This window comes from Musca domestica, unplaced genomic scaffold (genome assembly GCF_030504385.1).
Source record: "Musca domestica strain aabys unplaced genomic scaffold, Musca_domestica.polishedcontigs.V.1.1 6, whole genome shotgun sequence".
Taxonomy (NCBI): domain Eukaryota; kingdom Metazoa; phylum Arthropoda; class Insecta; order Diptera; family Muscidae; genus Musca; species Musca domestica.
In genome coordinates, this window is record NW_026712363.1 from 19,276,281 (window position 1) to 19,420,459 (window position 144,179).

Genomic DNA, 144,179 nt, shown 5'->3' on the forward strand with positions numbered 1-144,179 from the left:
TGGTGGAGGGTATAAAAATCTATCAAGAAATTTTCATTTTTAAAGAACTTTAGAAAAATATGTTCGTCCCACTGTCACTTTTTTATTACCCACTTGTCCATAACACTCAAATGGATAATTCTTTTGGTGATGATGCAAACTCCATGAACATTTTAGCGACAACCACTAATTGCTGCGTTATATTTGCTAAATTATAATGAAAGGTTGTTCTTGTTGGTGTTGTTATTTTGGCATAAATCCTTTCAAGTGACATAGAAACAGCAGCTGCAATAGAAACAACAACAACAACAGCAGCAGCGGGGGATATCTAGATATACAGAAATCTGAAAATTTATTTCATTGCTATTAGATGAATGATGCTAATGGTGAAATATGAATTAGGCACAACAACGCCAACAACAATGTTCGTTTGCCAAATACAACAAATAAAGCTTAAAACTTCAAACGGCCAGAATTGCACGCCTTTATGCAGATATGTAGAAAAATGCACAATGATGGCATATCTATGCGGCTGATATATTGCGATCGATGCCATTTATAAACACTGGCCCAGATATTTCGCAGGCGGCGACATAATTTGTTTCCCTTTCTATGCTATGCATTCGAAATCGCTTTCAAAATCACACTTTTATCCTATCCAATTAAATGCATTTGCATAATAAATTGCAAATTTGCTGAAATTCTCTAATGTTATCGGCATTTTTATTTGGCTGCTATGCCTACCTTAACAGCTTCAGAACAAAGCCGCCATAAATGTGTCAGTGTTGGTGTTCGCTCGCTCACCCGCTTGGAGGACTGGTTAGTTGGTGTTGTTATCGTAGCTTTGAAATCAAAATACAATTGAATTTAAAACAGCCATCCGCCCGAATGACAACGAATTGAATTAAAACATATTTATGTTTCGAATAGCTTTGTTTATTCTAAATCTCCCCCCGAAAAATGCTGAATATTTCTAACACATGAATTTGCGTTTATTTCGGCCATCCTCCACAAATAAGCAAACAATTTGCCATAATTTATACAATTGACACAAAATAGCAACAACAACCAAAACTGAAAGTATTCATTTATTGAATATTTTGCAACAATTTTTTTGTTTATTATTGCTTTTGTGGTATTTCGTTAAATTTAATGCAAATTTCACGATGGGATTATTTTTTAAACGTCCATTATATAATTTATGTAAACAGCCATGGGGACAAATTTTTAATAGGATTTTGTAAATTTTATACTTTTCCTCTTCGAAATGATACTAATAGTTGAATGAACAAGTACAAACACACATATAGCATGAAGCAAGTAAAAAACAAGTTAAAAAGCAGTAAGTTCGAACTTTGAATACCCTCCACCGTTTGGAACGAAATTTAAAAATTTCAGAAAATAAAATCCTTAAAAAATTCTGTTAACATTTTTAAAATACCGAATATAGCCATTATATTGGGGTCTATACGACGTGGACCTACATAGGCATTGTTTGTCATAAGCCATTACCATATTCAAATTTGAAACTTGAAATAAACGGTGAATAATGTAGCTAAAATCATCAAAATATCGTACACAGGGAGGTACCATTATATCGAAGCCGTGCGAAGACCTCAACCAGCATAGACAATTTTCTGTCACAGGCTGTAGCATCCATTACGAACTTCAAATACGACATCTCAAACAATTTCGGTGGGTTTTGTATCAAAACTCGTCAAAATACCGAATATAGGGAGGACCTGATATATGGGGACTATACGAAGACCTGGACCTGCATAGGCAATTTTCTGTCACAAACTGTAGTTCACATTACGAACTTCAATTCAATTTTCTGTCTTAGGCTGTAGTATCCATTTCGAACTTCAAATACCAAATTTGAAACGATTCCGGATAACGGGGGTACCGTTATATGGGGGCTATACGATATCGTTAACCTATATAGAGAACTCTATGTCAGGGGGTAAAGTGCTTACAAAGAACCCTTTGTGTGGAATTTCAGACAATTCCGTTGAAAAATGTCGCTAAAATCATCAAAATAACGAATATCGCGGGGTACCGTTATATTGGGGCTATCCGTTATCGTTAACCCTTGTGTACAAAGAACCCCTTGTGACCATTCCGTCGAAAAATGCGACTAAAATCTTCGAAATACCGAATATCGGGGGCACCGTTATATGGGGGATATACGATATCGTAGACCTATATAGACAATTCTCTTTCAGGGGGTAAAGTGCCCACAAAGAACCCCTCGTGTGGATTTTCAGACTATTCTATTAGAAAATGTGGCTAAAATCATTAAAATACAGAATATCGCGGGGTAGCGTTATATGGGAGCTATACGATATCGTGGACCTATATAGATAATTCTCAGCCTAGGGATAAAGTACCCACAAAGAACTCCTCGTGTGGATTTTTGTACAATTTCATTAGAAAATGTGGCTAAAATCATCAGATATCGGGGATACCATTATATACGATATCGTGGACCGATGTTGCCCATCTTCGAACTTGAACTGCCTGCAGACAAAAGAGAGATCTTGGCAAAATTTTAGCTTCCCATCTTAATTCGTTTAGCCTGGAGCGTGATTACAACAGACGGACTGACAGGGTTAAATCGTCTTAGAATTTTACGCTGATCATGAAATGGGTCTAAAATGATTATTTCGATGAGTTACAAACGGAATGACGAACTTAATATACACTCCATACTATGTATGGTGGAGGGTATAAAAATAAAGAAAACAATCCGTTAACAATTCGGTTAAACTCTTAGGATTGCAGAATATTGGGAATTGCCATTATATTGGGGTCCATGGATGTGCGAAGGCAATTTTTGTCTTATGCCATTATATTATTCAAATACGAAACTAGAAACAACTCAGGTAAATAATATCGCTGAAATGAGCAAAATACCGACTACAGGGACGTACCGTTATGTGGAGGCTATACGAAGACCTGGACCAGCATAGGTAATTTTCTGTCTCAGGCTGTAGTATCCATTACGAACTTCAAATACCAAATTGGAAACAATTGCGGTGAAAAATAATGTCACTAAAATCATCCTAATACCTAATAAAAAGAGGTACAGTTATACGGGGCTATACCTAAACGTGGACCTATATAGCCCATTTTCAATACCATTATAAATCTACTTCAATTCGTTCGGAAGCTAGAGTGATTTACACAGACGGACAGACAGACGAACTGATATCGTTAAATCGGTATAGAATTTTATGCTGATCAATAATGTGTATATATACTTTGTATGGTCTAAAATGTATCTTTCGAGGTGTTACAAACGGAATGACAAACCTAATATACCCTCCATACTATGGTGAAGGATATGAAAATGGTGTTGAATCTGAACAATGGGAAAGCTATATACATATATTTTGGAGTCAGAGTCACTCTTGGTCCAAAGGAGTCAGAAAAGGTTGTGATTTTTGAAATTCGTACTAGAACGGTACAAAGAAAGTTATTAAAGTATATTAACAGGTACCCTTTGTATTTGAGGAAATAGTTGAGCTAGAACTCTTACATTTGAAATCAGAGTCACTGATGGTGTGTATGATAGATAAACCAAAGGATTTTTGGAAATTCTCACTTAAGTGTACGAAAAGTACTAAAATATGCTACGTTTGGAACCATTTCGTATCATTTGAACGGTTAGAGCTAAAGACTTGTAATTTGGAATGGGAACCAAGGTTAAGTAGTAGAGTCGATGAAAGGAGGTAGTTTTGGAAGTATGTACTCATGTATACAAAAAGTAATAAGCTCTGAAATTTGGAATTAAGATTATTGATGGAGTGTAGGATTGGGTTATGTAGGAAGCTTTGTTAATTCCTACTCACATGTACTATATGGTACTAAATTTAATACAAATTGGAATTGTGAAGAGTCACTGATGAAGTACAAAGTAGATGGTTTTTGGATTTTCGAACTTAAAGGTTACAGAAAGCTCTAAAATGGTACTAAACTTAGGTTCGCTGTACAGGTAGCCTGGACATATAGATGTGATTGCGGAAATGTGTAATTTGCTTGTACGAAAAGTATTAAGTATTGGGTGAGGGAATAAAATTCAGAAATATTATATTTAGATTACTTATGGTATTTGTGTTTGAGGTTTTGCGGTGACTTGGAAATTCGTCCTAAAATTTGTACAAAATATACTTCGGTGAAGGGATAAGGCTTGAATCTCGAAATTTCATATTGAGGTCTTGCTGGTATCTGGAATTAAAATATGGAAATTGTTTGATTGATTGAGATGTAAAATAAGAACTATAATTGTGCGAAAAGCACTGAATGGTGCCATATTTGGTATTGAGTGAATCTATAGTGCTGGAATATCGAAATTTGAATTTAAGGTATCTCCATTGGTATCTGGTATTGAGCTATGGAAGTGGATTTGGAGATATTTTGCTATAGTTGTACTAAATGGGGCTAAATATGGCAACGTGGGAAATTACGGAGCTGAAAACCTGAAATTTGATGTTAAGATTACTCTTGGTATATGAGGTTGAGATATGGAGATTATTTTGAAAATGCGCACTATAACTTTCCGAAAAGTACTAAATTTGGTATTGGGTGAAGGGATAGGGCTGGAATCCCCAAACATGATATGAATGTCTCTTTTGGTAACTAGGATTGAAAAATGGAATTGTTTTTGAAAAAGTGTACCATAATTATACGAAAAGTACTAAATGCTACAGAATTGGGTATTTATTGAATGAAATGAGCTGGAATCCCGAAATTAAATATTGAGGTCTCTGTTGGTATCTCAGATTGAAATATAAAGGTGGTTGTGGAAATATGTACTATAATTGTACGAAAACTACTAAATATTACTCAATCTAAAATTGTGTGAAGGAAGGAATATATCGATATCACTATTGGGGTCTGTGGTTCAGATGTGGGTTTGGACTGGGTACTATAGTTGTTTGAAAATTAGTAAAGTTGGTATTGGGGGAAGTTAAAGAGCTGAAATTCTGAAGTTTGAAATGGGTGTCCTTGTTGGTGTCTGTGGTTGAGAGGGAATGAGATACAGAGGTGGCTTTGGAAATGTGTACTAAAATTTTACGAAAAGTACTAAATGTTACTCAATTTGGTTTTGAGTAAATTTATAGAGCTGGCATCTCGAAATTTGATATTGAGTTCACACTTGGGTAGTTTCGGATCTGAGTACTATAATTTTTCGAAAAGTACTAAATGGTACTAATTTTGGATTACTGTTGGTGTATAGAATGGAGGGTTGTCGATTGTTTGGGATATGTGTACTAATTGTTACTAAGTTTGTTATAGGTGAAGGGATAGACTGAAAATTTGATGTTGAAGTCACTCTTGGTTTTTGAGAGTTTACATATGGAGATGTTGAAATAGTTTTGCGCAGAAATGTTGGAGGTGTATCCATTACGCAATATTCTTCTCAGTAAACTTCAAAATGAAAGTTTTTTTGGTGTAAAATGTCTGAACATTTAGGACGACACACAGTGGGGTGTGATGCCAAAAAAACGGAGATTAATTCAGGGTAGCATTTTATCGCTAATTTTGCTCAGACATTCATATTACCTCTAATATGTTTGGCATTAAAAATGGGACATATCGGCCCACGTTTCAGTAAGGCCCCCCATAGAGTTACTTCCTGATTTTTGGTATTTTGAAGGTTTCGGCCACAATTTCAAACGCAATTATGAGTATCTTGACATTTTGAGTTGTGAGCAGAAAAAATCTCTCCCTGCTAAATTTTGTGAAGATAAATCCACTATTAAGTATTGACCGTATATAACGACACCTCCAAATTTTATGTACTTTGGAAATTTCTCCCTGCCAAATATATAATGGTACTCCCTAATATTAGGTATTTTGAGGGTTTCAGATAAAGCTTTTTACAAACTTATAATTTAGTATTTTGTTTCCCAATGGATGGAAATATTACAAAAATTGCCTATATAAATCCAAAATTTGAGTTAAGCCAAAATAATTATTTATCCTTTGTAAAACCTTCTAAATCTTAAGACAAAAATACTACATATTTTTATGAGGAAAGGAATAATTATAAAAAAATATATACAAAATTTGCTGGAAATTCAGCCTTCCTATCTGAAATAGACTAAAACCCTATAATATATTTAGGAAAAAAATATGTGACTGACATTTAAAAAATCATCCTTAACATCCTCCCTTACATCTCTCTTATTGTCTTAAATTGGATCATCAGTCAATTTTTTAAAGCGACTGGAATACTTTTATATTTAGTTTTATATATAGTTTAGAATTCCGTTAATAACAGGATAAACCCCCAAGAGAAACTTCTTTAGAAAGATCAACAAAAAAAAAAAAAAAAAAAAAAAAAAAATAAATAAATAAATAAAACAAATAAAACAGAGAACAAGATCAAAGTACATTTACCGCAAAATCAGTTGACTATTTTCACCATTTTTTAAATTAAACAAAAACGGCAAAAAAGGGCAGAGTTTTTTGTTGATTGTGAAAAATGGCATTCCATACTAAAATACAAAATTAAAATTTTAAGACTTTCTCCATTTTATTTTTTTAAAACTCCCCAAACTTTTCGGATATGGCAAAAATATGGTATTATTTTGAATTAATTTATAAAATATATTTACATCATTATTTTTAAAACTTTTTTTATTCTAAAACACTGATAACTACCTGTATTCGATGTTTCAATTTTAAAATAATAACTTTTGATGAAAAAAACTTTTGATGCGAAAAAGTGAAATATTTCTTAAATTTGCCACTGTGTAATTAGAGAACTAAACAACGTATGACTTTGAAATTTTCTGTACTGAAGAAGAATTTAGTGTTCTATAATAGTTTAAAAACATTTAATTATCTCCGTGTTTTGTGATTTCACCCCTCTGTGCGACGATTGAAATTCGGATTAAAAAATGTTATCAAATTGAACAAATTGTGCATTTTGAGTACTAAAAAGACCTAACACTGTTGGAAAGAATCTAAAACTTTAAAGTGGACTTTTCACTGACGAAGTAGTGGACACTTGCATATTTTGGCATTCTTTTATAATATAAAATTTCTGGAAATTTTTGCAAACTTATCAAAACTTTTATCGTATTATAAAATTAAAATTGTATGTGTTCGCATATTATGACATACTAGTAAAAAGAACATTAAAAGTTATGGATATTCCTACGAAAATTTTACCAATTTAACCCTCTTTATTTATTGAAAATTTTAAAATAGTTCATTTTATGTGTTCCATTCTCAAATGGCACTCTTTTGAGAATGTCATAGAATTTGTACTCGAATAAATTATTAAAAATGCAAAATGGTCAGTTCCAGTTGATGTGTCCCTCTAAACAAATCTGTACTTTGCATTACTGTATCTTTCAGATTCTGGTGATTGTTGTTGAAGTTGATGTCATCTTTGATGCTGTTTTTATTGGCACTATCACTTTACTACTGTTTGTTAAATTTATAACATTTAAATTGCTCAAGTTAAAGAAACGAATGAGTACGAGAAATGGGAAGTCAGAGAGAGAGAGAGAGAGAGAGAGAGAGAGAAGAGGGGAAGAGAAGAACATTTGCAAAATGTTCACTTTTACTGCATTAATATTTTATGGGTTTTAAACAACTTTCAAAATAAGGTCAATCGTAATGATGCCAAAATGGTACCTCACAGTAGTCCAACATGGACGCCAACTCACATACATACATATACACACATCGACATATTTATGGTGTCCTTTTGAGCCAAGAAGGACAATATCAAAATGACACATTCACATTTACACTCGAACACCAACACTCACCCAACTGGGGAACATTTTCGTTAACATTTTATGCACCATTTATTTTAACACTTTATTAGCTCAGCAGATGTGACCCGAACCAAACGAATATTATGTGCCATTGTTGGAGAACAAAGAAAAATCGGGACTGTCTCTCTTATGTGTATGTATAAATGTACGTATGGATGTGTGGTTATGTCTCTGCTCTTATCTAGATGAATGTGAATTTTTCCTGAATTGTGGTATTTTGAAGCAACCCATGTATCCCAAAAAAAAAGAACTCATGCTGATATTTGGGGTAGATTCTGGAAAACTTGGTCAAAGTAAAGAAACGATAATAGCCGCTTTGATTACTGCCCAAAGATGTGTGAAAGCGTTTTTTGGGTAATATTCTATATTTTGCACAATTTGAAAAGTTTTAAAACGTTCCCCACCACTTTTAAAGACATATTACCATTGGAAAATCACAAAAAAACAAATGTTACACTATAAATGAGTTAAATAAAATGAAGAAATTTTGAAAATATATGTAGAAGATTTCTAAGAATAAATTTAATATCGATAGATGGGAATGATAGAAAGAACAAACTGTAATAAAATATTTTCTGATGGTGTTGGACACGAAAGGTGTATAGGAATGACTCATAACACACGAAGCGTTTAAAATTAGAAGGCATTTGTAAATTTCTCAAAATATTAGAAAAGTTAAACAACAAATAAGATATAAATAACGTGAATTTATTCGAAGTGATTTATTCCAAACAAAATTGGCGTTCGAAACCATTTCCGGGGGCCAAGAATCACAAATGAACTATTTCAAAATTACGGTTTTAGACACCACGTTTAAAAATAAAAGTTCGGCCGGGCAAAAATTTTATAGCCTCCACCATTCAGAAAGAACTTAAAAATTAAAAAAAAAGACAAGTAAGCAAAGGCTACAGTCGAGCGGGGCCGACCGTTGAATACCCTACAACACTATAATAAACCATACAGTTTATATAGGCGAGATACTCGAAAGAATTCCACAAGATATTGTGACAAATTATAAAAGAAAACCATCAGGTTTCGTTCCCTAATTTTCGAATAATAGCAACTTAAACTAATTTGCTCATTTCCAATTTATTGGTAGATGTTGCACTTAAATGGTCTTCCTAGATCTGGAACCAATATTTACCAAAGACCTATAATTTCTTAGAAGTGGCAAAAGATTAACATTTATTATTAGTTTTTGACTGAAACGCATCTATATGAGATACAGACATTTGACTATATTCGTTAACGAAATAGTCAGAACTGCGTCTTTCCTGTATTTGTGAATCCTCGAAAAAGTCTCTGGAATGGACATTTTCGTATTTTGTCTACAAAAGTTGGCAAACTATTTCACACATTGATTATTTTTGGATGGCCATCCAAAACTGCTTGGCTTTTGCAATGTCCGGTAACCCCCTTTCAAATGTGCGTGAGGATCGGGCGATAATTACGACCTGCCGACAATTTTGCAGTTTTTTGGTCCATTTCAACCCCTAAATATATGGCGATCATCTCCAAAAAGAGTAGGCTTCTATTCTGACCCTCATCTTATCCCCATGCAAAATTTCGTAAGGATCGGGCCATAAATGCGATCTGTATATGATATCCTGATATCCTAACTACTTAGTTTTGTTAGCTGTAGAAATATTACCAAATGTTTAATTCAAAATGAAAATATGCCAAAAATATGAAAAAATTGAAAAAATATGAGAAAATTTTACAAAATCAATATTTTCATCTTTAGAGAGATATTTTTATGCGATTTTTTTAGACGTTTTTTCTTTCCTGCCAAGAGGCCATTCTGAATTAATGAGAACTGTCGAAATCAGTTCAGCCGTTCTCGACATATAAGAGATCTTTCAAGCATATCTTCTTTGATAGACATGTATATCGCACATATTTTGCTATATATCCGATTTGTTGGATGTTAACATCAATGTAAAGGTCAGAAGTAACCTTGTCATGGCTTTGCGATTTCGCCGGGATTTAAAATATTCGCGGTTTAATGAAAAACTTTGAATTTTTTCAACACAAAATATATGGTCTATTTTACCCGCTAAATATTATCCGATGACCACCCAAATTGGTAGGCTTCTTCCCCGTCCTAAACTCTAGCTACATGCGAAATTCCGCGTCGATTGGTCATTAATTGCGACCTGTATAGCTACTGCAAAATCCGACATTTTTTCAGTATTTGGTCCATTTCAACCCCTAAACATTTGGCGATCATCTCGAAAAGAAATAGGGTTCTATTCTGGCCCAACCCCGACCTCCATTCCAAATTTCGTGAAGATCGGGCCATAATTGCGACCTGTAGAGTGATTACAAATTAACATGGACAGACGGACAGACGGACAGACGGACGGACGGACATACATAGCTAGATCGACTCAGTTCGGCGAGCTAGGATGATCCATATATACTTTCCTATGTGGGAAACCAATATTTCGTGGTGTTACATAATTTTTGGCCCAATCAAACTTATAATACCCCCAACACATAGTGTTGTAGGGTATAAAAACTTATAATACCCCCAACACATAGTGTTGTAGGGTATAAAAACAGTAAAGAAAGTCCTAAAGTCGGGCCGGGCCGACTTTATGATACCCTACACCACTTTGCTTATTTAGTAGAGCTCCGCATAACAATTAAACGTTTTTATGGGAACCAATCTCAATCATAGACGCTATGATTATAATTTAAAGTTCAAAGGACTAAATATGCCGAAGCATTTGCTATATCCGAATCCGAACCGATCTCGACAGAATTTGGCAAAGATATTTCTGAGCTGTATTTGATATATTTTCCTGAATACCCTTGTTATGGAGTGCATATTACGGATGTGGGTAACAAATACAACAAATCGGATGAACAATATATATATGGGAGCTATAGCTATATCTGAACCGATCTTCACCAAATTTGGCATAGTAGCTTCTAGACTCAATTCGGTCGTATTCCATCCCATTTTGGCAAATATTAGACATTTGGTGCATACAATAAATAAATAAATCGAACGAAGTTATATATGGGAGCTATATCCAAATCTGAACCGATCTCGATAAAATTTAGCAAATGTATTTCTGAGCTATATTTGATATATTTCCCCAAATATTGTTCTTAAAGAGTGCATATTACAGCTGCGGAGGACAAAAATAACAAATCGGATGAACAATATATATGGAAGCTATAGCTATGTCTGAACCGATTTCGATCAAATTTCGCATACTTATTTTCAGGTCTAATTTTGTTGTATATGAAAAATTCCCTACTATTCGGGCTGATATTACACGTTTTGTGCACAATAAAGGGCAAATCGGACGAAGATATATATGGGAGCTATATCTAAATTTTTACCGATTATCTCCAATTTCAATAGAGTTCGTCCTTGGGCCATACAAATGGTTTTTGCAAAATTTTATCGGGATAGGACAATAAATGCGAACTGTACTTTGTCTACAAAAATACATGGACAGACATACAGACGGAAGGACATGCACAAGTCGACTCAGAATGTGATTCTATGCAGATCGTCAAAGGAACTATGGGTCTATCTCGTTTCCTTTAGCCTGTTACAAGCAAATGCACGAAGACATAATACCCTGACCACCTTGTGGTGTAGGGTATAAAAATCCGTCGAAAAATACCGCTCAAATAAAAAAATCAGTCATAGACTGTAATAACGTTTCCATACTTCGAATACGAATTTCGAAACAATTCCGGCAAATGATGTCGCTAAAAAATACCGAATAAAGGGAGGTACTGTTGTATGGGGGCTATATTAAGACGTGGACCTGCATAGATAATTTTCCGTCATAGGTTGTAGTACCCGTTACGAAATTCAAATACGAAATTTGACGCAATTCCGGTGAATAATGTCACGAAAATCCTGGAAATACCGAATATCTCGGGGTAGTATTATGTGGGTGCTATACTAAAACATAGACCTATATAGACAATTTTCGTTTTATGGATTTTTAGACAATTCTATTGGAAAATGGGGCTAAAATATCGAATATCGAGGGGCACCATTGTATTGGGGCTAAGGATAATTTTCTATACCGTGGACCTATATATAAAAATTCTCTTTCGGGAAGTAAAGTACTCACAGAACCATGACTTTAAAAAATGTAACTGAAATCATAAGTTATATGGGGGATATACGACCTACGACAATTTTCTTGCAGTGGTTAAAATACTCAGTAGGAACTCTTTGTGTGGATTTTAATCCAATTCCATTGAAAACGTGGCTAAAATCATCGAAATACCCAATGTCGGGGAACATTGTATGGGGGTTATACGATATCGTGGATCTATATAGATAATTTCTCTTTCAGGAGGTAAAGTACTCACAGAGAACTCCTTGTGTAGAACTTCAGATAGTTCATATAAAAATGTCGCTAAAATCATCGAAATACCGAATATCGGGACGTAAAATTATATGAGGGATATACGATATTGTGGACCTATATAGACAATTCTTTTTCAGGGGGTAAAGTAGTTACGAGAAACTCCTAGTGTAGAATTTTAGACAATTCTATTGAAAAATGTTTTTATACCCTCCACCATAGTATGGAGGGTATATTAAGTTTGTCACTCCGTTTGTAACACCTCGAAATACACATTTTAGACCCAACAAAGTATATATATCCTTGATCAGCATAAAATTCTATGACGATTTATCGAGCAAGCTTCCGAACGAATTGAAGTAGATTGATAAAACTTTGCTCAAATGAATGTTATGTCTGCAGAACTTTTGGTATTGAAAATGGGCCATGTAGGTCCATGTTTTGGTAGGCCCTCATATAACGGTACCTTCTGATACTCGGTATTTTAATAGTTTTAGCAACATAATTCACCGGCATTGTTTCAAATATATTATTTGTAGTTCGTAATGGATACTACAGCCTAAGACAGAAAATTGTCTGTGCAGGTCCACGTCTTCGTATAGTCCCCATATAACGGTACCTCCCGATATTCGGTATTTTGATGATTTTAGCGAATTTATTCACCGGAATTGTTTCAAATTTGGTATTTGAGGTTCGTAATGGATACTACAGCCAAATACAGAAAATTGTCTGTGCAGGTCCACGTCTTTGTATAGCCCCCATAATACGGTACCTCCCGATATTCGGTATATTGTTTTCGGTATATATAACCAATTTTGTTTGAGTTTTGCATTTGAATATTGTAATGGCTTATGTCAAATGTTACCTGCGCAAGTTCATGTCGTCGTATAGACCCTAATATAACTGTTACATTGGGTATTTTTAAGATTTTAACAGAATTTTTAACGGATTTTATTGTTTTTGAGAATTGCCAAATTCCTTCCAAATTGTGGAGGGAATTCAATGTTCGGCCCGGCTGAACTTACGGCTTTTTTACATGTTAAAATCATCAAAATATTTAATATCTGGGTTAATATTATATGGGGGCTATACGATATCTTGAACCTATATAGACAATTCTCTTTCATCAAAATACCGAATGTCGGAGGGTACCGTTATATGGAGGCCATTCGATATCGTGGACCGATATAGCCCATCTTCCAACTTGACCTGCCTTCACACAAAAGACGGATCTGTGAAAAAAATTAGCTTCCTATCTTAATTTGATTTGACAGACGGGGCTAAATCGTCTTAGAATTTTACGCTGATTATATATAGTTTGTTGGGTCTAAAATTATTATTTCGATGAGTTACAAGCGGAATGACGAAATTAATATACTTTCTATACCATGTATGGTGAAGGGTATAAAAATCAACTTGATGCACTTGTTATTGGTAAATTTGAATTTACAAGAATCTAGCTTCAAGGTTAAGTTTTCAAATTTATTCATTCTTCCCTAACTTGCAACTATTATGCCATCTAATATACCTTTAGCGTCTAACGTGAATGGAGTTACAAATGAAATGAAAAAGTTAATATACCCTCCATAGTATTGTGGACGATATAAAAAAGGTATGTTATGTTAACGATATAGATTGTGACTTTATACTAATTCGAAATCATTTAGTTTCCCTAATACAGTAAGCCATGAATTTATTCGAGTATTGTAGAAATTTAAATTCGCAGTAGGCTGAAAAAAAAAAAAAAAATATTTTTTTACACATATATACAAATAAAATTTTCATTTGATAGACATTGAAAATAAGAGAACAAAAATCAAAAAAAGAGGAATTCTATGGATTCAGAGGAATACGATCTTGAAGAAAATGTATATTCTTAAACAAGAAAGAGAAGCTAACATAATATAATTAAAAATTCACAACATTCTAATGGGATTCAAATGATTCAAGACCTATGTCCGAATGTAAGCTATCAGGTTAGTCGCATTGCATTTACATATATGCGGAGGGAAATGTTTACATTTTAGTCAACTTTTTTTCAATCTTCGATGGTGTAAAGAAGAAATAAAGAAACAAGACCCTCAATATTCCCGATGCAATATATCTTCGTATGATGTTCACCGCTTCATCCTTTGAAATTAAGACTACAACTAATTCTAACATATTTTCGGAAATCGCAATGCTCATATGAGTCGATTTTATACCTCAAATAGAATAGTGGCTTCAAATTCCCCTCGTCAACCGGCCTTGGAATATTTTGGTAAGTCCAATTCAAAATAACGTTAATTTTATAAATATTATTGCAACTCCAAACACATTTCCGTCAAATACGACAATTCATTTATTTCTTCTTTCATATTGGTCAGATTTCAATTTTATTTTAATTGTTAAATTTAATTACGATATTTTTACTTTTGTAATTTGATAGACCCTTTTGGATTACATCCAGAGTCTATGGTTAAGAAAATGGGTCATATCGGTCCACTTTTTCGAATTTCCCTCATGTACGGATAACTCAGATTTCAAATATATTTTAGTTTTGCAGAAATTAAACAGAAAATTTCGAAAGTAATTGAAATCGGAGTTATCCTTACATGCGTACTATTCCAAAAAGTCGATCAATGTGACCCATTCTCTGTACCAATGATTCTGCATGTAGTCCAAAAGAATCTATCAAATTACAAAGTTGTGAAATATATCTCAAACTATCGGATATTGTGTATTATCAGAATTATGGAAAGGCCTTAACAACGGTTGGACTAAGAAACCAAAACTACTTTGGAGTTTCTGACATTCACACAAATACTATTGTATCATATCTACCTGGAATTTTTCACAACACAGACTGGCTACTGTACAATGGAATTAAAGCAAATTTGCAACGAATTGAGAAAAGTGATAAACAGGTTAGCAAAATTGAAAAAACTCTCTGTAGCATAAAATTGTGTATATATAGGTTCCTGTTTTGATATGACCCCCTCCCACTTTATTGTTTTTTAACTTTGCCGCATTCTGCAACATAATATAATTTTGTTGGAGATTTTGACTTGCATCCCTTTTAAATTTTTTTTAAAAAATGACCAAAAAGAGCAGAATTATTCCTCGAATTTACATCTGCAATATGCAGATGCATATTACGGCTGTGGGTAACAAATACAACAAATCGGATGAACAATATATATGGGAGCTATAGCTATATCTGAACTGATCTTCACCATATTTGGCATACTAGTTTCTAGACTCAATTCGGTCGCATGTGCCAAATTCCATCCCATTTGGGCAAATATTAAACGCTTGATGAACATTTAAAAGTAAATCGGACGAAGTTATATATGGGAGTTATATCCAACTCTGAACCGATCTCGATAAAATTTAGCAAATGAATTTCTGAGCTGTATTTAATATATTTCCCCAAATATTGTTGTTACAGAGTGCATATTACGGCGGCGGAGGACAAAAATGACAAATCAAATATATATGGGAGCTATAGCTATACCTGCACCGATTTCACCAAATTTGGCATACCTATTTCCAGGCCTAATTTGGTTATATGTGCAAAATTCCATACTATTCGGGCTGATATTATACGTTTGGTGCACAATAAAAGGCAAATCGGACGAAGATATATATGGGAGAGATATCTAAATTTTTACCGATTATCTCTAATTTCAATAGGGTTCGCCCTGGGGCCAAACAAAAGTTGTTTGGAAAATTTCATCTTAATCGGGTAATAAGTGCGACCTTCATTTTGTTCACAGAATACATACGGACGGACAGACATGCATAAATCAGCTCAGAAAGTTATTCTATGCATATCATCAAAAGGAACTATGGGTCTATCTCGTTTCCTTTTGCCTGTTACAAACAAATGCACAAAGACATAATACCCTGACCACATTGTGGTGTAGGGTATTAAAACAGCGTGGTCCAGTGTGCGCCGGACATGGCTCTATCGACATAGATGTGCCGATTATTACTTTATATGGACGTAACAAACAGAATGACCTGCTTAAAGGGGAGATCTTGAAATTTTTCTAAATAAATCCTTCGAAAAATACCACTTAAATGAAACCCGTTATAGGGAGGCTATACGAAGACTTGGACCTGCATAAGTAATATTTTGTCATATGCTGTAAAACCGATTCCGAACTTCAAATACGAAATTTGAAACCATTATATGTGGGCTATACGATATAGTGAATCTATATGGACAATTATCTTCCAGGGTACTCAGAAGGAAGTCCTGCTGTGGATTTTGAGACGATTCCATTAAAAAAATTGGCTAAAATCACCAAAATACCACATTTCGGGCGGGATATGAGGAATATACGATATCGTACACCTATGTAGACAATTCTCTTCCAGGGGATAAAGTACTCAGAATGAACGCCTTGTGTGGATTTTTGGACAATTCCATTGAAAAATGTGACAAAAGTCATGAAAATATCGAATAATAGCAGGTTCGGTTATATGGGGGATATATCATATTGCGTGTCAGAATTTTACGCTGATCAAGAATATACTTTGTTAGGTCTAAAATTATGATTTCGATGAGTTACAAACGGAATGACGATTTTAATATACCCTCCATGCTATGTATAGTGAAGGGTATAAAAGTTAGTTTGTATACATTACGTATCTGCAATTTGATCTCACTTTTGACCACTTTACATAGCGAAAACTAAGTTATACAGGGCGAGATAAAAAAGATTGCAACAAAGTCAAATGCCACAATTTTTACATTTTTTTAGTTTAGATTAGAGTTTAGATTTGTTGAAATTGGTCACCTTGGCACGAATTATGGCCTTCAAACAGCCAATGAAACCGTCACACGCTGCCCGAATGCTGCTGTGCGGTATTTTGGCTCATTCCCGGCGAAGTGCTTGCTTGAGGTGAGCGACACTTTTGTATTTTTTAGTGCCAACCTTGCTTTTTAAAATACTCCAGACACAATAGTCCAACGGATTGGTATCCGGAGATTTTGGTGACCATTGTGTTCTGGAAATGAAGCGAGGAACCTCATTTTGAAACCATTCTTGGGTGGCACGTGCAGAGTGCGCTGATGCTGAGTCCTGTTGGAATGTCCAAGGTCTGCGGCCAAAATGTTTACGTGTCCCTCCAGAATATTTTAGTGCTAATATTCGGCATTTATTCTGATGCCACGGTCGATTAATACGAGCGGAGAGCGACCATCGGCTGTTATGGCGGCCCACACCATCGCCATGGCCGGCGCTTGAGTTCTGGTGGCCAACCGAAGGTCCACATTTTCAGCTTACCTCTTTGGCAAGTAAACACGATCATTTTGTTTGTTTACAAACTGCTGGACAACGCACGTTTTCTCATCGGAGAAAACCAAATTCGTCAGTTCACCACTTTCAAGTAAGCGAAGCGAAGTAACTCTTTAGCTCTTTTGAGTCTGTTTTCTTTCCGTTGCGGTGTAGTTCTTGCACTTTTTGGAATATCAATGGCTTTACCCCGAGCTCATTTTTCAATATTTGCTGAATGGAATATTGCGATATATTCAGCTCACCAGCCATTTTTCGGCCACTGCGACGCGGGTTTCGATCAAGTTGCTTCTTTACTTTTCGAACAATATCTGCTGATGTTGCTGTTTTCTTCCGTCCACTTCCTTGACGTCGGGCTACGCTACCAGTATCACGGTAACGAGCGATGGTACGAGATACAAAAGATTTATTGACATTTAAATGCTGGAGTGCTCCAACGATAACCACTTGTGGTTTTCAAGCCAAATATAAAGAAATCATACTATCACGCATGAATTCAATCATTTTTTCTGGAAATATCTCACCAAAATGCTTTTCTACGCTTGTAAACAGTATAATAAGCTGTCACTGTCGGACGAGTGGCTTAGAAATTACAGCAGTCTGAAGTTGGTTGCAGTTTTTTTCATCTCACCCTGTACATTCTTTGTTTTAATCTCCATTAAAATTCTTTAAACTTTTTTAAAAATAATTGAAGTAAAATCATACAATTGATGACGAAGTTCAGTAAAACTGCTGATATTCCACTTTGAGAAACAATATCGAAAATATTTTACGAATCTTTGCCCTTTTACAGTTCCATCAAACACAACAATAATTTTCAAAAATATCCCTCCAACTCGAACACAATTTTCTGCAAAACTTTGTTTTGTTTGCTTTTCCAAACGAAGAAAAAACGAAAATCTATTCTGCTTGCTTTTCATGTTTCTGTTGGCGTTGTTGTTGTCCTGTGTGTCAAACAAACAAATCTCCGTCGTCATTAATCCTTTTAGCGGATGCAATTTAAACTTTGATGCGACAAAAAAAAAGTATTGAAGACGCTAAGAAAAAGCACAAGGAAAACTTTCAAGTGCAGCTGTTCAAATGACAGTAACTGAGAAGGGGGAGAAAGTACGCAGTAGCAGCTTCAGCTCTCTAATTAAAAGTTCTTTTGCCGTTGGATTTGTTTTCATTTTTTTTTTTGGTGGGGTATGTCGTCAAATCTTCTTCTAAATTACTTTGGGAAAGAACCATAAAGAAAATCCTTGTGAAAAATTATTATGCGTGTTTTTTGTGTCTCGGTGTGTGTGTGTGTGTGTGAATTAAGGTGAGCATTGCTTTGGCGTCACAAAGGGGGAAAAAGGTGTGTAATTAGCTAAATATACGAAATGTTGATTGTTCAAAGCAGATTTAAATAATTCGCTGTATTAAATTAGACAATTATTCAAAGCATCCCCCATTTGATTTTTCAATGGGGGATAAGCAAAATAGAATTTAGCAAAGGGAGAACAAAAACACATCATCGCCTTATTAGATAAATATTGACAATCATTAAAAGTTCTGTGCAGAATTGTTTCGAAGTTTTTTGGTAGGGGGAGAAAAATATAATTTGCTTGCCGGGACTAATCTATAGTAACGACACTGTCGTACAAAATGCGGGCTGTTTATTGTATGAATGTTTTTGGAATTATTTTTATGCAAGCTATGCAATGAAATTGAAAGAGTACAGAGTTCCAAAATCCTTTAAAAAGAGACTGAACGCTAAGCTAAAGAGAAAAAAGCAGCAAGTTCGAGGCGAACGTGTGCTCTATATTGGTGATTTCAGGAAAGCATAAAAATTATTCTCCAATCTAATAAGAATAAATAAATTAAATACAAAACCAGTAAAGAAAAGCCAAAAGTCGGGCGGGACCGACTTTATGATACCTTACGGCACATTGCATATTTAGCATAGCTGTCATAGGCTGTAGTATGCACTACTCTTTTCAAATGCCAAACTTGAATCAATTAAGGTTCATAATGTCGTTAAAATCATCAAAAATAAAGGGAGGTACCGTTATATGGGGGCTATACGAATACGTGAACATGCACTGACAATTTTCTGTCTTAGGCGGTAGTATCCATTTCGAACTTCAAATACCAAATAATGTCGCTAAAATCATCAAAATACGGAATATCGGGACCTGCATAGACAATTTTCTGTCTTAGGTGGTAGTATCCATTTTGAACTTCAAATACGAAATTTGAAATAATTCCGGTAAAAATGTCGATAATATCATACAAATACCGAATATCGGGAGGTACCGTTATATGGGGGCTATATGAAAACTTGAACCTACATGGCCCATTAACGAACTTAACCTGCCTACTGGAAAATTAAAGATATGTTAAAAATTTTAGCCTTCTATCTCAATTCGTTCGAAAGATAGCGTGATTACAGCAGACAGACGGACATGGCTAAATCGACTTAGAATTTTACGCTGATCAAGAATATATATACTTTGTTGGGTCTGACATGAGTATTTCGAGGAGTTATAAACGGAATGACAAACTTAATATACCCACCATAGTATGGTGGAGGTATAACAAGTAAAAAAGCAGTAAGTTCGGCCGGGCCGAACTTTGAATACCTTCCACCTTTCGGAACGAATTAGAAAATTTTCAAAAAAATTAAATCCATTAAAAATTCTGTTAAAATCCTTAAAATACCTAACATCGGAAGGTGCCTACATATAGGGGGATATACGATATTGTGGACCTATGTAGACAATTCTATGTTTGGGGGTAAAGCACTCACAAAGAACTCCTTGTTTAAAATGTCAGATTCAATTCCGTTGAAAAATGTGGCTAAACTCATCATTAAAACCGATTATCGTGGGGAACTGTTATATGGGGGCTATACGATATCGTGAACCTATATAGATAATTATCTTCAATGGGATAAAGTACTCCCAAGGAACTCCTTCTGTGGATTTTCAGACCATTCCATTGGAAAATGTGGCTAAAATCATCAAAATACCGAATATCCGGGGGTACCGTTATAGGGGGGATATTCGATATCGTGGACCTATATAGACAATTCCCTTTCAGGATATAAAGTGCCCACAAAGATCTCTTTGTGTCAATTAAGTTGAAAAATGTGGTTAAAATCATCAAAATACCGAAATTAGGGGGGGGGGGGGGGGGGTACCGTTATATGGGGGCTATAGGATATCGTGGATCTATATAGACAACTCTCGTTTAGGGGGTAAAGTGCTCATAAAGAACTCCTTGTGTAGAATTCCAGATAATTCCGTTGAAAAATATGGCTAAAATCATCAAAATGTCGAATATCGGGGGGTACCGTTATATGATGGCTATACGATATCGTTGACCGATATAGCCCATCTTCGAACTTGACATACCTGCAGACAAAAGAGAGATCTGTGCAAAATTTTAGCTCCCTATCTTAATTCGTTTAGACTGCAGCATGATTACAACAGACGGATAGATGGACGGACAGGTCTTTGTTGGGTCTAAAATGATTATTTCGATGAGTTACAAACGGAATGACGAGTTTAATATACCCTCCATACTATGTATGGTTTAAGGTATAATAATGTCGGAAATATCATCAACTTTTAGAATAAGTTTAGATTTGTTCGAATTGGTCATCTTGGGCACGAATTATGGCCTTCAAACGGCCAATGAAACCGTCACACGCGGCCCGAATGTTACTCTGCGATATTTTGCCCCATTCCTGGTGATGTGCTTGCTTGAAGTAATTGACAATTTGGTATTTATTAGTGCCAACCTTGCTCCGAAATACTCGAGATACAATAGTCCAACGGATTGGTATCCGGAGATTTTGGTGGTTATTGTGCACTGGAAATGAAGCGAGGAACTTAATTTTGTAACCATTCTTGGGTGGCGCGTGATGAGTGCAATGGTGCTGAGTCCTGTTAGAATGGCCATGGTTTTCGGCCAAAATATTTGCGTTACCGAGGCTTTAATACACCCTCCAGAATATTTTTGCGATGATATTCGGTATTTATTCTGATGCCACAGTCGATGGATATGAGCGGAGAGTGACCATCGTCTGTTATGGCGGCCCACACCATCACCATGGCAGGCGCTTGAGTTCTTGTGGCCAATCGAAGGTGCACATTTTCAGCTGACCTCTTTGGTAAATGAACACGATCATTTTGACTGTTTACAATCTACTGCACAACGAATGTTTTCTCATCGGAGAAAACCAAATTCGGCAGTTCACCACTTTCGATCAAGCGAATCAACTCTTTAGCTCATTTGAGTCTATTTTCTTTCTTTTGCGGTGTAAGTTCTTTCACTTTTTGGAATTTCGATAGTTTACCCCGAGCTCATTTTTAAATATTTGCCGAATATTTACAGTAATATGAGGGCTGTACTATATCGTGAACCTACATAGAAAATTAGTGATAAAATTCAAATAACGAACCTGACTGTCAATTTATTTATTCATTTTTATCAATTTATTTTTTATTCTTTCTTTTCAATATTCAAGAAGAAATATTGCTAATAATTGATTTCCAGGACCTCATCGATTGTTAATGATCTCCATATCGATGTCATTTTCGGTGGGTTTTGGGCATATTCCCAACAATATATTAATTTTTCGTAAACTATTATTGGAGGTATCCACGCTCAAAATTAAATATACCAACGATTGCGAAAGTTTCACTGTATCGAATACAAATTATTAACACAATACATTTATTAAAAGAAGGGGGTGTGTAAGTAGTACCACGCCCTTTCGAATTTTTTTAAACTTAATAGTCTATTTTCATTATTTTTATCATCTCAGGAAAATCGGTTCAGCCTTTTATAGTCTATAAGGAACATTGAAACATATTAACACATAGAGAAATTGAGTTTTATGGATACTGATTCCGGGATTTTTAGTGAAATTTTGTATAGAATGTTTCTTGTTTTGCTTTCATGCATTAAATCGGGGCTCTAGTGTATAGTTCTCCATGAGATTTTGTAAGAGTGACAACCACGTGGATTTTGTTGTGAAGTTGCAGCCATTCATAAGATCTGATTAAAATTATCACGTATTATTTGTAACTCCTGATTAAGAAGTGAAACTAAAACATTTACAAAGAGCTCAATAACTTCAATATATTTTTAAAATATCGTTAAAATCTACCATCTTCTACAATTATGATAAAATAGCACATTAAAGTCCCCCTTCATTTACCCTCAAGGACTATTTAAATCTTAAGGGTTCTCAATACTTATAGCAATTATACAAAGAAAATTGAAACAGTTGAAATGGTAGACACAATTTTACGACAGCAACACCAAAACAACAACGACTACAACAAAATGTCTACAATTTGCAAAGATTCACCGCCCATAAACTTTCACAAATGTTCCAACGAGTTCTCAAACAAGAAAACTTACATTCGCAAGCAAAGGAAAGGAAACTCAACAACTGTCTGACCTTCTGTAAGAGGATTAATTCTTCATTAGCAGTAACAACAGAAACTAATTTACGAACAAACCCATTTTAAATAATGCTACGATTCTTAACTAATTGTGCGTGCAGGCACATGAATAGCTGCGGGGCTGGAACTGGTGCTGGCTGCTGCTGCCAGTGTTGCGGTAAAAACTATTTAGCAAAGTTTTCCATTTTAATTTTCATTTAACCCTAGGCATGTTAAGTGACAAATTTTAATTTACATATGGGATAATTTTGGGTGAGAAGGGGTGTATCTAGTGGGTACAGTAAGATTTCTGGTCTGTTGCCAATGGGGGAGAGAAATTACGCATGTGTGTGAAAATCCTTAAGAATAAAAAGTGAAAAGAAAGTAATTTGATTAAAAAAATGATGATGCCGTAGTGTTAAATTTGGTACTTCACCGTAGCAATTTCAAACACTTTTATAGCACCACACTTAAAGCTTAATTTTTATGCATATAACACTTGGATTACCAAACGTATTAAAAGAATATATAACTTAGCTTTAACCAGTAAGAAAAGGACATAATCGGCATGGGGATTTAAATCACTTTGACTAGCATGAATAAATGAATCAATTCAGGTATTGAGAGATACGATTATATTTCAAATTTCAAAGTTAGCCCATTAACAATAATATTTTTCTATAGATACACATGTATCAATTATTTTGGTTGTAAGTATCCATCCATTTTATTTTAGATTCACACTTGGCATTTAGTAATTATAACGTTCTTCGGGTTGAACATTCCTCAGTTTTTGGCAAAGTTAATTTTTATACCCTCAGCCATATGGCTACAGAGGGTATATATCATTTGATACGGCCAAAACGTGACTAGTCGAAATAACGGTTTTAGACCCTAGGCCTCTTTGTACCAAATCCGTTTCAGGACATTTGGAGTCGATCTAGCGATGTCCGTCCGTCCGTCTGTCTGGCTGGCTGGTGTGCACGATAGCTCTCGAAGGCAGTATACGATTTGATCCAAAGTTGGTACATCATAATGTTATTGTCAAACTTAGATCGAGTTCGGAGTTCATACACAAAATGTCAAATTTTTTAAAGAAAATAATTTATTGCACAGAAAGAGAAAGGATAATCCGATTGTGCTCCAACTTTGCAAATCCAAATATTTGTGTCAGTGCTACGTCAGGTGCGAAAATGGTCAATATCGGTCCACTCCATCAAGTATCTCCCCACAAAGGGTCAACATTTTGAATAATTATAACTCTTATAAAATGTGGTATAACAGTCCGATTGTCTTAAAATTTCACACATCCCTATATTTTTATCAACACAACGTCTGGAGTTAAGATGAAATATATCGGTCCATTCCTTCTGGTACCTCCCCCACAGAAGGTCAAAAATTTGGAAAAAAATATTTTTTGCAATGGAAGAGAAATGATAATCCGATTTTTCTTCAACTTTGCAAGCCGTAATATTTCTATCAGTGCTAGGTCAGGTGCGAAAGTGGACAATATCGGTCTGCTCCATCAAGTACCTCCCCACACAAAGGTTAAAAATGTTGAATAATTGTAACTCTTATAAAATGTGATGTAAGGATCCGATAGTCTCAAAATTTCACACATCCCAATATATTTATAAACATAAGATCTGTTGTTAAGATGGAATATATCGATCTACTCCTTCTGGTATTTTGAGTATCCATTAAGCTCATAATGAACATCCGATTCCATTTAGACTTGTCACATCTGTATAATTCTGTTAACACAGGATATGTTATAAAAATCGGACCATTCTTTCTGGTGCTCCCCCCACAAAGAGTCTAATAACCAAAACGATTATAAAATCTGAAATAAGCATCAGGTTCTCTTTATATTTCACACATCCGATTATTTTCACTAACAATAGATCTGTTGTGAAGATTGGATGTATAGGTCTAATACAGTCTAATAACCAAAACGATTATAAAATCTGAAATAAGCATCAGGTTCTCTTTATATTTCACACATCCGATTATTTTCACTAACAATAGATCTGTTGTGAAGATTGGATGTATAGGTCTACTCCTTCTGGTACCTCCCCCTCAAAGGCTCAAAGAAAGCGAAATAAGCATCCAATTCTCCTCAAATTTCACACATACAAACATTTTTGCTAATACAATATCTGTTGTGCAGATGATGTATATATGCGAATCCTTTCTGATACCTCATTTAGAAAGGGTCACAATTTTCAATACTTTTATCTGCCATAACTGGCGAAACAAGTCAGCGATTCTTTACAACTTGCTATGTCTAAAAATATCTCTCTTTGCCTGAGATGAATATGGAATTTATGATTTTCCATAAATTGGATATAAATGTTCGATTTTCCAATATTTTTATATGTATTAGATAAACATGAAAATTGAATACTTCAATCGACTATACGACTGATAGCTCACACACATGTTGACATTTTTCATGTAAAGTGAAGGAAGTTACCAATATGGTCCAAACCTGGTACATCGCAATATTTATATCATATTTATTTAGGTCCGATTCGAAATGGTCAATATTGGGCCATTCCTTCGTACATTGGCTGAGGGTATACATCTGTCGACAAAACCGACAGATACTCTTTAACTTGTTATGTATTATCAACAAAGAAGTCCAAATAACAAATTACATTCTAGTGTGATGATAGAGTAGATCCTTCTGGTACATCCCTCACAAAGGATCATAATTTGGAATACCTATAAACTCACAAAATGCAAAATGAACATCCAACATCTGACAAACTGGGCACATTCCAATATTTCTATCACCAAATAATCTAGTGGTGATCAGGCTATTCCTGTCGGTACCTCCCCCACAAATGGTAAAAATTGGGAATACCCATAAACTTCATTAAATGCAAAATAAGTGTCGACTTTTTTCAAATTTGGCATATCTCAATATTTTTTATCAATACAAAATGTGATATGAAAGTTGGGCAGTTCTGACAACTCTTTCTGGTAACTCGGCCACAACTGGTAAAAACTTTTAATCCCCATAGTCGATATAGTCCGAACCTTTTACATGGCAACATTTACATCACACATAGGTCGCATGTGAAATGGACAATATTGGCCCACACCTTCAGTACTTCTCCTATAAATGGTCAACATTTTGATTAAATACAACCCAAGTCGTTATATATTTAAATAAACTGGGGCTATACATCTGTCGGCAAAACCGACTGATATGTTTCAACTTGTTATACCCTCCACCTTGAAAAGGAGGGTATATTAACTTTGTCATTCCGTTTGTAATATCCCTAAATATTCGTCGTAGACCCCATAAGGTATATATATTCAAAATCAGCATAAAATTCTAAGTCGATGTCCGTTTGTCTGTCTGTTGAAATCTCGATACAGCCCACATTATTTTACGTAGCGCGTCAAAATTCATCAGAACAATTTGCATTGTGTCTAGAATGGTTGGTATTGAAAATGAGATATATCGGTCCACGTTTTGGTATAGTCCCCATATAACGGATTTGTCTAAAAATTGGTATTTGGAGGTCCTAGTTCGTGTGTCTAAACATTGTATGTATAGGTCCACGTTTTGGTATAGCCCCCATATAATGGTACCTCTCGATATTCGGTATTTTAATGATTTCTTACACATTTTTCCACGAATTTGTCTAAAAATTGATATTTGTAGTTCATAATGGATTCTAGCCCGGTGGCAGAACATTGAATATTTAGTTTCATGTTTTTTTTATAGCGCAATATTTCAATACCCATGTAGGTTGATTACAGTATAGGTCCGTAGAATTTCGGTATTGAAATGGGTCATATCAGTCTGGCATAGTCCCAATATAACTGGACCACCAGGTTTAAGATTTTTAAACCCTCCGTAATACATTTTATTGAGTGTATATTCTGTTTGTAACTCATCGAAAGATTTATTTAAGATCCAAGGTACATATTTTCTTGATCAGCGTATTTAGAGTCCCTAATGGGTTATACTTTCTGTGGAAAAATATTTTCCATATAGGTCCACGTTTTCTGATGGTACCTTCCAATATTCGATATTGTGAGGATTACAATCACATTTTTAAATAAAATTTTTTAAAATTTGGCGTTTAATGCTTGTAACATGTGGTACGTTCGGCGGTATAACATTGTCCAGGTCCAGGTTTTCCTATAGCCCCTATATAACGTCACCCCCGCCGGTGTGGGATTTTTTGCTTGAAATTCGATATTTATCTGGTTTTTGTTGGATTTGTTTAAAAGTGGGTATTTGAAACTCTCCATACATAATAACCTCCGTAGCAAAAAATTGTCTATATTGGTTCAGTTGTTAGTATAGCCCCTATAAGACAGTACCGCTCACTTTGTGACATTTTGAAGACTTCACATAGTTTTACAGTTTAAAATTGAACTGGTTTGAATATTTGATTCCATAACTTATAATTTGAAAGGTTTTCCTTAACTCTTATCAAAAGTTCGGTCTGCCTGAACGCTTTTTTATACCCTACACCTAATTGTTGTCAGGGTATGACTTTGTTTATTTGTTTGTAACATGGAGAAGCAAACGAGACAGACCAATAGTTGCTTTTGAGGATCCTCATAGAATCACTGTTTGGATTTCCGAGCGTCCGTCCATCCATGTATTTTTTGTGATCACAGCCTAGGTCGCATTTGTTGTCCGGTCGAAACAACATTTTGCACAAGTCATTTGTTTGACCCAAAGACGAACCCTGTTGAATTTGGAGATAATCGGTCAATATTTAGATATAGCTCCATGTATATCTTCATCCAATTTGTCTTTATTAGCCCACATAGGATAGAAATTGGCACATGCGACCAGCTTACAAGCAATTATGTCAAATTTGGTGGAAATCGGTTCAGATATAGCTCGCATATATACTGTTTATCCGATTTGTTATTTTGTACACCAAGCCACGCCTTCGTATAGCCCGCATAGAATGATAACTAATTTTAGCGGTATTGTTAAAACAAATGATTTCTAGGTTAGTATGTGGTGTTAACATTAAGTACTCTCTTCGCCTTTTCCCCAGTCCATTTTCGCAACTTATTTAGTCTGATAAAAAAAGTATTACCGACTTTCAGGTTTGGACTATACCTACTATTTCCTCCAATTTATATGAGATATATGTATATTTTTTGGAAATGTTGAGCTTGAGTATTTTAAGAAAGGGTGACCCAATAAATGCCGTTTTAATATACCATCTAATACTAATAAAAATACTTGGATGTGCAAATATAAAAATTTTAATCAAATTTCATTAGATTAACCTTTAATCAAAATATTGACCTTCTTTGAAAGAGGAACAAGAAAAACTGGACAGACATATCCTAGATTGACATTAGATATTAAGGTGGTATAAAATTGGACTACACGGTGTTTGACGAAAATCGATCATTTGTTTCGAATATTAAGTTACTATGGGTAAGGTCCCATATTTACACTAGATTCAAAGTATTACGTTGTGGGAAGTTGAAAAAAAAAATCGATTAAATAATTAATGTTAAAACTATTAAAAATCTTGATCCCTTATAAGGTAGAAAGGTAGCTCCTTAAGGTAAACCTTTAAGGAGTTAATCGATATCATCTGATCTAAGGTTGATTAAATCTGATCTAAGATTAAAACTGATTCTCTCTTTAATTTTTAAAGGGTAAATTATTTTCTTCGAAAATTTTCAGGAAGTACAAAAGAAGTAGGTGAATGTGAAAGTGAAGTAAAAAATTTGCCAAACTTTGCAGTTGCTCTGTAGGCCACAATTATGAACCAATCGATGCGGAAATTTACATAGAGTTATAGTTAAGGACTGGGCAGAAGCCTAAAAATGTGAGCGGTCATCGGACAATATGTAGTGGGTAAAATAGACCCTAACTTTTATGTAAGAAAATAAGAAAAGTTCCACTAAATCGCGAATATTTTTAATCCCAGCTAAATCACAAATACAATAAAAGGTCACTTCTGAACATTAAAGTGATGCTGATAGCCAAAAAATCGGAATATAGCAAAATAGGTACAATATATGTTAACGAATAGATCTTATTTATTCTGTTTATAAGTCAAGAACCGCTCGGCCGACTTTCACAATTTCCACTAATTCGGAATAGTCTCTTGCCAAAAAGGATAAAATCTAAGAAAATCACTGAAAAAATAGCAGTAAAAAAGTGAATATCTTTTGTTCCTTTTTTCAATTTTTGCCGTATTTTTTATCGCATGCGATTTTTTCAATTTGAATTGTAAATGTTTTAAGTTTTTTAAATTTTTACACCCTGCAACATTACGTAATTTTGGATGGGGGTAGGGACAGGGTCAGTATTAAAGCCTATTGTTCTTAAGATTTACAAATGGACTAACAATTTAAATATTTCTAATTTTTTGGTCAGTCAATAGACAATAATTGAAAATTAATCGACACGGAATTTCGCATCAGAAGAGAGTAAGGTACAGGTACATTATTTCTGACATTATTTTTAAAAACGAAATCTTACAAAATGGATTTGGACATAAGGGATCTTCGAACAAATTGTAGTGTTGTAGCGTATCATATGGTCGGCCATGCACGACTATAGATTTGGTTACTTGTTTTTTATATCTTTGACCTCAACAAAAATTATCGACTCCCCTTAAAGGGGAGGAAGGAGAAGCTGCTGGTGGATTCAACAAGAATCGCAATCTTGCTACGACCCATATGAGATTTAATGTGTATATTGTACATTAGGGGGTTATATGAACATAGGGAGATATATGAAGAAGTAGAGCAATATGGTCCATCTTCAAGCCCCATCTTGACAAAAGCCCCTTTTATGACGTGCAAGGTCATAATATAAAATTGAGGTTAGAAAGGTATAGAAATGGTAAAATATCAAGTTTTAAAAAAATTGTTCACAAACTAAATTTATAATCTTCAAATATTTTCCAATCGATAAAATAAATGATATCCGCATAGGGCACCGATAACCGTTTGAGAATTTTCATAATGTAATGCTATCAAGTTAAGAATACTCCAAAGTTTCATGCAGACATCCTTCCTCGAACATGTCATGGTTGCATTGGAAATATAACCTTAAATTTGGAATTAGCTACTTAAATCAATAGACACACACACCCCAACACATTTACAATTTCAGAATACAACCGACACAATAATGTATACTAAGTAAGTCTGCTTAAGAGCGTAGAAAAGAAACAATAACATAAATTACAATGTGTGTTACAGAAGACAAGAGAAATAGACTTAAGGATGTAAGAAAGGATTAGGACTTTGGCAAGACAATTTTCGCAAACCCATACAGACACACATATACCAATGTGACTGAGTGCATGGGAAAATGCGACACAGACAAAACGAAACTTACATACATATGTAAATATGTGTGTGAACGTGTGTATGTATGTGTGAGAAAAGTGGCAAATTCAAAAACAACTTCCAGCAAATGGTAAAATATGTGTCTGTCGCCAAATGCATGAATGGATTTTAAGCAGCTACTCTGGTACATGCGACACTCTCTGTGCCTCACATGGGTATGGCCTCAGGTTTTCTTCTTCTGTTTCTTACGTCCTTAGCTTTTACACTTATTATAGCTACTGTAGTTATGCATAAATGTATGTATGTGTGTGTACCCATGTCATATTTGAATAAAGTCTCGTGCTCCTGTGTTGTTGTTGTTGTTCTTATTCTTCATATTCTGTTTCTTCTCCTTGTTGTGTGAATAATGCCTGTGTCTTCACATAAGGATCAACTTAAGAGCACAGAGCGTGCACAACAATCTATAACTTTAACGAGACAAGTAGATATTTTAATAATAATCATATACACATATATTCAGACCTGCAATTACACACGCACACAGTGGCACTCCTTTTAGTGCATGACCATGTGTATGGAAGTGTGTGTGTGTGTGTTTTTCTATATATACCCGTGCGAATTTTATATTATGAATAGCATAAGTAAATGAATGTCACACTGAATGTAGGAATATAATAAAGCGTTTGTGTTGAAATATTAGGTGGTAACTAAGGGAAGGTAATATGGGGAAAATATAGTCGTGGAAAACGGTGAAATTGTTTCTTTTTCAATATATTAATGAGGTTTTCAAAAGAAAAGTATTATCGCCGTAGAATGTTGCAGAGTGCATGCCTGAAATATGAAGCTATACTTAAATAACTATTCCCCATTTCGATATGGTTTTGGAATCCACTCTAATATCTGTTTTTATTTGATCTCTAATGTATGAAGTAAAATATATAATGATGCAAGGCCAAAACGTGAGATATCTAAGATTACGCAAATGATAAACTTATTTTATAAACATATGTATATACGCAAATAACCTTCGTAGAAGAAAATTTTTACAGCCACTGACAATAAATAGGGATCGATGAGATTTTTAACAAGTTAGGGAGTATATAAACTTAGCATGTATCGTAAATTTTGTTGCTTTATAGCAAAAACTCAAACTTAGTAAGATACGACTAACCCATTATAAGGTAATGTAAACAAAAACCTTCTGTGTTATCAGTAGACAGAAATCAATGGGCAAAAGGACACATTTTTATACCCTACGTGGTGTAGGGTATAGTCGTAAGGATATTATGTCGTTGTGCATTTGTTTGTAACATGGAGAAAAAAGCGAGATAGACCCATAGTTACTTTTGAGGATCTTCATAGAATCACTTTCTGAGTCGATTTATGCATGTCAGTCCGTCCGCCTGACCATAAGGTTTTGTGAACAAATTTCAGGTCACATTCATTGAGATAGAGATAAACATTTCTAAACATTTGATTGAAATTGGTAAGGATCGGTTCAAATTTAGATATGGGTTTCATATACAGGGTGAGATAAAAAAACTGCAACAAAGTCAAACGTCATAATTTTTAATTTTTTAATTTTATTCAAACGACCAATAAAACCATCACACGCTGACCGAATGTTGCGCTGCGGTATTTTGGCCCATTCCCTGCGAAGCGCTTGCTTGAGGTGATCGAGACTTTTGTATTTTTTAGTGCCGACCTTGCTTTCCAAAATACTCCAGACACCATTGTCCAACGGATTGGCATCCGAAGATTTTGGTGGCCATTGCGCGCTGGAAATGAAGCCAGAAACCTCATTTTGTAACCATTCTTGTGTGGCGCGTGGTGAGTGCGATTGTGGAGAGTCCTGTTGGAATGTCCAAGGTCTGCGGCCAAAATGTTTGTGTGCCCAAGGCTTTAATACAACCTCCAGAATATTTTCGCGACAATATTCGGCATTTATTCTGATGCCACGGTCGATTAATACGATTGGAGAGCGACCATCGGCTGTTATGGCGGCCCACACCATCACCATGGCCGGCGTTTGAGTTCTGGTGGCCAACCAAAGGTGCACATTTTCAGCTGACCTCTTTGGCTAGTAAACACGATCATTTTGTTTGTTTACAAACTGCTGGACAACGAATGTCTTCTTACCGAAGAAACCCAAATTCAGCAGTTCACCCTTTCGGCCAAGCGAAGCAACTCTTTACCTCTTTTGAGTGTATTTTTTATCTGTTGTTATGTAAGTTCTTGCACTTTTTGGAATTTCAATGACTTTACCCCGAGCTCATTTTCAATATTTGCCGAAAAGAATATTGCGATATGTTCAGCTCACGAGTCATTTTTCGGCCACTGCGACGATTGTACTCTTGTAAACAATATAATGGGATGTCACTGGAATAATTTTAACAGCTGACTTATAAATGACAGCAGTCTGAAATTGTTTGCAGTTTTTTTTTTATCTCATCCTTACATCGTACTACATGTTCAGACTTTTAAGGGTTTATATATCATTCAATTTTCTCCTAATTCGTGAAAAATAATACGAAAATGTTTTCCTTATAAACCGAAAAGTTTTAAAAATAAATAAAATAAAATATCCCTTAACGCAAATCCAAATTTAGTGCGGTTTTTAGTAGTACCACCATATTTTAGCACCAAATGCCAACAAGGACCTGAATATTAAATTTCGGGTTTCAGGTGTATATATTCACTCAATAGCAAATTTATTACCTTTTTTTGCATTTCTTACAAACTTAGTAAACATTTCCAAAGCCACCTCCATATCATAATTCCATATAACAACAGACACTTTAATATGACATTTCGTGATTCTAGTTCTCTCCCTTCACCCAATAACCAATTTAGTACGACTTAGTACATTTCGTACACGACACATTTAAAAACCAACTCCGTATCTCAATCCGATATACCAACAGAGAAGGCAATATCAAAATTTCGGAATTTCACCACTATCTCTTCACCAAAATATCCAATTTGGTACCAGTTGGTACTTTTCCACAAACATAGTACACATCTACAAAGCCACCTCCATATCTCAATTCGAGATACCAACGGAAATCGCTATCTCAAATTGCGAGCTTCCAGCTCTATCCCTTCCCCCAATTTAGTACTTTTGGAACAAGTATGGTATGCATTTTCAAAACAATCTCCATATCTCAACCTCAGATACCAACTGTGACCTGGATTTCAAATTTGAGGATTTCATTTCATTTATTTTTCTCCATAACAAAATGTAGTTACATTTAGTAAAATTATAGTACGCATTTCCAAAACCTCCTCTTTCTCTTAACTACAGACACCAATAGTGATCTTAATATAAAATTTCTGTATTCCAGATCTTTTCCTTTACCCAATACCAAATGTGGTACTATTCAGTACTTTTCGTACAGTTGTAGTACCTCCACCTCCATATCTTAATTCCAGATACCAACGGAAGCCTCCATATCAAATCTTAGGATACCAGCCCTATCCCTCAACCCAGTACCTAATTTAGTACTTTTCGAACACACTTCCAAACCATCGCCAAATCTCAAACACATTTACCTTCAGTAAATTAAGTACTATTTAGTACCTTTTGTATAATTATCGTACACATTTCCGAAATCACTTTATCACAAAACTACCACTAAATATAGAACCTAATACAAAATTTCAAAATACCAGCTTCATCTACTCACCCCGAAAACAAACTGTTCCAAATTAAGTACCATTTAGTACAATGCCCACACTTACAACACATTTCTAAATTCACAACATGTATCGAACGTACATTCCTACTTTGATTCTTATACCATATTTCAAGATTTTAGCTCTATCTGTCCATTTTAGAATCTTAGTATCATTTTAGAACTTTTCGTAACCTAAAAGTTCGAGTTTTCCTTTACAAGGTGGAGGGTATAAAAATATCTCAATTCATATTTATATCAAAGTGTTTAGACACAGTTATCATGAAACATTTCATTTCTTAAACAAACACTTCTTGGTCACAATTCGTTTCATTTCATTTATGTCCATCAATTCATTAAACAATTTAAAAATATCTTATGAGATAACAATAGTTCTTATATCTACTTAGAATAATTTCTTATTTTTCTAAGTTTATCTAACTACTACAACTTTCTGGTCTCAGCCATGCTGTTACCTATCTATAAACATATAATTATGATTATAATTATTATATTCTTCTAAAAAAAATGTTTAAAAAAATGGAGTCCCTAACATTTTAATTTTTAATTCTTCGCCTTAAGCCTAAACAGGAACTTAAAATTCGCCTTTCCCAAACGCGGAGTCTTTCCATTTGGCTGGAAGATATTCCAAACCAAATAGGAAAGGCATATGCGATGAGAGACCTTATTATCTGTTTGTAGATAAGCAATCTCACCTTAACAGTCAGCCCTCCAGTTGTACTTATGGCGCGCTAGTAGGCCCAGTATACAATCTTGACTTTTCTAAGAGTGTAGTCAATGTGCCTAACAAACTCGAAGTTGCTATGCAATATAAAGCCCAGATATTTGATCTGGTCCGAATTGCGAATTTGTTGCCCTCCAATCGCAAGATTTGGCTCATACTGCCTGGCGCTGCGGTATAAGTATTTTTTCTTGCCCTTGAAGGTGATCGCTTCACATTTGTCTACATTTAAGCGCATTTTCCAAGTATGGAAATATTCAGAGAGCTGCTCCAAATATGCGTTTAAACGTGAGTTAGTGTTCGCCGCATGTGCTCCGGCCGCAGCGATGAATATATCATCTGCATATGCCAGGAGCAAATGCCCTTCGGGCGCATGTGGTACATCACTAGTAAAAATGTTGAAAAGGACAGGACCAAAGAGAGACCCTTGTGGCACCCCGGCATTTACAACCCTTTCTGAAGAAAAATCCTCATCAACTTTAACCCTAAAATTACGATTTGCTAGGAAACTAGTCACTAGTCTGCATATATTAAAATCGAAGCCTAGCCTTCTCATTTTATATATGATAGCATTTTGTCAAGCATTATTAAATGCTTTGGCAAAATCTAAACTAACCGCGATTGTGATCTGTCGGTTATTTAGTGCCTTAGTCACAAAGGCCCCTAAGACCATGAGGGCTTGTGATGTTGAATGGCCTCGCCTGAAGCCAAATTGACTGTCAGGTATAATTTCTTTATCTTCCAGGATTTCTTTAATCTCCGAAAGTATAAAATATTCAAAAAGCTTCCCAAAAGCTGGGAGTAAGCTAATTGGTCTATAGTTATTGCAATGTGTTGGGTCCTTACCAGGTTTCAGGATGGGTATTATTATCGCCCTTTTCATGAAACCGGAAAATAGCCCAAGTTTATGCAATGGTTAAAGATAATCGAAATATGTTTCCAAGCAGCGCTATCGGTACTCCTTAACACGATGTCAGGGATTCCATCCGGCCCCGCGGATTTGCGATTTGATCTTCTTCTTAACCCTGTCCCATTATTTGGTGCTTTGAGGAATTTATATTGGTCACAATTCAATGGCCAGCTGTTATATATGTAGGTCATAGCAACCCATTAACTAATCTCAGTAATGTGTGACATTATATGATCACACAAACCGCATAATTAGTTGCCACAAAATGCACAAACAAGCACATAAATAAATATATATTCTCCTCGTTTCATGTGTATATTATGTTCGCTCAAAGGAATATATACACACCTACACACGCACATCCTTGCAATTTATTGTCACTATTATTTATGTTGCAACAATATGTGTAAAGAAAAATTGTGTTTGGTTGCCGTTGATTCATTTTCGGGGCACTACGGTCTATTATGACAACCGGGCGGTGCAAATCATGGGCGAACTTTATTAAAGAGATTATTATCGTTAAGTAATAATCATAATAATAATGATTTAGAATTAACACAATTTTCATAATGTCATTTACATGGCATTTCCAATAATGTTTGCGTTGGCATCGAGTGAAGATAAGAAGTGATTAGTTTTACCTAATTGCCTTAAGGTCACAAAAAGTAATTCTGGCGATTTTGACCTACATATGTGCATGTGTACATAAAATTTGATTTATTTCATTGGTTATATTAAAGTCTTAAATATGTTATATTGTTTTTGTAGGTATAAAAATTAAATGTCAACATAAGGCAAAGCTTTCTTGAAAAAAAAAAAAAAAAAAAAAAATAGTTTACCTGTATATCACCGATTTTCCACGATATGCATTTCGAAACTTCTTTGAGAGTCCATACTAGCCAGAAATATTTTTTCCATAAAAAATTTATAAAAAATTAAGCAAAATTAGCTATTTCTGGGAATGGCCGAAACATTTTAAGACCAGTATCCTATATCGACCCTCAAGGGTAACATGCGTAAACAATAATTTTTATACCCTCCACCAAAAAAAGTATGGAGGGTATATTAAGTTCGTTATTCCGTTTGTAACTCATCGAAATAATCATTTTAGACCCAACAAAGTATATATATTCTTGATAAGCGTAAAATTCTTAGACGATGCCCTGTCCGTCCGTCCGTCTGTTGTAATCACGCTACAGTCTAAACGAATTAAGACAGAAAGCTAAAATTTTGCACAGATCTCTCTTTTGTCTGCAGGCAGGTCAAGTTCGAAGATGGGCTATATCGGTCCACGATATCGTATAGATCCCATATAACGGTACCCCCGATATTCGGTATTTTGATGATTTTAGCCACATTTTTCAATGGAATTGTCTGAAAATCCACACAAGTAGTTCCTTGTGGGTACTTTATACCTCGGCAGAGAATTATCTATATAGGTCCACAATATCGTGTAGCCCCCATATAACGGTACCCCCACGGTATTCGGTATCTTGATGATTTTAGCCACAGTTTTCAATGGAATTGTCTGAAATTCCACAAAAGGAGTCCCATGTGGACATTTTACTCCCTCAAAAAGAATTGTCTATATAAAACCACGATATCGTATATCTCCCATATAACTGTACCCCTCGATATTCGGTATTTTGATGATGTTAGCCACATTTTTCAATGGAATTGTCTTAAAATCCACACAAGTAGTTCCTTGTGAGTACTTTACCCCCTGAGAGAGAATTGTCTATACAGGTCCACGATATCGTATATCCCCCATATAACTGTACCCCCCGATATTCGGTATTTTGATGATTTTACCCACATTTTTCATCGGAATTGTCTGAAAATCCACACAAGGAGTTCCTTTTGGGTTCTTTACACCTCGGCAGAGAATTATCTATATAGGTCCACCATATCGTATAGCGCCCATATAACGGTACCCCCGATATTTGGTATTTTGATGATTTTATCCACATTTTTCAATGGAATTGTCTGAAATTCCACAAAAGGAGTCCCTTTTGTCCCAGAAAGTTCTATCCCATGATTGGCGCAATTGTAAAATTGGAGATTTTTATACCCTGCTCCACATAGTGGCACGGGTATTATGTCTTTGTGCATTTGTTTATAACATGGATAAGGAAGCGAGGTAGACCTATAGTAACTTTTGAGGATGGTCATAGGATCACTAAGTCGATTTATACATGTCATAATTTATGTCTGTTCGTCCTTCTGTCCATGTATGCAGGTCGCATTTATTATCCGATTGAGATTAAATTCTCCAAACAATATTTATTGGGCCCAAGGACAAACCCTATTGAAATTGTTGATAATCAGATCAAATTTAGATATATCTCCCATATATATCTTCAACCGATTTCGGGTAAATTGTGCATAAAATGGCCAATATTAGTTCAAATGACCTGAATTTTGGCACATCCGATCGAATTCAGTTTAGAAGCAAGCACACGAAATTTGGTAAAATTCGGTTCAAAGATAGCTATAGTTCGATATGGTTTTAAGTCCTTCACAAGTGTAATATTCCCTCCGCTAGAATGATAATTGGTACCAGAAACTTAAAGAGCTCAAAAAACCTCCGACTGAATTATTACTAGAACCAAGTAATTCCTATATATATGTTTCATCCGATTTGGAGTTTTAAGCCCCTCACTCCACAACAATGATATTTGTTACAGCTATCACATATCAGATACAGCTTAGAAATAAATACCTAAAATGTTTTCAAGATCGGTTTAGGTTTAGATATAGCTCGCATATATCTCTTTTTCCGATTTTAGGTTTATTATTCAACAAATGTCTAATATTAGCCTAAATGGACTGAATTTGCACACTTCCGACGGAATTCGGTCTAACAGCTAGTGCCTAAAATTTTAGTGAAAATCGGTTCAGATATAGCTATAGCTCTCATATATATGTTTCATGCGATTTCGGGTTTTAAGTTCCTCACATGTGTAATATGTATTGATACCGGGCATCAGATACTGCTTCTGCTAAATTTTATCGAAATCGGGTGAGATTTGTATATAGCATCGATATACATCTTCACCTGAATTTACGGTAATTGCTCACCATATATCACAAGCTGAATAGATTTGTTCATATTCAACCGAATTTTTTTTTCATTTGGATAAACTCGGTAAACTATGATCAAAATCATATCATACACAAAACAGCAATGTTGTAGGCTCATAGTTGGTATGATCTACTTCACATAAATTCGCAATATAAACTTTTTTGTTACTGGAGCTCAAAAAAAATACGCATAGTGTTGTTGGGTATCATATAGTCGGCCCGCCCGACTTTTGACTTCTTCCTTATTTGTTCATGTTTACAATAGTCTGATGAAGTCTATATTTAGAAAACAATTAAAAATGCATAAACAAAAATCCATTTACTTACAAATCACATCTCAACAATGCCTTGGTGTTAATATTCCCCCCATTGTTAACTACCTCGCAAAAGCTATGCATACAAATAACAGCATTGTTCAAAACAAACTTGTCCTTAAAATTCACTTTACTCCAAATTCTTGGCAAGATCTTAACATTAATGTTGGATGAGCATATGCATCATTTTTAAGCATATCCGTTACCTCATTAAAAAATCATAAAAATGTTTTCGAGCCAAAAAAAAGGAAGAAACAGAAAAAACTCAACTGCAACCATGAACTACAGGAACGAACAATACTGGCGCTCATATTATGAAACAACCTCATTTTCTTCCTTCCTTTTTTGTAAATTGTTGTGCCGTTTTTTCGTCGCTCTCTCTCTCTCTGTTGCTCCGGTTTGTTGATGCCACTTCAAAAGTAATAAAATGTCAATTAGCAGCACATGTTGTTATGATGTCGTTGCTGGAACTACTTTTGTTGATGTTGCAACTGCATGATGCTTGCACACAAAGTGCAACAGAATGGTGTCCCATTTCACCTCTCCCCCCAAAACCCTGCAAGTTTTGGGGATTTTATGTTCATATTTACTGCATTTATACTTGAACACCAGCAGCCATGCAGTCGGAGTATTATTATCAAAATCGTATATCATATCAGGCAGAGAAAAAAGCTGGGTCATATGTTAAAACTCTCTCGCTTTATGATGAGAAAAATACAACAAAAACACAAACAATAACGAAGCATACCCGCATTAAGATCTTAATGTTGCAATTTGTTCGGAGAGCAACAGTCAACTTATGAAAAGTATATTGAACAAAAATTACCGAGGACACATTTTGACTCGGACAAAAAAATATATATTTACAGTAGGGTGATGTGAAACACTGCAGATTTTCTGAAAATAATAGATTCAATGCAATGCTAGGTCTGACAATTTATTGACGTCTATCATAAATGCAACGAAATAAAATTGATAAATTTTACACCCTCATACATTATATGGAGGAAGGGGCATATGCAGCACATCCAGGGCCACATCCCAAATTCTGTCATATTTTATTGAACTGAAATGTTGCCCACTTTTGACTTTTGTCTACAAGTTGATCATTTGGAAGATTAGCTATATCCCCAACATTTCCCTCATATACAGATCTCCTTGACATTTGATATTTTTATGTTTGTAGTCATATTTTCTGAGGTAAATGTGTTATATTTGGTATTTGGAGTTAATAATAAGTAGAAATTTGTCAATATAAGTCCATTTTTTCGTATCGCCTCACCACAAAGACTCTATCCGATATAAGGTGTTTTCATACTTTTAGCTGTACATTATTTAGAAGATGTTTGGTATTTGAATTTCCTAATTGTATCCAAAACCTCTCGAAGAAAATTATCTATTTAGGTAACCGATATTATTTGCAACTTGGTATTTGAAGTTTCCCATAGAAACCGACTACCTCTAGGAGGAAGGAAAGAAGGAAGAAAGGGAATGTTCTGAAGACATTTCACATGTGTCTTCATTTAGTTCCTTTTGATTATTTGCATAGAATCACATTCTGAGTCGATTTAAACATATCCATCCATATCTATGTATTTAAAAAAAAAAAAACAAATTACAGGTCGCATTTATTGTCCGAACGAGATTAACTTGGTTTGGCCCAAGGCGAACTCTATTGAAATTGGAGATAATCGGTCAAAATTTAGATATAGCAGCCATGAGTAATATTAGTCCAAATAGGTTTAAATTTAGCATATTTGTCCAAGAGTAGTAAAATAACTGACTAATTCATCGAGAATCAACGCCCAGACGAAACGGTTAAAGCTAGAATCTTGAAAATTTGCTCAAAGGCCAGTCTTTGTATGCTTACGTGTGAAGGCTGAGTTTTTAAAAATTCGTACTAAATGACCTAGAATTCTGAAACGTAGAATGGGATTAACTGATTAACCTTTTTTGGAAATTCGATCTGTAAGCGTACGAAAAGTTCTAAATTGGCACTAAACTTCTACAATAGTAACATTTGGTGTTATGAAAACGGATAGAGCTAAACACTTCAAATTTGTTATGAGAATCAATGTTGTAAAATAATTTTGATGTATGGGGGTTATTTTGAAAATGTGTACTAAGCGTAGCTGTATTAATATGGTACTAAATTTGGAACAGTAAGGTTAAGGGTAAGCGAACGAAGCTGAAATTTTGAAATCTTGTGCTGAGGCCCTGTTTATGATAACTAGATAGAATTGTGTACTACAAATGCACGAAAAGTACTATATGGTACAGTATTCGGTACAATTTGGCATTGGATGAAAAAAAAAAAAAACCGCAACAAAGTCGAACGCCATAATTTTTACATTTTTTAAAATTTTATTAAATGAAAGCAAACAATGTCGGAAATAGCATCAAACTTTAGAATAAGTTTAGATTTGTTCGAATTGGTCACCTTTGGCAGGAATTATGGCCTTCAAACGGCCAAAGAAACCGTCACACGCTGCCCGAATGTTTCTCTGCGGTAATTTGGCCCATTCCCGGCAAAGCTTTTGCTTGAGGTGATCAACACTTTGGTATTTTTTAGTGTCAAACTTGCTTTCCAAAATGCTCCAGACACAATAGTCTAACGGATTGGTATCCGGAGATTGTGGTGGCCATTGTACGCTGGAAACGAAGCGAGGAACCTCATTTTGTAACCATTCTTGGGTGGTGCGTGCTGAGTGCGATGGTGCTGAGTCCTGTTAGAATGTTCAAGGTCTACGGCCACAATGTTTGCGTGCCGAAGGCTTTAATACACTTCCAGAATATTTTCGCGAAAATTTTCGGCATTTATTCTTATGCCACGGTCGATTAATATCATATATCAATACCCACATCATCACCATGGGCCGGCTTGAGTACTGGTGGCCAACCGAAGGTGCATATTTTCAGCTGACCTCTTTGGCAAGAAAACATGATCATTGTGTTTGTTTACAAACTGCTGGACAACGAATGATTTCTCATCGGAGAAAACCAAATTCGGCAGTTCACCACTTTCGGCCAAGCGAAGCAACTCTTTAGCTCTTTTGAGTAAGTTCTTGCACATTTGGAATTTCAGTGGCTTTACCCCATGCTCATTCTTCAATATTTGCGAATGGAATATTGTGATATGTTCAGCTCACGAGCCATTTTTTGGCCACTGCGACGCGGGTTTCGATCAAGTCGCTTCTTTACTTTTCGAACCATATCTGCGGATGTTGCTGTTTTCTTCCGTCCAGATCTCTAATGTCGGGCTACGTCCAGATCCTTGATGTCACGGTTACGAGCGATAGTACGAGACACAAAAGATTTATTCACATTTAAATGCTCTAACGATAGCCACATGTAGTTTTCCAGCCAAATATAAAGAAATCATACTATCACGCTTGAGTTCCATCACGTATAACTTTTGTTCTGAGGAATTCTCATTAAAAATTCTTTTGTACGCTTGTAAACATTATAATGAACTGTCACTGGAATATTTTTAACAGCTGTCGGACGAGTGGCTTGGAAATGACAGCATTCTGTATTTGGTTGCAGTTTTTTCATCTCACCCTCCATATCAATCTTTTTTTTATCAATCGTACATAATGTAAATATGGAATATGTGTGTGTCTTCTTTCTTGTACGTCGTCGACAAAAGGTTCACTTTTTCCCAAAAATATATACACATTTCGCATATAATGTGGAGGACGAAGTCGTAATTGTCCTAACCTGGCACGTCGCAATATTTATATCGGTCCTAGGTCAGATGTGGAGGGAATAATATTGGCCCCTCCATCTTTATCTCCCTTATAAAGGGTCCATATTTTGAATAATATAAACGCAAGTCAAAATTGATTTTAATACACGAACATAGGATGTGGGTATACGTTTTACGGCAAAAGCGACTCCATTTTAACTTCTTATGCAGATAGTTTTACTGGTATATTTATTGATATAACCCCAATATTGTCCCTCCCGATTTTTTGGCATTTTGAAGGTTCAGCCACAAATTTCAACTGACTTAGCTGAAATTTGACATTTTTTCGATAATTTCAAAAAAATTAGCTGAAATATGCTATCTGCTTACTTTCTGATTTTCCGTATTTTAAAGGTTTCTCCTTTAATTTTCAACATAAATAAATGTAATTTTATATTTTGAGTTTTCATAAGGTAGAAGGATAAGCTTTTGTATAATTCAAATAAATATGTATATTTCTAAATGCATTTTTAACGATCAACATTTTGACATTTCAGTCATAATGGCCATAAGTTGAGAAATTGAAATTTTTAAGGGTAAAAACATTAATTTATATATGTTAATAAAGATTTTGGAACAACATCTATAAAATCGTGGCCTCCTTCTTATGGGTACTTTAGGTGTCCTAACCAAATTTTTCAAAATAATGGCCTGCGATTCAGTATATATATATATATATATATATATATATATATATATATATATATATATATATATATATATATATATATATATATATATATATATATATATATATATATATATATATATACTGAATCGCAGGCTATTATTTTGAAAAATTTGGTTAGGACACCTAAAGTACATTCCTAAAATTTAGAGGCAACTGTCAAAACCTATATATATATATATATATATATATATATATGTTTTGACAGTTGCCTCTAAATTTTAGGAATGTAACGAAAATCACAATAATTAAAGCTATCACAAGGAAAAGGTTTGATCGTAATGCGTTCTTTTTTCCACATATGCTTCTCGACCAACCAGTTAGCTTTCATTTTCAATTCCTTGACTGTGGGATCAATAGAGTTGCATAGTCAAGGCCCAAATGGGTGGTACATTTGCCTTTTCTAATCTGTTTAGCACATAGCGAGAGACTGTAGCATTAATGATGTCTCGAAAGAACTTTGTGCTGCTAAGTGCGCAACCGTTTCTCAACCCCAGCTAATATATTTACGTCACAGCATTCACAATATGTGCACCATGACATTAATGTAAAAGGAAAAGTTTTTTTTTTTTTTATAATGCTAATTTCAGTATCTCGGCAAACTTTAGCCAGTTCTAATATTATATTTACTGTTCAAATTCATTTCGTACAAGAAATATGTAATGGAGATCTGTTCCAATAAACGAGGGTTGCTAAGGGAATGTTCGGATAAAACAATTTTATCATAAAATTCCTAAAATTCTTTATAAATGTTTTTGTTTTTCCTTAATATTAAAATTTTAAATATAACACATTTGCTCTTTTGGAATTCCTTAGATTCTGGAATTTTTTATTAACACAGTATCATTTATCTTGAGCAGGTACAAAGCAAATAAAAGCTATATAGCAAATTAATTCGTTGCTCTGTGATAAAGTATCCTTATTATCAATGCAATCTAAGATCACTTCCTTCAACCCTTCTTAAAATATTTCACTCAACCCACGTAATTAGGTTATTACTAAAACTATGACATCTACTGATACATAGCAGTGTTTGCATTTTTCGACACTCGCTCTCCCCCTCCTGTACTTTCCCTTCTATATTTCACTATGTGTTGATGACAATATAATGATTTGAACTACTTTGAGGCATGCATCAAAAAATGTGGCACATTATATTCAGATGTGCTGCACATCAACAGCTCATTAGTATGAAATTGAAATTAAGAGATATATGTCTGGCATATGCATGTGTATGAAAACGAATGTGTTTGTGTGTCCGACAGCCGTAATGGATGAAATCGAAAGTTGAAATTTACTACTAGCATAAATTCTAAATATAAAGTTGCAATTCTCGTTAAAGTTTCTCCGGCATGCATTTTAAGTTGACAAATGGCGATGACAGTTTTTTCAACAAAACAAATTAACATGAAATAATGTAAAAAACTATTGAAAGACTGAAGAGTGCAAATGGGATCTGGACATAAACGAGGAGCTATATTGACAGCGAAAATTGCTTACAACAAAGCGGAATTTTGTTATAGAGCTAGAGTTTTTAATTACAAACAAAATGTCAAACAAACAAAATTATATGATCTGTTCTCTTGTAACGAGGTATATTACTATCTTTGAAAATTTTCATCTTTTGTATGGGAGGTACCAGAAGTAGTTGACCGATATTGCCCATCTTCAAACTCGATTATTATAATTATATTACAATGTACCAACCTCGGATAATCTGCGCGAGAATTATCGTGCGCACTAAACAGACGGAAGGGAACCGATCGCCTACAATTATCCAGAAACAGATTAAGTCCAAAGAGACCTGGCCTCAAACTGTAAATTCGATATATAGTCTGTAGTCATACGGCTGAGGGTATAAAAACCGATGGTAGGAGACACAAAAGATTTATTCACATTTAAACGCTGGAGTGCTCTAACGATTGTCACTTGTGGTTTTCCAGCCAAATATAAAGAAATCACACTATCACGCTTCAATTCCATCACGAATAACTCTTTTTTCTGGAAAATTCTCACCAAAATGCTTTTGTACGCTTGTAAACAATATAATGAGCCATCACTGGAATAATTTTAACAGCTGTCGGACGAGTGGCTTAGAAATGACAGGAATCTGAAGTTGGTTGCAGTTTTTTCATCTCACCCTGTACATTCAGTGAGATGCCAAACCCGATCGAATCCCAATACGTCTACGAAGACCTTGGCAGCTGCTCCCGAGTATATCACCACAGTGAGCTGCTAACGTCTTTACCACAAGTCCTCAATCCGCCTCTGAAAACCTGCACATCAACATCCCAACCAGCTACATTTCTCACCGCTCGTCAGTCCGATTAAGTTCCCGATTAACTACAAATTGACAGCATCCCGAACTCCGACGTGACCGAGCACAATCATCGTAATTCCTGATCCTCCGCACCAATCAATGAGTACACAATCACTTCCGAATCGTCGGCTTATCACACTCCACACCAACCACCCGAGTACCCATTGTGAACAACTCGAAATCATCCTTCCCGATTGTTCACGATTCACATTCTTGCCTACGAAACGGGGAAACGCCGAATTCTCTGTCATCAATTAAACTACACTACTTTGAATTCCCGAACATCTTCGAAGTCAATTCACTATCCTATATTCCATATTTATTTTATCGTATTTCAACTCGAGTAGATTGTAATTTAGTAATTAAAATCAAAGAAACATCCAATTTTTACCCCCAGGAAAGGGAGAAATCTATCTCTTCTTATTGCATATGGTGAGCTTGCCTTAGCCGACGAGAATACCTCGTTACAGTATAACCCCCATATATCTGTACTTACCTATATTCGGTATTTAGACGATTACCAGAATTATTTCAAAATCGGAATTTGGAATTGGTACTGTTACTGGGCACTGCTATGACAAAACAAGTAAAAAAGCAGTAAGTTCGGCCGGGCCGAACTTTGAATACCCTCCACCATTTGGAACGAATTAGAAAATTTTCAAAAAAATAAAATCCAATAAAAATTCTTTTAAAATCTTTAAAATATCTAATATAGGAAGGTGCCGATATATGGGGAGATATACGATATTGTGGACCTATAAAGACAAATCTATGTCTGCGTGTAAAGTACTCACAAGGAACTCCGTGTGTGGATTTTCAGACAATACGATTGGAAAATGTGGCTAAAATCATCAAAATACCGAATATCGCGGGGTACCGTTATATGGGAGCTATACGTTATCGTTAACCTATATAGAGAATTCTCTGTCGGTGGGTAAAGTGCTCACAAAGAACCCCTTGTGTACAAAGAACCCCTTGTGACCATTCCGTTGAAAAATATGGCTAAAAACATCAAAATACCGAATATCGGGGGTACCGTTATATGAGGGCTATACAATATCGTGGATCTATATAGATAATTCTCTGCCGAGGTATAAAGTACCCACAAGGAACTCCTTGTGTGGATTTTCAGACAATTCCGATGAAAAATGTGGGTCAAATCATAAAATACCGAATATCGGGAGGTACCGTTATATGGGGGATATACGATATCGTGGACCTGTATAGACAATTCTCTCTCAGGGGGTGAAGTACTCACAAGGAACTACTTGTGTTGATTTTAAGACAATTCTATTGAAAAGCGCGGCTAACATCATCAAAATACCGAATATCGGAGGTTACAGTTATATGGGGGATATACGATATCGTGGACCTATATAGACACTTCATTTTGAGGAGGTAAAATGCCCACAAGGGACTCCTTTTGTGGATTTTCAGACAATTCCGTTGAAAAATGTGGGTAAAATCATCAAAATACCAAATATCGGGGGTACCGTTATATGGGGGCTATACGATATCGTGGACCTATATGGACAATTCTCTGCCGAGGTATAAAGTACCCACAAGGGACTCCTTTTGTGGATTTTCAGACAATTCCGTTGAAAAATGTGGGTAAAATCATCAAAATACCAAATATCGGGGGTACCGTTATATGGGGGCTATACGATATTGGGGACCTATATAGACAATTCTCTGCCGAGGTATAAAGTACCCACAAGGAACTCCTTGTGTGGATTTTCAGACAATTCCGTTAAAAAATGTGGGTAAAATCATCAAAATACCGAATATCGGGGGGTACCGTTACATGGGGGCTATACGATATCGTGGACCTATATGGACAATTCTCTGCCGAGGTATAAAGTACCCACAAGGAACTCCTTGTGTGGATTTTCAGACAATTCCGTTAAAAAATGTGGGTAAAATCATCAAAATACCGAATATCGGGGGGTACCGTTATATGGGGGCTATACGATATTGTGGACCTATATAAATAAAGTACCCACAAGGAACTCCTTGTGTGGATTTTCAGACAATTCCGTTGAAAAATGTGGGTAAAATCATCAAAATACCGAATATCGGGGGGTACCGTTATATGGGGGCTATACGATATCGTGGACCTATATGGACAATTCTCTGCCGAGGTATAAAGTACCCACAAGGGACTCCTTTTGTGGATTTTCAGACAATTCCGTTGAAAAATGTGGGTAGAAACATCAAAATACCAAATATCGGGGGTACCGTTATATGGGGGCTATACGATATTGGGGACCTATATAGACAATTCTCTGCCGAGGTATAAAGTACCCACAAGGAACTCCTTGTGTGGATTTTCAGACAATTCCGTTCAAAAATGTGGGTAAAATCATCAAAATACCGAATATCGGGGGGTACCGTTATATGGGGGCTATACGATATTGTGGACCTATATGGACAATTCTCTGCCGAGGTATAAAGTACCCACAAGGAACTCCTTGTGTGGATTTTCAGACAATTTCGTTAAAAAATGTGGGTAAAAATCATCAAAATACCGAATATCGGGGGGTACCGTTATATGGGGGCTATACGATATTGTGGACCTATATAAATAATTCTCTGCCGAGGTATAAAGTACCCACAAGGAACTCCTTGTGTGGATTTTCAGACAATTCCGTTTAAAAATGTGGGTAAAATCATCAAAATACCGAATATCGGGGGGTACCGTTACATGGTGGCTATACGATATCGTGGACCTATATGGACAATTCTCTACCGAGGTATAAGAGAGATCTGTGCAAATTTTTAGCTTCCTATCTTAATTCGTTTAGACTGTAGCGTGATTACAACAGACGGACAGACGGACGGACAGGGCTAAATCGTCTTAGAATTTTACGCTGAGCAAGAATATATATACTTTGTTGGGTCTAAAATGATTATTTCGATGAGTTCAAACGGAATGACAAACTTAATATACCCTCCATACCTTTTTTGGTGGAGGGTATAAAAATCTCCAAATAAAACCATGTCTCCATATAGCCTTTTCTGGCAGATAAGTGTGTGTAAAGGTGTACGTTTTCGTATAACACCAGATATTCGTAATTTTTTATACCCTCCACCATACATAATATGGAGGGTATATTAAGTTCGTTATTCCGTTTGCAACTAATCGAAATAATCATTTTAGACCCAGCAAAGTATGTATATTCTTGATCAACGTAAAATTCTAAGACGATTTAGCCCTGTCCGTCCGTCTGTCCGTCTGTTGTAATCACGCTACAGTCTATACGAATTAAGATAGAAAGCTACAATTTTGCACAGATCTCTCTTTTGTCTGCAGGCAGGTCAAGTTCGAAGATGGGCTTTATCGGTCCACGATATCGTATAGCCCCCATATAACGGTAGCCCCCGATATTCGGTATTTTGATGATTTTACCCACATTTTTCAACGGAATTGTCTGAAATTCCACACAAGGAGTTCCTTGTGGGTACTTTATACCTCGGCAGATCCACAATATCGTATAGCCCCCATATAACGGTACCCCCCGATATTCGGTATTTTGATGTTTTTCCCACATTTTTCAACGGAATTGTCTGAAAATCCACACAAGGAGTTCCTTGTGGGTACTTTATACCTCGGCAGAGAATTGTCCATATAGGTCCACGATATCGTATAGCCCCCATGTAACGGTACCCCCGATATTCCGTATTTTGATGATTTTACCCACATTTTTCAATGGAATTGTCTCAAAATCCACACAAGGAGTTCCTTGTGGGTACTTTATACCTCGGCAGAGAATTATTTATATAGGTCCACAATATCGTATAGCCCCCATATAACGGTACCCCCCGATATTCCGTATTTTGATGATTTTACCCACATTTTTCAACGGAATTGTCTGAAATTCCACACAAGGAGTTCCTTGTGGGTACTTTATACCTCGGCAGATCCACAATATCGTATAGCCCCCATATAACGGTACCCCCGATATTCGGTATTTTGATGTTTTTCCCACATTTTTCAACGGAATTGTCTGAAAATCCACACAAGGAGTTCTTGTGGGTACTTTATACCTCGGCAGAGAATTGTCCATATAGGTCCACGATATCGTATAGCCCCCATGTAACGGTACCCCCCGATATTCGGTATTTTGATGATTTTACCCACATTTTTGAACGGAATTGTCTGAAAATCCACACAAGGAGTTCCTTGTGGGTACTTTATACCTCGGCAGAGAATTGTCCATATAGGTCCACAATATCGTATAGCCCCCATATAACGGTACCCCCCGATATTCGGTATTTTGATTATTTTAGCGACATTATTCACCGGAATTGTTTCAAATTTGGTATTTGAAGTTCGAAATGGATACTACAGCCTAAGACAGAAAATTATCTGTTCAAGTCCACGTCTTCCTATAGCCCCCATATAACGATGGCTCCTTATATTCGGCACTTTTATGATTTTAGCGACATTATTCGCCGGAATTGTTTCAAATTTCGTATTTGAAGTTCGTAATGGGAACTATGGTCTGTGACAGAAAATTGTCTATTCAGGTCCAGGTCTTCGTATAGCCTCCATATAACGATAGCTCCTTATATTCGGTACTTTGATGATTTTAGCGATATTATTCACCGGAATTGTTTCAAATTTCGTATTTGAAGTTCGTAATGGGAACTACGGTCTGTGACAGAAAATTGTCTATTCAGGTCCAGGTCTTCGTATAGCCTCCATATAACGATAGCTCCTTATATTCGGTACTTTGATGATTTTAGCGACATTATTCACCGGAATTGTTTCAAATTTCGTATTTGAAGTTCGTAATGAATGCTACAGCCTAAGACAGAAAATTGTCTATGCTGGTCCAGGTCTTCGCACAGCTTCGATATAACGGTACCTCCCTATATACGATATTTTGATGATTTTAGCTACATCATTCACCGTTTATTTCAAGTTTCGAATTTGAATATGGTAATGGCTTATGACAAACAATGCCCATGTAGACCCCAATATAACGGCTATTTTCGGTATTTTTAAAACTTTAACAGAATTTTTTAAAAATTTTATTATTTGAAAATTTTCAAATTCGTTCCAACTAGTGGAGGGTATTCAAGGTTCGGCCCGGCCGAACTTACTGCTTTTTAACTTTTTAAAAATTATAGCGGCAGTTTTCAAAGGGATTTTTTTTAAATTTTGTAAGTTTTTTTCAAATGGTGCACGGTATTAAGAATGCGGCCTGGCCGAACTTAGTTGCTTTTTTACTACTTCTAATTTCAATAGCAATACATTTCGTTCACTTTATAAGCTTCCGCACACTTTTTATGGAATTTCTCAATTTTCATTACAATTCCTAATGTGTCCGACGTATTTAATGTCCACAAACTACGAAATATTTAACTAAGTATGCACTGATATGAAGATATAGACCCGTTTCTGATAAACATCATATATAATACGTCCATATTAATTAGCTACTTAATCAATACTGAAATTCAATTATGATTTAGAACCCTTAAAAACTGACATTATTCATTTAGACATTTTTAATTATATTTCAATTACTTTACCGGCTGCTAACTGTCTTTACCGACTTATCCAAAAACGAAATGCATTTGTAACAGCCTTATTGTGTTTTTCATTTAATTTCAAACAACATCGAATTGAAAAGACAATGTACCCCTCCTACCGAAATTCCCTAAAAAAATGCTGAAAATTTTAATGCGATTTAACTGTATTCAGTTCAATTATTTCTCAAAATATCTGCTATGTTTATTTATATTTCACTGGATTGTCGGTCTTAGACATGTACTTAGCAAATAATTTATCAAATCAATGACTGTTTGCCATTTATTTGGAAATCTTATTTTAGCCTTGCATTGAATGTGACTTTTTTGTGCCAGTAATAACCTTAGGAGCTTAGCCAGATTTTCTACGAATTTTGTAGTCTGTCACGTAGACTAATTTATGCATTATAATAAATGTTATCTGAAAATTCGAACTGTATTTTCTGGAGTACAATAACCTTGATGCTGTTACTCATAATCTCATCAGTAGACAGTCCTTCAACCAGCCAATCATCTAAAAAAATCAATAAAGTATTACATTTTCTCGAAAACAATGAGAAAAAAGGTTTCTTTGTTGAAAGGACACATTAGCCATACAACACCACCATCAGCCTCACATACACACACACACACATACCCACTCTGCCCTTGAAGGACCACACTTGTATTGATGTCATTCATTGTTTTCGATCGTTCCCAACGCCACACTTTCCCGCCCCTGCCGACCGAGGGGGCCACCTCCCCATAACGAAGGGAGCGCGTACACCCTATAGTCCGAAATATAGGGGGTTAGTAGGCTAGGGGAAACCGGCTACAGTAATTATCAGCCGGCTAAACAATAAAGTACATTAATATACACAATACAGACATATAGACTACAACAAAACTAAAATCCAATTAATTATTTCTGGCAACTGTTTCTACATTTTAAGAACACAAGATAGATTTTTTTATAACATGCAAGGGTTCAGATAAAGACATTATATTGTATAGTTTGTTATATTCATCACATAAAGACCGCAGAGGATTACATAGTTCGTAATTAGATTTTGCTATTGTCAATTTAAGAGGCAAGTAGTTTCGCGTGCTACGCGAAGGGACATTAAAGTTTATTTCGCTTAAGAGAAATTCAGATTGAATTTGCCCGCGCAAGAGTTTTATTATGAAAATGCATCTTAGCATTTGACGCCTTTTGTGAAGTGACGGAAGATCTATAAGTTTTAAGCGATTTTCGTAAGGTGGAAGAGCTTCATTCGAATTCCATCCTAAGCCTCTAAGAGCAAACAGAAGAAATTGAATCTGTACAGATTCTATCTTGTCAGAATATAATTTATAGAAGGGACTCCAAAGTACACAACCATACTCCAAAGTTGGTCGAACAAGACTAATGAATAAACGTTTAGTAACATAAGGATCATCAAATTCTTTAGACCAACGTTTTATAAATCCAAGCAACGACTTGGCTTTATTAACACAAGAATCTATATGTAAATTGAAGCTAAGTTTTCTATCCAGAATTACACCCAGATCTACAAAGGAGTCTACATTATCCAATTTATATGAGCCAATAAAATAGTCACTTTTAACAGGCTGGGATCTATAGAAAGATAGCTTTTTACACTTTTTTAAATTTAATGACATCCCATTTTCACTACACCAATTCACAAGACAATTTAAATCGCATTGAAGATTATTTAATTGGTTATAAGACTCGAGATTAGAATATAATTTAACATCATCAGCAAACATCAAAATTTTAGAGCGACGAATAACAGATGGAAGGTCATTTAAGTAAAGTACGAAAAGTAGTGGACCTAAATGACTACCTTGAGGAACTCCTGAGTTTACATTTATATTATTAGAAAGAATATCTTTAAATGATACTTTTTGGGTACGTTTCTGTAAATATGTCAATATCCATGATAAGAGTATTGTAGGAAACCCCATGGAATCAAGTTTATAAATTAATAATTCATGTGCAACGGTATCAAATGCTTTACTGAAATCTGTATAAATAACATCAGTTTGACACTTGTTTGAAAAACCATTGTGCACTTGACAAGTAAGTTCTAATAAATTCGTCAAAGTAGATCTAGCTCTAACAAAACCATGTTGTTGAGGTGATATTACAGGTGAGACAAAATGAGTTATTCTACGTGTGACCAAAAGCTCAAAAAGTTTGGGAATAGCACTTAGTTTTGCTATGCCTCTATAATTTTCAATAACACATCTACTATTGGATTTATGTAAAGGAATAATATAACTAGAACGCCAAAAAAGAGGAAAGTAACCTAATGTCAATGAGTCATTAAAAATTGTCGTTAGTGGTCTATAAAGTTCATGAGCACATGAGATTAAAATAGATGTTGGTACACCATCAGGACCTGGTGAGTTAGAATATTTCAATGATAATAAACCGTTTAATACGTCAGTCTCCGTGAATGTGATACGAGGGAACTGATTTAGCTTATTAACATTATAAGGGTAAGTAGTAAAATTTGAGGTAAATTTAGAGTAGGTATTCTGAAAGAATTCTGAGAATTCAGAACTGTAACATATCAGAGGATAATTCTGAGGATGAAATGGGTACATAATCAACATTGTTATCACCTGGGACCCAAGTTAAACTGGGCAAATTAAAATCACCAAAGCAAATCAATTCTGAATTTAAAGGCCGACACGTTGAAACTTCTTTTATTAGGTCTGAATGTTTAAGATAAATATCTACATTTGAATTTGGAGCAATATAAGAGCACGTAAGAATAAACGTATTATTTAAATAATTTAGCTTAACACAAACAAATTCTATATTAGGACATTCTGTAAGCAAAATGCGCTCCGAGGCAATAGAATTGTGGACGGCAATGAATACTCCTCCACCAACTTTATTCAATCTGTCTTTCCGGTAAATTTGGTACTGATCAGACAAAATCTCAGTGTCACGTATGCCTGGTTTAAGCCAAGTTTCCGTGAAAACGAGAATTTTGAAATCACAGCAAAAGGATTTTAAATAAATATTTTTCAGTTTAGAATTAAGGCCCCTTACATTTTGGTAAAGAATAGATAGAGAATTGATTAGTTTTTTGAGACCGGCACACTTGAAGGGATCTTGACAGGTTTATTAGCATTAGTTTTCTCTCTAAACACAAATTCCTTTACAAGAACACCATCTGGCCAAAAAGATCTATTTAACAATGTATCAAACATATCATGAGGCACGATTATTTTGAACGATGATATATCTCGTGGTAATGACGAATTAAATTTAATAATTCTACAGTCATTATCACCCAGGTTTTGCACTTTAGATTTTAAGTAATTAGATATGTTATTTATAGTTGTATTGGAATGTAATCTAGATATAAAAATACTTTTCCTGGGAGCAACTACAACTAGTTCATTACTACTCCCAGATTGACAAGGACCAATTACAGTTTTTGCGGATGAATTAGGAGCTGAAGCATCAACATTTGAAATAGGATTAACAACTATTGATGGTACAGTCGGACTTAGAGGACCTAAGGGCATTATGGGTACGGATTCAGAAGATGGAGTTTCAATCGTTGAGAATTCCTTAAGACTTGAAACTTGACTTGAAACGATTGGCAAGGGTGAACACAGCGCCGGTGGCGCCAAATGGCTTTCCGACGGTAAAGACTCAGCAGCATTGCGTGGCGGAGCCACAACTGGTGTGTTTAGGGATATTAAATTAACACCGGAAGCAATAGCTGAGAATTTTTTACGTTTCGGTGAACCATCTGCGTATTCAAATTTTATAAACATTTTTTCAAAATTTTCGAGTTTGGAAGTAACGACACTAAACTCCTTCTTCATGGCAGCTAATTCAATTTTAGATTCCTTGAATAGACGATAAAAATCTACTTCAAGGGACCTACAATTGTCACATGACCAGCGAAGCCCATATTTGCGATCAGTTATGATATCAAAATGCTTACCATTAAAACCTAAGCATTTCAAATGTTCATGCTTCTCGCACAACCAACAAGTCAACAAGCGTTCTTTTAGACTTGTAATTTTGCAGTCTTTATTTAAACATTCCATTATCAAAGAATAATTTTTTAATATATATATATTTTTTTTTTTGAAGGGTTATATAAGGGTTAAAATTTTTTGTGGGTGCAATAACAATTTGTCACATCGACCAAGAGGAAAACATAAAATCATCTGTTCCACTTACCGAGACTAATCTAATTTATGGCAATTACCTTTTTTTTGAACAATTTCAACAAATATTTTATTTTTTTATCAACCATTTAGTTTTTTCTTATTTTCTGTCGTTGTTTTTGTTTTCCTATCAAAAAAATAAATAAAAAGATTTTTCTAAAAAATTCAATAATAAATTATCCAATTTTAAGCATTACTTAACAACAGCTGGTGCTGGCTCTCAAGCTTGTTCCTTTTTTCCCATCTTTTTGGTACTATGCAAACAAAACAGACAACACAATTGCAGTTGGACGAAATAAGAGGAGAAGGACACATAAAATATATATCATCAATTTTGCACATCATTCCCAATATCAATACTCACTCAACCGTCTGGCATTCAATACAGAAATTGACATTATAGATTTTGGGTATTAGATAAACACCAAATACAGAAGGGAACAGCAAACGCAATGAATGATGAAGCTCGGGGAAATATAGAAACCAGTAAGGAAAGCTCAAAAGTCGGGCGCTGCCGACTATATGATACCCTACACCACTATGCGTATTTAGTTGAGCTCTCATAAAAAGGTTTATACAGGGCATTTCAGAGGTCTGTGAGATATTTGGTACAAAATCAAAATCTATCTAATTCTATCGTGCATTTTACGAACTATAGCTATCTCTGAACCGATTTTTACTAAAATTCTTGTACTTGCTTATAGGCTGGTTTCGGTTGAATTTGCCAAAATTCATGCCATTTGTGCTGATATTGGCCATTTGATGCACAATTAACACGAAATAGGATGAAGATATATATGGGAGGCATATCCAAATCGGAACAGATTTTAATAAAATTGAAATCAACTATTTTTGGACTTTATCTGATATCTGGTACCAAATATCATTCCTGTGGAGTGCATATTACGAATGTGAGGGACTTAAAGACCAAATCGGATGAAAGATATATATGGGAGCTATAGCTATATCTGAACCGATTTTTACTAAAATTGGTGTACTTGCTTCTAAGCTGGTTTCGGTCGGATTTGCCAAAATTGTTGCTATTACGGCCATTTGGTGGTCAATCACCCGAAATCGGATGAAGATACATATGGGAGCTATATCCAAATCTGAACCGATTTCGATAAAATTTAAAACAGCTATTCCTGTGCTCCATCTAATACCTGGTACCAAATATCACGGTTGTGGAGTGAATATTACGAATGTAAGGGACTAAAACACTAAATCGGATGAAACATATATATGGTTGCTATATCTATATCTGAACCGATTTTCACTAAATTTGATATACCTGCTTCTAGGCTGAATTTGGTCCGATGTACTAAAATTCAGTGCATTTGGACTTATATCGGCCATTTGGTGCACAATTAACCAGAAATCGGATGAAGATATATATGGGAGCTATATCCAAATCTGAACCGATTTCGATAAACTTACAAACAGCTATTTCTGGGCTGTATCTTATATCTGGTACCAAATATCATTCTTGTGGAGTGCATATAACGAATGTGAGAGGCTTAAACACCAAATCGGATAAAACATATATATGGGAGCTATAGCTGTTTCTAAACCGATTTTCTCCAAATTTGTTGTATTTGCTTTAAGGCTAATCTCGGTCACATGTGCCAAAATTCGGGCCATTTGGGTTGATATTGGCCATTTGGTGGTCAATTAACCCGAAATCGGATGAAGATATATATGGGAGCTATATCCAAATCTGAACCGATTTCGATAAAATTTAAAACAGCTATTTCTGTGCTCCATCTAATACCTGGTACCAAATACAACGGTTGTGGAGTGCATAGTAGGAATGTGAGGGACTTAAAGATCAAATCGGATGAAAGATATATATGGGAGCTATAGCTATATCTGAACCGATTTTCTCCAAATTTTATATACTTGCTTCTAGGCCGAACTCGGCTGGGTGTGCCAAAATTCAGGTAATTTGGACTGATAGTGGACATTTGGTGCATATTTAACCCGAAATCGGATGAAGATATATATGGGAGCTATAGCTATATCTGAACCGATTTCGATAAAATTTGGCATACTTGTTTTCAGGCCTAATTTGGGTGTATATGCAAAATTCCATACAATTCGGGCTTATATTATACGTTTGGTGCACAATAAAAGGTAAATCGGACGAAGATATATATGGGAGCTATATCTAAATTTGATCCGATTCTCACCAATTTCAATAGGGTTCGTCCTTGGGCCAAAAAAATATTGTTTGGAAAATTTCATCTGAATCGGATAATAAATGCGACCTGCATTTTGTTCACAAGAATACATGGACAGACGGACGGACGGACGGACGGACAGACGGACTGACATGCATAAATCGACTCAGAAAGTGATTCTATGAAGGTTCTCAAAAGTAACTATGGGTCTATCTCGTTTCCTTCTCCATGTTACAAACAAATGCACAAAGACATAATACCCTTACCACTATGTGGTGTAGGGTATAAAAAGGGAAAAGGCCAAATGTGGTGGGTAAGGCTGAATTGACTTACACTCTACACTTCAAATAATGTAAAAGATAAGGGGGGTTGCAGGTTTGAACTGGAAATATATAGAAATATTAAATGGATTTGCCTTATTCGTGAATATCAGCTTAAAATTCGGTATATTCCTTCGAATGGAAATAAGCTGTGACTTTTTACTTAGCATTTATTGTCCGATTGAAATGAAAATTTCCAAACAATATTTATTTCGCCCAACGACGAACCATATTCAGGATAAATATATCGGTTCAAACTTAAATATTGCTCCCATATATCTGAATTTCTTAAAATCTTCGGGTTAAGAACGCACAAAATGGCCAATATCAGTCCAAATGCCTTGAATTTTGGCAGATACGACCGTCTAGTTGGTGAAAAGTTGGTGAAAATCGGTTCAGATATAGCTAGAGCCCCAAAATGGATGTTTCATCTGATTTGGATGGTATGGTATTTGATTTTAGATATCAAGAATGGTATTTGATATTAGATATCAGATATAGCCCAAAAATACCTTTGCAAAATTTTATCAAGATCGGTTCAGTTTTAGATATAGCTTCCATACATATCTTCAACCCATTTCGGATTAATTGTGCACGAAATGGCCACAATCAGTCCTAATGACCTGAATTTTTGGCACATCCGACCGAATTCAGTCTAAAAGCAATATAACTCCCATATACAGGGTGAAATGAAAAAACTGCAAACAACTTTAGACTGCTGTCATTTTAAAGCCACTTGTCCGACAGCTGTTAAAATTATTCCAGTGACAGCTCATTATATTATTTACAAGCGCACAAAAGCATTTTGGTGAGAATTTTCCAGAAGAAAAGTTATTCGTGATGGAATTCAAGCGTGATAGTGTGAATTCTTTGTATTTGACTAGAAAATCACAAGTGGCTATCGTTAGAGCACTCCAGCATTTAAATGTGAATAAATCTTTTGTGTCTCGTACCATCGCTCGTTACCATGATACTGATAGCGCAGCCCGACATCAAGGAAGTGGAGTGAAGAAAACAGTAACATCAGCAGAAATGGTTTAAAAAGTAAAGATGCGACTTGATCGAAACCCGCGTGGCAGTAGCCGAAAAATGGGTCGTGAGCTGAACATATCGCAATATTCCATTCGGCAAATATTGAAAAATGAGCTCGGGGTAAGGGCCAAAAAGTGCAAGAACTTACACAGCAACAGAAAAAAATATACTCACAAGAGAGAGAGAGAGAATTTGGTTTTCTCCGATGAGAAAACATTCGTTGTCCAGCAGTTTGTGAACAAACAAACAAAATGATCGTGCACCTTCGGTTGGCCACCAGAGCTCAAGCACCGGCCATGGTGATGGTATGGGCCGCCATAACAGCCGATGGTCGCTTTCCGCTCGTATTGATCAACCTTGGCATCAAAATAAATGCCGAATATTATCGCGAAAATATTCTGGAGGGTGTATTATAGCCTTGTGCACGCAAACATTTTGGTCGCAGAACTTGGATTTTCCAACAGGACTCAGCTCCATCGCAATCAGCAGGCGCCACCTTCATTTCAGACCACAATGGCCACCAAAATCTCCGGATACCAATCCGTTGGACTATTGTGTCTGGAGTATTTTGGAAAGCAAGGTTGGCACTAAAAAATACCAAAGTGTCGATCACCTCAAGCAAGCGCTTCGTCGGGAATGGGCCAAAATATCACAGAGCAACATTTGGGCAGCGTGTGACGGTTTCAGGGCCATAGTTCGGGCCAAAGGTGACCAATTCGAACAGATCTAAACGTATTCTAAAATGTGATGCTATTTCCAACATTTCAATTTCGTTCAATAAAATTAAAAAAAAAAAATAGAAAAATTATGGCGTATGTCTTTTTTGCAGTTTTTTTATCTCAACCTGTACATACATATTAGCCATTTATTTACGTAATCGGACTGAAACTTTCTAACATGGTGTTTAGAAACTTTTAAATGTGGAATGGACCGAGAAGTCAGATTTCCATCACAGCATTACAGTTGGTGCAAATCGGGAAATCACATCGCATTTTATGAGGGCTATGCTAATTTAAAAGGGTGACCCTGAGTGTAGTTGTTGACAATGTGCATCTTAGAACACAACCTACTTAAGATAGTAATAGTTCTATATGGACTAAATACTTCTTTGAGAGTTATGGAGCTCATCAGTCCGACAGATATGGAGAGGAATGGATAAAGGAAAACTTATCATTGAGATATCTTCGAACTCTTAGGGAAATAAATCAACAAGGCCATTTCTAAAGAGAATTTGCCTAGGTTTTTTTTCATTTTATTCTTGAGCCAAATATCATTATTATGGAGTGAATTTTAGGGGATTTAAATGTCTGAACATTTATGTGCCAATGTGCCAAAATGTATCCTATCTGAGCTGATATTACACAAAAATATATATATATAGAAGCTTTATCTTGATTTAGACCAATTATCACCAACTTTAATATGTTTTTTCCGTGGCACATTAAATAGTAACTATGTGTCTATCTCGCCTCCTTCTCTATTTTACAAACAATTGCACGAAGGCATAATGCTCTGTACCCCAGTGTTTCGTAGGGTATAACAACAAACAAAAAATGATGAAAATAGAAAAGCAAATCATCAAATAAAATATTGTAAATTTACAAATGGTCATAGACAGTTTTTCGTCATAAAGAATGAATGAGGGGCGCAGTGGCAAATACCAAAAGGGATGTAAACGATGCGATGACAGAAATCTTTTTTTTCAATTGTTATTGGGTTGGGATTTAACTGCAAACGAACTTTTGGGGATTCCAGCCTTCAGTGGGAAGTTCAACTGCTGACTGACACTGACAACAATTGTTCTTGTTGTTCGTTTTTTTTTTTTTTGCTTTTGTGCTTGGGAACATTTCAACATTTGGGATTTGCCTGGTAAATGATGAAACATATTTTATGATTGATTTATGTATCTTTAATGCATATCAAAATTGTGTGTGTGTATGTGAAGATTGTAATTGCTTTCATTGTTTGGTATGAACGAAATGTGAGTACACTGCACAATGATGCGAGAAGGGGGATCCATTAGAAACATAAATTCCTGAGACCTGGTCAGCTGGAAATGATTTGAAAAGAATATGCTAAAAATTTTGGTGTCTGTTCTCTTTCCAAAAATGTATGTGCAGATCTAATATCTTCACAAAAATGTTGATGTTACGCTTTGAGGTTAATACAAGTAAAAAAGCAGTAAGTTCGGCCGGGCCAAACTTTGAATGCCCTCCACCATTTGAATCGAATTAGAAAATTAAAAAAAAAATCCATTAAAATTCTGTTAAAATCTTTAAAATGCCTAATATCGGAAGGTGCCGATATATGGGGAGATATACGATATTATGGACCTATATAGGCAAATCTATGTCTGGGGGTAAAGTATTCATAAGGAACTCCTTGTGTGAACTTTCAGATTCCATTGGAAAATGTGGCTAAAATCATCAAAATCCTGAATATCGGGGGTACCGTTATATGGGGGATATACAATATTATAGACCTATATAGACAAATCCTTTTCAGGTGCTCACGAAGAACTCCTTGTGTGCATTTTCAGACAATACCATCGCAAAATGTGGCTAAATCATCAAAACACCGAATATCGGGGGTACCGTTATATGGGGGCTATACGATATCGTTAACCTATATAGAGAATTCTCTGTCAGGGGGTAAAGTACTCACAAGGAACTACTTGGGTGGAATTTCAGACAATTCCATTGACAAATGTGGCTGAAATCATCAAAATACCGAATATCAGGGGGGGGGGGTACCGTTATATGGGGGATATACGATATCGTTACCCTATATAGAGAATTCTCTGTCAGGAGGTAAAGTGCTCTCAAAGAACCCCTGGTGTGGATTTTCAGACAATTCCGTTGAAAATGTTGATAAAATCATCAAAATACCGAATATCGGGGGTTCCGTTATATGAGGGCTACACAATATAGTGGACCGATATAGACCATCCTCGAACTTGATCTACCTGCAGACAAAAGAGATATCTGTGCAAAATTTTAGCTTCCTATCTTAATTCGTTTAAACTGTAGCGTGATTATAGGGCTTAGAATTTTACGCTGATCAAGAATATATATACTTTGTTGGGTCTAAAATGATTATTTTAATGACGAACTTAATATACCCTCCATACTATGTATGGTGGAGGGTATTAAAAGTAGGAACCATAATTTTGAAAGAAGTAATTGTAATTTAATATTTTGAAATCTTTATGAGTAGATAACAATCTGGCAGAACTTGAACAATAGGGCCTCATTTAAAAGTAGCGCTCCAGTGATGGGTATTTTGAGGGCCATAACCAAATTTTTTAAATGGTAATTGTTTCAAATTTGGCATTTGAAGTTCGTAATGAATACTACAGCCTGAGACAGAAAATTATCTGTGCAGGTCCACGTCTTCGTGTAGCCCCTATATAACGGTACCACCCGATATTCGGTATTTTGATGATTTTAGCGACATTATAAACAGATTTTTCTTCAAGTTTCTCATTTAAATATTCTAATAACTTATGACAAAAGTTGCCTATGCAGGCCCACGTCGTCGTATAAGCATTCGGCATTCTTAAGATTTTAACAGAATTTTTAACGGATTTTATTTTTTGGAAATTGCCAAATGTGTACCAAATGGTGGAGGGTATTAAAAGTTCGGCCCGGCCGAACTTACACCTTTTACCTTACTTGTTATCTCATCAGTTCCACTTTCGCAGTTATATGTCCCAAAGATTTAAACCCCTAATATCATGGGGGTCCATTGTGTCAGGCTTATATTAATCAAACCGTTAATATCGTTTTTTTTGAATAGATGAAAAGCGATCAAAATTCAAATAAAAATAAATTTTGAGAGAATTTCTCATATATTCACCAAAACCTAAAAAATATGAAAATCGATTTTTTAATGTTTTTGTCATAGGTTGAAGTTTTCTATTACGAACTTCAAATACGAAATTTTGAAACAATTTCGGTGAATAACGTCCCTAAAATACCTTATATGGCGGCAATACGAAACGTGGACCTGCATACGAAAATTTTTGTCATAGGCTTTAGTACCTTTCGTCTTCTTCCAATACGAAATTCCGGCCTATAATGTCGCTAAAATCATTAAAATTCCGAATAATGAGAGTTACTGTTATATGGGGGCTTTACGAATAATTAGTCCGACATGATCCATTTTGGAACTTAACCTGCCTACTGGCAAAATGCACATCTCAATTCGTAGACAGACGGGCATGGCTTAATCGACTTAGATTTTTACGCTGATCAAGAATGCATATACTTTGCTGGGTCTGAAATTAGTATTTCGAGCGGTTACAAACGGAATGACAAAGTTAATATACCCTTCGTAGTATGATGAATGATGCTAAATATTCCCCAAGTGTTATTATAATTAAGTTCTTTTCCAATACTTGTATATTCAAGATAACCTCTTTATTTTAACCCTACTCACAAGCAGTGACCCTATACCAACATTTTATATTGCCATCTCCATATTTAGTAGCATTTCCAAACTTATCTCCATGTATCAACCCTACTTCCCTAACATATTTCTTATACCAATGTCAACATTTCAACTCTATCCGTACATATAATACACTTAAAATCGAATTTCCAAAAAATTCGGCCGGGACGAACTTTGAATACCCCCCACTGTTAAAATTTTTTGTAATTTTCAAACAAAAAAAAAATAATAATAAAATAAAATCCATTAAAAATTCTGCAGGGTCTATAAGAATACGTGGACCTGCATAGGCAACTTTTGCCATAAGCTACTACAATTCTGTTTAAAATGTTAAAATCATCAAAATACCGAATATCGGGAGGTACCATGGGGGTTATAAAACGTGACGTAGGCTGCAGTATCCATTACGAACTTTAAATACCAAATTTGAAACGATTCCGGTAAATAATGTCGCTAAAATCATCAAAATACGGAATATCGGGGGGTACCGATATATGGGGGCTATACGAAGACGTGGACCTGCACAGACAATTTTGTGTCATAGGATGTAGTATTCATTACGAACTTCAAATACCAAATTTGAAACATTTCGGGTGAATAATGTCTCTAAAATCATTAAAATACGGAATATCTTGAGGTACCGTTATATGGAGGCTATACCAAAACGTGGACCCATTCAATGTCAAAAGTCCTGCAGACATAATATACATTTAAGTAAAATTCTATCGATCTACTTCACTTCGTTCGGAAGCTAGTGTTTCCACAGACGGATAGACGGACGAACATCGCTTAATCGACATAGAATTTTATGCTGATTAAAAATACTTTGTGGGGTCTGAAATTTATTGTTCGAGGTGTTTCCAACGGATTGACAAACTTAACATACTATGGTTGAGGGTATACAACTTAATATACCCTCCATTCTATGGTGGAGGCTAAAAACCTTACATCAGTCCTACACATTTACATTATCCCACATGCATAATTTCCTGATTTTAGCTTCAGCTGCTTCCTCTGGACTTTGAATCAGTCAGTTATTCAATGAAGTATATTCAAAATACATGTTTCCAAATAAATGTAGTATTAGTATTGAAAGGTACCTTCTCTCTATATAGGCCCACGATTGCGTATATCCCATTCACCATATTTCATATTTTGATGGGTTTCCCCACATTTTTTACGAAGAATATTTTTGCATAAGCGCGAAGCTTTTTTGCTTCTTAGAAAAAAAAAATATATATAAATATTTAAGTTTCGAATATCAAGCCTCAATTTCATTTCCCATTGGCATATGGTATCAAAAGTTCGACCCCGCTGAACTTATTTGGCTTTTATTATCTTTATAATAGATTATTATAAGTATGTAAATTTAAATAATAGCGTAATTTCAAGCCGAAAACCTATCACCCAGAGATGGAAATATTCATTTCAGTAATATATTCTTTCTAAATTAGGGTAGAAGCCCATATCAGAATATCATCATATTTATGTTCAGTCCATAGAGTTATTATAAAAATCAATGCCAGTGCAACTTTTCCATTTTTCGATTGTTTATATTTTGTATTGTAGTTGCTTTCCAAATGTCCATCCTTCTTTTGTTCGATTTAGTGCATATTGTGATTATGTTCAACTCTCTCCCTCGCAATGATGGACGAATGTCGGCCGTGTAGATGGACATATTTCAGATATACTGAGATGTTGTTGCCATTTTGGCTACATACTGTTTAACGGAAGTGAAACAACAACTGAAAAATTCATTCGAACTATGTTTTCTATTACTGGTGGCCTTGTTCAACTGTTTTGGTTACAACTGTGACCCCACTGGCCATGCTAACAGCTTAACGGGTGGCAAAGTACACAAACACACAGATTTGATTTGCCCAGCCAAACAGCCAGCGAACTAGCTGCTACCCAAAGTTGTGTGGAATTTCAGTTTTGGACATTTTGGGATGAGACTCTGGTAGCATCTTTTTCCCCTCCTTTCACATTTTTGCGTACATATATCGCTTGGCTGGGTCCTTCGTCCATTCACTCATTCATTCGCTACTATCATCGGTGGTGGCCGTGGTAATGGCATGAAGAGTGGAAAACAAGACTGACATTCGGTTATGGCAACTGACAGCGTATGACAACAATCGTATGTTTAAAAATAATAATGTACGCTCGCTGTTGTTACTGTGGCTGTTTGCTAAAAATGATAAATGATCCTTAAAGTGGTAATGGTAGTTATGTGGCTGGGTCTGGATGCGAAGGGTGGTGGTGGTGGCGGTGGCTTGGGTGTTGGAGCATATGATGACGCCCATAATGCTGGCGGTGGAGTCTAGTTGGTTGGTGTAAACTTTTTGTTTCATTTTTCAAATGGTAAGGGAGGATGTAATATGCGTTCATGTTGCAAAACAAAAAAGATTTTTGTTTAAGGTTGGTGGTGGGCGGAGGGGTAGTATTGGAGTGAGAGGCGAAGATAACATAAAGATTTTTCTTGCCACTTAACTAAATCCTTGATGAATGATGTCTCACAAGTGATAAAGCATAAAAACTAATATTAAATGTTATTAATGTTTACCGATTCTCTCATACTCTCTCACACACACAAGCGCTCCCTGTACCCATCCGTGGGGGTGTGTGTGTGTCTGTATGAGCACAAAATCACATAAATATTTTTGTGTAAATACCGAGTGAAACATAAGGACATAAAATCATGTATGAAGTCTTAACTATGTGCAGACTTATGATTCTGGTATACTTAATACATTGTGTAAAAAAGAATAGGACAAGGGACATATTGCAATTTTATCGCTCACCTTAATTTTTTGCGACGTGGATAGCGTAGTTTATATTAATTATTAAAGGTTAAAAGTATGAAATCAATAGAACGTAATTTATTCAATTTTAGCATTATCGACCTGATATTTTGAAAGCTAGCCAGTTGTTTTTTTTCGGACGCATAGAGCCTTAGCTTATGATCATTTATATAAGTACTAGCTGAACCTGGTGCATTTCGCTACCCATTTTGATTTTATTCCCATTCAAATTTAGGGAAATTTGTGATTTTTAATAATAAGAACAATTGTTTGAGCTTGAGGTTAAGCTTTTTATTTTTTAATTATTATTAATTTTTATTTTCCAATACTTCGAAGCTCTTTGAGTTTCATCTTCAGGGATTTAAATAATAAGTAAAACAAATTCAGGAATATTAAAATTTTAGTTACTGTATTGCTTTAGGAAATACAATGTTGTTTTTATACCCTCCACCATAGTATGGAGGGTATTGTTATTATAGTTTGTCATTCCATTGACAGCACCTCGAAATATACATTTTAGACACCACAAAGTATATATATTCTTGATCAGCATAAAATTCTGTGTCGATTTCCGTCCGTCTGTACGTCTGTGGAACTCACTCTAGCTTCCGAACGGATTGAAGTAGATTGATAAAATTTTACTCAAATATATATAATGTCTGCAGGACTTTTGGTATTGTAAGTTTGTATTTTGTAATAAGTACTACAGCCTATGACAAAAAATTGGCTGTGCAGCTCCATGTCTTTGTATAGCCCCCATATAACGATACCACCCGATATTCGGTATTTTGATGATTTTAGCGACATTATTTTTCGGAATTGTTTCAAGTCGCGCATTTGAAGTTTGTAATGGATACTACAGCTTGTGACAGAAAATTGTCTATGCGGGTCCACGTCTTCATATAGCTCCCATATAACGGTACCTCCCACTATTTACTACTATAATAATTTAGCGACATTATTTACCGGAATTGTTTAAAATTTCGTGTTTGAAGTTCGTAATAGATCCTACAGAAAATGTGACAGAAAATTGTCTGTGCAGGCTTATGACAAAAGTTGCATATGCAGGTCCACGTCGTCGTATAGAGCCAAATATACGACTACATTCGGGTTTTTTTTTAAGATTTTAACAGAATTTTTAATGGATTTTAATTTTTTGAAAATTGCCATTTTTTTCCAAAGTTCGGCCTGGCCGAACTTACAGCTTTTTCAATTGTTGTAACAAATTTCATTACTAATTCCAAATCCCTCTAACTAGGTGAATAAAATTTTACTCGAATATATCTTAGGTCTGCAGGATTGCTAGAATTGAAAATGGGCCATATAGGTGTAGCATTCATACAACTCTACTTACAGACTTGAAGTACAGGGTGAGATAAAAAAACTGCAACAAAGTCAAACGCCATAATTTTTATACTCTCCACCATACATAGTATGGAGGGTATATAAAGTTTGTCATTCCGTTTGTAACTCATCGAAATTATTTATCAAAGTAAAATTCTAAGACGATTTAGCCCTGTCCGTCCGTCCGTCTGTTTTAATCACGCTACAGTCAAAACGAGTGGAGATAGGAAGCTAAAATTTTGGACAGATCTGTCTTTTGTCTGCAGGCAGGTCAAGTTCGAAGATGGGCTATATCGGTCCACGATATCGTATAGCTCCCATATAACAGTACCCCCGATATTTGGTATTTTGATGAATTTAGCCACATTTTTCAGTGGAATTGTCTGAAATTCTGCACAAGAAGTTCTTGGTGATTAAGCGCTTGGCGAAGCGCTTGCTTGAGGTGATAGACACTTTGGTATTTTTTAGTGCCAACCTTGCTTTCCAAAATACTCCAGGCACAATAGTCCAGCTGATTGGTATCCAGATATTTTGGTGGCCATTGTGCGCTGGAAACGAAGCGAGGAACCTCATTTTGTAACCATTCTTGGGTGGCGCGTGCTGAGTCCTGATGGAATAAGGACTGCGGCCAAAATATTTGCATGCCCAAGGCTTAAATACACCCTCCAGAATATTTTCGCGATAATTCTTCTGATGCCACTGTCGATTAATACGAGCGGAGAGCGACCATCGGCTGTTATGGCGGCCCACACCATCAACATGGCCGACGCTTGAGTTCTGGTTGCCAACCGAAGTTGCATATTTTCAGCTGACCTCTTTGGCAAGTAAACACGATCAATTTTTTTGTTTACAAACTGCTGGACAACGAATGTGTTCTCATCGGAGAAAACCAAATTCGACAGTTCACAACTTTCGGCCAAGCGAAGCAACTCTTTTGCTCTTTTGAGTCTATTTCCTTTCTGTTGCGGTGTAAGTTCTTGCATTTTTTGGAATTTCAATGGCTTTATACGGAGCTCATTTTTCAATATTTGCCGAATGGAATATTGTGATATGTTCAGCTCACGAGCCATTTTTCGCCAAAGCGACGCGAGTTTCGATCAAGTCGCTTCTGTTCTGATCGAACCATTTCTGCTGATGTTGTTGTTTTCTTCCGTCCACATCCCTGACGTCTGGCTACGCTACCAGTATTACGGTAACGAGCGATAGTACGAGACACAGAAGATTTATTCACATTTAAATAATGGAGTGCTCTAACGATAGCCACTTGTGGTTTTCCAGCCAAATGTGAAGAAATCACACTATCACGCTTGAATTCCATCACGTGACTCTTTTTTTCTGGAAAATTCTTACCAAAATGATTTTGTACGCTTGTAAACAATGATATATAATATAATATCACTGGAATAATTTTAACAGCTGTCGCACGAGTGGCTTAGAAATGACAGCAATCTGAAGTTGTTTGCAGTTTTTTAATCTCACCCTGTATTGCTATGTTCTAACAAAGCTTAATGATTTCCCGTATTTCTACAAGGGCTTTCTTGCTGTAAAAGGTGGCTCTCGATTTAGTGGCAATGCGTCAATCGACATATATAGTCACTGGTCTTGTTATGCTATGGCCGAGTTCACTTACCTTATTTTCCGCCTTTTTTATTGCAATGATCTCCACCTGACAAACGCTGTTATTCTCATTTAGCTTATAAGCCGGTGCCGGTGCCTTCTTCCTTCCCATCTTGGAGCTGTCAATATAAAGTGCCAGAACGTTTAGAGGGGATTTACCACCAGCCCAGACATCCCAATCAGGTAGAGTAATGTCAAAGTAATAAAAGTCGAAAAAGGTGGACATGTAATCACTTTTTCTATTACCTCCACCTAGGATATTCCGTCTTATTGCTGTGTTCAGGATTCCTACATGACCAAAAGGAGGATGACGAGCTTTCCGCCATCTCGGTGCACTCCATAACGCTTGGAATTTAGCTGAAATATGCAGAAGCTTGAAGTTTAGCAGCACATCCAATGCAGATTGGGAGAGTGCTCTTTATAGATCCGGTTGTCAGTAAGGAGCGGTTAGTATAAAATTGAGTCCCCTGGATTTAGTCGTATGCCACCAAACGGGGCACCCATATGTCGGAACTGATAGAAATCAGCTCTTCCTGGCGTTACTGCATGAGTAAAGTGCAATGAGACCTCTTTTACGAAAACTGTAGATAGCTATACCTTAAGCAACCCTAGAAAAAACAGGTGTTAGAATCTTCCGATCGAAATAAAATTCTTGATTTTTATACCCTCCACCGTAGTATGCAGGGTATATTAAGTTTGTCATTCTGTTTGTAACACCTCGAATTATACATTTTAGACCCCACAAAGTGTATATATTCTTGATCAGCATAAAATTCTATGTCGATTTAGCGATATCCGTCCGTCTATCCATCTGTGGAAATCACTCTAGCTTCCGAACGAATTGAATTAGATTGATATAATTTTACTCAAATGTGCATTATGACTGCTGGACTTTTGGTATTGAAGGCGGGCCATGTAGGTGCACGCTTTGCAATAGCCCCCATATAACGGTACATCCGGATATTCGATTCTTTGTTGATTCTAGCGACATGACTCATTTCAATTTTTTCTGGTATTTTAAGTTTGAAATGAATACTACAGCCTATTATAGAAAATTGTCTGTGCAGGTCAACGTCTCACATAACGATACCTCTCGATATTCAGTATTTTGATGATTTTAGCGGCATTATTTACCGGAATTGTTTCAAATTTGGTGTTCGAAGTTCGTAATGGATACTACAGCATATGACAGAAAATTGTCTGTGCAGGTCCACGTCTTCATATAGCCCCCATATAATGGTACTTCCTGATATTCGGTATTTTGATGACTTTAGCTGCATTATTCACCAAGTTTCGCATTTGATTATTGTAATGCTTATGGCAAAAGTTACCTATGCAGGTCTATGTCGTCGTATAGACCTTAATGTAAGAGCTACATTCGGTATTTATACCCTACACCACAAGGTGGTCAGGGTATTATGTCTTTGTGCATTTGTTTGTAACAGGCAAAAGGAAACGAGACAGACCCATAGTTCCTTTTGATGATTTGTATAGAATCACATTCTGAGTCGATGTTCGTCCGTCCGTCTGTCCAGGTATTTTTATAAACAAAGTACAGTTCGCATTTATTGACCTATCCAGATGAAATTTTGCACAAATCATTTGTTTGGCCCAAGGACTAACCCCATTGAAATTGGAGATAATCGGTCAAAATTTAGATATAGCTTCCATATATAACTTCGTCCGATTTACCTTTTATTGTGCACCAAACGTGTAACTTCAGTGCGAATAGTATGGAATTTTGCACGTTCGATCAGGTTGAACCTGGAAATAAGTATGCTAAATTTGATCGAAATCGGTTCAGATATAGCTATAGCTCCCATATATATTGTTCATCCAGTCTCTGTGACACCAATATTTGGGGAAATATATCAAATACAGCTCAGAAATACATTTGCTAAATTTTATCGAGATCGGTTCAGATTTGGATATAGCTCCCATATATTACTTCGTCCGATTTATTTTTGATTATGCACGAAACGTCTAATATTTGACCAAAGTGGATGAAATTTGGCACTTACGGCCGAATTGAGTTTAGAAGCTAGTATGTCAAATTTGGTGAAGATCGGTTCAGATTTGGCTATAGCTCCCATATATATTGTTCATCCGATTTGTCATATTTGTTACCCACAGCCGTAATATGCACTCCGTAACAACGATATTCAGGGAAATATATGAAATACAGCTCAGAAATATTTTTGCCAAATTTTATCGAGATCGGTTCCGAATTAATTGTGCACCAAATGGGCAATACAATTCCGAATTTAAAAGATGCAAATACTTTATTTAGTCCTTTGAACTTTAAATTATAATTATAATCATAGGGTGTATGATTGAATTCTTCCATGAAAACTTTTAATTGTTATATGGAGCTCTACAAAATTAGCAAAGTGGTGTAGGGTATCATAAAGTCGGCCCCGCCCGACTTTAAGACTTTCTTTAGTGGTCTTAAGATTTTAACAGAATTTTTAACGGATTTTTTTTTGTTTTTTTTTTTTTTTTTGTGAATTGCCAAAGTCGTTCCAAATGGTGGAGGGTATTCAAAGTTCGCCCGGTCGAGCTTACAGCTTTTTTTTACATGTTTTGAACTCTTTCTTGCAAATTTCGCTTTTAGTTTGATAAAATTGTGCCGGTAACTTAAATACAGTTTAATGGTTTAACTTCACGTTGTATTTAATACATGTTCTTCTGCAGTAAATGCTAATGAATGAAATCATATAATCCCGTAGTGGCTAATTAGATTCCTTTGTAAAAGTTCATTGTATCCATGCAATATAATTTTAGCATGCCAATTACAGTTATGTTAATTCCAATTTTATTTATTATTTTCTGTCCCGACTCTTGTTTCCTAAGAATTATGGCGAATTTTACTGAAACCGAATGCCCTTTAAATTGTTCATTGTTCTATTCGAAGTTGAACACCCACTGAGGTTTCACCGACCATTCATTCTGCAATGCCAATGCCACAACAGACCATTAGCCAAATTAACTTCGGGCAAACACCTGTATGTACACAATGATCGCTTTAGGCAAATGACCTGGGCTGTCATGTCAACCACTTAACTTTGCCGATATAACATCAAAATACCATGGCTTAAACAATTCCCCAACAACATAGACGTATCATTTCATTTTAACTATAGGTTTAGCTAGAGAACGCCACACAACACAACAAAAAAAATGCAACTTGAGCTGCTTTGGAGAATGTTAAGCAATTATCCCTTTAACACGCTTTGAATAGCTAAAACCCTGTCAACATGCAGACAGTTTACGAAAAACAATGAACAAACGTTGTAACAACATCCAATCGCATTTCATATTGTTATCAACCCTCTCTCTCTCTTTCTCTGTCGCTCGGCATGTTCAATTAATGGTCGACAATTTTACAAAACGGAAAATATTGCTGAAAAAAAGAACGAAGAGTTCGCTACATTTGAGACGAGTTCATCATCGAATTTTCATTCTCAATCTGCAATATACAATATGCAAATCCAGATATCATTGACCTTCGCAAGCTGAACTGACAAAATGCCAGTGAATCACTTTATAAAATATCCTTCTAGACACACACCCCCGCTCTGGGGACAGACGAAATTTAATCATATTATCATTTAAATGCTTTGAAACGCCATCAACAACAGCACCAACCATCCAATATCTAAAACATTGCAGTGTCTGTTGTCATCGTCACCAATGCTATTAGCAGGCAGCACCAATGCCAGCCAGCCAGCCAGCCATCCTGCTTCAGGAAAAGGATGAGCAACATAGACTCATCCATATCTCATGCACCGTCAGTTACAGTAACAACAGATTTGTTCATTCATACTCTAATAGCATTCCTAGGAAACAACCAAAAATACTAGGAGGTGCCTGGAATACAGTGGTTTGATGGGCAAACTCAACGTTTTTGTGTTTTAAAGACCAATTGAAATTTGGCAAAGAATTAGCACACATAACGTTTACCGAGAGATATTTATGTCTGTGAAACATACACATTCACAGCCTTTGTGTTGGTAGAGGTTGGTTTGCCCCGATTTATAATAATAACATCAACGGCAACAGCAAGGCCATAAGAAAATGCGACGACAATAGCGTCAACCAACCACACTCTAGTATTCGTTGGCCACGTAATGAACAATTAGGCTTTCGACAATATGCCGGTCACCGCATAAGGCAAATAATTCTCATTCACTTAATAATACCGGTCACATATAGTTCTGGTTGGTTACGATGAGACAGGCTTGTGTTGGGGACTTCTTTTTATACCCTCCACCATACTATGGAGGGTATATTAACTTTGTCATTCCGTTTGTAACTCCTCGAAATACTCATGTCAGACCCAACAAAGTACATATATTCTTGATCAGCGTAAAATTCTAAGTCGATTTAGCCATGCCCGTCTGTCTGTCTGTTGTAATCACGCTATCTTTCGAACGGATTGAGATAGAAGGCTAAAATTTTGCACACGTGTTAATTTTTCCAGTAGGCAAGTTAAGTTCGTAAATGGGCCATGTAGGTCCCAGTTATCATATAGCCCCCATATAACGGTACCTCCCGATATTCGGTATTTTGATGATTTTAGCGACATTATTCACCGGAATTGTTCAACTTTGGTATTTGAAGTTCGAAATGGATACTACAGCCTATGACAGAAAATATTCTGGGCAGGTCCACGCCTTCGTATAGCCCAAATATAACGGTACCTCCCGTTATTCGGTATTTTGATGATTTTAGCGACATTATTCACCGGAATTGTTTCAACTTTGGTATTTGAAGTTCGAAATGGATACTACAGCATAAGGCAAAAATTTGTCGGTGCAGGTCCACGTCTTCGTATAGCCCCCATATTACGGTACCTCCCTATATTCGGTATTTTGATGATTTGAGCGACATTATTTACCGGAATTGTTTCAAATTTAGTATTTAAGATTCGTAATGAATACTACAGCCTATGACAGAAAATTGTCTGTGCAGGTCCACGTCTTCGTATAGCCCCCATATAACAGTACCTCCCAAAATTCGGTATTTCGATGATTGTAGCGTCTTATTCACCGGAATTGTTTCAATTTACGTATTTAGAGTTCGTAATGGGAACTACAGTCTGTGACAGAAATTTGCCTATGCAGGTCCAGGTCTTCATATAGGTCGCATATATCAGTACCTCCCTATATTCGGTATTTTGACGAGTTTAGGTACAATACCAACCGAAATTGTTTGAGATATCGTATTGGACGTTAGTAATGGATGCTATAGCCTGTGACAGAAAATTGTCTATGCTGGGCCAGGTCTTCGCACAGCTCCCATATAACGGTACCTCCCTAAATACGATATTTTGATGATTTTAGCTACATTATTCACCGTTTATTTCAAGTTTCGAATTTGAATATGGTAATGGCTAATGGCAAAGAATGCCACGTCGTATTGACCACAATATAACGGCTATATTCGGCATTTTTAAAATTTTAACAGAATGTTTTAAGGATATTATTTTTTGAAAATTTCCAAATGGTGGAGGGTATTCAAAGTTCGGCCCGGCCGAACTTACTGCTTTTTAACTTGTCCATCTTTTATTAGGAGAACATATTAATTATAATCATAATTATATGTTTATAGATATATAAGAATACTTATGGGTACCAGCACAGCTAAATGAAACATATTTTGATGAGACTGGCTTTCTACTGCAAGGAGAGAAGGGTAGTTAGTGATTTTCTTAATAATTTTCTGTTCATTATTCCGCAAGAGCTTAGGTTCGCTGTTCAGCACGAGATTCAAATCATTATTTCGCAACAGCTTTAGCTCGCTGTTCTTCAGGAGCTTTGGTTCGCTGTTCCGCAGGAATCATGGGTAATTAGAGGTATACACAAACCTCGTAATATAAACATTAAAATTCCTGATCTTCCAATCAACTTCAAGTTCCCGATTACCTTAAAATTGTCACAACCCCGAACGCCAGCGTTAGCTCAAACAAAAACACTGTAATTCCTGTTCTTACTCACTTGTCAACATCCCCACGATTACCCGATCACTTTCACATCGTCAGCTAATCACATTTCTCATCAAAGCAAAAAAGCTCACCTGAAAACACATGGACTCATTAAGCTTTGTTGGGTTCCAGGACACAACAATATAGAGGGGAATGGAATGGCTGATAAATTATCTCGAGGCGAATGAAGAACGAACATCTACTTTGCACATGTCTCATGTTATCCAACTAGAGACATAGGCTATTTGACAGTTAACTCTTTTTCTCTGACATTCAGGGTGAGATGAAAAAACTGCAATCAACTTCAGACTGCTGTCATTTCTAAGCCACTCGTCCGACAAGCTCATTATATTGTTTACAAGCGTGCAATAGCATTTTGGTGAGAATTTTCCAGAAACAAAGTCATTCGTGATTGAATTCAAGCGTGATAGTGTGATTTCTTTATATTTAGCTGGAAAACCAAAAGTGGCTATCGTTAGAGCACTCCATCATTTAAATGTGAATAAATCTTTTGTGTCTTGTACCATCGCTCGTTACCGTGATACTGGTAGCGTAGCCCAACGTCAAGGAAGTGGACGGAAGAACACAGCTACATCAGCAGAAATGGTTCGAAAAGTAAAGAAGCGACTTGATCGAAACCCGCATCGCATTGGCCGAAAAATGGCTCGTGATCTGAACATATCGCAAAATTCCAGTCGGCAAATATTGAAAAATGAGCTCGGGGTAAAGCCATTGAAATTCCAAACAGTGCAAGAACTTACACCGCAACAGAAAGCAAATAGACTCAAAAGAGCTGAAGAGTTGCTTTGCTTGGCCGAAAGTGGTGAACTGCCTAATTTGTTTTCCTCCGTTGAGAAACTCAACCAACTTAACCAACTCAACTCAAACCACCAGAAATCAAGCTGGGTCGCCATAACAGCCGATGGTCGCTCTCCGCTCAAATTAATCAACCGTGGCAAAAATACAACAGGACTAAGCAACGTCGCACTCAGAACGCGCCACCTAAGAATGGTTACAAAATGAGGTTCCTCGCTTCATTTCCAGCGCACAATGGCCACCAAAATCTCCGGATACGAATCCGTTGGACTATTTTTTCTGGAGCACCTTAAGCAAGCGCTTCGCCGGGAATGGACCTAAATACAGCAGAACAACATTCGGGCAGCGTGTGACGGTTTCATTGGCCGTTTGAAGGCCATAAAGGTCAAAGGTGACCAATTCGAACAAATCTTAACTTATTCTAAAATTTGATGCTATTTCCGATATCTGTTGCTTTCATTCAATTAAATTTGAAAAAATTTAAAAATTTTGGCGTTTGACTTTGTTGCAGTTTTTTTATCTCACCCTGTATATTGGTACCTCCCCATATGCTGTATTTTTATGATTTAAGCGACATTATCCACCGGAATTGTTTCATGTTAACCTAGGTCTCTTGGGACCAAATCCGTTTCAGAACATTAGGAGTCGATCTAGCAATACGTCCGTCCGTCTGTCTGTCTGGCTGGTTGGTGCGCACGATAACTTTCGAAGGGAGTATCCGATTTGGTCCAAACTTGGTACATCGTAATATTTTTGTCAAATTTAGATCGAGTTCGGAGATGGGCAATATCGGTCCACTCCTTCTGGTACCTCCCCCACAAAATTCGAAATTTTCAAAAAATATATTTTTTTTTGCACAAAAAGAGAAACTATAATCCGATTTTGTTCCAATTTTGTAAATCCTAATAGGTCAGGTGTAAAAATGGGCAATATCGGTCCACTCCATCAAGTACCTCCCCCACAAATGGTTAAAATTTTGATTAATTTCAACTCTCATAAAATGTGATATAAGAGTCCTTTTGTCTTAAAATTTCACACATCCCAATATTTATATTAACCCAAGGTCTGGCGTGAAGGTGGTATATATCGGTCCATTACCTCTGGTACCTCCCCCACACAAGGTCAAAATTTTCAAAAAACAAAAAAATAATTTTTTCCGCACAGAAACAGAAGCGATAATCCGGTTTTGCTCCAACTTTGTAAATCCTAATATTTGCGTCAGTTCTATGTCAAGTACCTCCCCCACAAAGAGTAAAAATTTTGAATAATTATAAGTCTTATAAAATGTGATGTAAGAATCTGATTGTCTTTAAATTTTACACATCTAAATATTCTGATTAACCCAAGATCTAGTGTTAAGATGGAATATAGCGGTCTACTCCTTCTGGTACCTCCCATTAAGCTCATAAACGCGAAAAGTAAAGATCGACCATTCCTCCTGCTACTTCCCCCACAAAGGGTCAAAGTTTTGAATAACCAAAACGTATAAAATCCGAAAAAAGCATCAGGATCTCTTTTTATTTCATACATCCCATTATTTCCACTAACAAAAGATCCGTTGTGAAGATGGGATACATCGGTCCACTCCTTCTGGTACCTCCCCCACAAAAGCTCAAATTTTTAAATATCCATGAAGCTCATAAAAAGCGAAATTAAAATTCTATTCTATTCAAACTTGGTACATCCCAAAATTTCCATTGACACAACACAGTCCAAACTTAGCACGTCGCAATATTTATATCAGATTTATTTAAGTCCGATACGAAATGGCCAATATTGGCCAATTCCTTTGAAACCAACTGCATAAGGGGTTAAACATTTGAATAATCATAAGAGAACTCAAAATATTTTTAAATAATTGAACATTGGCTGAGGGTATACATTTGTCGGCAAAACCGACCGACACTTTTTTACTTGTTTACTTATTTAAGTGTGCTTGTATTGAGAGTTCGGCGCGGCCGATTTAATGTTTTGTTACGTGTTTCTACTTTGCAGTCTCACGTAATTTAAGAGTATTACGGTATTGGTTAATTTTTTTTTTTTAAATTTCTTCAACCATTCAAATTTTCCAACCTCAAACTACAGTGCCATTTTATCCATGCAAATAAAATTTACACCAGACATCGCGCCATAAAACAATAGCCTTAACAGCGATATTGACGGAGTGTTAGTAAAGCTAGGAATGCGAATACTAGCTTACACAAACTTTCGTGTACATTTACACCTTCGACATACACATACAAACACAATGAAACTCATACTTTCAAACCTAATGGTCGGGAGGGGGTTGGTACTGCGAATTTTTATGTAGTTTACTTTGTCGCTCTGTCATGTAAAAACTACGCAAAGGTGACAAAGACCAGAGTATCATCGCACTGCCATCACCCTCAACTTCAGTGCCAGGAATCAGCAGACAAACAGCATCACAAAATTCCTTTTAATGGTTATGGGCCAGGTACAAGGATATAGCAATGCCATCAGGCAAAAGCTTAGTTGGCGATGATGATGATAACTACGATTAAGTTAAAATCCTTTCAGAAAGCTATCATTGTTGTATAAATGTATTGGTTGGCATTTCCGTTGTTGTCCCGTGCTGTGTTGCTGCATGAAATGTTGGCTTTTGTTTCTGTCTGGCCGAGAAATATATGTGTGTATGTGACTGTTTCATGTGGCTGTGTATTTGTGCAGCAACTGAAAAGGTAATAAAATGCCATTTTATCCAGCTGTCTATCTTTCTATTCACCATTGTTTAAAAATACTTTTTCGATCTCCCCAACTAATATTTTCTTATGTCTCACTTTCTGAATGGTTAAATTGCTGTTCTGCTATAGCTTTTGTTGATCCTTATGTTTCAAAGCGGAAGTGCAGAAGATATTTCCTATTATAGAAATTACTGTTTTATTGATAGTGGAAACAAGTAATATATCTAAACTATGAGACCAAGCGAAAGATTTGAGTGAGAAGAACGGCTGAAATTGGGAATGCAATAAAAATTATGTGAATACATGTTAATTTTGAACATATGAAAACGATGATCGGATTTATTGCGATAAAATAAAGAAAGGTCAAGTTGAGGCAAAAATTTGGAATGGGTTCAATCAAAAAATGTTACATCATAATTATGGCCTTTCTCTTCATGTTCCTTTTCCAAAATAAATAATAATAACAACAATTGAATAATAATAAATCTCGTTAAATGTACAATCCGCAAAATAGCGAAAAGGCGTTTTGAAAGTTTTAGCCAACATTTTAAACAGAAATTGCTGTAAATGTTTGTGTTTCCAGTATGTAAGAAACATCCTTGCATCCATCCTTCCAGTATGTAAGAAACATCCTTCCTACTGTACCTCTCCATATTTTGTGTTTGAAAGATTTCTGTTACACTTTATTCCGGAATTGTTTCAAATTTGGCACTTGGGGATCGTAGTGGGTACTACCTTCTATCACAAAAAAAATCCCCAAACGGCTTTGTATATCCGCGATGAATGCACTTCCCGATATTGGGTATATCCTAAATTAAATCACATTTTCTCCTGAATGGCTTAGAATTTGGTATAAGAAGTTCGCGATTGGTACTGCTTTCTATGAAAATTGCCTAAACAGGTTCACGTATTCGTATAGCCCCCACATGATATTCTGTATTTTCACAATTTTCGCCACATTTTTCTCCGGAATTATATCGATTAGACCGAAAATTGCCTATACAGGTTCATGACTTCATATTGCTCCCATATAATTTTACCGACATTGTTCAACGGAATTTTTGCAAACTTCGTATTTAGTGCTGACAATGGGTACTATCTTCTCTGATAGAATATTATCAAAATGGCTCAAATTTTCGTGTACAACTGCACCTAAAGATATTAGGAATCACACCACGTCTTCGTATACCCTCCATTTAATGATAACTTTTATGGAATGGAATTATTTCAAAATTTGTATTTTAAGTCACAAAAGACCTCTGGCAGATAATTGGCAATGCAGGGCCACGATGTCGTATAGCCCTCATATAACTGTAGCACCCGATTTTTGGTATTTTGATGATTTAAGAAGTTTTTTTTTAACCGTATCTGTTTCTTTCAAAGGGTGGAGAGTGTTAAAAGTTCGTGCCGGACGAACTTATCTGTTTTGTCTATATATTAAATCGTTTTGTGACTATCGGTCCAGTCTTTTTGGTACCACCACTCGAAAGTTAACAAGTAAAAAAGCAGTAAGTTCGGCCGGGCCGAACTTTGAATACCCTCCACCATTTGCAACGAATTAGAAAATTTTCAAAAAAAAAAAAAAATAAAATAAAATCCATTAAAAATTCTTTTAAAATCTTTAAAATATCTTATGTGGGAAGGTGCCGATATATGGGGGATATACGATATTGTGGACCTATTAAGACAAATCTATATCTGGGTGAAAAGTACTCACAAGGAACTCCTTGTGTGGATTTTCAGATAATTCCATTGGAAAAAGTGGCTAAAATCATCAAAATGCTGAATTCTCTGTCGGTAAAGTGCTCACAAAGAACCCCTTGTGACCATTCCGTTGAAAAATGTGGCTAAAAACATCAAAATACCGAATATCGGGGGTACCGTTATATGGGGGCTATACGATATCGTGGACCTATATAGATAATTCTCTGCCGAGGTATAAAGAACCCACAAGGGACTCCTTGTGTGGATTTTCAGACAATTCTATTGAAAAATGTAGGTAAGATCATCAAAATACCGAATATCGGGGGAACCGTTATATGGACCTATATAGACAATTCTTTTTGAGGGGGTAAAATGCGCACAAGGGACTTCTTTTAAGGAATTTCAGATAATTCCATTGAAAAATGTGGCTAAAATCATCAAAATACCGATTACTGAGGGGTACTGTTATATGAGGGCTATACGATATTGTGAACCTATATAAATAATTCTCTGCCGAGGTATAAAGTACCCACAAGGAACTCCTTGTGTGGATTTTCAGACAATTCCATTGAAAAATGTGGGTAAAATCATCAAAATACCGAATATCGGAGGGTACCGTTATATGGGGGCTATACGATATCGTGGACCGATATAGCGCATCTTCGAACTTGACCTGCCTGCAGACAAAAGAAAGATCTTTGCAAAATTTTAGCTTCCTATCTTAATTCGTTTAGACTGTAGCGTGATTACAACAGACGGACGGACGGACAGACGGACGGACGGACAGAGGGACAGACGGACGTACAGGGCTAAATCGTCTTAGAATTTTACGCTGATCAAGAATATATATACTTTGTTGGGTCTAAAATGATTATTTCGATGAGTTACAAACGGAATGACGAACTTAATATACCCTCCATACTTTTTTTTGGGGAGGGTATAAAAATACAGCGATATATTAAATTTGAATATATTCGGTCTCTTATATCACATCTTACATCATATTTTATAAGAGATATAATTATTCAAAATTTTGACCCTTTGCGATGAAGTGAACTGATGTTGTGCATTTTCGCACCTGACGTAGATCAGATGCAAGTATTAGGATTTGCAAAGTTGGAGCAATTCGGATCATCCTTTCTCTTTCCGTGTTTTTTTTTTTTTTGAAAATTTCGACCTGTTTTGGGGTATGTGAAAGAAAGAGTGGACCGATATTGTTCACCTCTGAACATGATCTAAGTTTGATAATAACATTACGTTTCACCAAGTTTTGACCAAATTGTGGACGGTCATAGCCAGATTGTGGACAACATATAGTTAAGAGTAAATATTCGGTCAAATAGGTTTATTACTTCAAAAGTTAGAGTAATTACTATAGAAAGGCAGGTGGGTGGAAAAACGGATATAGCAGGTGGGTGGAAAAACGCATATATTAGAACTCGATATCGGTAACATCTTTCAGGTAATGATTATGTTTTCTCTCTCTAATTTTTGGGTTCGTTAGTTCTAATATTTTTATAATCCAATTAATCCAATTATAATCCAATTAATTTTTGAATTTTGTGATACCAAGAAATAGTTTTTAGATTTAAACAAGTGAAAAAGTTCGGTTGGGTCAAAAAAAGCCACTGAAAAATACGAAGACCTGGATCTGCATATATAACCTTCTGTGATAGAATGTAGAAATGTAATGTAAATGTGCAACAAATTCGACATTAGAAACAATTCAGGTGGACAATGTCGCTAAAATTAACAAAATACCGATGTATGGAGGCTATACAAAGACCTAGACCTGCATAGACAATTTTCTGTCCATAGATTGTAGTACCTATTAGGAACTTGAACGACGCAATTTGATACGATTCTGGTGAATAATGTCGCTAGAATCATTAAAGTACCGAATATACCCTTACGAAGTGCAAATAAAAAATTTGCAAAAATTCCGGTTAATAATATTGCAAAAATCATCAAAATACCGAGATACCCTTACAAGAGGTTTCGTTACCTGTTACGAACTGCAAATACGAAATTTGAAACAATTCCTGTTAATAAAGTCGCTGAAATCACTAAAATATCGAATATAAGGATGTACAGTTATGTGGGGGCTATATGAAGATGTGGACCTATATATATTTCAGTTTCAATACCTAAAGTCCTGGAGACCAAACATACATCTGAATAAAATTCTATCAACCTACTTCAATGCATTCGCAATCTAGAGTGATTTCCACAGATGGACGGACATCGTTAAATCGACATAGAATTTTATTCTCATCAAGAATATGTATACTTTGTGGAGGGTATAAAAAATCTGAATCATTGTGCTCATACGCAGATAAGGAAAATCTGGCGTCTAAATCAGGGTGGTATCGTCCAGCTCACAACTTTTTCCAATATTAATATAATCATAAATGGGGCTATAATTTCATATCTAGTCCTGAGGAAATGGTTGGTTTTCTTTTGGCAGCTGTAGCTTAGGGTTTCAATTAATTTTTCGATTTAAAGAAAAATGTGTTTTCATACGCTATGGACATCCGTCATTCGGAAACTCGCCCGTTAGGAAACAAAAATTTCTTCGACATGGGTAAATATGCTATACTCATTGAGAACCCAAAACTTTACTTGCGGACCAGAATAGGCTCAAATTATTTTCGAAATTGTATTTTTCTGTTTTTCTGTCTATTAAACAAATATTTTATTCGATGGATAATATAGCTAACAACTACAAATCGTATTTAAAAAAAAAAAAACTCTATGAAAAAAAAACTAAATGATACTAAAACATAGGAAATTAACAAATATTTCCATCCTCCAAACCAAATGTATTGCTGGGTTATAATATCTTTAGAAAAATATTAAGGTTTTCACTTAAATTCTCTGATATTTAGCTTTGTTCTAGTTCTGATGTTATTGACTCTCGGCTGTTTGTTGGCTTGTTGGCTTTTATGTTGGCAGTTGCTGGCTTAGTTGTTGTCGTTGTTGTTTTCGTTGTCGTTGTGGTAGTTATGGTTGTTTTTGGTCCTGTTGTGTCGTCTGACATTACCGGAAACCAAAGCAAATGGATTGCTGCTTTTGTTGTTCTTTGCATTTTGAATAGAAAAGAAGAAATTCCTTTTTTCAGTTTCGATGTCTGGGGGTTTTTTGTTCCAGTTTTTAGGTATTGTTTGGACATGATGAAATATTCCCTTTTGTTGGTCAGCATTATATCAGAGTGTGTGTGTGTGTGTGTGTGTGTGTGCTTTAGTGTAAGTGCGAGTGTTTGTTTTAATTCCTCATTGCAAATAAGAATACACAGTTATTTGGAATGTTTCAACAGTGGCTTTTTTGTGAAAATCCTTTTATTTACGTCGCCCTCTCCCCTTAAAGAGGTGGTGGAGAAGAAAAGTTGTGTGCTTTTTTGTTCACTTTTGAATTCAATGGAAATATTTATGGTTTATAACTAAAAGTAATGGTTAGTGGTTGAGGTTTGTTCTAAATTTTACTGTAAATATACATTTTTTTATTTTAGGCGCTTCAATTGAGCAGAATTGAATAAGTTGGATTGCCATTAAATTCGGCTTTTTTTAAAAACCATACCATGATATAGGTTTTAATTTTAAGGGAATTGACTTTAAAGCTTTGAACAACAGTTACTATCTAAAGAAAAACAGATCCTATTCTGATAGTTATAAGGTGAAAAAGTGTTCCAACTGGAAGTGTTATATTGATATTCAAAAAAAAAAAAAAAATAAATAAATAAATAAATAAATAAATAAAAAATCGTTCCATTAAAAAATATAAATACATTTGGAAAATGTTGTTTAAACATTGGAATGCCTACTATCGGGAGGTACCAATATATGGGGTCTACAAGAAAACGTGGACCTATTCAGACAGTTGTTTGCAAAAGTAGTTGATATCTATTGCGAACATCAACATTGAAATTTGAATTACATCTGTTTTGAAAATATGACTACATCATAAATATACTGAGTACCTTGAGGTACCCTTATATGGGTAATACAGGAAATCGGGGACATATATAGACACTTTAAAAAAAACAGTAAGGAAAGGTCAAAATTCGGTCGGACCCGACTATATGATATCCTAAACCACTATGTAACAGAACAGAATAGTTTATATATGGAATTTATGTGAAGTAGATCATACCTACTATGAACCAAATAATGATATGACTTCGATAAGGATTATATTGAAAAAAATTTATAAGAGCAATAGATATACCGGACTCAGTTCCACCAAATGGAAAAATTCGGTTGAATGTGAAAGAATCTATTCAATTTTGGCTGATATTACATATATGGCGAGCAATAGACGTAACATCGGATGATGATGTATATCGAAGCTTTATAAAAACTGAACCGATCTCGATAAAATTTGGTAGAGTTATTTTCGAGCAGTATCTGATGCCCCATATCAAATATCATTGTTGTAGAGGGCATGTTACGCATGTGAGGGACTTAAAACCTCAAATCGGATTAAACATATATATGGGAAGTTTTGAAGCATTTGCTTTTAGGCTGAATTCTTTCGGAAGTGCCAAAATTCAGTCTATTTGGGCTGATATTAGCCATGTGGTGTACAAAAAACATTACATCGAATGAAGATAAATATGGGAGCTAAATCCAAATCTGAACCGATTTTGACAAAATTTTAAACACTTATTTCTGAGCTGTATTTGATATCTGGTACCATATCTTGTTGTGGAATGCATATTACGAATACGAGGAACTTAAAACCTCAAATCGGATGAAACATTTTCATATGGGAGATATAGCTATATCTGAACCTATTTCCCCAAATTCAACGAACTAGTTTGAAATCGGATAAAGATCGGATAAAGATATATATGGGAGCTATATCCAAATCTGACCCAATTTTGACAAAATTTTAAAAATGTATTTCTAAGCTGTATCTCATACCATAGATTATTGTTGTGGAATGCATATTACGTATGTGAAGGACTTAAAACCTCAAACCGGATGAAGCATATACAGAGTGAGGTAAAAAACTGCAACAAAGTCAAACGTCAGATTTTAGAATAAGTTGAGATTTGTTCGAATTGGTCACCTTTTGCACGAATTATGGTCTTCAAACGGCCAATGAATCCGTCACACGCTGCCCGAATGTTGAACTGCGGTATTTTGGCCCATTCCCGATGAAGCGCTTGCTTGAGGTGATCGACACTTTGGTACTTTTAGTACCAACCTTGCTTTCCAAAATACTCCAGACACAATAGTCCAAAGGATTGGTATCCGGAGATTTTGGGGGCCATTGTGCGTTGGATATGAAGCGAGAAACCTCATTTTGTAACCATTCTTGGATGGCGCGTGCTGAGTGCGATGGTGCTGAGTCCTGTTGGAATGTCCAAGGTCTGCGGCCAAAATGTTTGCGTGCCCAAGGCTTTAATACACCCTCCAAAATATTTTCGCGATAATATTCCACATTTATTCTGATGCCACGGTCGATTAATACGGGCTGCTGTGACGGCCCACACCATCACCATGGCCGCTTAAGACGCTTGAGTTCTGGTGGCCAACCGAAGGTGTACATTTTCAGCTGACCTCTTTGGCAAGTAAACACGATCATTTGTTTGTTTACAAGCTGCTGGACAAAGAATGTTTTAAGATCGGAGAAAACCAAAATAGGCAAAACCACTTTCGGCCATAGCTCTTTTGAGTCTATTTTCTATTACTATTTTCTCTTGCGGTGTAAGTTCTTGCACTTTTTGGAATTTCAATGGATTTACCCCAAACTCATTTTTCAATGTTTGCCGAATGGCATATTGTGATATGATCAGTTCATGAGCCATTTTTCGGCCACTGCGACGCGGGTTTCGATCAAGTCGCTTTTTTACTTTTTTTTACTTATTTTTTACCATTTCAGCTGATGTTGCTCCGTCCGTGTAAAAGGTAAACATTTTCCGATTCTTTGCGAACAAAGGAAAAACTTGAATAGTATATGATACCCTGAAAGTCTGAAAAATTAGTACTATGTATGAAGTTTTGATTACAAAATTTAGTCAAACTGAACAAATTGTGTATAGGGTGCTAGAAAAGCCTAACACGAACTGTTGGAAACATTAGGGTGGAAATCTAAACCTTAAATTAAGGTGGAATTATCGCTGACGGGCACTAGCAGTCATCTATACCAACAACTCATCGTAATTTATTTTTTGGCTTAGCTGGGTCTTGAACTCACGCACACTCTGTCCCGCAGTTGTTCATTGCTTCAAAATAATGCGGAAAATAAGTCGTTTGTTTTGTAATTTTTAAAGATTTTTTTTTATAATTTTTGATGAATTACTCGTAACATATAGCTTCCACTTTTTTGGTAGGTTAAGAACTTTAACTCATTAAAATCATCAATTTGGGCCTCCGTTCGAATTGCCTTCGGATTTTTATACCTTACAACACTATGTGTTGGGGGAATTATAAAAAATATGTAACACATCGAAATATTGGTTTCCCACATAGGAAAGTATATATGGATCTTCCTATCTCGCCGAGCTGGGTCGATCTAGCTATGCTATGCCCGTCTGTCCGTCTGAGATGATCGCATAATATTTAGGGGTTGAAATGGACCAAAAACTGACAAATTTGCTGATTTTGGAGTTGTTCTACAGGTCGCAATAATATACCAATCAACGCGGAAGTTAGCATCGGGCTAGAGCTTAAGGCTGGGCAGAAGTCTTCCAATTTTCATGATCATCTGGTAATACTAAGTAAGTGACATAGACCATAACATTTGTATTAAAAAAAGTCAAATTTTCCATTAAACCTCAAATATTTTTAATCCCGGCGAAATTACAAAAAGACAAAAAGGTAAATTCTGGCCGTTACGTAGATACCGATAGTATCGGATACATATAGCGAAATATGTATGTGTGTATATACAAAGGAAATAAATGTTAGCTAAAATGCTTTTATCTCTTGAATGGCTGGACCGATTTTGACAAATGTCAATTCAGAATGCCCTCTTGGTATAAAAGCATAAAATCTAAATAAATCGCATAAAAAGATTTCAATAATTGTGGTAATATAGATTTTGTAGTATTTTGTGACATTTTTTATTTCTTCATATTTTTTATCGCATCCGATTTTTTCAATTTGACTTATAATAGTTAAGTATAAATTTTGTAATATTTTTTCACCTTACAACACACGTTGGGGTTATCATATAGAGATTGCAATTATCGTCCGATCCTCACGAAAATTTTCACAAGGGTAGGGTTAGGCTCAGAAGGGCTTGGCCTAATGTTTTCAAAGGGTAATATCTGGGCAGTGTTCCGTGACATAATATATTGTAGTGTTGTAGGGTATTACATGGTAGGTTCCGCACGATTATAGCATTTGCTTACTTGTTGGTAATAAGATTTGTTGCCTAAAATATAACTTCTACCTTGGAAGTAAGGGCGACAAGAAAATTGAAATATTTTAGTTGATTTAATATGGGAATAACATGGAAATTTCTAGTCGATATCACATATAATCTCTATTGTAATTTAAATGGACTCCGTATGGATTCCCTAAGTGGCTGTTTAAGTGGGGTAAAATGGATCACAAATAAAGATTAATTTTTTGATTGGGAGTTTTTGAGTTTTTTTCTTTTTGGAATTTCACAATTTTTGATTACACCTTTTATTAAAAGCACAGGAAACTCTAAATATTGTTAAAATAATTTAGCTTAGCCTTACAATTTCCCCACTGTGCCAACTATACATATGCAACTTTTTCCAACTGTAGTATAACTATGCTAGCTTCTATTGCAATGTACAACTTTTTTATGATTAATTTGCTCTTTCCTCTGCACAGAGACAAAAACAATAACAACGCACACACACTCACAAAACTAAATGAAATATTGAGGAAATTAAAGAAATTCTCACAAAAACGGCCTCCTCCTGGCCATACGAGTAGTTTATGACATTTTTTTTTTGTCTTTCAAAAATCAAAAAAAAAATAAAAAAACTTGTAGGAAACTTTCAAATGAAATAATTCATAAAAATGTCTATAAAAACATTTTATCATCACTCTTCACATTTTATTCAAGAGTCAAGAAATTGACAAAACTTTAAATTTACTTTTGCCCTTATTCATGGCACGCCGAAAAGACATTGCAAAACTTAAAAAATGTTCAATACGTTTTACAGTGACTGACTGACGGACTGGTTGGTTGGTTCCTGTCCCCTTCAGTCTGCACAATCACCGACATTCATAAATTTGAATATTTGTATTTTTGCGCATTGATGGTGGAAAACTTACTTACAGTTCAACGAACAAATTGTTATAACGATTTGTTAAAGGTATATTTAAATTTTGGTTGAAAGGTTGAAGGATTGGTTCTTTTCCTATGGTGGATGGCATAGCACAGTGGTTCAAATGGGAAGTGAGTAGAAATCAAGTTCACTTCAAAATTTTAGATTCATTCCAACCACAGACTGTGTTAAGCCTTTTCAGTGCCCAAAGTTACAATTTGTTCAGATAGACAAAATTTTATTAATTAAAACCTCATATATTGTACTAAGTTATCAGACTTTCAAATATTTATAAATTATTAAAGTTTTAGGAAAATGTTGACCTTTTACACCAAAAAACCTTTAAAATCTTTCATTTTGAAGTTAAGCGAGTAGGATATTAGTAACACCATTGTACAAGGGATCAATATCCAATTTTTCTGTTCAAAACTACTTCAACGTTCCCATATGTAAACTCTAGAAACCAACAGAGATCTCAATGTCAAATTTCAGTATTTCAGCTCTATCCAAATCCATAACCAATACCAAATTTATTAAGATTTTGTACGGATATCCAAACAATATACATTTCGCATCCTAGACACATCCTAGACACCAAAAGTGACCGAAAATTAGTAACATTTAGTACTTTATAGTATGCATTTGCAAAACCATCACCAGATACCAACAGAGACCTTAATATCAAATTTGGGGATTCCAACCCTATCCCTTCACTTAATACTTAATTTAATACCATTTAGTACTTTTTGTACAAATATTGAAGGTATTTCTAAAACTACCTTCATATCGTACCCACAGACACCAACAGTGACATTTTTATCAAATTTCGGGATTTTAGCTCTATTCCTTCAACCAATATCAAATTTAGTACTATTTAGTACTTTTCGTGCAATTATACTATACATTTCTAAAACACTCTCCATATTTCAATTCTAGATTCCAATATTAACCTCAATGTTCAATTTAAGGATTCCACCTCTATTTCTTCACCCAATACCAAATTAAGTACCATTTAGAACTTTTCGAATCACTATAGTTCACAATTCCAAAACCATCTCCATATCTGAATCCCAGATACCAACAGAGGCCCAAATATCCAATTTGAGGATTCCAGACCTATCCCTTCACCCAATACTAAAATCAGTACCATTTAGTACTTTTCGTACAAATAAAGGGCGCATTGTCAAACTACCACCAATCAAGTACCTTCAGCATTCTAAACATCAAAATTGAGAAAATTTTCTCTGTCCCTTCACCCAGTATCAAATATAGTACCATTCAGTACTTTTCATACAACTATAGTCCACTTTTCCGAAACAACGTCCATATGTCAAGGCTATACATGAACCCTAATACCAATACTCAAATTTCAACCACTATTTGCTCACCCAATACCAAATATAGTACTATTTAGTACTTTTCGTGCTATTGTAGTACACATTTTCAAACCCACATCTTTATCACAAACCTACCACCAACAGGGATCCCAATATCGAAATTTCAAATGACCAGTTTCTTCCGTTTAACTAAAAAGGAATTTTTTCACCAATACCAAATTTAGTACCTTAGTACCTCATACAAATATAGGACGCATTTCTTAACCAACGCCAAATCATTAACACATATACCATCAGTAATACAAATATAAAATTTCAGAAAATTTATTCTAACACTTTACCCAGTACCAAATATAGTACCATTCAGTACATTTCATATAATTATAGTACACATTTTTCGAAATCATCTCCACAAGTCCAGTGTATACATGAACCTAATACCAAATTTCAGATTTCAAACACTATATGTTCACCCAATATGAAATTTTACCAGAAGGCGTTCATTATGCCAAATTTAGGCTTCTAACTTGATTTTCTATCCAAATACCAAATTTATAACCATTTAGTTCCTTTTTTTCCAATACCCCACGCTGATCAACCAAACCACCCAAAGGTTGATCCTTATGCCAAATTTTAGACTTTAAACTTGATTCTATTCCCAAATACAAAATTTATTACTTTTTAGTACGTATTTTCGAAAACCACACCCAAATCTCCAGCTTACACACTAACAGTGATCCTATTATCAAAAATGTCAGTACACATATTAAAAAAAACCTATTTATATCATATATCAAATTTAATTTTTATTTATTTTTTATAGTAGTATTTTGTTGTTGCAAAATAGTCAGGCTTTATCCCTTATTGTTTGTTTTTATAATTTAATTTAACTGTGAAAAATTTAGCTGTTTTTTCCCAAAATACTAAAAACATTGACCTACAGTCAAAAATTCAAAATTCAGTGGTTCCTCCTGGGAGTTGATGGATGGAGGGTATATTGGGTTTGTCATTCCGTTTGTAACACCTCGAAATATACATTTTAGACTCCACCAAGTAGATATATTTTCTTTATCAGCATAAAATTCTATATCGAGTTAACGATGACGTCCGTATGTCTGTTTGTCTGTCTGTCTGTCCATCTGTGGAAATCACTCTACATTCCGAACGAATTGAAGTACGTTGATAAATATTTACTCAAATGTGTGTTTTGTCTGTAAAACTTTTGGTATTCAAAGTGAGCTACATAGGTACAGGCTTAGATATAGCCCCAATATATGAGTACTACCCTGTATTTGGTATTTTGATGATTTTAGCGACATTATTCACAGGAATTGTTTCAAGGTTCATATTTGAAGTTCCTAATGGGTACTATAAAAAAAATGTCTGTACAGGTCCAGGTCTTCGTATAGCACCCATACATGGGTACATTAGGTGTTTTGACGGTTTTAGTGTACTGCAGCCTGTGACAGAAAATTGTTTATGCAGGTCCACATCTACGTATGGACGCCAGAACAACGGTAACTCACTATATTCGGCATTATTAATAATTTATGCCATACACCACATAGCGGTAGGGGTATTATGTCTTTATGCATTCGTTTGAAACATGGAGAAGGAAGCGAGATAGGCCCATAGTTACTTTTGAGAATCTCCATAGAATCACTTTCTGAGACGATTTAATCGTGTCAGTCCGTCTGTCTGTCCATGTATTTTTGTGAACAAAATGCTAGTCGCATTTATTTTCCGATTGAGGTGAAATTTTCCAAAAAAATAATTTTTTTTGAAATTGATGAGAATAGGTTCAATTTTAGATATAGCTCCTATATATATGTTCAACCAATTTGGGGTTAATTGTGCACCAAATGATCTGAATTTTGCCACATCTGGCCGATTTCAGCCTAGAAGCAGGTATATCAAATTCAGTGAAAATCGGTTCAGATACAGCTATAGCTCCCATGTATGCGTTTTATCCGATTTGGTGTTTAAGTCCCTCACATTCGTAATATTCTATAAGAATGATACTTGGTACCAGATATCAGATACAACCCAGCAATACCTCAGTCAAATTTTATCGAGATCGGATCACATTTTGATATAGCTCCCTTATATCCATAAATCTAATATCGGACGTTTATTGTGCATCAAATGGCTAACATCAGTCCCTATGAACTGAATTTTGGCAATTCTGACTGAATTCATCCTAGAAACAAGTAATTTAAATTTGGTGAAAATCGGTTCAGATATAGCTATAGCTTCAATATATATGTTTCATCCGATTTGGGGTTTAAAGTACCTTATATGCATAATATGCACTCCACAACAATGATTTTTGGTACCAAACATTAGATGCACATCAGAAATATGTGTTTTAAATTTTATCAAGATCGGTTCAGATTTGTATATAGTACCGTATATATTTTTATCCGATTTCATGTTTATTGTGCACCAAATGGCTAATATAAGCCAAATGGACTGAAATTTGCTTTACCGGTTTTTAACTTGTTTATATATACATGGAATTGTGGGATATTTTGTTTCAGAGTACGTTCCAGCCTTCGACCAGTAAAATTTTTCCAAACCACTGTGCCGAGGTGCACTCTAAAAGTGATTAATGTTGCTGCCTTTTTCTTCTGACTCTCTTAATGGTGACTTCAATCATTTCGCTTGAAATGGAACCAATTTCAACGAAAAATTGCCACAGAAATAATAATGAAAAAAACCAAACTGAACTGCAAAACTTTACAAAATGTTTGCCTTCATTGATTTGAAACTCCAACGTTTCCTCGAAAGTTTTATGGCATTTGCTCTAGCTGGCGGCTGTTAGAGGAGATGAATATGCGAAATGACGGCAAAATCAATGTCTATTGCCCAAAGTGTTTCCTGGTTTTTATTTCTTATATTCATACACTCTCTCGGTGGCTCACTCACTCATTCACTCACTCACTCACCAAACATTGCAAATGAAAAATCCAAACTTTCAAGTAGTTGATATGTAGGTCACAGGATTGAAAGGTATACTTCACAAAATACCTTTCATTGCTTCGGCTGTGATGAGCATCGTTTGTCTGCCAGCCTTCGCATTACCTATCGGATGTGCCGGCTCATATGTCACTTTATGTAGATGCGGTTCCTGTGGCATATTCATCGTTTTTGCTTTTTTGTCAACGTAAAAGTTGACAAATGACGAAGAGTTGGCTTGGTAGGACGCCATCTAATTGTGCAAAACTCATTAACAATTTTTTTTCTGAGGTTTTGTTCGTTGGCATCTTCCAAGCGTGTGATAAGCACTTCAACGCTTTGATTGTTGGTGGACATTCAACTGAACGTGTGTACAGCAGCGTTGATTGATTAGAATGTGAGCAGATTTGATTTACTGAAAAAGACGGAGACCAAACGTAAGTCTGCTCTAACGTTTTTAAACAAGATTTTGTGTCGGAAGACCGAAATCGGATTCTACTTTTTTCCAGCCTTTAAGGCTAATTATTAAGAACTATATAAAGGATACGAAACAGTTTACTTATTTGAATAGCTGCAATTTTGAAAGAAGAAAATCGTGAGATACCGTACATATATGGGGGATATATGCAAAGTAGATCGTACCCACCTTAAATTAATATATTTGAGGTGTATTAGACTATCGATTTCCACAAAACTTGACGGAGACATTTTAATTCCCGTCCCAAAAAACGTTACTAAGAAGCCATTATATGACGGATTATATCAAAACCTAGTAGGAGAAGGTCAAAAGTCGGGGGGGGCGACTATATGATACCCTACACAACTATGACTTTTTAGTAGAGCTCCATTAACAAAAAAGTTTATGTTGAGAATTTATGTGAAGTAGATCATACCAACTATGAACAATATTTGAATGCGAATCATGACTTTAGAGTAGTCACAACTTTGGAACTATTTCCAACCCTGAATAGATTTTTAACAAATTTGACAGAGGCCTTTGTACCTCTAGTGCCAAATGGAAAAATTTTGTTGAATATAAAAAACTCTATTCAATTTGGGCTGATATTAGATATATGTGAGCAATAACCGTTAAATCGGATTAAGATGTATAACGAAGCTTGGCAGAGGTATTTTGGCAGAGGTATTTTGGCAGAGGTATTTTCGAGCTGTATCTGATGTCTGGTATCAAATATCCTTATTGTTGAGTGGATATTACGTATGTGAATTGGATTCCGCCTGAAGTGCCAAAATTCAGTTCATTTGGGCTGATATTAGCCATTTGGTGCACAATAGCTATATCCAAATCTAAACCGGTCTTAACAAAATGTTAGGCACTCATTTCTCAGCGGTTTCTTATTTATGGTACCAAAGATCATATTTTTGGAGTGCATATTACGCATGTGAGAACCTAAACACCAAGTCGGATGAGACATATATATATATATATATATATATATATATATTGGAGCTAAAGCTATATCTGAACCGATTTTCACCAAACTTGAAGCACTTATTTCTAGGAAGAATTCAGTCGGATGTGCCAGAATTCATTCCATTTGGGCTGATATTACCTATTTAACCTGAAATCGGATAAAGATATATATGGGAGCTATATCCAAATCTGAACCTATCTTGACAAAAATTTAGACACTTATTTTTGTGTATCTGATGTATCGTACCAAATATCGTTCTTGTGCAGTGCATATTACGAATGTGAGGGATTTAAAACCGCAAATCGTTTGAATCATGTATATGGGAGCTATAGCTATATCTCAACCGATTTCACCAAATTTTTAGCACTTGCTATAGGCTGAATTCGTCGAAAGTGCCAGAATTCACTCCATTTGGGATGATATTAACCCACACAATATCAGCACAATAAACCTGACAAAAAAATGAAGATATATGTAGGTGTTATATTCCAATCTGAACAGATTTTTACCATATTGTAGTTACTAGAACCTTTGATAATTTTGTTTCTTAACTGAATTCGGTCGGATGTCCCGAAATAGATCTTATTTGGAAGAATATAACACATTTGGCGCATAATAAAATTGAAATCGGACGAAGATGTAAATGGGATCTATAAAAATTAGGCCGATTATAAGCAATTTCTATGGGGTTCGTCATATTTCCTTCGATTTGGTTCCAGAAATGAAAATGAAAAAGAAAAATGCATAAAAACAAGGTTAAAGGTATCAGTCATCAGTTTTGCCGGCAGATATATACCTTCAGGCAATGTTCCATTATTTAAATATATTTTGACATCCGTTATGATTATTCAAATTGTTGACCGTCTATGGAGTAGGTTGCCAAAGAATGGGCCAATATTGTCCATTTCGTATCAGACTTAATGAATCTGATATAAATATTGCGACACACTTTGTATGAGATGTGTAATAATTTTTAGGAAATATGAAAATGTTGGTGAGGTAGCAGGTATAGTCGACCGAAATATTCCATTTTTATGCTTTATATAATACAAATAAAACCAGTAAAGAAAGTCCTAAAGTCGGGCGGGGCCGATTTTATGATACCCTACACCACTTTGCTAATTTAGTTGAGCTCCACTTAATAATTAAAAGTTTTTATGGGAGAATTCAATCATACACGCTATGATTATAATTATAATTTAAAATTTAAAGGACTAAATATGCCGAAGAATTTGTATCTTTTAAATTCAGACTTGTATTGCCCATTTGGTGCAAAATTAATTTGAAATCAGATAAAGATACATATGGGAGCTATAACCCAATCTGAACCGATCTCGTTAAATTTGGCGAAGATATTTCTGAGCTGTATTTGATATATTTCCCTTAATATCGTTGTTATGGGGTGCATATTACGGCTGTGGGTAACAAATATAACAAATCGGATGAACAATATATATTGGAGCTATAGCTATATCTGAACCGATCTTCACCAAATTTGACATACTAGCTTCTACACTCAATTCGGTCGTAAGTGCCAAATTCCATCCCATTTGGGCAAATTTTAGACGTTTGGTGCACAATTAAAAGTAAATCGGACGAAGTAATAAATGGGAGCTATATCCAAACCTGAACCGATCTCGATAAAATTTAGCAAAGGTAGTTCTGAGCTGCATTTGTATTGTTGTTACGGAGTGCATATTACGGCTGCGGAGGACAAAAATAACAAATCGGATGAAAAATATATATGGGAGCTATAGCTATATCTGAACCGATTTCGATCAAATTTGGCATACTTATTTTCAGGCCTAATTTGTATGTGCAAAATTCCATACTATTCGGGCTGATATTACACGTTTGGTGCACAATAAAAGGCAAATCGGACGAAAATATATATGGGAGCTATATCTAAATTTTGACCGATTATCTACAATTTCAATAGGGTTCGTCCTTGGGTCGAACAAATGTTGTTTGGAAAATTTCATCTTAATCGGATAATAAATGCGACCTGCATTTTGTTCACAAGAATACATGGACAGACGGACGGATGGATAGGCGGACTAACATGCATAAATCAACTCAGAAAGTGATTCTATGCAGATCCTCAAAAGTAACTATGGGTCTATCTCGCTTCCTTCTCCATGTTACAAACAAATGCACAAAGACATAATACCCTTACCACTATGTGGTGTAGGGTATAAATATTGGTACAAACAAAATTTCAAGAAAATCGAACATATATAAATTTCATTCATTCTGGTTGAGAAAAATATTTAGGTATAGCAAGTTGTAAGGAATCCTTTCTTGTCTCGCAAGTTATTACAGGAGAAGGTATTGAAAATTGGGACTTTGTGGTTGAGGTATCAGAAGGGGTTCGCGTATACATATCATCTTCACAACAAAGTTTTGACCCTTTTGTGGTGGAGGCAACAGAAGAAGTGCACCGATATACCATTTTCGCAGCAGATCTTGTGTAAGTAGAAATAATGGGGTGTGTGAAATATTACTAGACCTGGATGCTTAATTCGGATATTATAATCATCTTGGTTATTCAGAACTTGGACCCTTTGTAGGGGAGGTACCAGGAGGAATGGTGCGATCTCTACCATCTTTATAACACATCATCTGTTGATAGAAATATTGCGATGTGTCAAGTCTGAATTGAATCGGACGTTAATTTTTGGTTTTATGAGTTTCATGGATATTTAAAATGTTGACCCTTTTGGTATCAGAAGGAGTGAAGCGATATATTCCATCCTCACACCAGACCTTGGGTTAATAAGGATATTGTGATGTGTGTAATTTAAAGACAATCGGACTATTACATCACATTTTATAAGAGTTGTAACTATTCAAAATGTTGACCATTTGTGGAGGTGGTACTTGATAGAGTAGATCGATATTGTCCATTTTCTCATCTGAGCTAGCACTAATACAAATATTCGCAAAGTTGGAGAAAAATAGGTTTATCTTTTCCCTTTCTGTGCAGCAAAATATTTTCTTGAAAACATCGACCTTTTGTGGGGGAGGTACCAGAAGGAGTGGACCAATATCGATCTAAGTTTGATAATAACATTACAATACGATACTAAGTTTGCACCAAAGTTATCGTGTGTACCAGCCAGCAAGACGGACGGACATAGCTAGATCGACTCCAAATGTTCTGAAACGGATTTGGTCCCAAAAGACCTAGGGTCTTAAAACCTTATTTCGACAAGGCACGTTTTAGCGGTATCAAATGATACATACCCTCGGTAGCCATATGGCTGAGGGTATAATAAAACAGTTAAAAGGTTTAAATAATGTATATAATTCGAATGGACTGAAAAATCTCTTCTCAAACATAAGCTACACAATCTGCAAACAGATAAATGAGCAGAGTCTCAACATAACACCACTTCTCGGAGGTTCAACCTATGGCGAATCTGTCATTCGGGGTTCTTAATATACCCGCCAAGACCTTTCAGTCCCAGAAAAAGTTTACCATTCTCCAAGTATAGTGTAATTAATTGGGAACCGATTCAATTAAATTTCTTCTGAATTTATTATTTAAATGAAATGAAAATTCTTGTAAATAAAATATTACTTTTGATTAATAAAATAACCAGCCTTAATTCTGTCAAAATAGAATTACCTTTTCTTTCTACTTAATTTGCCCTTTCATTTTCTTCCATTTCATCTAATTTCACGATTTTTTCCAATTTTCTAATAAATTTAAAAGCGATTATTGTAAACTAGAAACTCTCCGCTACCCTGAAACCAATAGCAAGACATGATTGGCCTTTCGCCAATAAAATGTTTGCGTGTAATTGACTTTTGTAACCAAATCTAAAACCCATAAAAATTTATTAAAATATTAAACTGAAAACAAATCATTTCGTGTTATAATTCCATTTTCATTTCCCAGTTATGGCCCATGGCTAGTTTTGCAGAAGACCAAGACCCCGTTGCCAACTGGGAAGAGAGATCACAACGGAACTAATTGCAACAAACGCCAAAATATTTCAAACGATCTCCCGTTCGGGGGGAGGTAAAAATGAAAATAAACTAAAGCAGAAAATCATTTCTTTACAAGCCAGAGTTAAATTTAGGGGAAAAAGGGTTGTCGATACGAGGAAACAAGAACGTAGACAAGATTAGATCTTGTATAGAAAGTATCTTAAGAAAATGCGAGTTATGTTTATGTATATTTATTGGGGTCAACATAATTTTTCGATCTTATTTGTTGTTAAATTATTTTGTAATGTAATTAATAATTTCGGATTCGCTCTACACTGCCATCTCTACTGGCAATTTTCTCATCATCCCAGACGAAATGTTAAAGACACACATTTTTTAAGGTCTACTTCTTTACTACCTTTCTTCCTTTTATCTTCCAGCGAAGAAAAAAATCACATCATCGTCGTCATCATCATCATCAGCCACAGTTGTCGTTCATTGTCTTCCTCTTCGATGTTGTTACCCCATCAACATTGTCATCGCATGATCTTTACATTCCCGCGATCATTTTTGTAGAGTTCATGTCGTGACTTTTGTTGTTGTAAACTTCTACAGAGGAGACACAATATTTCGAGAGGGAGAAAAAAATGAAAACAGATGGGCTTTTTTGTTACTATTACATGGTTGGTGGTTCGATTTTAATAATGTTGACTTGTTCCTGTTTGCTATAGTTACAGATTCGTTTTCCCTATATTAACCTTTTGAGGGACCAGGGAGATGCTAAAGATCCCCTTAAGAAAAAAAAAAAATAAATAAAAATATTTTTTTAAAGTACACCTTAAGGTGTATTGTAAAGAAGTCGACTCGTTATGAAATTGGCGAGAGGGGTTTCTGTTATATCCCACAAAAATATTAGGAGCTTTAATTACCCTCCACCATTTGGGACGAATTTGAAGATTTTCAAAAAAAAAAAAAATAATAATAATAATAATAAATAAATAAAATTCGTTAAAAAATATTTTAAAATCTCAAAAACACCGAATATAGCCGTTGTATTAGGGTCTATACCAAGACGTGGTAACTGTTGTCATAAACCATTACATTGTTGAAATACTAAACTTGAAATAAAAAATCCGTTGAATAATATCGAATATAGGAAGGTACCGTTATATCGGGGGTATACGAAGAACTGGACCTACATAAACAGTTTTCTATCACAGGCTTTAGTATCCTACTAGGAACTTCAAATACAAAATTTCAAACAATTTCGGTGAATATTGTACCTAAAATCGTTAAAATACCGAAAATATAGAGGTACTGATATGTCATAGGCTTCTAAATACGAAATTTTAAACAACTATGGTAAATAATTTGCCTAAAATCGTCAAAATATCGAATATCGGGAGGTACCGTTATATGAAGACTATGCGATACCGTGGACCTATATAGACATATATATCTAAAGTAAAATTCTGGTATGGATTTTGATACAATTCCATTTTTCGATTATCCTTACGAATTAAATACCAGTGGTAAACAAAGTAAAGGCTGATGTTGGTGGTCCAATGATGCCACCAACTTCTTCAAAGATGCTGTGAATTTTGGTTAGTCCATTTCGTCCTCTAACACCCCTACAAATTAAAGGCGGACTCCATGCAAAATTAGTGAAGATCGGACCATAATTACTACCTGTAGAGTGATTGCAAATTGAGATAGACAGGCGGATGGACATACCATTGACCTCCGTAGTTATGGACCTTAGGCTCGGGCCCCTTTCAAATATTTTTTTTCCAATATTTTTCTTAGTGGATCCATGACAAAAATTTGGAGGTTTACAAATTCATGGCCGAAAATGGTGTGCTCGACTGTAACGTGATGCTTTTATTGCTTATATTAGTCAGAACATACAACAACCACTGTAGCAATAGTAGCGCCAAAAAATGGCGAAACCGAGAACATTCGACGGTAGCAATTAAATTTGCATTAACCAACTCAGAGTTCGCTGGACAATATGCCGTTTGCCACATAGGACAAATAATTCTCGTTAACGTGGTGATTCCATGTAGTGTTCAGTTTGGTTTTCGAAGAGGGAGGCTTGCTACTGCAGGGGTCTTGTCCAAGGCTGGTTAGTGATTTTCGGAATCAATATCGGTTCTCCGACTAACAGAATCCTTAGCTGGGAATACCCTTTTGACCCGTTGTATCGTACCGTAGCCCAAGCAATGGTAGTGAATTAGAGGTATTACCCGTAGTGGTAGTTAGATCAATCGTCTCCCGAATATGTCTATAGTTAGTTGACAAGCCCAAACGATTATACCACGAGAGCCCGAGATATATAAATCGTCAAGCCGCACACCAACATCCTAAAATTTAATCATCTACCCCTCGTCAGCTCCGTAGACCATTCATCGCCTCTTTCCGCTTATCTTCGAATTGTCAACATTCCGAACGCCGATTTGAATTCGAACACTAGCATCGTAATTTTTTAATATCCTCCTTCCCCAATAGCAGACGATACGAACGCCACGTCAATTTGAACATTAACGTCGTATTTCCTAATTTCGTTTACTTGTCCACATCATCTGACGATCATCCACGAGTTCGCGGTAACATTGAAATGGTCGCTGGTTGCACACACTTTATCAACCACCCGAGTATCCAACCTGAGCAAACCGACATCACTACATCATGGATCCCTATAATCCACAATGCCCCCTCTAAATATCAACCCTAGAATCTCTTATTTTCTACGAGGCACCGTAAACTGGACAATTCTATTTTTTAATTGCCGAGCATGTCCGCAAATTGTGTCCTAAACCTTCAAAATACAGAAAATCAGGAGGTACCAATATATGGGGTTTATACCAATAAGTTAACATACATCAAAAAACCTCAGCGACCTCGAAATATTCAGTTATAGCTGAGTGGTCGGAAATTGGATTCAAATTTTTAAAATAAATTGGGAGGTACCATTATCATAACAAAAATATAACCTTCATTGAATATTTTTTTGCAAGGAGACTAACTACCCGTATTATTAAATCGTAATATTAAATTTCATCTGATTTGGTTGGGAATTGGGGCCGAAACCGCTAAAATGTAGAACATCAGGAGGTGCCGTTATATGGGTACTATAGAAAAAGGTGAACCTATGTTGAACATTTTTTAAAGGTGTTGAACCACTTACTGAGGAATCCGAAGACCAAAAGATACCTTGCAGGGGCTCTACCAGTAATGATACATAATCATACATTATTTTTTTTGAGAGAATTTAATCTTCCCACCAAAAACGTGAAACTTGCGGTTCCAAAAAAACAGTAAGAAAAGGTCATAAGTCAGGCGGGCCGACTATATGATACACTACACCACTATGCATATTAGTAGAGCTCCCGAAGCAAAAGAATTTATTTGTAGTAGATCATCCCACCTATCAACATGTGGCTTTAGAGCTGTTATGATTTGGTTTCAGGTGGAGGTATTATATGGGATGCATATCCAATTCTGAATCGATGTTCACTAAATTCGACGGAGATCTTTTTATCTTTTATATAGGATTTAGGATTATATAAAAAAATGTATATCGCAGCCGAATTCCACCAAATGGAATTGCACGTCTCATTTGGGCCATTATTTGCACATATATCCAAATATTAGCCGATCACGATAAATTATTGTTTTCGAATGCATATTACTAATGTGGCGGACTTAATCACCAAATCGGTTGAAACAGATATATGGGAGCTATAGCTAAATCTGAACCAAAATCGATATCCTTGCTTCTAGACTAAATTCGGTCGAATGTGCCAAAATTCAGGTAATTTGGACTGATTTTGGACTGATTCAGGTAATTTGGATTGATTTGGTACACAATTAACCAGAAATCGATTGGATATATATTTGGGAGCTATATCCAAATCTGTACCGATCTTGATAAAATTTGACAGAGGTATTTCTGGGCTGTATCTGATATCTGGCACCAAATATCATTATTGTGGAGTGCATATTACGCATATGAGGGACTTAATCAGCAAATCGGTTGAAACATTTATATGGGAGCTATAACTATATCTGAACCGATTATATCCAAATTTGTTGTACTTGCTTCATTGCAACATTTGGTGCACAATTAAGCGGAAATCGGTTGAAGATATATATGGGAGCTTTATTCAAATCTGAACCGATCTTGATACAATTTGATAGAAGTATTTCAGGGCAGTATCTGATATCTGATACCAAATATCATTTGATTTACATGCTTCTAGACTGAATTCGGTGGTATGTACCAAAATACAGGTCATTTGGACTTATATTAGCCATTTGGGGGCACAATTAACCCGAAATCGGTTGAATATATATGGGAGCTATATTTAAATCTGATCCGATTATCACCTATTTCAATAGGTTTCGTCTTTGGGCAAAAAAAATTTTGGTTGGAAAATATTATTTGGATCGCATTATAAATGCCACCTGTGTTTATTCACAAGAATACATGGACGGACGGACAGACGGACTGACATTAATAAATCCACTCACAAAGTGATTCTATTAAAATCCTCAAAAGTAACTATGGGTCTATCTCAATTCCTTCTCCATGTCACAAGCAAATGCACAAAGACATAAAAAATAAATAAATAAATACTGGAGGTACTATTAAATATTAAATATATGGGACCATATAGAAAATATACCACGAGAGTTGACGGTACCCATTACGAACTTTAAATTCCAAACTTTAAACAATTCTATCGAAAAATTTGTCTAAAATTCTCAAAATCACATCGGGAGGTTCTGGTCCAATTATACGCCATACAAAATTCCTTTGAAAATTTTTGTGAACAGTTAATTATTCTTAGTACACTCATTATTTGATGAAGAAAATTTTTTGGGATGGGAGGGATTTACATGAAAATTATGTAATCTTGAATAGATTTTGACACACATTTAGTAGAGGTATTTATACCCTACAACACTATGTGTTGGGGGTATTATAAGTTTGATTGGGCCAGAATTTATGTAACACCTCGAAATATTGGTTTCCCATATAGGAAAGTATATATGGATCTTCCTAGCTCGCCGAGCTGAGTCGATCTAGCTATGTATGTCCGTCCGTCCGTCTGTCCGTCTGTCCGTCTGTCCATGTTAATTTGTAATCACTCTACAGGTCGCAATTATGGCCCGATCTTCACGAAATTTAGAATGTAGGTGGGGTTAAGGTCAGAATAGAACCCTATTTCTTTTGGAGATGATCGCATAATATTTAGGACCAAAAACTGAAAAAATTCCTGATTTTGCAGTTGCTCTACAGGTCGCAATTATAGACCAATCGACGCGGAATTGCGCATGTAGCTAGAGTTTAGGGCGGGGAAGAAGCCTACCAATTTGGGTGGTCATCGGATAATATTTAGCGGGTAAAATAGACCATATCTTTTGTGTTGAAAAAATTCAAAATTTTTCATTAAACCGCGAATATTTTGAATCCCGGCGAAATCACAAAGCCATGACAAGGTTACTTCTGACCTTTACATTGATGTTAACATCCAACAAATCGGATACATAGCAAAATATGTGCGATATATATGTCTATCAAAGAAGATATGCTTGAAAGATCTCTTATATATCGAGAACGGCTGAACTGATTTCGACAGTTCTCATTAATTCAAAATGGCCTCTTGGCAGGAAAGAAAAAACGTCTAAAAAATTGCATTAAAATATCTCTCTAAAGATGAAAATATTGATTTTGTAATATTTTCTCATATTTTTTCAATTTTGTTATATTTTTGGCATATTTTCATTTTGAATTAAACATTTGGTAATATTTCTACAGCTAACAAAACTAAGTAGTTAGGATATCAGAATATCATATACAGATCGCATTTATGGCCCGATCCTTGCGAAATTTTGCATGGGTATAAGATGAGGGTCAGAATAGAAGCCTACTCTTTTTGGAGATGATCGCAATATATTTAGGGGTTGAAATGTACCAAAAAACTGCAAAATTGTCAGCAAGTCGTAATTATCGCCCGATCCTCACGCGCATTCGAATGAAGGTTACCGGATATTGCAAAAGCCAAATAGTTTTGGATGGCCATCCAAAAATATTCAATGTGTGAAATAGTTTGCCAACTTTTGTAGACAAAATACGAAAATGTCCATTCCAGTGACTTTTTGGAGAAATCACAAATACAGGAAAGACGCACTTCTGACTATTTCGTTAACGCTGATTTAGTTGAAGAATATAGTCAAATGGCTGTATCTCATATAGATGCGTTTCAGTCAAAAACCAATAATAAATGTTAATCTTTTGCCACTTCTGAGAGACTGTGGGTCTTTGGGAAATATTGGTTCCAGATCTAGGAAGACCATTTACGTGCAACATCTACCTATAAATTGGAAATGAGCAAATTAGTTCAAGTTTCTATTATTCGAAAATTAGAGAACGAAACCTCATGGTTTGCTTTTATTATTTGTCACAATATCTTGTGGAATTCTTTCGAGTATCTGGCCTATATAAACTGTATAATTTATTATAGTGTTGTAGGGTATTCAACGGTCGGCCCCGCTCGACTGTAGCCTTTGCTTACTTGTTTTTGACTATAAATACCGAATTAGGAAGGATAAATTAAAAAACAAATCGGCGAAATCAACATTTACATAATTTATTCTAGCATGCTAAAATTATTTTGGGTAATCAGAATATGATCTGATTATCACCAATTTCAATGGGCCCAGCCAATGAAATATGTAAAATTTTATCTCAATTGGACAAAAAAAGCAACCCATTTCGTGATTTCCAGAAGTCCCGAGGACGGACATGAACAAGGTTTATCTACTCTCTTTCTTAAAGATACAAGAAAGGATATTAACCTGCAGGGTGAGGGTTTTAAATAAAAATTAATGTACAATATTTATTTGTTCTTTTTTACCCAACATTAAAAATATGTTCTTGCCAAACTCCATCCTAACCTCAAATTGAATATACGCCGTCAAAGCTTGCATTTATAGATAATGACAATTCAATATGCATTGAATTGACTCAGGTGGATACATATCTGTATGACCATTTCATGAACAACCCATTTTGTCGCTCCCTTCAAAGGGTTAAACATTGCGCACCTAAACAATTCGCAATTTGGGAATTTTATATTGTTGCACAATATAACAAACTTTTTTTTTTTTTTGAATATTGGACATATCGTCATGCCGACACGATTCACTCGCAACACATTTTGGCCCAAGGGGAAGAGTTTCGTTTGTGCTTCTGGCAACTGACGATAATTTTGTCGACAACAAAACTAATGAGAAAATATATACAAATACTTTGATTTTTATTATAACAAAATTTATGGCATTTATTTGCTAATAACAACAAAAATAATAACTAACCAAAAACAATCTGACTAAGGAAATAAAAGTTGAGGCAACGAAAAAGAGGCCCTTCCACCAGAAGGCAATAACAATATTGAACGATATTAGAGATGATGATGACTACAATGCTGCTGCTGCTGCTGCTGATGAAAACAGCAGATATTATCTCTGGGAATAAAGATGCCGCTGATGATAACTGCCTTAGCGTTGATTACGATTATTTTTTTGGTAAAATTTTTTATTGATATTTATTGTGAATGTGTAGTAAAAAATGTTATCTATGGCGATTTTTTGGTCCAACCGAAAGAAAACGTCATCATTTGGAATTTGTAGCAATGAATATAATATTGCTTTGTTTTTGTATTTCCCGTTAATATAATTTTAAGTATTATTGTTTTATGAGTCCCTTGGGGCAAAAGTCAATTTGGCAGTTTTTGTCTCGGCTGTTTTTGGTAATTCATTTCGATGATGTTATGCAACATAAAACGTGGTCAGGTCAGTTTTGGGAAAGTTTATAGCTTGTTTGACATCGTGGAAATTTGGAAACGAACAATTGGTTGAATGAGAGAATATCATCTGCATAGGAACTTATGTTTTAAAAACTGTAGTTTTTGTAATTTTGGTTTTTGAGACTTTTTTCTAGCATTTCTTGTCCTACCATAAAATTTTTCTGGAATTATTGGCTCTAAAAGTGTTTATACCCTACAACACTATGACTTGGGGGTATAATAAGTTTGATTGGGCCAACAATTATGTAACACCTCGAAATGTTGGTTTCCCATAGGGAAGTATATATGGAACTTCCTATCTCGCTGAGCTGAGTCGATCTAGCTATGTATGTCCGTCCGTCCGTCTGTCCATGTTAATTTGTAATCAAGCTACAGGTCGCAACCATGGTCCGATCCTCACGAAATTCAAAATGGAGGTGGGGTTAGTGTCAAAATAGAACACTATTGTTTTTGGAGATGATCGCAAAATATTGAAATGGACCAAAAACAGAAAATTTTCCTGATTTTGCAGTTGCTCTGTAGGCCAAAATTATGAACCAAACGACGCGGAAATTTACATTGAGTTAGAGTTTAGGACTGGCAGAATTTGGGCGGCCATCGGACAATATTTAGCGGGTAAAATCAACCCTAACTTTTATGTAAGAAAATAGCAAATTTTCATTAAACCGCGAATATTTCTAACCCCAGCCAAATCACAAATACATCAAAAAGTCACTCCTGACCACTAAAGCGATGCTGATAGCCAAGAAATCGGATATATAGCAAAATAGGAACAATATATATGTAACATAAAAAGAGATCTTTTCACAATTACCCTCGATTCGGAATGTTCTCTGGCCAGAAAAGGATAAAATCTAAGAAAAGCGCGAAAAAATATACCAATGAGCAAATATTTTTTGTTCCATTTTTTCAATTTATGTCACATTTTTTATCGCATGCGATTTTTTCAATTTGACTTGCAATTTTGAATTGAAAATTTTCTAATTTTTTACACCCCTCAACACTACGCTTTGAGGGTATTATATGCATGTCGCAATTATCGTCCGATCCTCACGAAATTACATGGGGTTGCGTAAGGTTCAGAATTAAGATATTCAAATGGACTAAAAAATTTAAATTCTTCTAATTTATAGTCGCTCTATAGGAGAGAAGAGAGTAAAACAGGGAAGAAGTCTAGCATTGTGGATGACTATTGGATTATATTTAACTATAAAATGGACCACAACTTTCTCGTGAAATTTTGTTGAATACAACACGACGGAGTACGTGAACATTGGCCAATTTCTCCGAGTCAAAAACCTAAGGGTAACATTTGGGCAGGGCCCTTTGACATTATTTAACAAGTAAGCAAAGGCCATAGTCGTGCGGGCCGACCAAGTGATACCCTACAACACTACAATATTTTAGAAGCTTCCTTATGTCCAACTCCATTTTGGAAGATTTCGCTTTTGAAATTATGTCACGGAACACTGCCCAGATATTACCCTTAGTATTTTGACTAGGGACATTTGCCCAATATTTACGCACTCCGTCATGCTGTTGGTTGTTGTGGTCCATTTTACAGCTAAATATAATCCAATGGTCATCCAAAATGCTAGAACTTTTCCCTGTTTTAACCCTCTTCTCAGGCGTGTCGATTGGCTTCAATTGTGTGATCAGGATTTGTTTCTGTTTTTGGGTCATATAAACCCCTATATCTAAAAAAGCAAGAGACCCTTCTGTGTCTCCAAATTTATACTCATCTATATGATTTGCTCGTCTACGATATTAGGGTATATTTGTCAACGAAATCAGCATAACAAAGCCAGAAGTTCGCTTTTGTGTATTTTGGATATTACCTATAAGTTATTTGCAGCGTGTCGGTAGAATGGAAATGTTGGTATTTTTATCACACAAAAGTAGTGGTCCATTCTACCCGCTATCCTAAACTCTAACTTCATGCGAGATTTCGTGTCCTTTTGTGACCTTTATAAATCAGGAACATTTTTGGTTGTTGGCCCATTTCAACCCCTAAATATATTGCGGATTCTTTGAAAACAACACGCCTAGTTCTTTGTGTATAATAACCCCAACCTGTGTTGTAAGGTGAAAAAATGTACACTTCTTCCTTCTTTCCAGTCCTGAGCTCTAGCCCCATGTTAACTTCCATGTCCTGCAAAATCAGGAAATTTTTCAGTTTTTGGTCCACTTCAACCCCTAAATATTATGCAATCATCTCCAAAAGAAATAGGGTTCTATTCTGACCCTAGCCCCATCTCCATTCTAAATTTCGTGAAGATCGGACCATAACTGCGACCTGTAGAGTGATTACAAATTAACATGGACAGACGGACAGACGGACAAACATAACTAGATCGACTCAGCTCGGCGAGATAGGAAGATCCATATATATTTTCCTATGTGGCAAACCAATACTTCGAGGTGTTACATAATTTTTGACCCAATCAAACTTATAATATCCCCAACACATAGTGTATAAAAACGAAACCTTCAAAAATGGATTTGGATATAAGGAGACTTCGATCCTATTTTAGTGTTGTAGGGTATCACATGGTCGGCCCGCACGACTATAGCCTTTGCTTACTTGTTTTGATATTAATTTAAAATTATTGCACACTAACTATTCTGTATAGTACCAAATCCGGCTCTCCACAGGTGATTTAAAAGATCATGTGTGAAATATTAATACCAAACAGAGACCGTTTATACGTGTGCTTCTTAACTTAGCAGAAATCGGAACGATTTGTCCTTTTCAAACTATTGGAAACCAACATATCTCATCGTTGGCCAGATATGGTATTTCAGCCGCGGATTCGGGGAATCCAAAAGCCCCTAAGCCAAATTGAAATACTGATGAATTCTTTAAATAGCGAAACTTAGCTTATTATGAGTTTAAAAAGCTGGACAAAAAATGTCCACACATTTCTTTGGAAACGTGACCATATTAAAAAAAAAAACAAAAAAAAAAAACACAAAAATTCTATGAGGAGCCCCAAATGAAGATTATATAAATTATCAATTATTGCTAATAAAGTCTCATTGAATTTGATTGAAAGATTTTTTTTTCAAAAATATGAAACAATTTTAAGGGATAATATATAACGCAATTTTATGATATACCTCATGGTTACAAGCTAAATAAGCTAAACGCTATATATTGAAAGTTCGGCTCATTGCGAATCTGCTCTCTTTTGAAATTGGTGAGAGTCGCTTCTGCGGATCTGCGAACTCTCTTGAAATTGGTGAGAGTCGGTTCTAATTTAGAAATAAATCCCACATACAGGGTGAGATGAAAACACTGCAAAAAATTCAGACTGCTGTCATTTCTAAGCTAATCGTCCGACGGCTCTTAAAATTATTCCAGTGAAAGCATTTTGGTGAGAATTTTCCATAAAAAACGTTATTCAGAATAAATGCCGATTATTATCGCGAAAATATTCTGAAGGATGTATTAAAGCCTTGGGTACGCTAACACTTTGGCAGAATACCTTGGACATTCCAACAGGACTCAGCACGCGTCACCTAAAAATTGATACAAAATGAGGTTCCTCGCTTCATTTTCAGCGCACAATGGCCATCAATATCTCCGGATACCAATTCGTTGGACTATTGTGTCTGGAGTATTTTGGAAAGTAAGGTTGGCACTAAAAAATACCAAGTTGTCGATCACCTCAACCAAGCGCTTCGCCGGGAATGGGTCAAAATACCGCGGAGCAACATTTGGCCAATGTGTGACGATTTCATTGACTGTTTGAAGGCCATAATTCGTGCCAAGGTGGCCAATTCGAACAAACCTAAACTTATTCTAAAATTTGATGCTATTTTTGTTTTCAATAAAATTAAAAAAACAAAAAAAAAAAAAAAAAAAACAAGTAAGCAAAGGCCATAGTCGTGCGGGCCGACCAAGTGATACCCTACAACACTACAATATTTTAGAAGCTTCCTTATGTCCAACTCCATTTTGGAAGATTTCGCTTTTGAAATTATGTCACGGAACACTGCCCAGATATTACCCTTAGTATTTTGACTAGGGACATTTGCCCAATATTTACGCACTCCGTCATGCTGTTGGTTGTTGTGGTCCATTTTACAGCTAAATATAATCCAATGGTCATCCAAAATGCTAGAACTTTTCCCTGTTTTAACCCTCTTCTCAGGCGTGTCGATTGGCTTCAATTGTGTGATCAGGATTTGTTTCTGTTTTTGGGTCATATAAACCCCTATATCTAAAAAAGCAAGAGACCCTTCTGTGTCTCCAAATTTATACTCATCTATATGATTTGCTCGTCTACGATATTAGGCTATATTTGTCAACGAAATCAGCATAACAAAGCCAGAAGTTCGCTTTTGTGTATTTTGGATATTACCTATAAGTTATTTGCAGCGTGTCGGTAGAATGGAAATGTTGGTATTTTTATCACACAAAAGTAGTGGTCCATTCTACCCGCTATCCTAAACTCTAACTTCATGCGAGATTTCGTGTCCTTTTGTGACCTTTATAAATCAGGAACATTTTTAGTTGTTGGCCCATTTCAACCCCTAAATATATTGCGGATTCTTTGAAAACAATACGCCTAGTTCTTTTTGTGTAATAACCCCAACCTGTGTTGTAAGGTGAAAAAATGTACACTTCTTCCTTCTTCCCAGTCCTGAGCTCTAGCCTCATGTTAACTTCCATGTCCTGCAAAATCAGGAAATTTTTCAGTTTTTGGTCCACTTCAACCCATAAATATTATGCAATCATCTCCAAAAGAAATAGGGTTCTATTCTGACCCTAGCCCCATCTCCATTCTAAATTTCGTGAAGATCGGACCATAACTGCGACCTGTAGAGTGATTACAAATTAACATGGACAGACGGACAGACGGACAGACGGACAAATATAACTAGATCGACTCAGCTCGGCGAGATAGGAAGATCAATATATATTTTCCTATGTGGCAAACCAATACTTCGAGGTGTTACATAATTTTTGACCCAATCAAACTTATAATATCCCCAACACATAGTGTTGTAGGGTATAAAAACGAAACCTTCAAAAATGGATTTGGATATAAGAAGACTTCGAACCAATTTTAGTGTTGTAGGGTATCACATGGTCGGCCCCGCACGACTATAGCCTTTGCTTACTTGTTTTGATATTATTTTAAAATGGTTGCACACTAAATATTCTGTACAATAACAAATCCGGCTCTCCACAGGTGATTTAAAAGATCATGTGTGAAATATTAATACCAAACAGAGACCGTTTATACGTGTGCTTCTTAACTTCGGAGAAATCGGAACGATTTGTCCTTATCGAACTATTGGAAACCAACATATCTCACAGTTGGCCAGACCATAATATGGTATTTCAGTCGGAGATTCGGGGAATCCAAAAATCCCAAAACTGGACAAAAAATGTCCACATATTTCTTTGGAAACATGACCATATTAAAAACAAAAAAAAAATTCTATGAGGAGCCCCAAACGAAGATTATATAAATTATCAATTATTGCTAATAAAGTCTCATTGAATTTGATTGAAAGATTTTTTTTTTTCAAAAATATGAAACAATTTTAAGGGATAATATATAACGCAATTTTATGATATACCTCATGGTTACAAGCTAAATAAGCTAAACGCTATATATTGAAAGTTCGGCTCATTGCGAATCTGCTCTCTTTTGAAATTGGTGAGAGTCGGTTCTGCGGATCTGCGAACTCTCTTGAAATTGGTGAGAGTCGGTTCTAATTTAGAAATAAATCCCACATACAGGGTGAGATGAAAACACTGCAACAAATTTCAGACTGCTGTCATTTCTAAGCTAATCGTCCGACAGCTCTTAAAATTATTCCAGTGACAACTCATTTTATTGTTTACAAGCGTACAAAAGCATTTTGGTGAGAATTTTCCAGAAAAAAAGTTATTCATGATTTAATTCAAGCGTGATAGTATGATTTCTTTATATTTGACAGGAAAACTAAAAGTGGCTATCGATAGAGATCTCCAGCATTTAAATATGATTAAATCGTTTGTGGCTCGTACCATCTTTCGTTTCCTTGATATTGGTAGGGTAGCCCGACGTAATAGAAAGTGGACGAAAAAAAACAGCAACATCAAAGTAAAGAAGCGACTATATCGAAACCCGCGTCGCAGTGGCCGAAAAATGGTTCGTGAGCTGAACATATCCCAATATTCCATTTAGGAATTATTGAAAAATGAGCTCGGGCTAAAGCCGTTGAAATTCAAAAAGTTCAAGAACTTACACCGCAACAGAAAGAAAATAGACTCAAAGAGCTAAAGAGTTGCTTCGCTTGGCCGAATTTGGTTTTCTCCGAAGAGAAAACATTCGTTATTCAGCAGTTCGTAAACAAACAAAATGATTGTCGTTATTTGCCGAAGAGGTCAGCTGAAAATGTGCACCTTCGGTTGGCCAACAGAACTCAAGCGCCGGCCATGGTGTTGATGTGGATCGCCATAACCGACGATGGTCGCTCTCCGCTCGTATTAATCGACCGTGGCATCAGAATAAATGTCGACTATTATCTCGAAAATGTTCTGGAGGGTGTATTTAAGCCCTGGACACGCAAACATTTTGGCCGCAGACTTTGGACATACTAACAGGACTCAGCACCATCGCACTCAGCACGCGTCACCTAAAAATTGTTACAAAATGAGGTTCCTCGCTTCATTTCCAGCGCACAATGGCCACCAATCCGTTGGACTATTGTGCCTGGAGTATTTTGAAAAGCAAGGTTGGCACAAAAAAATACTAAGTGTCGATCACATCAAGCAAGCGCTTGGAAATGGGCCAAAATACCGCAGAGCAACATTTGGACAACGTGTGACGATTACATTGGCCATTTGCTATTCCGACATTTTTTGCTTTCATTCAATAAAATTTAACAAAAAAATCTAAAAATTATGGCGTTTGACTTTGTTGAAGTTTTTTATCTCATCTTATAACGGCACCTCCCGATACTACTACAGAATAAGACAGAAAATTGTCTGTGCTGATCTACGTCTTCGTATAGCCCCTAAATAACGGTACCTCCCGATATTTAGTATTCTTATGATTTTATCTACATTATTCACCGAGTTCGTTATTTTTGAGATTTTAACAGAATTTTAAATGGATTTTATTTTTTTTAAATTGCCAAATTCGTTCCGAATGGTGGAGGGTATTCAAAGTTCGACCCGGTCGAACTTAAAGCTTTTATACTTTTTTTCCTTACTCCAGTCGCATCGCGGCAGCATATGAAGATTATACATTTCGCCCAGAAGGCCATACATAGCTAATTTTTATCAAGATATTGAAGTTTTTTCTGATTCTTAAGCAGTTTTGTCTAAGACCCCTATTAACATTTTAATTTCCCCTTCCTACAATGACGCCCCTTTTGGATGTTGTTATTTTCTGACAAAAATAAATAAAATTAAATTAAATAAATAAAAATTACTTCCTTTATTTCAGGGGTCTCTGAGCACTCGTAAAAAAATAAACGTCCTACATTTCCCCACGGTTCAATTCAAAACGGAAACGGAAAAAAAAAACTTAATTTCACTGTTACGATTTTCATCAACACAACAAAGAGACGTGAAATAAACAAGAATCCCCCATTCGTATATCACGGCCGCAGCATTACACCAATAACAACACCAGCAGCAACAACACTAACTGCGTTGCGAACAACAATTCGTTTGGATTTAATAGAAATGGAAAATCCTGCAAACAGCAGCGGCAGCAGCAGAAGTGGCGGCTTTATGTGTAAACCACAACTACCAGCAGCTAATGGTGATTATGTTGTTGCTCCTCTGTCTTGATTATGGTAGGACTGGTGATGGTGGTGTTGGAGTCGGGGTATTAACAACATTTGCCTATTAAATGCAAAAACGGTATATATAATTTGTAGGAGCAACAATAGCAAACATAAAACACATCCGAATATTCACAACATTGTTTTTTTGTCGGTTTCGGTACATGAATGTGGCAGCCGTACCCCCTACTGTGTTGCGAAAACATGTTAGAATGGTGATTCCTTCTAACAACATTTTGTTGTATTTCATGGGTCGTTGGCCATTGCTTAGATGTGTAGTTGCTGTTGTTGTTTAGATATTAACGACATGATTTCCTGCAACAAGGAAATTTGTATGTATGCGTAACATACAACAGCAATATCACAAACACATACATACATATTTAATAACATATCAAAGCCATAGATCCTTCTGATAAAGGGAATACGATATGGAGGAAGGGATTTGCTTTCACAATACATATTTCCATGGAACCAAATTGGTTCTAAACAGATATTGTCATTAATTGCCACTTTTGAACTATATTTATACCTTCCACCATAGTATGGAGGACATATTGAGTTTTTTCATTCCGTTTATAAAACCTCGAAGTATTTTAGTATTTTAGAACCCAAAAATTATATATATTCTTGATTAACATAAAATTCTATGTCGATTTAACGATGATCGTCCGTCTGCGGAAATCACTCTGGCTTCCGAACGAATTGAAAAAGGTTCATATAATTGTAATCAAATGTGTATTTTGTCTGCAGGGCTTTTAATATTGGATATGGGCTACATAGGTCCACTTTCAGTTATAGCCCCCATATAACTGTACCTCCCTATATTCGGTATTTTGCTGATTTTAACGACATTGCCCACCGGAACCGTTTCAAATTTCGTAATGATAGTTCGTAATGGGTACTAGAGTCTGTGACAGAAAATTTTCTATGCAAGTCCAAGTCTTCAAATAGTTCCATTGTAACGGTACCTCCCCATATTCGGTATTTTGCTGATTTCAGCGGCATTATTCACCGGAATTGTTTCAAATTTTATATTTGAAATTCGTACTGGATACTACAGCTTAAGACAGGAAATTGTCTGTGCAGGTCCTTGTCTTCGTATGGCCCCCATATAAGGGTACCTCCCGATATTCGATATTTTGATGATTTTAGCGACATTATTCACCGGAATTGTTTCAAGTTTGGTATTTGAAGTTCGAAATACTACAGCCTAAGACAGGAGATTGTCTGTGCAGGTTCACGTCTTCGTATGACCTCCATATAAGGGTACCTCCCGATATTCGATATTTTGATGATTTTAGCGGCATTATTCACCGGAATTGCATCAAATTTGGTATTTGAAGTTCGAAATGGGTACTACATCCTGTGACAAAGAACTGCGTACGCAGTTCCACGTCTTCGTATTGCCCCATACAATGGTACCTTCCTATATTCGGTATTTTAATGATTTTTAACAGAATTTTCAAAGTATTATATTAATTTCCAAATTCCTTCCAAATATGAAACATGTTACGAACGTTTCGTATTTGGTTTCTTCAGATTTGAAGGCGTGTTTATCTTCAGATTTGAAGACGTGTTCGGTGAACATTTCATTCTACTTTCGGTTGCGGATTCGTGCGATTAAAGCCTTTAGACTAGTTTTTGTGTGCTATGTTAAAGTTAAAATCTATAAAGGCGAACTTTCGGTTGCGGATTCGTGCGATTAAAGCCTTTAGACTATTTTTTGTGTGCTATGTTAAAGTTAATATCTATAAAGGCGAACCCGCTTCAATTGAAGGAACCAGCGGAAATGTTGGAAAAAGAATACCAAAATTAGTTGATCAGTTGACCATGTAACTTTTGCAAGAAATAATCTTCAAATATTAACTCATGTCATTTAAAAAATTTACAGCTCTCAAATAATCACCCTTTATTATAGAAAAGCTAACAATCTCAAAATATGGTCCAAAGGCACCAATAATATTTTCACAATAGCGAAGGAATTGAAGAGAACGAACAATTCGACAGGGCCACATATCGAAGGTACAAAGTCTGCTGCACATTAGTCCGACTGCGTCCTTCGCATAAACTAAGCTTTCAATGACATAAATCCAAATATCTTGACAAAATCACTCGTACTACCTGTGTCAGTCTGTGAAAATCCCTTTTTTATGAATGAAATGCAATTCGTCGATATACCTGGTTTTTCTCAGATGGTGTTAGGTGTATAAAATTTGGGATCATATAGATCCATGTTTTGGTATAGGGTCCATATAATGCCACACGGTTAAAGGCATTTTTGAAAATTCAGCCATATTTGTTTATTGAATTTGCTATAAATGGACAATATGTTTTCCTAGTGGACAGAAAACGTCGGTGCAAAATATTATTCATATAGGAACAAGTTGTACCGGTACCTTTCGATATTCTTTATTTTTTATACACCATTCCTCAACAGTCCCCTTGTTTATACCCTACACCACATAGTGGTAAGGGTATTATGTCTTTGTGCATTTGTTAGTAACATGGAGAAGGAAGCGAGATAGACCCATAGTTACTTTTGAGGATCTCCACAGAATCACTTTTTGAGTTGATTTATACATGTCAGTCCGTCTGTCGTACGTCCGTCCATCTGTCCATGTATTCTTGTGAACAAAATGCAGGTCGCATTTATCATCCGATTGAGATAAAATTTTGCACAAATCATTTGTTTGGCCCAAGGACGAACCCTATTGAAATTGGAGATAATCGGTAAAAATTTAGATATAACACCCATATATATCTTCGTCCGATTTGCATTTTGTTGTGCACCAAACCTGTAATATCAGCCCGAAAACTATGGAATTTTGCACATACAACCAAATTAGACCTGAAAATTAGTATGCCAAATTTGATCGAAATTGATTCAGATATAGTTATAGCTCCCATATATATGTTTCATCCGATTTGTTATATTTGTCCACCGCAGGCGTAATATGCACCCTGTAACAACAATATTTGGGGAAATATATCAAATGCAGCTCAGAAATATCTTTGCCAAATTTTATAGAGATCGGTTCAGATTTGGATATAGGCATATTTTACATGGCTCTTTCCGAAACCTGCCTACCCCCTGGAAAGCGAAAAGAATTTTCCTTATAGTGCAAGAAAGAATAATCCTATTTTTTTGCATGCTTTACAAATCTCAATATTTATATTGGGCTATTTGAGTTGCAAAAATGAACAATATGTGCCCCCTCAACCCCTCCCCAAGCGTAATTTTTGGAAATAATTACAGCTTTTTATTTAAATGTAAAAAAATTTAACAATTTGTATAGAATTGTTGGTATTGAAAATGAAACATTGTGTGTATAGGTCCACGTTTCGGTATAGCGCCCATATAACGGTATCTCCCTATATTCGGTGTTTTGATGATTTTTGCACATTTTTAGAGATTTTTCTAGAAATTGGTATTTATAGTTCGTGTGGTGAAACATTGTATGTGTTGGCCCACGTTTTGGTATAGCCCCCATATAACGGTACCCGGCGATATTCCATATTTTGATAAAAATTTGTATTTTTAGTTCATAATGGGGTCTAGCCCGGTGGCAAAACATTGAATATTAAGTTCCACGTTTTCCTATAGCGCACAATATAACGATACCCACCGATATTCGGAATTGTGATAATCCTAGTCATATTTACCACATAATTGTTTCAAATTTGATATTTTAAAGATTTGATAGATGGCAATCCTTAAAGTATAAAATTTTCTATAGAGGTTCCTTTTGTGATATGGCCCCATATAACGGCCTCAATCACCTTATAATTTTTTGATAAGTTTTCCTGCATTATGCAAAAGGTCTTACTGGTATATGAAGTTTAAAGTGAAACACGTCTCAGATACTTTTATATACAAATGTTTCCTTTACCCTAAGGGGGAGGGTATTAAGAGTAATGTTTTTTTAATTAATTTAATTTTTTGCCCGACGAATATTTGAAATTTCGAAGATTTTCGATTTATAGTTTTAACCCAGAGTATTAGCCTCATTCTATGGTAAAAAAAAACTAATGTCCCATGCAACATTTTATGAATGGTTTTCCCTACAAGGAGTGATATATGTTCCGTGTTTCTGTTGCATAAATATGTAGTGAAATATGCCATTGTGTGTGTCTTCGTATTTGTATTTCCGCATCAAAACAATGCAAAAACAACTACAACATATTCAATACTTCGTTTGCATTATGTCATTTTGTGCAAATAGTCATATACAAATAATGTACTAGACTTCGCGCATTCACACACATGTGAAAATCATATTTGTATGAACGTATGTAGTTGTGTGCGTTAATGTGGGAGTTCCCAGCCATAGGACTAACGTTCACACTATTGTAAATATACCAACATAGAATTGCACTTATATGCATGCACATACATACATACATAGATACAACTATACCAATACGCGTGCAAAAAATATATATATATAATGAGCCCAGAACGCAAAAAACTCCCATTAGACTCACTTTAACTTATGTCGATCTGTTTACTTTCGTGTAGTAAAATTCATCTTTAACAAGTTAACCAGTAAGGAAACCTCAAAAGTCGGGCGGGGCCGACTATATGATACCCTACACCACTATGCATATTTAGTAGAGCTCTCGTAAAAAGGTTTATACAGGGTACTTCAGAGCTCTATGAGATATTTGGTACAAAATCAAAATCTATCTAATTCTATCGTGCATTTTACGAACTATAGCTATCTCTGAAACGACTTTTACTAAAATTGGTGTCCTTGCTTCTAGGCTGAATTTGGCCAGATATGCCAAAATTCATGCCATTTCAGTTGATATTGGCCATTTGTTGCACAATTAACACGAAATCGGATAAAGATACATATGGGTGCTATATCCAAATCTGAACAGATTTTTACCACTATGTGGTGTAGGGTATAAAAAGTATCGGTTTTGTCGACCCGTTACTGTAGTTTTTAACCCTTCATGGCGAAGGTTCCGAAAGTTTTGGCCAATATTGGTCCATTTCGTATCTGACCTAAGCCTGATATAAATATTATAAGGTGCCAAAATGAGCCTATATCGACTATTTCCTGAATTAATATGAGATATGTGATAATTTTTCGAATATTTTCAAGAGTGCGCGATGTGCCAGACACAGTGGAACGAAGTATTCCACTTCATCCAATACGAGTAAAAATATTAGGATCTGCAACATTTAAAAATATCACTTATTCTCATTTCTTCTTGTAAGTTAAAATATTAACCAACAGGAGTGAACCGAAGGTTTATGAAAATAAACGAAGTTTTATGAAAACCGCGGACTTATATCGCATATTATGAGAGATTTAAATATTCAAAATTTTGAGCCTTTCTGGCGAAGGTAACAGAAGAAGTGAAAAGATATATTCCATCTTCACACCAAATCTGGTGGAAGTATTGGAATGTGTGAAGCTTAGGCTGAATCGGATTCGTATGGTCCAGTTTATGAGAGTTTGGGTCAAATGGGATCCGTTGTGGGGGAGGTACCAGAAGCCGGACCTGTATATATCGTTCCCAGACCAGATAGTGTTTTGGTAGAAACATTGGGATTTGCGAAATTTGAAGAGAATTGGAATCTTAATTCGCATTTCATGAGAGTTTTGGTTATCCCAAACATTAACACGTTGTGGGAGAAGTACCAGAAGGAGTGAGGCTATATCTATCATCTTCATAACAGATCATGTGTTAATAGAAGAGGAAGGGCGTGTCGAGTTTGAAAGGAATTGGATGCTTATATCCCGTTTTATGAACTTCATGGCTATTCAAAATGTTGACCCTTTGTGGGGGAGGTTCTCAGGAAGGAGTGGAACGACATATTTCATCTTCATACTTTGTCTTGTGTTAATAAAAATATTGGAATGTGTGAAACTTGAAGACAATTTTGACTCGTTGTGCGGGAGGTTCCAGAAAAATTGGTCCGACATATTCCATCTTCATACCTTGTCTTGTGTTGAGATGTACCTAGCTTAAAAGAAATCTGTTGCTCATTTCACGTTTTACGAACTTCGAAGCTATTCGAAATTTTTATTCTTTGGGGGAGGTACTAGAAGGAGAGGATCGGATTTTGTGATACACACAGATTTTGTGATAATAAAAATATTGAAATTTGTGCCATTTGAAGATAATCGGACTCTTTTTTTTCACTTTGTAGGAGTTATAATTATTCCAAAATTTGAGATTTTGTAAGGGGCGTACCCAATGGAATGGACCAAAATTGTCAATTTTAACACCTGACCTAACACTGATGATTTTTATGATTTTGATCTTCTGTGGGAGAGGTACCAGGAGGAGTGGACCGATGTTGACCACCTCGGAACTCGATCTAAGTTTGATAATAATATTACGATATATCAAATTTGGACCAAATAGGATACTCCCTTTGAGAGTTATCGTGCGCGTCAGCCAGTCAGAAAGGAAAAGACGGACAACTCTAGATCGACTCGGGTGTCAAGAGCCCCTAAATATGTTGAACTAGCCTGAGTGTGGAGTGGGCCCTATTTTGGGTGTAACACGGTGGTTGTGGGTTACACCCAAATGCCGGGTAGAGTTTCGGGTCGTTGTGTAGTTTATTTCCCAACCGGGTGTTGTTAGATGTGTAAGATAGTTCCTCAACTCCTTACCAAGAGGGAAGTTAAGCCCATATAACTGATTTTCGAATTGGTACCAACGGAGTAGGTCTTGAACTCTCTAAAGGGGTGCTGGCGGACGTATCTTATCGCTACCCCATGTTTAAAGGGGAACATCATGTAAAACCTCACTGAACGCTGTACCCTCCATCAAACATGAAGGGTATATTAAATTTTAGTAAATTGCACTGCAAGACTTCGAAATACGCCTCGGAATTACTTAAGAATATATTTTATTTTTTACCATGAAATTAAATTAAACTTCCAGATATTCAGTATTTGAGCCATACTTTTCATTAGAATTGTTGTACGTACACTACTTGGCAGCAGAAACTGCTCGAAAATATCTCTGCCCAATTTCATCGAGATCGGTTTAGATTTTTATATAGCTTCGATATATATTTTTATCCGATTTTACGGTTATTTAGGTTAAAGGTTTTCTATAGCCTTAATACAACGATATCTCCTGATATTTTGATGATTTCAGCCAATTTTTAAATGAAATTTCGGAAATTTTTTATGGCAAATTCTTAAGAACAGATGTTACATATGCCGCATGAATACTTAAACTTTGCGCTTACAGACACATTTTGGCCAACCAATTAAATAGTTTTTGGCGGTCCGTATTAAATTAAATTTGTACTTGTTTCTGATTTTTTGTTGGTATAGCGATGCATTTATTAAGGAGCTACTCCTGATGTTATTTGCCATTATTGGTGATCAAGATTTTAGACATATTTTCCCATCGATCTTCCAATTCAAACCCAGCCCATGGCTTTTACAACCTTCTTTACAATTTCTGTTGATTACGAGACCATTATTGCCTAATTTATCAACAGGCTTTTATCGATCTTCTGCATTTCATCATTACATTAGGTTCCTAATTAATTTTCGAACCTAAATCAATTTTCTACATTCCGCCCTAACATATTACATCCATGCAGTTTCACGAACCAACAAATACACGCATGCATCCGATGTAAATACATTCATCATATTTAGAAACACACACAGTTTACATGACGCTGTTATGTATGTTTGTCATGGATTTACATGAGTAAATATCGCAGTATGTGTGTGTGTTCCTGAGCCTTGCGTATTTACGCATACACACATCCTGTTTTAATTCCATCCATTCAAATGAATTCTAAAGCCTCTATTTTTATTCTCTATAAATAATTTTGCAGTTCAGAGATTTTCTGTAGCCTGGGTGAACAAAATGCTAAAATAATGATTTGCATTACAACAGCAGCAGCAACAACAACAACAACAGTTAAGTGGTTTAGAAAATCAAAAAGTCAATCTCCTATTTGGAATGATTGTATTTAAATGTTCAACAGTTTAAACACTTCTAATTATGTGTTTTCAGTAATTACTGTTTATAGAGAATCTCTGGTAGAGAATAAAAAATGCATGGATTATTTTGATGCAAGAGGAGTATTATTCGAAGGAGACGTGTAAGAGGATGTTAGTTAGCTGCTACTAAAAAACTATTTGTTTGTTGAAGTTAAAATCCTGACAGCAACGATAGTTAATGCAAATGAATATCAATTCTCCTATCAAATATGGTCGAAAACTTCAAAAAATTTCTTTGTAACGTTTGGAGTTTGAGGACATTAGGGATGTTCGTCCGTCCGTTAGTCTGTCTGTCTGGGAGGGGAGTATCCAATGTGGTCCAAACTTGGTACATCGTAATGTTATTATCAAACTTGTATTGAGTTCGAAGATGGGAAATATCAGTCCACTCCTTGTGGTACCTCCTCCACAAAAGGCCAACATTTTCATAGAAAATAATTTATCTAAATGGCAAATTGTTTTCAATTACTAGGTCAGATGCGAAAATGGGCACTTCTTCTTGTACCTTACCAACAACGGGTCAACGTTTTGAATAACCATGAAGCTCATAAAACAGCACATGTCGGTCCACCTCTGGTTATGGAATTTATCGGCTCACACCTTTTGGTACCTTTTTCACAAAAGGTTGAAATTGGCTAACAATTATTCGCATGAAATAAAAAAAAAAATAAACGTTCTGGCGCATTGTAAGTTTTATGTCAGACTTATGTCATCTACGAAATTAACACTATTGCCACTTCGGAACGTCCTCCATAACGCAACTCAAAATATATTTTAACAAATGGGCATAGACAGAGGGTATACATCTTTCGGCAATACAGACTGATACCTTTTAATTTGTTGAATTGGATCTTACTACGAGTAGGTTAAGTGACCGGAAATTCATTTACACAGGGATTCTTTGTTCCACAGGGTTTGCGGGATACTGTACCACAGGAGTCTTTGGTTCACTGTACTGTATCGTAGCTCAAATATTGGTAGTGAATATAGAAAAATTCCTAGCCATTGTAGATGACCCAAACAGCTTAGCCCGAATGAGTTCCGTTCCATCTGCGAACAACTGGACACCTGTTCCCGAATATCTTTACAGTGAAATGTCAAACCCGAACGAATTCCGATAAATCTTAGCAGAGCTTTCCAAAGATGTCATGGATATCAACAAAAAGCCTGATTATCTACCAGCCGTCAGCCCGACGACCATTCATCATCATCTTGAACGCTGACACTAATCCGAACACCAATATGGTTATTCCTGATTACATTTATCCCGTCGTCAACATCCCAAATGCCGACATCAATCCGAATACATACATTGCTATTCCTGATAACATTTAACCGTACTGAGGACCACAAATCAAATTTTCCGATTACCTTCAAATCCTCAACACTCAAAGACAAACATTGTAATTCATGATTATATTTAGCCTGTCGACACTCGAAACCAAGTTTCCGATTACCTGCAAATCGTTAACTTTCCGAACGTCGACGTCACACCGTCATTAACCCCCTCCCCCCTCTTATTTGTCAATATTCGATAATCATACACGAGTTACCGATAGCCTTCGAAAATGAAAATGATTTCCGGCTAATAACTTACTCAATATAAACCTTTGAATCTTCAGTTACCTGTTGGACTTCGTGAATAGTGAAATCCCGACCATATCCTAAATCAATTCGGCATTATATACATTTTATTCTCATTATCTCATTAGAGAGATTCCTTATGGAGACCATTGATACACCCAAGCTTACCTCAACTGACGAGAAAGCCTCGTTTCAGTTTTCTGCACCGCCATTACGCAATACTTGGTATGATAAGAACAAGCGAAAAAGCATTGAGTTTGGCCTTGCCGAACTTCTGTTAAAATCATAAAAATGCCGAATATCGGAAGGTGCCGTTATATGGGGGATATACCGTTATATGGGGACCTATATAGATAATTCTCTTCCATGGGGTAAAGAAGAACTCCTTGTGTAGAATTTCACACACTTCCATTGAAAAATGTGACTAAAATCATTAAAATATCGAATATCGGTGGGTACCGTTATATGGAGGGTATACGATATCTTCGAACTTGACCGCCTGCAAATAAAAGACTGATCTGTGCAAAATTTTAGCTCCCTAACTGACTCTAGCATGATTACAACAGAATTTTACGTCTTAGAATTTTACGCTCATGAAGAATATATATAGTTTGTTGGGTTTAAAATTATTATTTCGATCAGTTACAAACGGAATGACGAACTTATTATACCCTCCATACTATGTATGGTGGAGGGTATAAAAAATCTATTGAAAAATACTACATATGCATTTTTTTCATAGGAAGTAGTAGCAAATTCCAAATTTTAAACATTACTGGTGAAAAGTGTGACACAAATCATTAAAATATCGAAAATCTTGTGGTAAATTTATATTGGGATTTTCAATACAAATCAAGGTTGGGATGTTAACATCACACAAATTCCCAATATAAACAAATATTTTTTATTTCCAGAATTGCTTAATATACATAGTAGTGTAGTGTATCCCACAGCCCAACGATTGCCATTTTCTTACTGGTTTATGAAAAAAATTAAGTTTTAAGATTTTCATTTTTAAACATCAAAAAAAAAAAATGTTTCCCAAAAATTGTTCATCATTGCTTCAAGGATATTCCAACGAACAACTTGCAAATTAGATGCAAGATGAATTTCCTCATGTATTCTTTCATTATGACTTTCCTCACAAGCAATTAGAGCCGTATACTACAATCCGTTACATTTTTGACTTACTGGCCAAATTCGTTGCGGGCTAGAATGTTTGCATTATGAGGTATTTCTTACCATAGCTGTTTTTTGTTCCTTACATACCGATAAGACAAAGCCCTTTACAATGGTCGAGGCTATTCATGAAGTCCGTTAAGGTATGTTACAAAAACTGAGCTTGTATGTACTTACCCGTATGTGTGTGTGTTATTTTGTGGAATTTTTTCGCATAATGAGAAATTATCTTTAGGCACGGAAAATGTTCGTTGTTGTTTCAACCGACTATTTTTTCTTGCTCAGAGATACTTTCGAAAGTACTAAGGCCAATTTGAATTGTAGCAGATAGTACTTTTGTTGGCTTGCATTGGCATAATGTAGGTATCTGAATTTCAAGCAATTTCCCTTAATGAAAGGTATGAATAGCTGAATGTGTGTGTGTGGCTGTTAAGGTGTAGCTAATGAGTTATTTTGCATACAATTACACACACACGGTTCGTTGTATGTTGGCATTGTTGCTGTTTATGGCACTGTTGCGGTCTGATAGACACTTTGTTCTAGTTATAGGTTTAATGCATCGTTAAAGTGCAAAAATAAGTAATTTTTTCTTAATTTTTTTGTGATACGTGTTTTATTTTGGGTGAAATTATGTCGATCGGTTGATTTTTTATACTCAAATCATAACTTTATAAATCGTATTAAGTTTTTAGCCTTCAAAGTCATTCACTTCGAAGTTTAGTGAGGAGGATATGAGTAAAACCATTGCACAATGGACCCACATCCAATTTTTCTGCTCAAAACTATTTCATAGTCTCCATATGTGACCTTAATATCAAACTTCGGGGTTTAAGCTCTTTAATTCATTCCATTACGAAATTAAATAGCATTTAGTACACATATCCAAAACCAGTTCATTTTCTGAAACACTGACGCTAACAGTGGCATCTCAATAAAATTTCGGGATTCCAACGCTATACTTCACCCAAAATGTTTCAGAAACCAGCCCCATATCTAAAATACTTGATGCCTATATACGGTGGAAATCGGCTCAGATACAGCCATAGCTACCATATATATGTTTCATCCGAATTAGTGTTTAAGAATCATATTTTGTACCAGATATCTCAAATAACTCTGCCTAGTCTTATGGAGATGAATTCAGATTTGGATTTGTTTCCATGTATATATTTATCCGATTTCAGGTTTTTGTAACCAAATACGTAATATCAGCCCAATTTATGTGGAATTCAGCACCGAATTTTTCCATTTCTTGCAATTTGGAACATTTTGTACCCTCCATATATATAGTATGGAGGGTATATTAAGGTCGTCATTTCATTTGTAACTCATTGAAATAATAATTTTAGACCCAACAAAGACGATTTAGCCATATCCGTCCGTCACTCCGTCTGCAGTAATCACGCTAACTAATTAAGGTAGCAAGCTAAAATTATGCACAGATCAGTCTTTTGTTTGCAGGCAGGTCAAGTTTAAAGATGGCCTTTTTCAGTCCACGATATCGTATAGCCCCCATATTTTGATTATTGTAGCCACATTTTTCAATGAAATTGTCTGAAATTCTATACAAGAAGTTCTTTGTAAGTACTTTACACCCTGAAAGAGAATAGTCTATATGGTCTACGATATCGCATAACGCCCATCTAACGGTACCTCCCGATATTCGGTATTTTGATGATTGTAGCTAAATTTGTCAATGTAACTATCTCAAAAATTAACACAAGGTATTCCTTCTAAGTGCTTTATCCCCTGCAAGACAATTGTCTATACAGGTATACGATATCGTGTATGCCCCATACAACGGTACCCTCGATATTCGGTATATTGAAGATTATAGCAACATTATTCTCCGGAATTGTTTCAAATTTCGTATTTAAAGTTCGTAATAGGTACTTCAGCCTATGTCAAAACTGTCTATGTAGGTTCACGTCTTTGTATAGACCCCATATATTGGTACCCTCCCTATATTCGAAATTTTTATGATTTTAGATAGATTATTTATTGCAATTGTTTCAAACATCGTATAAGTTTCAAAACAATTCCAGGTCTTCATATAGCCCCCATATAACGGTACCTCCCTTTATTCGGTATTTTGATTATTTTAGCTGCATTGTTCTCCGGCATTGTTTCAAATTTCTTATTTGCACTTCCTAATGGGTCCTACAAACAGTAACGGAAATTGCATATGCAGATCCACGTCTTCATATAGACCCTAAAATATCAGTAATTTTTAACGGATTCTTTTTTTTTTTTTTTTTGATAGTTTATGCCACATTTTCCACAGTTTTTTTTTAAATTGGTATTTGTAGTTAATAATGGGTTCTAGCTCCGATGGCGGAACATTGTGTATATAGGTCCACGTTTTCGTATAGCCCCTATATAACCGTATCTCCCTATATTCGCTATTTCGATATTTTTACCCACATTACCTACGGATTTGACTAAAAATTGATATTCGTAGTTCGTAATTGTCCATATTGCTCCTAGTCATCCTAGTCGCATTTACCCACGAAATTATGTAAAATTTGGTATTTAAGATTCGAAATAGATTATTATCGTTGTAGTGTAAAATTTTCTATATTGACTCCTCTTTGAGTATGGCTCCATATAACAGCTTCAAGCATTCTCATATCGATCTTACTGGAGTTTGTAGTTTAAAATGGAACACGTTTGAATCCAGATACTTTTGCATAAAAAGGTTTTCTTTACCCAATGGTGGAGGGTGTTGGAAGTTCGGCCTGGTCGAACTTTCTGCTTTTTAACTTGTTTCCTTATCGGAGTCATATAATGCCATCTACAGCAATTTTATTTGGCACGGGAGGTACAAGTGTCTCGATCAAATTTGGTGGAAATCGATTCAGATTTGGATGCACCTCCTATATATTTTTCCATTTGATTCCAAACTACAACTGCTCTAAAGCCATAATACTCATTAAAAATGGTTCATTGTTTGTAAAAGTTTAATTAAGGTAAACGTTTATTTTTTACGAGTAGCTCTACTAAGCATGCATAGTGGTGTTGGGAATCATATACCCTTGACCTTTCTTTACTTACCGTTTACGAATCGAAAATCTTTTAAGGAAAAGATGTAAGTTGGGCGAGACCGAATACTTGATATCCTACACCATAGGATGATATATGTAAGACCTATATCAGGATTATCGCAAATTACAATATTTTTCATTCTTGTGCCAAGTTAACTAATTAATAAACTCTGCAAAATTTGCAATCATTAGTTAAAAGTCACAATATGCTGTGAGTTTTGGCTTTCTTCCACCTTAAAAGATTTTTATATATTTCCTAAAATAATTTTATTACAAACCAGTAAGGAAAGTCCTAAAGTCGGGCGGGGCCGACTTTATGATACCCTACACCACTTTACTAATTTAGTAGAGCTCCACATAACAATTAAAAGTTTTTATGGGAGAATTCAATCATACACGCCATGATTTTAAATATAATTTAAAGTTCAAAGGACTAAATGTGCCGAAGCACTTGTATCTTTTAAATTCGGACTTGTATTGCCCATTTGGTGCAATATTAATTTGAAATCAGATAAAGATATATATGGGAGCTATATCCAAATCTTAACCGATCTCAATAAAATTTGGCAAAGATATATCTGAGCTTTATTTGTTATATCTCCCTGGATATCGTTGTTAAGGAGTGCATATTATGGCTGTGGGTAACAAATATAACAAATCGGATGAACAATATATATGGGAGCTATAGCTATATCTGAACCGATCTTCACCAAATTAGGCATACTAGCTTCTAGACTCAATTCGGTCGTATGTGCCAAATTCCATCCCATTTCGGACGAAGTTATATATGGGAGCAATATCCAAATCTGAACCGATCTCGATGAAATTTAGCAAAAGTATTTCTGAGTTGTATTTGATATATTTCCTCAAATATTGTTGTTACAGTGTGCATATTATGGCTGCGGAGGACAAAAATAACAAATCGGATGAACAATATGTGTGGGAGCTATAGATATATCTGAACCGATTTCGATCAAATTTATTTTCAAGCCTTATTTGGTTGTGTGTGCAAAATTCCATACTATTCGGGCTGATATTACACGATTGGTGCACAATAAAAGGCAAATCGGACGTAGATATATATGGGAGCTATATCTAAATTTTGACCCATTATCTCTAATTTCAATAGGGTTCGTCCTTGGACCCAACAACAATACATGGACAGACGGACTGACATGCATAAATCAACTCAGAAAGTGATTTTATGGAGATCCTCAAAAGTAACTATGAGACTAGCTCGCTTCCTTCTCTATGTTACAAACAAATGTACAAAGACATAATACCCTGACCACCTTCTGGTGTAGGGTATAAATATACAGACGAAATGTCTTAAAACGAGCTGAAGTGGTCATAACCGATATTAAATCATTTGTATTGTCTTAAAAGGGCGAAATTTCTGGATTTAAAGATTTTGTCGTTAGAGCCGATAAATCTAAAACTAAATATCAAACTAAATTCTCAATCTGTACATGTTTTTCGTTTATTAAAAAAAAACCAAGATGAAAGTAAAGACCATAACTTAGTTCCATTAGAAACACCATTCTCCACTAAGAAGCCAATTCACCATATTTCCCTCCATCATTTATTATTATCTTAACAACATATTACTCCGTTTAGAAAAAGCAAAACTAGGTTAAAGATATATTAAATTTTACAACTTATTTTGTATTAAGAAATACTTTCCCAAAAGCGATTACTTTATGAAAAAAAAAAACAACTCTCGTTATTGGATTCCTTTATTTTAATCAAAGATTGTTGGTAAATCTTTTTTGCTGCATCTCGTGATTTGGCCTCAGAGTCAACTTACAGGTATTTAAGTTTCTTTTTTTTTCGATTTTCTTAAGCCAATCAGAGCCAACATAATTATATATATCGCATAATTTTCTCATTTAAAAATCTATAAAATTTTATTGCCTTCAATTACAATCTCCTCCCATTTGTTGGTCAAACGGAGCGACGGACTCTAGAGAGAGGTGTTGCAACTTCTTCTGCTAATCTTTTAGTCTTCTTAACGTGTTGCAGTGCATTTTTGCTGTGCTTTTGCCCAAAACACCGAAGCCATTCGATTCAGGCATTCCAATAGAAAGTGCTTTCAAAAAAGTAAACGGAATCACACCAAATTGGACTGACCTTTTGCTGTTCAATTTAAAGTCGGCCAAACATTCTATTTTGTAAGCTGTAAGCAGGTAAGTAACATAAAACAGAGCTCTGCCTGCAGTCTGTCTTTGCTGGGACCAACAAATTCTTTGGAGGCAAAAAGTGTTATGGCATTGCCACAATTCCAAATGCCATTTGCCGTTGCCGCAATGGCCAAGAGTTCGTTGCTGGCCACGTTGCATGCATAGCATCTTCTTTGGCTGCATTGCCAAACAGCAAAACGTGCTTTTACTTAGAGATCACTTTTAAGCGATCTCTCTTTGCCATACGCCACAAGAAGAACAGAAAAAATTGGTGCAGCAATGAGAAGGCAGCCAGTGTCAGTTGTTGGTCTTGGTTTGTTGGTCCGTTGGTTGGCCCCTCGGCTCCGATAAGGGGAGTTCAGCTGATATTCATACCAACCAGCCATGGCATTTCTGTTGTAGCTCTTTTGCTCTGATTTCATAGCGGTGTTTCTGTCGTAGCAAACATTTTTCTATCAGCCTTTCATGGAGTTTGGCGTTCCGTACATTCGGGGATATCATGATCGTGCACTGGACAATCACTTTTATTAACCTGACTCCAATTCGTTTACATTGTATGACATATTACACTGTGGCAGTTGTTCGACGGTGGCAGGGGAACTGAGCCTGTCTTCGGCCGCCATTACCATTGCCATTGGCAATATTTTGTTCTGTGGCAAGGTGGAAATGAAAGGCGTAGATTTACTTTCTAATGTGTTCTAGTTTTTTGCTTTTTTTCACGTCTGGTGAAGGGAATTTAACAAAGAGCCCTTTATTGAATATTTTGGGAATTGAAAGTAAGTTGGAAAGGGCTGCTCCTACGGCTGGTGAATAAATCAAATTTTAAAATTTAAAGCAGTTTTTAATGATTATGTGAGAACAAAATTTTGAGATGTTTTTTTTTCGTAAAGGAACAAGGAACAGCTCTGAATAAATACTTGAAAAGGACTCAAGATTATAATAGTCAATAAAGAAAATTTTGTCGATATTAATTTCCAATAAAATATTTCGATGAAAATATTTCTGTAAATAAAAATTGATAACGAGGTGTCGAAGATCAATAAACCAGTATAGAAAGTTCAATAGTCGTTCGAGCTCTATGATGCCTCCACTATGAAACATTTTTATAAGGAATTTATGTGAGGTAGATCATATAATTTTAAAAGTTTTTGAATGCATATTATAGCTTCAGAGCAGTTATTACTTGAAAGCGAAAAGAACTTATCTATATGAGCAATATACTACTCTGGATCAATTTCCACTAAATTTGATGGATGCATTAGTGTCTAAAAAACTACTTGCACCAAAATCCACTCTTTGTGAGAAGGTATTTCGCTTTTGATGCCCAATAAACGTGAAATCTTCTAAAGATATAAATTGGAGTTATTTCCATATCTATTCTATTCCTATTTTTGGTACACTTCGAGACTGAATGGGTCATATGTGCCAAAATACATTCAATTCGGGATTTTATTAACCATTTGGTATACAATAAACAAGAAATCTGAACCGATCTTCATAAAATTTGGTTTAGTTGATATATTTTGCTGAATATCGTTGTTATGATGTTCATATTACGACGGTGGGGGAAAAATGTGATAACAACATTTTGATAAAAGAACCAGAGTCAAAATCGAATTTGAAAGATTTCGCTTGTCCTAAAGATTTTTGACTTTTAATAATGTAGGTTTCATAAAAATACCTCTTTTATTGCTGTAAACCAAATATTGAAAATTTGTAATGACTCAAGCATACGTTTGTTGGGGAGTTTACGCTTCAGGAGAGAGTCCAAGCGTTCATTATACCCTACAACACTATGTGTTGGGGGTATTATAAGTTTGATTGGGCCAGAATTTATGTAACACCTCGAAATATTGGTTTCCCACATAGGAAAGTATATATGGATCTTCCTAGCTCGCCGAGCTGAGTCGATCTAGCTATGTATGTTATGGCCCGATCTTCACGAAATTTAAAATGTAGGTGGGGTTAAGGTGGGAATAGAACCCTATTTCTTTTGGAGATGATCGCCAAATGTTTAGGGGTTGAAATGGACCAAATACTGAAAAAATGTCGGATTTTGCAGTAGCTATACAGGTCACAATTATAGACCAATCGACGCGGAATTTCGCATGTAGCTAGAGTTTAGGGCGGGGAAGAAGCCTACCAATTTGGGTGGTCATCGGATAATATTTAGCGGCTAAAATAGACCATATTTTTTTTTGTTGAAAAAATTCAAAATTTTTCATTAAACCGCGAATATTTTAAATCACAAAGCCATCACAAGGTTACTTCTGATCTTTACATTGATGTTAACATCCAACAAATCGGATATATAGCAAAATATGTGCGATATATATGTCTATCAAAGAAGATATGCTTGAAAGATCTCATATATGTCGAGAACGGATGAACTGATTTCGACAGTTCACATTAATTCAGAATGGCCTCTTGGCAGGAAAGAAAAACCGCCTAAAAAATCGAATAAAAATGTCTCTATAAAGATGAAAATATTGATATTGTAAATTTTCTCATATTTTTTCAATTTTGTCATATTTTTGGCATATTTTCATTTTGAATTAAAAATTTGGTAATATTTCTACAGCTAACAAAACTAAGTACTTAGGGTATCAGAATATCATATACAGATCGCATTTATCCTTATGAAATTTTGCATGGGGATAAGATGAGGGTCAGAATAGAAGCCTACTCTTTTTAGAGATGGTCGCCATATATTTAGGGGTTGAAATGGACGAAAAAACTGCAAAATTGTCAGCAGTTCGTAATTATCGTCCGATCCTTCGGCACATTTGAACGGGGGTTACCGGACATTGCAAAAGCCAAGCAGTTTTGGATGGCCATCCAAAAAATATTCAATGTGTAAAGGAGTTTGCCAACTTTTGTAGACAAAATACGAAAATCTCCATTCCAGTGACTTTTTGGAGAATTCACAAATACAGGAAAGACGCACTTCTGACTATTTCGTTAACGTTGATTTCGTTGAAGAATATAGTCAAATGGCTGTATCTCATACAGATGTGTTTCAATCAAAAACCAATAATAAATGTTAATCTTTTGCCACTTCTGAGAGATTATGGGTCTTTGGGAAATATTGGTTCCAGATCTAGGAAGACCATTTACGTGCAACTTCTACCAATAAATTGGAAATGAGCAAATTAGTTTAAGTTGCTATTATTCGAAAATGAGAGAACGAAACCTGATGGTTTTCTTTTATTATTTGTCACAGTATCTTGCGGAATTCGTTCGAGTATCTCCCCTATATAAACTGTATCGTTTATTATAGTGTTGTAGGGTATTCAACGGTCGGTCCCGCTCGACTGTAGCCTTTGCTTACTTGTTTAAGCCTAAATATTTGTAACATACTAGATAAAAAATCATAGACCCTACTTTAATTATACCCTACAACACTATGAAACACCTCGAAATATTGGTTTTCCACATAGGAAAGTATATATGGATCTTCCTATCTCGCAGAACTAAGTCGATCTAGCTATGTATGTCCGTCCGTCTGTCCAGTCACTATATTTAGAATAGAGGTGGGGCTAGGGCCAGAATAGAAGCCAGAATAGAAGCCTTTTGGAGATGATCGCATTATTTCATAATCCCAGCTAAATCACAAGTACATTGAAAGGTCACTTCTGACCATTAAAGTGATGCTGATAACCAAGAAATCAGATATATAGCAAAATAGGTACAATATATATGCACAAGAATAGATCTTATTTATTCTGTTTATGGGTCAAGAACCGCTGGGCCGAATTTCACAATTCCCATCAATTCGGAATAATCTCTTGCCAGAACCGGATAAAATGTAACAAAATCGCGGGAAAATGTAGCAATAAAAAAGTGAATATCTTTTGTTCCATTTTATTTCGATTTTTGTCATATTTTTTATAGCATGCTTAATTTATCTCCGATCCTCACAAAATTTGGCATGGGGGTTAGGGTCAGAATTAAAGCCTATAAAGATACACATTTAGATGTTAAAATGGACTAAAAAAATTTAAATTTTCTAATTTTGTAGTAGAATTTATCAGACGAGAGTTAAGGACATTATTTTTGACATTATTTCAAAAACATAATCTTTCAAAATGGATTTGGACATAAGAGGACTTCGAACAAATTGTAGTGTTGTTGGTTATCACATGGTCGGCCCCGTACGTCTATAGCCTTTGCTTAGTTGTTTTATATTTGGAGTTGTAACTCAATTTAAGTCCATCCTTCCTTATTGGTCTACCTCTATCGCAAAGGCTACATCTTTGCAGTTTGGCGTGAGTCATTGAATAAGGCTGGGTTTGCTAAAATGCGGATACTAAAAATTACTACATGGTATTTAGCGGACGGATAATGCTAATATTCTTGGAATGAGGATCAGTGTTGGCGTGCCGCTGACGAAATGAATACTAAAAAATTCGAAGGAAAAGGGTAGTAAAATCTACAAAATATTGCAACATATACGAAATCGTCTACCGATATAGTCTCTCTTTAATATTAAGCCAAAAACACATGCCAACAATATAATAGTTGAAAAAATATATTAGGACCGATTACAAATGGTAATAAAATGAAGGTTTAAACCATTGACCATGCATAACCCGATCACCATTATAAAATTTGTGGTGCCACAGCTATGAAGTTCGACTCACGAAAATTCACAGTGATATAAAACAAGTAAAAAAACATTGAGTTAGAGAAAAAAAATTTATATAAAAGTATCTGAATTCAAATGTGTTCCACTTTAAACTACAAGTACCAGTTAGACAGTTTGGATAAACCTGTTAAAATTTTCAAAGATTGTATGTAACTTAAGCCGTTGTATGAGGGCCATACCAGAACGGGAACCTCTATAGACAAGTTTATATCTTAAAGGATGTCATCTTCCACATCTTCTTAAATACCAAATTTGAAACAGTTTCGTGTGTAAATGTCATAGAGAGCCCTATCCAGATATTAACCTTAGCCTTTTGATTGGGGGTATTTGCCCAATATTTACACAATCCCTCGTGTTGTTAGGTATTCAGTACAATTTCACACGAAAGTTGTGGTCCATATAATCTAATGGTCATTCAAAACGTTAGACTTCTTCCATGTCCTTTACTCTCTTCTGATACAAAATTCCTTGTCGATTGGTTTTCAATTATGATCCCAATCCCACCCTATGTAAAATTTTGTGAGGATCGCACCATAATTGCGGTCTGTATATGATACCCTCAACACATAGTGTTGCAGGGTGTAGAAATAGTTTAGAAAAAGTACAATTCAAAATTGTAAGTCAAATTAAAAAAAATCGAAAATCAGTCCAGCGGTTCTTGACTAATAGGCAGATCAATTTCCTTTATATACATTGTATCTATTTTGCTATATATCCGATATCTTGTCAAAATGACGTTTTAATGTTTTTGCGATTTGGTCAGGAATAAACATATTCGCGGTTTAGTGGAAATTTTCGCATTGTTTGATATAAAAGTTATATAAAGTTATATCTAACTGCATACAAAATTTCGCTTCGATTGGTCTATAATTGTGACCTGTAGAGCAGCTGCAAAATCAGGAAATCTATCTGTTTTTGATCCATTTTAATTCCTAAATAGATTTCTATTCTGACTCAATCCCCTCCTCCATTTTCAATTTCCATTTCGACCGGTAGCGTGATCACAAATAAACATGGACAGACGGACTAATATTTAGAGGTGTTACAACTTCAGAAAGCTGTCATTTCTAAGCCACTCGTCCGACAGCTGTTGAAATTATTCCAGTGACAGCCCGTTATATTATTTACAAGCGTATAAAAGCTTATTGATGAGAATTTTCCAGAAAAAAGTTATTCGTGATGGAATTCAAGGGTGATAGTGTGATTTCTTTATATTTGGCTGGAAAACCACAAGTGGCTACGGTTAGAACACTCCAGCATTTAAATGTGAATAAATCTTTTGTGTCTCGTACCATCGCTCGTTACCGGGATTCTGGTAGCGTAGCCCGACGTCAAGGAAGTGGACGGAAACAAACAGCAACATTAGCAGAAATTGTTCGAAAAGTAAAGAAGCGACTTGATCGAAACCCGTGTCACAGTGGCCGAAAAATGGCTCAAGAGCTGAACATATCGCAATATTCCATTCGACATATATTGAAATTTAAACACGGGGAAGCCATTAAAATTCAAAAAATTACACTGCAACAGAAATATTTTGGAGGGTGTATTAAAGCCTTGGGCATGTAAACATTTTTTCCGCAGACCTTGGACATTCCAACAGGACTCAGCATCATCGCACTCTGCACGCGCCACCCAAGAATGATTACAAAATGAAGTTCCTCGCTTCATTTCCAGCGCAAAATGGTCGTTAAAATCTCCGGATAGCAATCCGTTGGACTATTGTGTGTGGAGCATTTTGGAAATCTGGGTTGGCACTTAAAATACCAAAGTGTCGATTACCTCAAGCAAGCGCCGGGAATGGGCCAAAATACCGCAGAGCAACAGAAAATTGCTCAAGCAGGTCTACGTCTTCTTATAGACAACAAAATAAGGGTAATTCCCTGAATTCGGTATTTTTAAGATTTTAACAGATATGTTAACCGATTATATTTTTTATTTATTTTTAGTTTCTAAAGTCCTTCCAAATAGTCGAGGATATTCCCAGTTCGACCCGACTGATCTTGCTGCTTTTTAACTTGTTGGTAAGACATATTGTCGATAACAACATTTCTATAAAAAATTATGGTTATAATATATTTAAAAGATTTCTATAATAAAACAAGTTAAAAAACATTAGCTTTGGCCGGTCCGGACTTCTAATACCCTCTACCATTAGGAAAAAAGTAAATATACTTTAAACTGCAAATATCAGTGTGAACGGCTGAAGAATGCAGTTGTTTGTACCGTTATATGGAAACCTTGGGTATGGATAATTTTTGTAGTAGAACCCATTATCAACTAGTTAGAAAATGTGGCAAATATCGAATATCATATTAACAAGTAAAAAATCTGTAAGTTCGGCCGGGCCGATCTTTGAATACCCTCCACCATTTGGAACGAACTTGGCAATTCTCAAAAACAATAAAATCCCATAAAAATTCTGTTAAAATCTTAAATTACCGAATGTAGCTGTTACTTTAGGGTCTATACGTCGACATGGACCTGCATACGAACATAAAATACCCAATTTGAAACGATTTCGGTGAAAAATGTTGCTAAAAAACATCATAATACCGAATATCGGGGGGTACCGTACCATGAGGGCTATACGAAGACGTGGATCTGCAACGACAACTTTCAGTCATAGGCTGTAGAATTTATTTCAAACTTCAAATACCTAATTTGAAACGATGTCGCAAAAATCATCAAAATACCGAATATCGGGAGGTACCGTTATATGGGGGCTATACCAAAATGTGGACCCATTTTCAATACCAAAAGTACTGCAGACATAATAAACATTTGAGTAAAATTTTATCAATATACTTCAATTTGTTCCGAAGCTAAAGTGATTTGACGGACGGACATCGATAAATCGACATATATGAGTGCTGTTATAAAACGTGGATCCATGCTCAATTCTCAGCCACAAAAGACAATTCCTAATTTAGAACAATTCAGTGAAAAATGGGGTATGGCCATCAAAGTACCGAATATCGGGAGGTAAAGTAATATGGGTGTTATACAATGTTCTACCACCTTAGCTAGAACCCGAATACAAATGCCAAATTTTAAACCAATTCGTTAGAAAATATTGTTTGAATCGTCAGTCGAAGGTAGAACGAACACTTAAAATACCTGCTTCGTAAAACTACAACAGCTCATATCTAAATCCCAACAATCAGTCATCAATAACTCTGCTCAAACGCACATTTCAAAGTATTCTGTCATTGTTTGTGAAATCACAAAAAATTGCTATGAAGAACATCTCTTTGAAGGAAAATCTCTTACGCACACAGGATCACTGCCAAGTTTTGAAAATCGTTTCCCCAAAGAAAAATCAATCGAGTCAAGAATGCAGACGAACAGTTAACTCAAGGAAATATGTGTGATACGAATAAATCACGTACGATTCGCACGCGATAAACGAAAAACAAGAAAACAAAACTGTCGTTTGGCTGACAATGGCAAGGCTCCGTCTCTCTCTCTCGAATAGGTTCGACTAACTTACACACAGACGTTAACAATTCTGTTTTGCAGGTTTCCTTTTATGGCCAAGACTACGGAGCCAATAAACGAAGGAAATAAAAATACAAAAAGAAAACACAGCAAAAATGACAAGAAATCAATTCCAAGTTGTAAAATTACAACAACGACAAAAACAACAACAATGGCTTTGGTGTTGTGGTGCTGGAATCTCAATCATCAAATGTGCGTTTGAATGAGCTTTGACCACCCAAATGGGTGACAGATTCTTGGCTGGTCCCCAAACAGGAAAGCCAAGATCGAAATAAACTCACAAACACGCACACGCTCTTGCCCGCACCCATTTATGGTTTTGTATTCAGTTATGGTTGGCTACAGTAGCAGCTGAAGCTGCAAAGATTTGTGCGACAAATGCTTGGTTTTTTTCTGTAAAGTGGTAACACGTCTAGCGCCAGCTGAAAGTCAATGTCAGTGTCTCGTTTATCGTTTCATGTCTTTATGGCGCTCACATGTGGGTTTACTATATCATGGACATGGAGTATTTATCATAGTTTTTTTTTAGTTAGAGAAGACGTTTTGCTGCTGCTAGTTGTAGATTTTTCTGCTTTTCTTCTTGTTGCAACGTGTTGTCATTGTGTAAATTTTCGTTGGCATTGAGTTATTGTAAGAAATTCGTAAAAAAGAGAGAGAAAAATGTTATTATGTGTTATTGTAGCCAATTTTTTCTTCTTATATAGAACAGTTCTATTTCTTCCTGAGAACAGTCGATAAAAATTGTAGCAATCAATTTTCGGTTATAGAACGCAACAAAATATTCTAAACAAAGAACTTCGAATTTGGTGAAAATTGGTTCAGATATATCTATAGATCTCATATATATGTTGCATCCGATTTGGTGTTTAAGTCCCTCACATTTGTAGTATGCACTCCACAACAATGATTGTTCACGGATAAGTGAACATGTTTTCATAATAAAAGAGAATAGCGGGGCTACCTAGTGTAGATGAGAGGGATTTGTTAAATTGGGATCTTCTTAATACAGTCCACATTAAATAAGATAAGAAAATGTGGTGAGCAGACCTTCGAGTTAGAAATAAATAATACAGAATTTTCAATTGCTGCATGTGTTATGGTGGAGTTAGATTATGGGATGTAATCTTTACTCAGACTGATAAGCAAGTGCAGCATGTTTGCTTGCCACATGTGAGATAGCTATGCGTGTGTATGACCTCCCCCTAAGGTTTATGGTGGCATGGTGCATATGCATGTGTACGGTTGGTATCTATCTCTCTCTCTCTTATTTACACTTAATGATAATTTAGGTTAAGTCATATTATCACAACTAGTTCTTAAGAAATGTTTTTAATAAATAAATTCAGTGTCTTACAAACGCTCAAACGAAGAAGACTTTGCGTCTTTTAATGATCCCCGTTTACAATGACATTTGGTCCCAGATATCAGATACAGCACAGAAATACCTCTGTCAAATTTTTTCAACATCGGTTCAAATTTGGATATAGTTTCTATATCAGATTTCTCGATTCCTGTGCACCTAATATGTAGTATAAGCCCGAATTGAATGGATTTTGGCACATTGAATGGAATTTTTCGATTTGGTGAAACTCGTTTCCCAATCCTTCTCATATCATACACTCTATAACAATGTTATTTGGTACGAGAAGTACAAAGTTAATTTTTTTTGATTCTTCTGATCTCTAATTATACCGGGCCGAACTTTGAAAACCCTCCACCATTTAGAACGAATTTAAAAAATTTCAAAATAATAACAAGTAAAAAAGCTGTAAGTTCGGACGGACCGAATTCTGATCTCTAATTATACCGGGCCGCACTTTGAAAACCCTCCATCATTTAGAACGAATTTGAAAATTTTCAAAATAATAACAAGTAAAAAAGCTGTAAGTTCGGCCGGGCCGAACTTTGAATACCCTCCACCATGTGGAACAAATTTGGCAATTTTCAAAAACAATAAAATCCGCTATTAATTCTGTTAAAATCTTAAAAATACCGAATGTAGCTATTATATTAGGGTCTATACGACGACATGAACCTGAGTAGTAACATTTGTCATAAGCCATTACAATATTCAAATGCGAAACTTAAAAAAAAATCAGTTATAATGTCGATAAAATAATAATACCGAATATCGGGAGGGCACAGACAATTTTCTGTCGTAGGCTGTAGTATCCGTTACCGACCTCAAATATCGAGTTTGAAACAATTCTGGTGAAAATTCTGGTGAAAAATCATTAAAATACCGAATATCGGGACGTACCGTTATATGGGGGCTTTACGAAGAGGTGGACCTGTACAGACAATTTTCTGTCTTAGGCTGTAGTATCCATTACGAACTTTAAATACCAAATTTGAAACAATTGAATAAATTCGCTAAATCATCAAAATACCGAATATCGGGAGGTACCGTTATATGGGGGCTATACGAAGACGTGGACCTGCACAGACAATTTTCTGTCTTAGGCTGTAGTATCCATTACGAACTTCAAATACCAAATTTGAATCTATTCCGGTCAATAATGTCGCTAAAATCATCAAAATACCGAATATCGGGAGCTACCGTTATATGGGGCCTATACCAAAACGTTGACATACATGGCACATTGTCAATACCAAAAGTCCTGCAGACATAACATACATTTGAGCAAAATTTTATCAATTTACTTCAATTCGTTCAGAAGCTAGAGTGATTTCCACAGACGGACGGACATCGCTAAATCGACTATAATTTTATGCTGATCAAGAATATATATATACTTTGTGGTGTCTAAAATGTGTATTTCGAAGTGTTGTTTAGGAGAGTTGCCGGATAAAAAAAATTTATCCTATCGACTGACTTTAGAGCAGTTATAGTTTAGGTAGGCAAATCCACTTATGGATCCATTTTCACTAAATTTGATGGAGACATTTTTATCTTTTATACCAAATAACATTGCTATAAAGTGCATGATATCACTTCGAGAAGGATTATAGTAAAAAAATATATATCCGACCTGAGTTCCACAAAATGGAAACGTACGTCCTGAAATTCACTCCATTTGGGCTGATATTAACCATTATTTGCACAATAAACCTTAAATAGGATTAAGGATATATATATGGGAGCTATATCCAAATCTTAGCCGTTCTCGATAAAATTTGACAAAGGTATATTTGAGCTCTATAAGATATCTGGTATCAAAGTTCACTGTTGTTCAATGCATATAACGAATGTGAGGAATTTTAAACCACAAATCGGATAAAACATATATATGGGAGCTGTAGCTATATCTGAAGCGATTTTCTTATTTTAATGCACTTGCTTCTAGACTGAATTCGGTTGGGATGTGCCAAAATTCAGGTCACCTGCAATGATATTGGCTATTTGGTGCGCAATTAACCCGAAATCGGTTGAAGATATGTATGGGAGCTATACCCAAATCTGAACCGATCTTGACAAAATTTGAAACTCTTATTTCAGAGCTGTATCTGATATCTGGTACAAAAGATCACTGTTGTGGGATGTGTATTACGATTGTCAGGTACGACTTTAAACCACAAGTCGGATAAAAGAAATATATGGGAGCTATAGCTATATCTGAAGCGATTTTCATCAAATTTGAAGTACTGTTTTCTAGGATCAATTCAGTCGTAATTCCCAAAATTTAGTCCAGTTGGGCTAATATTAGCCATATCAAATATCATTCTTGTGGATTGAATATTACGCATGTGAACATATATATGGGAGCTATAGCTATATCTGAACCGATTTTCACCAAATTTGATGTACTTACTTCCAGACTGAATTCGGTGGGATATACCAAAATGCAGGTCAATTGAACTTATATTGGTTATTTGGTGCACAATTTATCAAAAATCGGTTGAAGGTATATTGGAGCTATATCTAAATCTGATCCGATTATCACCAATTTCTATAGGGTTCGTCATTGTGCCAAAAAATATTGTTTGCTGCAAAGCTGATAACAAACAGTAGTATTATTAGTTTGTGCTTAAAATGGCTTTCGAAAACAGGAAAAATAATTTATAATTTATATAATAATTTAACAATTTATAATTGTTTTGTTTTTCACCCCTATGGTTCTTTTTATAAAAATGACTTATACATTAAACCCCAACGGATCAACTCTAGTTTAGTAAAAACTCTTGGATTTTTTTGTATTTTTTTTTTTCAGAGTTAGGTATTTGCACCCTTATTCCAGGAAAATATTTTTTTCTTCCATTCGTGGATTCTTAAACGTGCATAATTTCTATTTTTAACAACGGAACAACAAATAGCAAAGCCACAGTGATTTAAGTTTGAAAAAAAAAAGAACAAGAAAACCATTTTCTTCGTCCTCTAAACTGCAAAACTGATAACAAACAGTAGTATTATTAGTTTGTGCTTAAAATGGAATTTCATTGGCTTTCGAAAAGAGGAAAAATAATTTATAATTTATATAATAATTTAACAATTTATAATTGTTTTGTGTTTTACCCCTATGATTCTTTTTATAAAAATTACCTAAAATTAATGACTTATATATTAAACCCCAAAGGATCAACTCTAGTTTAGTAAAAACTCTAGGATTTTTTTTGCACTTTTTTTCAAGAGGTAGGTATTTGCACCCTTATTCCGGGAAAACATTTTTGCTTGGGGGACGAACCGGATATTTGATCCAAAATTTCTGGTACACTACTCGAACCCTCTAAAGAGATATTTACAATAAAGACATCAAAATAATAAATATACCCATGCAACAAGTGATCACATGGTAGGGTTATTTAAAACAAATTCGGAGTTGTGTCAAAATTATTGATTTTTTGGACCCCGGACTTTTTTAAAAACTCCCTCGAATTATTAAATGTTGATAACAACAACATTTATTTGTAGAAAACCCGTTGTAAATGAGAATAGAATCCAATCTCCCTCTTCGATCGATCAATGTTTTTAATAATGAGAATAGAGTCCAATCTCCCTCTTCGATTGTCAACTCTATTCTCTATTCGGCTCGACTGGGGCAATGTAAAAAGAGAAAAATGAGAGAACAACCTTATTCTTTGCATGTAGTTTCAATTCTAGTATGTACAAAGTATTTTGTACACCCGTAATCAGTCATGTTGTGTCGTGCGAGGCTTATTACCAAAAATATGTCATAAAATGCTTTTTTATCGCTTATTCGACAAATTGTGTGTGTGTATGTTTTTGGGATATTTTAATTTTTTCAAAACAATAATAGACTGCGATTTCAAAAAGCAACTTCGTTTGCGAATATGCTAATCGATAGCCTTTCCTTATGGAAATGTAGTTATCTACCAGTTTCTTTTTTAATATTTTTCGTAGCACTTGATCTATTCTTGGCACAAATAGAAATCCTATAAAAATATATTGGCAATATATACAAATGTTCTTAAGTTTTATCGCAATATTCAAGTATTATTATCTTAATGCTACAACTAATGCATGACAATCAATGTGTCTGCACATGTAGGGACAAGTGTAATCGAGACTTTGCAAAATCTACTTGAACAAATGTGCGAGACGTATCGGATATACACATGAATATATTTTTCAGATTTGAAAGTAAGAACAAATATATTTATGACAAGAGGCATTACTATTATTGACATCAAGTCTCAACGATGGCATATAGTTTCTGTAAAATGTGTTTGATGCCTGTCCTATGTAAACAGCAAGCAAATCTATTTCGGGATGTTTTACCATTCCTCCCAGTTGTTTTTTTTTTTTAATTCAAAAATATTGTATTTTTTCATATTTGTTTATTTCGTGGCACTTTATAATTTGGTCGCGTGTCCCACTTTCAACTACAAATAAGACCAGTAAGACCATTTGCAACTTTTCAAAAAACAAAAAAAAAAAAAACCAGGAAAGCAAGTCCTAAAGTCGGGCGGGGCCGATTTTACGATACCCTACACCACTTTGCTGATTTAGTTGAGCTCCACATAACAATTAAAAGTTTTTATGGGAGAATTCAATCATACACGCTATGATTATAATATTAATTTAAAGTTCAAAGGACTAAATATGCCGAAGCATTTGTATCTTTTAAATTCGGACTTGTATTGCCCATCTGGTGCAAAATTAATTTGAAATCAGATAAAGATATATATGGGAGCTATATCCAAATCTGAACCGATCTTGATAAAATTA

The 144,179-nt window shown here is 35.5% G+C and overlaps 1 long non-coding RNA gene across 2 annotated transcripts; it reads left to right on the forward strand.

Annotated features, from left to right (window-relative positions):
- The first annotated feature begins 13,879 nt into the window (after positions 1-13,879).
- LOC109613358 (uncharacterized) lies at positions 13,880-114,021 on the forward strand. 2 transcript variants are annotated; one of them, XR_002194926.2, is made up of 4 exons: positions 13,880-14,106; positions 14,190-14,390; positions 69,175-69,281; positions 69,355-69,665. It is a non-coding gene; the product is annotated as an uncharacterized LOC109613358 (long non-coding RNA). The 2 variants fall into 2 exon arrangements; XR_009343796.1 differs by lacking the exons at positions 69,175-69,281; positions 69,355-69,665 and adding an exon at positions 113,556-114,021.
- The last annotated feature ends 30,158 nt before the right edge of the window (positions 114,022-144,179 follow it).